At 35.4% G+C, this 142,326-nt stretch overlaps 1 protein-coding gene across 5 annotated transcripts; it reads left to right on the top strand.

Moving 5' to 3' along the window:
* The first annotated feature begins 44,006 nt into the window (after positions 1–44,006).
* Positions 44,007–96,563, top strand: LOC149562540 (uncharacterized). Of its 5 annotated transcripts, XM_089826018.1 has the most exons (6): positions 44,007–47,077; positions 67,329–67,442; positions 67,587–67,650; positions 95,398–95,548; positions 95,952–96,060; positions 96,234–96,563. In XM_089826018.1, the coding sequence occupies exons 1-2, from the start codon at positions 44,141–44,143 to the stop codon at positions 67,365–67,367; spliced, it is 2,976 nt and encodes a 991-aa protein (XP_089682144.1). In that variant the 5' UTR covers positions 44,007–44,140; the 3' UTR covers positions 67,368–67,442; positions 67,587–67,650; positions 95,398–95,548; positions 95,952–96,060; positions 96,234–96,563. The 5 variants fall into 5 exon arrangements, with proteins under 5 accessions (XP_089682144.1, XP_089682142.1, XP_089682143.1 ...); XM_089826016.1 differs by having other exon boundaries at positions 67,329–67,650; positions 95,915–96,563; XM_089826017.1 differs by having other exon boundaries at positions 67,329–67,650; positions 95,398–96,060.
* The last annotated feature ends 45,763 nt before the right edge of the window (positions 96,564–142,326 follow it).

Genomic DNA, 142,326 nt, shown 5'->3' with positions numbered 1-142,326 from the left:
TAGGGAGGATTTAAGGAGGCGATAGCTCTACTATTGGTGCAAGGGAATTTCTCTAAAGGTCGTACCTATGTATTAAGGTCGAAGGGGGCATCGAACCATGGCATGTGGGTTTATACTGATTTGATTGAAGAGTCACCACAATAGCATGAAGATGATGATAGAGATGATCATACTGGCGATAGAGTTTATACTATGATCAGTGTTTACAGTTTGATATTAGACTCACATATCCAAGACTTGCATTGGGTATAGAGTTAGATTGTCTATAGGATGATTAGGTAGGCAATAAAGGATAATGTGCTGAGATCTCCTATGGATTTGTCTACTAGTAATGTTCTAACTTCTACATCATCAACATAGGTGTTTGGTGCTATGTTGTAGGTCATGTTACTAATTTTGATGATGGTACTGGCATGCAATTGGTTAAGTGATGACATGGATGTCACTTTCTTCTTATGGGATCCTGGTGGAGATTTCAATGTGATGTTGAATTGCTTAAGGGCAAGCTAACTTAGGGAGGAAGGATTGTAATGTCCCCATTTTTGGCAAGTGTTTGTAGTTGATGGAATTAGCTCATCATAGTGACCCTTGTGAACTGAAACGGTGCTTTGGGGTCCCGATTGTGGACTTACTATTGTTAGTATGTCTATTTTTTAAAGTTACCATTTTTGGCAATGTAGTGGGTGACTTTGGTAGTTGGTTGTTATTTGCAATAGATGTAGTTATTAATTGTGTGAGCTCTTATTTATTAATTAGTTATTAAAGTAACATTATTATAATAATATCTCCGAGTATAACAATGAGTTCACTGAGATCAAAGAGGTTGCTAGGTTGATGGACATACTAGAGAAGGAGGCTATGAATCTCCTTATGAATATGAATTAATGTTTTCCTAGTTTCGTTTGTTTCTGTTTCGCTATTTTTGGTTGTCTTTTAGTTTGGTTGGCTATTTTTTCTAGATTTTTGTCCATTTTCCTTTTGTCATTTTGTTTTATCCTTTAATGGGCTTTTATTGAATTCCTCTTTTGATATGTAAAGGGTTTCAAGGGCCCTTCAAAACCTATTTTCCTTATCAAAAGCATTATTATTATAATAATATTTTATTATAATTATGTCATTAAGAGATATTACTAAAAGAATTAAATTCAAAAGTTTTAGGAGCTGAGTTGTTTTGGTAAACTTTCATAAATTTTGAAGTTAAGTTCTTTTGGGATAGTTTTGTCAACAAGGTATTATAAATATGAGCTCATTTCATTGGAAACATTATCTTGAATATTATTTGTGTCGCTTGACTATCTGGTTTGTGAAATTCTAAGAATTTTGAGATTTGTGTATGAAAATTATGTTGAAGTATATAATTTGCATCTCTTTCCTATTGTAATTTATGTGTCTAAGGAGAATCTTCTATTGGCTTAGTTTGAATTTTTGTAAGGATTAGTTGCAGTTCCTATTGCAATTTTGAGTTGCATTTTGGAAGTGTGATTTGTGCAATAAATATACAGTTTTCAACTTGGAAAGTCATGTGTAGTTTAGAGGCTTAGATTGTTGTTGTTTAGGCTAGGTGCCATAATACTCATACAGGTGAATTGTAGATTAGAGTCTCCAAGCCATTTCTTTAACCTACAAAATCATTTTTCACCCTGCTTTATATTTTCCCTTGGACTACAATTTTCTTTGCATACACTACAATTTGAAATAGACCCAACAATACATTGTTTAGGGTCAGAATCAAGTCAAACAAGGGTGACATGTTGCAATATTAATGATCTACAATTGGAGATTGTGTTGATTTGATCTTTCACAAGGCCAACATAATTGAAGATTAGTTGGGGTTGCCTAGTTGTGTGTAGCAATTGCAATTAGGTTCCAAATAGTTAACTATAATTTCTCTTTCATATGCAATTAAGCAATTTGTTCTATTCGGCATTAAATTTCTATTGTGTGAAACCATATTTTATTTTCAGCCCTTTCTTTGAAGCAATTCAGCTATTTTTAAAAAATACAAAAAAAAAATATGTATTCCGAAAAGAAAAGAAAATATTAAAAAAACATCAAAAATACAAAATAGTATTTATTTATATCAGGTTTTCATACTAGTTCATGTCTTTATAGGAATCCATTTGGTTTGTGCATAGATTAGAGGAGTTGAAGAAGGACATTATAGAGCAAGAAGGAATGGGAATATTAGACCCTTCCACTGATGCATAATAAAAATATCCCAAGATGTTAAAATATGATGACCTTTATATTTATGAATATTTGCATTGACAAATTCTATAATTGATTGTTCCATCCATTTCAAAACTTGGGTACTAAAGAGGGGAATTCTCTAAAAATTCTCACGTTTCTCTCCCACCAAATAGACCACAACACAGAATTAGGAATACACTTCCATATACATGCAAACATGGAATCATAATAGAAAATTAGCCAAGATTGGAAAAGATCCCAAATTGAATTAGGCAAAGGCATGGGAAAATTAAGTTTTTTGAGAATGAAATATCAACATTATTGAGAAAAAGTGATGTACACTATATAATTATGTATTCATGAGACCTTAATGCAGAATGTAGATAAAATGACAATGAACTAGACTAAACCCAAAAAATCATTATCAAAATGTCAATTCTACAAGCATCTCATGTTTCCCTAAGTACAACCACTAAGAAAGCTCTTAGACCAACATCTTAGTGACGGTTCTAGAATGGGAGTATGCTCAGAATGCAGATCTACAAGAATGCATGCAAGATCTATGACTATAATGAAGATTATGTGAGGATAACAACTCTTAGAATGCTATGACAATGACATACAATGAGCTAAACATGTAATAAATAATGCTAAATGACATAAAAACAATGCTAAAATGCTATGAATTTGCTAGAATGATAATGCTAAAATGATAACTTAGAATGTGCCTATAGTTGTTGGAAATAGAGATGGAGTAACTGAGAGGGGAGGGGTGAATCAGTTACAACAAAAATAAATCCACAAATCCTTAGATGTCTTAAAATATAGTTGTTGCTAATACTCGGTAACCACACAAATAAATGCTAAAACTTGATAGATGTTCTGTTAAATTAGTGAGCATTTAAAGTGATTAACATGCATGCATAAAGAAATAACATGAACACAAGAGACACCAGATTTAACGTGGAAACCCAATTTGGGAAAAACCACCAAGTAACTAGTTACCAATTTTCACTCTTCTAAAGTGAGCCTTGTTAGGAGCCAACCCTGTTAAAGGTTACAAAACACACTGTTAGGTGTGACCCTATTAGAGGATTTAATCACCCTGTTAGAAGTGGCCTTGTCAGAGGTCTTTAGAACAATTCAACTGAATTGTCACCTTGTTAGAGGATTTACAAAATGGCTGTCAAACCAACTCTGTTAAGAGGTTTTGAATCACTGTTACAATGATTAGAAAGCAACAATGAAGTGATCTAAAATATATGCAACTTATCTTTGTTGAATACAGATCTATGTTCTGCTTCACTAGATCCTCACTGATCGAATACAAATTTGCAGCTCCATAAGCATATCTAATCCTTCTTCAACAATCGCTCATATATTCAATATTCACTCATTCCATATCCATACATTTGCACTTTTATGCATCCACATTCTTACATCTTATGAATTCACAACTTGACCTTTCATATATACCTTACAGATTGTCAAGTCGGCTCAATTACAAGTTACAACAACTGAAAAAACATTAAATCAGTCGACTGCAAACATTACACAAAATAATTAAACTTGATTCTTTAGAACCATAAAGTTCTTCGCTGCCTGACCCAGCTCAGTGACCACTGCTCCAAAATAGTTTCCCCAGTGTTAACCAAGTGAAGCTCGGTAAACACTGCAAACCTTGCAACTTCCTTCGAAGACCAAGTTAACTCGGTAAACACTGACCTTCCTTCATTTATCGAGTGAGCTCGGTAAAAGCTAACTTTTTCTTTGATGATCGAGTGAACTTGGTAGTTATTGACTTTCCTTTTGTTAACCTTGGGAGCTCGATTAACATTAACTTTCTGCTACAAAATCCTTTGATGCTCGAGTGAGCTTGGTAAGAGCTAACTTTTTGTGTAATGCTCGATAGCCACTATAAATTGCTTTGCTAACCATCTGAGCTCGGTAGACTCTGTCTGATGACTGATATGACATTTGTGTAACATCAAAGACAATACACAATTAACAATTGTATCCAACAATAGTGTAGATGCCTAAAACTTGGGTCCTTTAGTTCTTGGATTTCCCTCCTATTTATAAGATTTTGGAACGGGTTGGGGTAAGAATCAAGGTTTTCACCTTTGACTGGTGGATAGAAGTGAAACTCAAAATATCTCGTAAGAGACTAGGAGGAAGAGTCCAATAGACTTAGTTTTGAGGATAAATGAGGATTTTTCTAATTATTTTAAATGAAATGGGGGGTTTTCATTTTTGTGAGGATAAATGACTTTATTGATTTAATAAATGTCTTATTTATTTTTAACACTCTGTCTTTTTCTACCTCCCTTTTTGAATTTCATTTTATGAATTTGAATTGTTTTTCTCCTCTTTTAAAGTTGATTTAGGTCTTGTTGATTTGATAGATAAGTAATGACCTGGTGTAATTTTGATTTGAAAGTCTATTATGTTCTTCTTATTTCCTCCTTAATTTGCATTGATTGATCAAAATTGTGTGATTCAAGTCTTTGCTAATTTTTGGGTGTCTACAAATGCCCCACTTTGAGCTAATATGCGAAGCATATTAGTTCAAATATTGTCTTGATTTCTTGTTTTTAGGTCAAATTCTGATGATTGTATGTATGTTTGATGGTGTTTTGACATTTTGCAATTGCCATGGTGTCTTTTTTTTTATGGCTTGATATTTGATCTTTGATGATTTGATGTTTTGATTTTTCGTTGATTCTATTGATTGATGTTGCGATGTTTTTACTTGGATACCTTGGTTTTGGTTGATTTGATGTTTGAATTTTTGACTAGAGTAGAATGCTTTTGATTTTTCAAAAAAAAGATGCCCTAGTTTGATATGGATATAGTGCCCCCTTAGAAATGAACTTGGAAAAAAATGAATGTTTTTGAATTAATGGCGTCTGATTTTATTTCTAAAATGTTTGATAATTGATGGATAAAAGATGATCAAATTGGTTTAATACAACACCCAATTCACAAAAATGAGCAAAAATATTCCAATGGTGGGTAAATAGGGTGAAAAAGTGATATAAATGCCCCTAAGGAGGGTTAAATAGGGCAAAAGTTCTTTTACCCTTGTCATTTCACACTCTCTTTTGACATTTGACCAGTTGGAGCTTTGAGCTAGTGAGGATGGTAGTTCATGCATTCCTAATTTTTTGTAGAATTTTGCGCAATTTTTTGTGATAGATGTGATAGTTTAAGTCTTTTAGCACATTTAGCTTTTCTTTTAGTGCATTCATATAATTATTTTGTGCATTTGAAGGATGAATTAGCACATATCAAAGCCTATTTTTTAGGCAAATAAGCACATATAGATAACAAATAGCACATATAGGTGTTTGAATGGCACATTTAAAAGTTCCACCGCACTTGATTGATCTTATAGTCCATACGTCATATTTGTTAATGCTTTTGAAATAAATAGTGCTTGTGCAATATTAAATAGTGCATATAATCATTTGGATAGTGGCAGGTGATTAACAAATGCAGGTTTACTTAATTGCAACAAATGCCCCAATTCTGAGTGAATAGGGAGCTATTGACAACTGTGGCCAAGCGATGGCACTTGAACCACAATACCTTTCATTTGTTGATGGGTGAGATGATGGTGATTTCAAAGGATGTATATCAGATATTGCAGATCCTAAAAGTAGAGGATTTAGTGTACTACGATCAGACTACCAATGGAATAATCTTCCGAGATTTGTTTGGGGATGATAGCATTGGGAATGATAGTGCATCATGGTTCTAAATGTTGCAGTATGAGGCATTACCAGTAGTTTTAGATAGATTGATAGGAGGATTTTGTTTGCTAGACTGATGAGGATGAGGATATCCAGATGGATGGGGTTAGTTGATACAGGATATGATAGATTAGTCACAGATATTTGCATGGGGCATTTGTATATTGGCCCACTTGTACCATGACTTGCATCAGGTTGTATATTTGGGAGCTTTGTCACTATCAGCAGGAGTGATTTTGTTATAGCTATGGACATGGGATCATTTACCCATTACTCATCCAATATGTGTGCGACAGCAGCCTCAGGGTATGCCTTACATGTATACTTACTCTAGTGTGATTATGAAACCCCATTTGAACAATATAGAGTATTGGTGGCATATGTTGGATGATATTGATGAGGTTGTATGTGGTTTACAGAGCCATGGGCCAAGGACGATGATGAGATGGTATACTTCTTTGGCCTGAGGTATTTTCTTGTTCAGGTATCTGTAGTGATAGAGAGGTTTTTTTTCAGGTGGGTGGTGAGACAATTTGGTCAATGGTAGGGTATGCCATAGTGGTCAACACATTATGCTTGGGTGCAGTCAGAGAGAGCAGTGTGGGGACCAACTTTGGAGTATGAGGCTTTCCTGGAGGCCTTTTTGTAGATAATCGACGCACCATAGCCATGGGCATTGTGAAATGCAGTGGCAGATACAGGGATGGAGGGGGACTATGCACAATAGTTTTGGGAGCATCCCTTTTCGAGATATACAAATTTGGCAGAGCCTATTCCTAGGATTGATGAGCCATCAAGTGGGGGAGAGGATGAGGATGATGAGGGTGGTCTAGGGAGAGGTAGAGGGAGATTATAGGTGAGAGGGAGAGCAAGAGGTGTGGTTAGAGCATGGGGGAGGTGAGGCCAAGTAGCCATGGTACTATCGTAGAGGGGTGTGGCACAAGGTCTAGTGTAGAGACTAGTAGGTGTAGGGAGGGTTAGAGAGATATGAGGTCATGGTGGTGCGAGGGTGAGAGGAGGGATGGTTGGTGGTGTGGGAGGTGGTTAGTAGGATAGAGGTGTTGGGTAGGGTAGGGTAGAGTAGGTGAGAGCCAGGTTTCCTGAGGATGTTCAATTTATCCAACAACAGAGGTTGCAGGTACAAACTCCTATCAGAGATCCACAGGATGTACAACCATAGGGGTTGTAGCAAGTGCCACTAGGTGCATAGCTACCATCAAATAGGCTAGGGGGATCTACTAATTTAGAGGCTCAAATGAGTGTCATGGAGGCTCAAGTGGGTGATTTGACAAGTAAACTATAGGCATTTATAGTTGTGATGACACTGGAGCCACCACCACCGAGGATAGATGAGGTGTCGACTAGTTAGATGACTGTAGCCAAATAGGTTGCACTAACAATAGGTGTGATGAAGTAGGCACCACAAGAGGATACAAGTGCCCTCGATGAGTAGGAACCTTTGGGTCAACCACCTACACAGGGATGAGTGTACATTATGTGTTATGGCATTACTCGTCATTATGTATGATTATTCTTTTGATGTTCAGTCAATATTGATGTTGATGTACTTGGTGATCTTTGGATGTTCATGTGGATAGATGTTGTGATATGTTGATGTTCACATTATTTGATCATTTGGATGTTCGTGTTGATGCAGTCTACCTTGTATTTATGTTGGTTTTATCTTCTTGATAGATTGTTCGATCTTTTTCTTTATGAAATAGTTGGTTGATATTCATATGTGTGTATTTGTTATATCATTGACTCATGTACGCATGTGATGATTTGATTTGATGGATATGATAGTAGTAGATATTGATATATATATATATATATATATATAGGTGAATGATTAATGTAGCATGACATATGGATAATAATGAAAATAAATGAAATGGCAATAATGATATAATGAATGAAATTGTGATGTGATAGTGTGAATGTAATTAAATGAAATAAAATGTGGGGAAAATGGAATTTGATGTAATGCAATGTGATAAATAAAATATAATGAAATGACAATGGGTGTAATGTAATGATATGAGATGTGATGTGGTGTAGTAAAATGAATTTTAATGTAATATAATGTAAGGAAATGAACCATGAAAAATGGATTGTAATAAATGAAACATAATGGAATGAATTTTGTGATAATGTAATGTAATGAAAATAGATAAAATGACAAGTAAAGCAAGAAATGAAATGCAAGGTATGAAGGAAATGTAATGGAATAGAAGGTAACAATATGAAATGCAATGAAATGAAATTTGTAATGTGATAAGATGTAATGAAATGAAATGAAATTTGTAAGTGAATTGGAAATGTGATGAAATGGAATGAAAATGTGATAGGAAAGAATATGATGTAATGTGATGAAACAATATATGTGGTATGATGAAATGGGATGGAATGAAATTTAATGTAATGCAATGTAATGTAATGTGATGAAGTGTGATATGTAATGAAATGACATGTGAGGTAATAATGAAATTTTGCAATGTTATAAGATGTAATGTAATGGAATGAAATGAAATGTGAATCAGAAGTGTGATGGAATGAGAAAAAAATGAAAAAGGAATTAATATGATGTGATGAGAGGAAAAATGATATGTGGTATGATGATATGTGGTATGATTAAATAAAAATGTAAATGAACAGTGTTAGATTGTGGTGACTGATCAGGAAAGTACTGTACATACTTCATAAATAGTGCCGACATCGACATGGTAGCCGACATATTATGGCCGACATATGGCTGACATGTTATAACCCTAAAGCGGTTTAATACTTGTATAAAAAGGGCTTAGGGTTGGTTATTTTTGATATGTGGTGATACGAAATTGGTTCTTGCGGCGGTATTGAGCTGTAAGGGATTATGGATTGTAATCAGGTTGTAATCACTGGATTGTAATAAGATCGGACTTGCTGTTTGGTGGACGTAGCCCAGGGATTGGGTGAACCACGTTAAATCTTGGTGCCTTGTGTTCATTTTCTGTGTGTTCTATTATTTTCTGTTATTGGTTATATTTGCATGTAGTTTTTTATTTCTGTCCGTGGTTTATCCTAACAAGTGGTATCAGAGCCTAGTTGTTTCTCAGTTATCCTCTGCAGGAAAGTCTCACGGTTAAGTGGGAGTCTCACGGTTGAGTGGGAGCAATGGCAGATGATGGTAAGCTGAGGGTTGATAGGTTTAATGGGCAGAACTTCCAGTTATGGAAGATGCAAATGGAAGACTATTTATATCAGAAGGATTTGTGGAAGCCGTTGGAAGGAAAAGCCAAGAATCAGGGAACTATGTCAGAGGCTGAATGGGATCTTTTGGACAGAAAGGCACTTGGAAGCATTCGGTTATGCTTGGCACCATCGGTGGCATTTAATATTACAAAAGCAAAGACGACAGAAGATTTGATGAAAACCCTAGCGACACTGTATGAAAAGCCCTCCGCTTCAAATAAGGTATTTCTCATGAAACGTTTATTTAATATGAAAATGGCAGAAGGTGGATCTGTTGCAGATCATTTAAATGAGTTTAATACTATTACTAGTCAATTATCTTCTGTGGGTATCAATTTTGATGAAGAAATTAGGGCTCTCTTGATTTTGTGTTCTTTGCCTGAAAGCTGGAATGGCTTGGTAATGGCGGTGAGTAATTCTGTTCCTGGATCTAGTACCCTAAAATATGATGATGTGATCGGTGTTATTTTAAGTGAGGAAACTCGTAGAAAATCCTCAGGTGGATCTACATCAGGAAGTGCTTTAAATGCACAAAGCAGGGGCAGAACGACTGAAAGAGGAAGTAACTCTGGAAATCGTGGGAAATCAAGAGGAAAGTCAAAGGGGAGGAGGTCTCAATCGAGAGGACCAAATGATTGCTGGTACTGTGGGAAACCAGGGCACAAAAAGAAAGATTGCTGGACTCGAAAGAAAAATGAAGGAGATAAATCAGATGGAGACAAAGAGGCAAATGTGGTAAGTAACAAATCCGAAGAGGATGCTTTGCTTCTGTCTTTAGAGAGTGTTGATGATTCATGGGTTTTAGATTCTGGTGCTTCTTTTCATGCTACACCTCATAGAGGTTATTTCATTGATTATGTCCAAGGGGATTTTGGGCTTGTTTATTTGGGGGATAATGAACCCTGTCAGATTGTTGGAAAGGGAAAAATTAAGATTAAGTTGCAGAATGGGAATCATTGGCTACTACACGAGGTAAGACATGTTCCAAAACTAAGTAGAAATTTAATTTCAGTAGGGCAACTCGGTGATGAGGGTTGTGTAGTTACTTTTAATGATAAAAATTGGAAGGTTTCAAAAGGTTCCCTTGTAGTAGCAAAAGGTGTGAAAGTAGGCACCTTATATCTTTGTACAGGTCATATTGTTCCTTCTACTTTGATTGTTTCAGAGAAAAATGAATATTCAGGAACAATTACTGCAGATGAGCAGGGAGAACAAATAGCTGCTGTGGATTCTGATACAGCGCTGTGGCATAATAGACTTGGGCACATGAGTGAGAAAGGTATGAAAGTACTTCATTCAAGGAAAGTTTTACCAGGTCTAAAATGTGTGAATATGGATTTCTGTGAAAGTTGTGTGTATGGAAAACAAAAGAGAGTGAGTTTTGTAAAGACAGGGAAGGAAAACAAAAAGGAGAAATTAGAACTTGTGCATACAGATGTATGGGGACCGGCTCAGGTATCTTCCCTTGGTGGCTGTCATTATTATGTTACATTTATTGATGACGCAACTAGAAAAGTATGGGTTTATTTCCTTAAATAGAAATCTGATGTATTTCAAACTTTTAAGAAATGGAAATGCTTGGTTGAAAATGAGACTGGTAAGAAATTAAAATGTCTCAGATCTGATAATGGTGGTGAGTATTGCAGTCATGAATTTGAAGATTATTGCTCCACTAATGGTATTCGTAGACAAAAAACTGTTCCAAGGACTCCACAGGAAAATGGAGTGGCTGAACGCATGAACAGGACTATAATGGAGCGCGCAAGGAGCATGAGGTTGCATGCTGGGTTGCCCTTACACATGTGGGCGGAGGCTGTCAATACTGCAGTATATTTGATTAATAGAGGTCCCTCTACTCCTTTGGGCTGTGGTATTCCAGAGGAAGCATGGACTGGTAAGAAGGTGAGTTATTCTTTTCTCAAGACCTTCGGTTGTGAAGCTTTTGCTCATATAGACTCTGAAAATAGAACCAAGCTAGAAGCTAAATCAAAGAAATGTGTCTTTGTTGGATATGGCATTAATGAATTTGGTTATAGGCTTTGGGATTTTGAAAATCATAAAATTATAAGAAGCCGGGATGTCATATTCAATGAAAAAGTGTTGTACAAAGATCTGTTGCAGCAACATGAGAAGAAAGAAGATGATTATGTAGTGCTGGATGATACTCCAAAAGCTGATGTTCCAGCCATTCCTCATGATGTGCAACAACCGCAACAACAAATACCACATACACCAGTGAATGTTAGACGGTCAACAAGGCCAATTAGACCTCCACAAAGGTTTTCTCCCTCTTTGTATTCTATTTTACTTACTGATGCTGGTGAACCTGAAAGTTATGATGAAGCTGTGCAGGTGGATACTAAGATTCAGTGGGAGTCTGCAATGAAAGATGAAATGGACTCTTTGCTGAAAAATAAGACATGGGATTTGTGCAAGTTGCCTGCAGGTAAAAAGGTTTTACAGAATAAATGGGTTTACAGGTTAAAAGAAGAGGAAGGAGGTAAGAAAAGATTTAAGGCCAGGTTAGTTGTAAAAGGATTTGCACAGAAAAAAGGAATTGATTTTGATGAAATATTTTCTCCTGTTGTTAAAATGACTTCTATTCGTACTGTTTTAAGTCTTGTGGCTACTAAAGATTTGCATTTAGAGCAGATGGATGTTAAAACAGCCTTTCTTCATGGTGATTTGGATGAAGAAATATATATGGCTCAGCCACAGGGTTTTGAGGTCAAAGGTAAGGAGAACTTAGTGTGCAAATTGAAGAAAAGTTTATATGGCTTGAAGCAAGCACCTCGGCAATGGTGTCTGAAATTTGACAGTTTTATGCATGAGCATGGATATAATAGGTGTCATTCAGATTACTGTGTTTATTTTAAGAGGTTGGATGATGATAGCTACATTATTTTATGTTTATATGTTGATGATATGCTTATAGCTGGGTCTAACATGGATCATATTAAGGGGCTGAAACGCCAATTAGCACATGCATTTGCTATGAAGGATTTGGGGGCAGCAAAACAAATCCTTGGTATGAAGATTTGCAGAGATAGGAAGAACAGAACATTGACGCTATCTCAAGCTGATTATGTTGAGAAGGTGTTGCAACGTTTCTCTATGGAGAATGCTAAAGCTGTCAGCACACCTTTACCTGGTCATTTGAAATTGACTAAGGAGATGTGTCCCAAGACACAGGAAGAGGAGGATAAGATGTCCAAGGTACCCTATGCTTCAGCTGTAGGAAGTTTGATGTATGCTATGGTATGCACTAGGCCAGATATTGCACATGCAGTGGGAGTCATTAGCAGGTATATGAGTCATCCAGGTTTTGAGCATTGGAATGCTGTCAAGTGGATTCTCAGATATTTGAGAGGAACATCCAATAAGTGTTTACACTTTGGGGGCTCTACTACTGATTTACAGGGCTATGTTGACTCAGATTTGGCTGGGGATATTGATACCAGGCGGAGTACTACAGGTTATGTCTTTACTGTTGGTGGGGCAGCCGTGAGCTGGGTTTCTAGGCTACAGAAGATTAATGCTCTCTCCACTACAGAGGCAGAGTATGTTGCTGCTACAGAGGCCGCCAAAGAGATGATATGGCTTCAGTTCTTCTTGGAAGAATTGGGACATCCTCAGAAGGATAATTTTTTGTTCACAGATAGTCAGAGTGCCATTCATCTTGCTAAGAATTCAGCTCTGCATTCTAAAACCAAACACATACAGTTGCGGTACCATTTCATTCGGTCAGTTTTGGAGGATGGACAGTTAAAGCTGGAGAAGATACATACCAATGAAAATCCAGCAGATATGTTGACAAAGGTTGTCACAAGGGAGAAGCTAAACTCCTCTTCAGCTTCAGTTGGTCTTTTAGACTAAATGTGAATAAAAGAACAGTAGAGTCCAGGGTGGTTTGATCCAGTGGGAGCCCCATGCGGTAGTTGTATTGCTACAGGATCAGTCTCCAAGTGGGAGATTGTTGTTTAGTGTGGAGCCTGATCAGTCCCCAAGTGGGAGATTGTTAGATTGTGGTGACTGATCAGGAAAGTACTGTACATACTTCATAAATAGTGCCGACATCGACATGGTAGCCGACATATTATGGCCGACATATGGCCGACATGTTATAACCCTAAAGCGGTTTAATACTTGTATAAAAAGGGCTTAGGGTTGGTTATTTTTGATATGTGGTGATACGAAATTGGTTCTTGCGGCGGTATTGAGCTGTAAGGGATTACGGATTGTAATCAGGTTGTAATCACTGGATTGTAATAAGATCGGACTTGCTGTTTGGTGGACGTAGCCCAAGGATTGGGTGAACCACGTTAAATCTTGGTGCCTTGTGTTCATTTTCTGTGTGTTCTATTATTTTCTGTTATTGGTTATATTTGCATGTAGTTTTTTATTTCTGTCCGTGGTTTATCCTAACAAACAAAAGTGTTACAAAGTGTCATGGAATGAAATATGATAAAATAAAATAAAATAAAAATGTGAAGATCGGATGTAACTACATGAAATGACAAATGAAAATGTGATCAAATGTAATGTGATGACATGTAATGGGAATGAAAGTGAAAAATGGTAGGAAATGAAATTGTTTGAGATTCAAAAGATATGGGATGGAATGTCAATCTTTGAGATTCAAAAGCCACGAAATGAATAGATGAAATACATGAATTAAAGGTAATGTGATGAAGAACATCAAATGCAATTCACAGATGTAGTGAAATAGGAAAAGTGAAATATGATAAATGAAACGAACTGTGATATGTAAGGAAATGAAACAGGGGGTCATGACATGTGATGTAGTGAATTATGATAAATGAAAAGGAAATGAAATGGGATGTAATGATATGTGATGTAGTTAATTATGATAAATGAAAAGGAAATAAAATGGGATGTGAAAAAATGAAATTGTTTGAGATTCAAAAGCCATGTAATAAAGTAGATGATGGGGTGTAATGAGGAATGAAATTTGATAAAAGGAAATAGTGACTAGAATTGTTTGAGATTCAAAAGCCACATAATGCAACAAGTGGAATGAAATAATAAGATGATGAAGGGCGATGCATGGTGGCAATGTTGTGAGGAAACAAAGTCCATAATAGTGAGTTGCAAAAGCTTGCCTTGATGTTGATGTTCTTGTCTGTTATTGGATAACCAGTCCTAAATTTGAATGATGTTGTGAAGGCTTTCTTGTGTAATCCTGATTCATGTGCCAACTATGTGTTTTTTAGGGACACAAGATGAAAATGCAAACTAAATGAATGCAACTAATTGTCACTTTTTTGTAAAGAGATGCAAATTAACTGTCATCATAAAGCATTTAATAAAAAGTGACTAAGTACAATCACCACTAGCTCAGCTATGGTGATATGAATACTATGTCACACTAAGAAGTACTAGCAAACATGAATAATGTACATGAAAAATGTGACATTTATTGGAAAACAAAGTTATATACCTAGAAGAATAAAAACAAACACGCAAATAGTCACATGTTAGATGAAAGACCTCACCTAAGATATAGCACAAAATTGGTTGAAGTACATATGGCTTTCTAAATGAGAGGAGGCGCTTACAAGTGGACACCAATAATGCACAAAATCAAAGGATCACTGGATTTAAATAGTGACAAACCAATAAAATATCATGACTTTATCTTGGTACCTCTAGTTAAGAACGTCATCAAGGCACTAGAAGTACATAACAGTGAAGAAAACCATTATTTGTGGACCAAGCATGCAGACAATTCTGTGTAATAGTGTCAAGTTTGTTCAATTCTTTCTAGAAGTGACTATTGTACAGGTTGGATAACAAAGCATGAGATGTGTCAGTGGAAATTTAGTAGTGGATTATATCTAGCAATGTGTGTTGGTAGGAATTAGGATGTCTAAGTGTCATGGCCAAGGGTCAAGTGTACCTAGTATTGGTGCGGTAGGATGGACGCATGGTAAGATCAATAAAGAATGAGTCTCGAGCAAGCGGCAACTATAAATAGGTGGATATCATGAGGATGGAACAAAGAAAAGTGAAGAGTAGATTGTGGTTATCAAGTTTATTATGAAGTTTGAGGAATCGTGTAAGTGAAAGTATGTCAAGCTCATTGGATTAGTCATAGCAAGAGGGTGATGCTAGCCAAGGAAGGTGGATGAGGCAAGGGCAAAGAGTGAAGCATGTTTGGTGAACCTATAAGGAGATGGTGTATCATCCCAAACTTCAACTATTAGTTCCAGAGTAAGGTGAATAAAATCATGCAGGACTAGGGTCAACACAACCTAGAGATGAGAGGATCAGGGTAGAAGAAATGCCCTTGTTAGTGTTAATAATGTTGTTAGGGACTGTAGTGCAAAAGGCATTGTAGGTGGTGTTGGAAGATGATGAGTTGATGATGCAGATAGAGAATAGTTTGCCTAAGATGAAAAAGAGTATGTCAAGAGAAAAGGAGAAGGCAGGAAAGATAAAATCTTGTGAAAAGTCGATGGGAGAAGCTCTGAGAGGTGTGACAGGCATTAGTGTGGGTGAGGTGATGAGTGGATCATGTTGGTTGGTTAGCCTTAGGATTTTAGGACAAGGGTCAATGAAAGGGGAAGTGAGCAGTGTAAATGTGGAGGAGCCATGGCTAGAAGCAAGGGGTGGAGATCAAGCATCAAGTGATGTGGAAGAATTACAGAGAATGTTGGCCACTGAGAGACTCTGAGTGGAGAATGCAGAACAAGAAGTCACATCTTTGATAGGATTAATGGAGAAGGCATGGGAAGACAGAATGTGAATAGAGGTGAGATGACTCCAAGTGGTGGTGGAGACGGAGTGGGTGTGGGTGCAATCACTAGAAATAGAACTGTGTGTGGAGCAATCACAAGCGGAGGGAAATGGCACAGGGTGGCAGGCAGAGTGATCGCGTGCTTAGAGGTTGTAGGAATCTCTAAAGATGGCACAATTGGGTTTAGAGAGTGTGTAAAATGAGTTGGTGTTGATGCAGTCATAGTCTAATTCATTTAGGGAAGCAATTGCAAAATCAAACTCCTTATCATTGAAACTGTAGGAGTGATTAGCATTGAGTGAGGTGAAGGTGAGATAGTTGCAGCAATGGTTGGGCAAGGCAAAAGTAGATGTGGAGCCTTGGCAAATAGCAAATGATCAAATGAAGTAGGAGTGGGATGTGGCCCAAGGAGCGATCACTACACCGGGAGTAAATAAGCTAGTGGAGAATGTGTTCATGAAAATGCACCGGACAAAAAAGGTACACCAAGAAGTTGCTTATTATATGGGATGTTATCATCACGTGTTCCCAAATGAGGATTGACGAGAGATGCAATTTGTGGATAGAGAATTTACACAACTATTAAATGTACAATTATGTGGTGGGAGGTTTCCAATTCCCATGGATGCGAAGTTGGTACGTAGAGGGCTGACGTCAAGAGCTTCCTCTTCTGGAACTGGGTTGGAAGAAACACCATTGGTTGGAAACCCTATCTTGCCACCTCCTCTAGGGAGGCTAGAATAAATAATCTGCTAAATGGTTTTCAAATGTAAAGTTGTTGTTGCCATTGTAGTAGAATAAAAGTTTGTGTTTGTTGTTGTGGCAAGCAAAAGGACAACTAATATTGATTGTAATGTATTGTCATGTTTTTTTTTGGTGTTTTTGGAATATATTTGGATGTTTTTAGCATTTTGAGGAATATGTGAATATTTTTGGGATTTTTGATAGATATTTGAATTTTTTTAATTTTTGAAAAATGTTGGAAAGGTTTTAATCTTTGTAAAAGTGGGAACAATATGATCTGTAGAGTAAGGAAAACCTTTACTTCTATATGAGGAACTAAATTCCATACAGGCTTGTAATGAAAGATGAGTACAAATTTGTATAACATTTGGGGAGCCATGATGTGTAAGGCATAATTCTATGTATATTAATAGCCTGTACAGACAATTACAAGGCAAATGTTGGGATGTTTCTCTAGCTGTGTGCCGAGCCAAACACTCTCAAGGCCTATGAAAAGTGTTTGGGGGCCCAAAAGTACACCTAGGCCTCATGAAAGGCAAAATATGGCCTTGAAAAAGGCACTTTGATCCAAAAAGGTGTTTTAGGGGCCCAAAAAGGACACTTGGGCCTTGAAAAAGGTAAAACAAGGCCTTGGAAAAGGCGCTTTGGCCAAAAAAAGGCATTTTAGGGGCCCAAAAAGGACACTTGGGCCTTGAAAAAGGCAAAATAGGGTCTTGAAAAAGGCGTTTGGACCTAAAAAGGCAAGGCGGGGGGGCTAGCTCTCACACTTATGCTTACATTTTTTGAGCCCCCCCGTTAGGGGAGGATGAAAAAGTCCAATGGATATCTAGGCTTTCGAGATAGCATTGATAGATTTGTTGAAGGGGTTTTGATCAATCATGGCCACTGCAACATAAATAAGACTAATAATCCATTGGGAATTGTTGTTCTTGACAAGAGGAAGAAAATGGGGACTCTGTCGGCACCTCTTACACTCTTCGCATTGTGTCAAATTTTTCAAAGCCCAGCGAGATGTTTCAGGACATAATTAAGCTAATTCTTAATGTTGTTGAGACAATTTTTATTATTTTTCCATAGTTAATAGAGCTATAAAACATGCCATAAAATATTTAAATATTTTCCAATATGGTGGGCCTCACTGTTGATTTCATAGAAAACCAATCGAGGTACACAAACTTGTCTTCAAGGAGCAGTAATTATAGATAGACACTAGTTTGACATGAAATCAATGGATCATTAGTTTAAAAAATACATCAATAATTTATGCCTACTTAAATAGCTTATTTGAGTTGAAGTGATCTATGTTTAACAGAATTTTGGGGTGTTCATTTTCCATGATTTTGTGGCTGTGTTTGGCAATTATTACCCCCTTTTGGATGTTTTTGGCAATTTTTGACAATTTTTGAACTTTTTGATAATTTTTGACAATTTTTGGATTTTTATGATAATTTTTGATAATTTTTGACTTATTTTTTTGATATTTTTTGACAATTTTTGAATTTTTTTGATAATTTTTGAATGGGCGAGAGTGGAATGAGGATGTAAGTGTGATTTGTTGGAATATGGGGAAAACCAGGACCATTTGGAGGCACCTAAGGAATCATGGAGACCAAAAGTGGGCTTGGATATCTATATTTAAGACACGGGAGGCAAAAGGAAATTGGAGACATCAAATAGGTTTGAATGAGGGCTAAAATGGTCATTGGGGATCATTGGTTATGGCAGATAGCTGAAATGTGCATTGATTTTCCTACAATTCATGTCTATGGTATCTCAATACATAATCTGACTCCGTGTTCCTCCTGATTTGTTGTTCTCCCCTTTATTGTTATGCTATTGACTATCTCAATTTTTGGGAACTACGTTGGATGCTAAGGGACCATTGAACTGTAACCCACAAGTGTTTCTCAATTGGGTATGTGTGAAATTAATTTGATTATACTAGGTAAGCCTCAAACAAGAAAAATTTGTCACAGAGGTAGTGGCTTGGGTACTATCTTGATTGTTTTTCAGCATTGAAGGTCTTGTGATGTTTAGGGAAGTCCAAAGGTGCTATCTCTCACTCCTTTTAAAACCAAAGGTGATACTACTCACTTCTTTTGTACAATTGTTTATTTTTTTGAAATTTTCTGATGTTTTTTTTTTTTTTGGTATTTTTGATGTATTTCTCAAAGCTGTAGACATAAAATCGTTTGAGATGGATGTTGTTGATGGGCTCTACTAGGTTTGTGCCATCATAATCTGAGAGTCTGTAAGTTCTAGTCCCAAAGGACTCTGTGATAATGTAAGGACCAATTCAATTGGACTCCCACTTGCCTTTCTTTTCCCTAGTTGCTTGGATCTTAGGGTTTTCTCAGAGCACAAGGTCACCAATCTGAAAAACCTAGGGTTTGATCTTTTTATTGTAATGTCTTAATAACCTATTCTGATACACTTTGAGGTGTTCATGTGTTTTTTACTGATGTTCTTCTAACAATTCTAGCTACTCTATATGGGCCATGTAATCACCTAAAAATGGTTATCTAGACTATTAGCCCCCTTTTCAATATTTTGGCTAAATTAATTCAATCATTTACTTAGACCAAATTGCTAATAATCAATTTATTTGATTATAACCTATAGTTTGACTATGCTATCCTAAGTTCATTATTTGATTAAAAGAACATGTCCCCTTTTAATTAAATAAAAGACCCCATTCTTCTAACCCACTTAAAGTGCACACATAAAGTCTTTTTTCTATTTTGCAATTAAAAGAAAAGGCTTTGTGACTTTTGTCTTATATGACAAGTTAACTTATATTCTATTGGTTGACTTGTCTGTGCACATGGATCACTCCTCTTTTCAAATTTCACCGTTGATCATCCACCATCTTCATTTTGATCTCTACCGTCCGTACAACTTTAAAAGGGAGAGAGCTTTCCCCCTCAATCCATCTTTTGAATATTGTTATGCTGCAAGTTTTCTAATAGGTTTCTTTGGAGCTTTGTGGAGAACTTCTCATTTCTTGTCTCATTCTCTCATTCCATCATATTAGCATAAGATCATATGGCATTCTTAGCATAGTTGCATGTTAGTTTAGCTTTGATTCTTGCAATAATCTCACATAGTTTAAATAATGGTATTGTAACACTCTCATTCACATTCTAGCATAGTTGCATCTTGCATTTCCATTCAAGTTTAGTCTTCCATCTTGCATTGCATCTTTGAAGAACTCATTGTAGACACTTGCATTCTTGCTCGTCTCAAAGAACCTCCTGTTGTATGGTTTACAAACAAGAAGCACATTTCTAAGGCTTGGCTGAGAGCCTTCATGTTTGAATACTAGCTTCTTGCACTCCATGGATAGGGAGCTCTAAGCTAGCATCTAAGCATTCCAACTCATGGAATCATTTGGATAGAATGGTTTAGAGTGTGACACTTTCGAGTGTACATTTTTGGCACCCACCGTGGGGCTTGAATCAAATTTTTAGCTCTATTTGCTTTCATTTCTTATCTCTAATTTTTTACAGTAGCATATTGGATCTAATCAAGTGCTTTTGTAGAATTATCACTTTGGTTTTAAGGCCAACCCATAAGTAGATTGGTTTGAAGGCCAAAAATCTAGTTGGTTTAAAGATTTGATCATATCTTTTAAACCACTTGGATTTTGGTTCTGAAATTTTTTTTGCGCATTTGCTATGTGTCCAACATGTTGTAAACTGATTTTCAGAGAATTTTGATGTGATTTGCGCGAGTTATGATTTTTTCTTTGTTTTTCATAAAAAGTCATTTCTGATCGCAAATCAGTGCATTTTTCAGAAAAACATACATTTTCGAAAAGGTTTTTCAATTCTAAGGGGGGTAATTTCTTTGTGTTTTGATTTTTGAGGTCGTATTAAGGATCAAAAACTTGATTTGATAAATTTGGCCTATTTTGACAAAATGGGTCTCTAGGGCACAAATGAGGAGATTTTTTTGAATTTCTTGCATTTTTGGAAATCTCTCTAATTTCTTGAACTTCTATGATTTGATACATGATCTTATCATCTACCCCCAAACATATATCACCTAGGGCTTTCCTATCCATTGCTACCCATTCAGAAATTTGACTTGTTGATACATTATCACCTGCTGGTTTAGGAAGAGTACCATCTACATATTGTGAAACTCCATTATGCATTAAGTGATACAACATTTTTATAGACCACATAGCATAGTTATGAGGAGTTAACTTAGGAAACTTAAAGTTGCCCATGATGCAGAAAAATGAAAGAAATTTGCAGAGAGAACACAACACCAAGAATACCCCCCCTTTTCACTAAATCAAGAAACCCCCCCCAAAATAGATGCTTTGGGCACTTTATTAGTAGTGCGATTACAATGGGTCACTTGCCAATTTTGGCCTTTGTGGACTTTTGATTTTTCTTGCTACAACTGCTCAATAGAGTATAAATCTGAAACTTTACAATGTGCTACAGAACTGAAGCAATACAAATCAAAGAAAGGCCCTATTCTGAAAGTAACAATTTTGTCCACACAACACTACAATCTGATGTCAGATCTGAAAAGTAGACAAAAAAATATGCACTTTCAAAAAAAATGGAACCTGTTTTCGACTCCAGATGTACCCGAACGGAGCGTTTGAAGTTGCAAAATGCAAGATTATCCAGGTACAATCGCCAAAAAATGCAAATTCTGAAAAATCCGTACACCAAAACCAAAAAATAGTTGCACCACTGAAAAATTTAGAAAATTTTACCCAATTTCAAAAAAAATGGCACTTGATTTGGAGTCCGGATGTGCGAGTTATGGCCTCTTGAAGTCGGACTGCCAAAACCAAAATTAATTTTGTGAGGGGTTGCACCAACAAAAGATGGGGTTAAATTTGACGGTCATACGGCCGTCGCAGCAGATAAAAAATAGCCCGGGTTGATGTCCAGACGGGCATCAATTTTAGGCTCGTGAAATGGATGACGTCAGTAGAAAACTGGCCCACTAGATGACGTGGTTGCTGACGTGGATATTCCGTACTGTACGGATCGTACGAAAAATTCCAGCATGAAAGGTGACATGTCAATGCTGACGTGTCTGCCTACGTGGTGCTGATTTGTCTGGCTGATGCAGTGCTGACGTGGGCAGTCCAGTCACTGCTGGCGGAGCCTGCGCAGTGGAATTGTTGGCGACGTGTCAGACCCTGATTAGTTGGCGTGGGCGATTGTTTAAGCGTCGCATGGCGCGAGCGGATTCGGCCATGTGGCGGGGTCTACAGGCGTGATGAGGGCAGAAGCAGTGGCAACTGGATGTCACGTTGCGGCCAGAATATACGCCGCAGATGAATTACTGTCGCCGAAAGTTGCTTTGGCGATGCCAGAACAAGAAGTCTCTGCAAATAGTCCCACATGCGTGGGTTGAATGCCCAATGCGTAGTTTAAAAAGAAACTCCTGCAGACTCAAACCAAACAGAGGGTCACCAGATGTTGGTGGCCGGGCCAGTTATAATGTGATGCAAATGTCAAAAAATTGAATTCGGTTGCCGGTGGGTACGGGCCACAGATTATAGTAGCGCCCGTAGATTTAAATAAAGCCTGCGAAATAATAATTCCACCAAATAATAACAGAGCCGAGCCAGGGTGTCACTGCCCAGTTTGGCAAAAAAAAATTTCTCTGTTGGGCCAATTAAATTGAAAATAATTTCAAAAATTAAAGAGAATTTAATAGATCCAAAAATGCAAATTAGATCAAAAAAAGATCATACCCAATTGCAAATCGGTGCCTTCGGGTGCCGGTTTGCAAAAAAAATTTGCCTCACGATCAACTTTCACCTAATATAGGCAAGTTTATAGTCAATCTTCGCCGATTCAGCGCTTCGGACGCAATGGAGAGGTCAGATCTGGCTCTAGACGCTCCCAATTTCTGCGGATCCTCCGAAATTGATGTGCTGAAGCATGAAAGGTCTCAAACGGCTACGTGATGAGAATCCTCCTCAGCTCTGATACCATGTAAGAATTTGGCTTAGGCCAGAATTCACCTAAGAACAAAAGAACTCAACAATAGCACACAGTAGACCAAAATAGGTAGAGTATGATCAGAATGATGATATTCATTCAATAATGGATAAAACCAACATATCCTGAGTACACTAGGAGTGCCTGAATATAAAGGCCTCAGGAGAGCTTCTAGAATGCCTAGAAGTTAGCACCATGACATGTCATACAACCAGGCACATGTCCACCAGATATGGATTATCCTCCATTAAGCACGGGATTAAGTGCGATGAGGTGAGGATAAGACTACAATGGTGTAGCACAGAAATTAGTGGAGTAGACAACATGTGCTAAATGAGGAGTGCGAAAAACTGTGTTGTCATCATGACAACAAGTGAATGATGCATACTCCTGTGTGGTAGACACCATGTGCCTAATTAGAGTTGCGTAACTCAATGAGAGTTCACAAAATCCTAAGTGTCTCACCTAAAATAATAATAAAATAATGCAAAATAATTAAATAATGCATTAACCTAAGTAAAACTTAAGTAAGTGTAATAAGTAAATACTTATTTACACCAACACCCCCCCTTAAGTGCAAGTTAGGGAAATGCCCTTAAGCTTACGCAATCTAGGATGAAATGCAAGATGGGTCCCGGCTACTAGGCCATGTTAGGTACCCATGTACATAATGATATGCAATCTCCCATAAAGCGGGGAAAGAGGGAAAACCTCATGGGAAAAACCCTCCCCCAAAAAGAGAGATAGATAGGATGCATGGATGGATGGAGTAATCAAAACCCCCCCATTATGACATACATCCAATATATACATAAGAGAATAATGAGAAGAGGTAGAGAGACAGAATGGGCTCCCCCCCAAAAAGAAGAATGTCGAACAGTGAATGCTCCAATGAAGAAGCTGATCCAAGACTGCAGAATGGTGTTCCTCCCCTTAGGAAGAAACAATGCCAAGGGTACAAATGAGACGCTTTCGCTGTGTGTGGAAAGAATCACATGGATAAATGATGTCTCTAAAACCTGCTCAATTGGCTGAAGAACATGTCCCAAAGAACTGTCTGTCCCTGCAACTGATGAAGAACCTTGCTGCAACTGCTGATCATAAGTATCCACATTCACTTCAACCTGTAAGGATTGATCATGTAGAGAATGAACAAGAGAGTCTGAAACTCCCGTGACAACTGAAGAAGGTAATTCTGCATTAAGAAGAAGAGGCAGATCATGAATACTGTCCCCCAAATCTGTCACTGAACCTGTATCTGGAAGACTGAATGTACCCTGTTGTTCTGGACCTATCATTGTGGCGATGTATGCATGTGGACTAAATTGATGAAGTGACCTCTCACTGTATCTGTCGACAGAACTCCACATGTCGAAAGCTGTTGAAGCACTATCGCTGGTGTCACTATTAGTATCCACACTGTATGATGTGCGAAGAGGAGTAGAGGACAAGCTCGAAGAACTTTCCTCAAAATGTACATCCTTCTCCACAAAAATCTTATGTGTCTCAGGATCAAGAAGTCTATATGCCTTCACACTGTCTTCATAACCAATGAAAGTACAAGGCCGAGATGTCTGTGCCTTGCGACCCCTGGAAGATCTGTTTGCCCAAGCAAGACAACCAAAGACTCTGAAGTGTGTCACAATAGGTTTTCTACCACACCATGCCTCAAAAGGAGTTTTGCCATCTAAGGCAGGATGAGGAGAACGATTAAGAATGTGAGTGGCACTTGAGATTGCTTCGACTTCTAATGATGGATCTAGAGACTTGGCATGAATCATGCAACTTTCCATAGACTTAAGAGTTCTAATCCTCAATGCTGCAACATCTGTCTTATGCGAATTGAATGCTGAAGGAATCTAAAGATCAATGCCCTCATGTCTACAAAAATCCTTAAGTCTTCTGTTCACATCCATGTTTCCATTGTCCATGCGTAGTACTTTGATGGCCTTTCTGGATTGTCGTTCTACATGAGCCTTGAAGTCTAGAAATGCGTCCAAAACTTCACCCTTACTATGCAGAAAGTAGACCCAAGTGAACCTTCAAAAGTCATCAACTAAGGTAAGTATGTAGCGACCCTGGCTGAATGCAAAAGGACCTGCTAATACCATGTGAACCATTTGAAGAACGCTTGTTGCTCTAGAAGACTTCCCTCTTGGTAACTTCCCCTCTGGATGCATATCCACTAAATCTGATGAACACTTACCTTTAGAAAAGTTGATTTGAGGTAGACCTTTGACCATGTGGTATGTGCAAAGTTGCTGAAGATAGCGATAGTCAAGATGACCATCCGCTCATGCCATAATTGCATGTTTGAATGTGATTATGATAACAAGGCTTTGGAAGGAGTCTTGGGTACAAAATGCAAGAAAGAGTACAACCTCTTGTGATCATTCACTTTCCCCACTGCAACCAAGGAATTATCTTTAAGACTGTGCACTTGAACTGAGTCAGGAAGGAACTCAATGCTATGTCCATCTCCAAGGTGAGTAATTTGGTAGATTGAAAGGAGATTTGAACTTAGGTTTGGAACATAGAGAACCTCTTGAAACTCTCCATTTTCCATTTCCACGTTTCCTTTTCCTTTAACTTCCATTTTGCTATCATTCCCCATGAAGATGTGTGGTACCCTTGAGTGATTCAATGAAGACAAATCCCCCTTTGAAGAACCCATATGATATGAGGCACCTGAGTCAAATATCCATTCCTTCAAAGAGTTTGCATTAGCCATGAGTGCTTGCCCTTTGTTCTTTGAATCTGAAGAAGATCCCTTCTCCTTGTAAGCATTAGGCAATGGAACATTATGTTTCTTCATGATGTTGGTCAATTCATTAATCTTTTTAAGATAGCAATCATGCTCTTCATGACCCGTTTTCTTGCAATAAGCACACTTCTTCTTCTCCTTATTTTTGTTGTCCCCTTTCTTATTGGAATTCGAGGACTTACCTTGTTGATTGGATTGTGGTGTTGTCTTTTTTGCATCCTCAGATTTGCTCTTCCATTTCTTCTTACCCTTTCCTTTGTTTGAAGATTGTCCAGCTAAATGTTGAGAACCCTCATTGGCCACCAATGCTTTGGTCTGAGGTGATTTGAGAATCCCCATTGTTTTAACCTCTTTTCTTCATCATCCAACAGTTTAGCATATTCATCAAAAGTTACATACCATGCTCTAGGGGCTTGCTTCAAACTATATGATGCTTTATGCAATTTACATACCATATTCCTCTTGCTAGGATCAACAAATCCTTTAGGCTGATAAATGTAGACTTCTTTTTCTAAGATTTCATATAGAAATGCATATTTGACATCCATTTGGTATACCTTGAAACCTATGTAAGTAGCATATTTAAGAAAATTTCTCACTCCTTCCAACCTTGCAACTGGGGAAAATGTTTCTTTCTACTTGTTCATACCCCTTACAAACTAGTCTTTCCTTGTTCCTTGTGACTTCACATTTCTCATTTAGCCTATTTTTGAATACCCACTTTGTTCCAATTACGTTCTTGTCCTTTGGTCTAGGTACCAAAGTCCATGTCTTATTCTTCTCTATTTGATCAATCTGCGCATTCATTTCTTTAATCCAATCTTCATTCTCTAGTGCATACTTAACTGATTTAGGCTCAATTTCACATAACAAACATGTATCATTCTTCAACTTACTTCTTCTGATGACTCCTAAATATTCATTTCTAATGAGTTGGTCAAGTGTATGGTTCCTCCTTACATAATTTTCTAAGATAGGTTCAAGTCTTCACTCTTCTTCATGTATTTCACTTGGTTCTACAAGTTCATATCCTTCAAGTATCTCTGGCTACAACTCGGCATGGTCGGCCTAATGTTCAGTTTCCTCTCTTTGATGTTTGGCTTCTTCATTCTGTGAATCAGCTCTACAACCTAAAGCTTGGCAACATGTTAATTCTCGACACAACTCTTATGTTAAACCTTAGTAGTGCTTGGTTCTTGATGTTTGACAACCTCTTTCTCTGGTTCAAGTAATGTACTTAGTTCTCCTTCATAGATGTGAACAAAATTCCTATAATTTTCAGGTTCTTTCTTGCATTCCTCTTCATTCTTTTCTACAAATACATCAACTCTAACATTTACACTTTTTGCAATTTTGTTAGTGTTAGAAGTCAAACAATTATAAGCCTTGCTTTTAGTAGAATATTCTAGGAATATATGTTCATCACTCTTTGCATCAAGTTTTCCATTCCTTGCATCTTTCAATATGTAACACTTGCTTCCAAAAACTTTGAAATAATTCACATTAGGTACATAGCCATACCAAAGTTTAGAAGGTGTTTTTTTTTGTACCTTTCTTAAGTTGAACTCAGTTCAAAGTATAGACTACAATACTTACAACTTCTCTCCAATACTTTTGTGAAACATTTTTCTCCATCATCAATTTCCCTGCATAGTCCATGATTGATCTATCCCTTCTTTTAGTTATTCAATTCTGTGGTGGAGTGCTTAGTACACTCATTTGATTCTTGATTCCTTTGTCATTGTAGAATATGTTAAGCTCAATTTATATGAATTCACCTCCTCTATATGATCTTAAGCACTTCAAACTCTTTCTTGTTTCCTTTTCAACTCTACCCAAATACAACTTAAACATTTGAAATGCATCATATTTTTCGTTAAGAATCATCATAGTCATCATTCTAGAGAAATCATCAACAATTATAATAAATTATTTGTTACCATAATAGCTTTGCACTCTAATAGGACCACATAAATCAGTATGAACCAATTCCAAAATACCATAAGAAAAATAAGTCTTACTCTTGAAACTAGACTTTGTCATTTTTCCCTTTTGACATTTTTTGTGCATTACCTTATCATGCTTTCTTAATCTTGGTAACCCTCTTACTCTTTTCATCTTAGTAATGCTTACCAAATTATCAAAGTTCACATGACATATCCTCTTATGCCATAACCAAATATCTTCAAATTGTGCAAATAGACAAGTATCTTCATATAGGTCTAGATATAACAAGTTACCTCTTATTTGATCACCACTTCCAATTACTTTACTAGTAGCATCATATATCTTTGCCTTCCTATTTTGGAATTCAACTTTATAGCTTGAACTATTCAAAGGTGCCACACTCAACAAGTTATATCTTAAACCATCAACCCAATATGGGTTATCACATCTGATCTTATCATTCAGTATAGTTGATCCTTTATCTTCACATAATGGTGCATCATTTCCAAACATAACACTACTTTCGTTATAATATTCTAACTTTTCAAACTTATTTGTATCGCCAGTCATATGATGTGAACAACCACTATCAATTATCCATTTGTCATTCTTATTCACATGTGAAATCAATACACTTTTCTCATCTTCATCATATTCATCTTTCATTGAAATATAAATAACTTCATCATTTTCATCAGAATCACTATCAGAACCATCTTCTTTAGCAATGTAACAAGATTTATTTCCTTTGCCTTTGTAGTCTTTATTACCTTGGTTGTCTCTATTGTCTCTCCTTCCTCGGTATTTTCTATCCTTCCTTTCTTCCTTCTCATCTTTGTAAAGACATCTTGCAACAATTTGACCAACTTTATTAAATGTAAAATAGATAATACAAAATTTACCTTTGTATTTTCCTTTTCCTCTTGGCAACCTTCTTGTCAATAATGCTTCTAACTCATCAAGACCATCATCTGATTTACTATCACTATCCACATGCTTACTATTCTTCTTTCTTTTGGATACATCAAGGGTTAGTTGAGACTTGAAAGCACATTCAATAATTATGGTGTATACTTATTAAAATTTGATAATTCAAATGCAGTAAGTCTACCAATTAGACTATCCAGGGATATATCGTTACCAGATGTACATCTTAGTTCTTGAATTTCAAATACTCTAATTACATAGATAGGAAGTAAAGTCCTCAATTACTTGATTATCACAATTTCATTAGATATGATTGCTCTACAACCTCCTTGATGCGATCACAATATTGTGCAAAAAAATTATTGAGAAATGAGGATCTGTTGTAGATGTAATTGAATTGCCTATAAGGTATATGTTTTCCAATGGCAGCAATATCACTCTCATTTATATTAAGGAAGAGACATGGGAAGACATGTCTCCTCATGAGACATGTCTATCCATTATTGTCTAATTAATATAATAAAAAATGATAATTATATATATATATATATATATATATATATATATATATATATATATATATATATATATATATATATATATATATATATATATATGCACTTTAGTCTCGTAGTTTATCCAACTGAAGCTACCAAACATTAACACTCCCTCTTAGCTAGGGAGGATAAACACATGACCATATATTACCTCAATGTAATATAAAGATATTGGGAGTAATGGCCTCCAAAAAGTCAACTCATTTGAAATTCACCATGTACTCTTTGAGCAATGGCCTCATGAATGTTGAGTCGTAAGATATTCACCAAAATTGTGAGTAATGGCCTCCTGAATGTCAACTCATTTGATATTCACCAATTACTTTGTGTAATGGCCTCTTGAACATTAATTTGCATAACATTCACAATGTACTCAAAATTTTCATAAGGTATGTGCACGTGCATTCTCATAATGCTTACCATATGAACATCCACCATGAAAAGTATAATCTATCAAGATCTTTATAGACATCGTAAGATATCTATCATAATAGAAAACTAAGTTATTACAAGGTTGTCACCTTTCAATAACTTATACAATTACAAGAGAAATCATTTGGAAGTCATCACATCCTTGTGATGTACACAGGGGGTAGGCCCATTAAAATCACACATTCACGAGGTATATTCATGAAGCACAATCCTCTTGACTACTACAATTGATCACTAGATAATCCATCTCAACATGTTTTACTCCCTCTAAATCAATATGATTGAGATCATTGAAAGTTGAATGAATCATATCCTCTATCTACTCCCTCTCTTTTGAGGTTGCCTCTAATAAAATGTCAAGCTCCCCCTGAATCTCAATCAATCTCGCTTTTCCTGCAAGACTATTCTCAAGGGAAAAGATCAAGACAAATAACTATTATAATAAAAACCATTGTTAATAATTATTCTCAACAATAATATTATTGTATTGTAATCATAAGAAAATTAGAAATTATATTCCAATATTCAATGTAATTATTAATATATTTATACTTACCTTGATAATAGTCCCTTTATTTTCTTCATGATCAAACTTTTACTTACTTTAATCTCAAGGGTCTGTGACCTTTTGCCCTCCATTTTTCCTATTAACATTTCCTGACTTCTTTCATCAACTAATCTTTCATATGTCGTGAGTTCTCTCCTCCAAGATGTTATGTCTTGAGGTGGCTAGCACTATAGTATTAATTGCCCATCTTCATAGATTTCATATGCACATGGGCTGGAAAGAAAGCACGGAGATTCTGTCAAATACATTGGCATCGTTATTCTAAGATTCACCTTTTCTACAATTTGATATAGCCACTTTGTTTTCACATTGTGTGAGTTCGGTTCAAGGATTGTTTGGTCTAATTTCAATATTCTCCTTTTCCTTATTATATGAGATGTCACCTGTATTTATTTCTTCGCTTTACTTATCATGTACCCCTCTTATATGGCATGTTTCAGGTGGTGGACTGGTTAGATACCTTATCAGCGTGAGATTAAGTGTTGCCTTGCATGTTGCTCTCTACACTAGATATGTCCCTATGTTTCCTTCTGTGTATCTAATGTATGTATTGGTGGGTGATTTTTTTAATGTCCACACACTTTTTAGTATGTGAGTTTCATTGACACCCTCTCATAATGTTTGACCAATGATATTTTATGAAATGCATTAATGTGTTAGCTAATGGAATATCAACATTTTTTATAATAAAAAATTAACTCTCCTTTTGCAGGTGTTACCTTATGGAATGTGCTTGTCTATACATGTACTTCCCTCATGACCAATGTTCCTTGTCCTATCTATATCCAAGGTGGATGCTCTAGTTGATTTCTTATACTTTTGTATGTATCATGCAAGAAGATTGTCTTCCTCAGGAGTCCATGTGCCTCTTTTGAGACTCACTTTCTATCAACGAGGAGTTCAACTCATTTCAATTAGTGACCTAAATAGGATTTTAAGATTCCACGAAGCTCTTCTATTCCATGAATTATTTATATTTGCGACTATCCTAATCACGGTATCTCAGTCTAAATATTAAGGTAAATTCACATAATATTGCTTGCCAACTATGAATCCTAAAGTAGAGATATCTTTTGCATTTCCAAATATAATATTAACCTTCCTTTGGTGATGTGTAATGTCTCCCCTTTTCAACTGGAGTTACATACACCTAACTCTTTGTCTTAATTCCATTCGTTGTGAATGCCAAGATGCTTCCAATCACTATTCTCATCGGCAGGGTAACCTTTATTTCTTTTTTAATTCTTCATTGATATCTTCCTCTTGGGCTTTATTTTTATTTGATTTATATCTTCAAGTAAGGTTCTGATACCATGTTGAGAAATGAGGATCGCTTGTATATGTAACTACATTGCCTGTAAGGTATATGTTTTTCAATGGCAGCAATATCACTCTCATTTATATTAAGGAAGAGACATGGGGAGACATGTCTATCTATTATTGTCTAATTAATATTATATATATATATATGTATATATATATATATATATATATATATATATATATATATATATATATATATATATATATATATATATATATATATATATATATATATATATATATGCACTTTAGTCTCATAGTTTATCCAACTGAAGCTACCAAACATTAACATTCTCCTTCTTTCATTCTCATGTCATCAAACTGGCCTCTTAAACATTATGCTTTAGCCATTATCACATTTTTGTATCCTCTATGGATTTTTGCCAACTTATCCCACATTTTCTTTGTAGTACTGCATTCCTTCACATCATCAAATTCAACATAACTCAAGGAAGATGCCAGATCTATCATCACTTGATTGTTTGCATGCTTCTCCTTCATCTATTCAAAAGTCATGGGTTTAGGTATTTCAATGTATTCATTTCCAAGTAGTATAATGCATAATCTCCAACTCCAGATAGATGCAATCTCATTAGTCTTTTCCATGTTGGGAAGTTCTCTTTGTTTGGCTTAGGTACCCCTCTCTTGTACATCTTGATCTTTAGCTTTAACTTCCTTCAAACTTTCCTTACAAGTACGAAAGCTCTGATACCAATTGTTAGAATATTCAGATTAACTGAGAGTGGGGGTGAATCAGTTATCCTCAAGTCTAGATATATCAATTCAACTTTTATTAACTTCAAACAACTCCAACAAACTCATAAACCACTCAATCCATGTAGCAACTCAACAATAACTTAACATACTCATTCATCACTCTTTGTTCTCTATATGTCAACTAACAAAAAATAAACAACAGTAAATAACATGCACCACACATATAACATTGACACATATATGACACTGATATTTAAGGTTGAAACCCAAATTTGGGAAAAACCACCAAGTAACATGCTACTACTTTCCTAAAGTGAGCTTGGTTAAGAGCCAACCCTACTAAAGGTTACAAAACATACTATTAGGTGTGACCCTATTAAAAGATTTAATCACCCTATTAGGAGTGGCCTTGTTAGAGGACTTTGGATCATTCCATTATAATGTCACCTTGATTAAAGGATTTACAAAATAACAGTTAGGTCAACCTTGATTAAAGGATTTTACTGCCACAATGATTAGAAAGTAACAATTAGGTTTGATCTATTAAGATACAACTCACTTTGCAAATTCAAATCTCTATTTGGTTCATTGATTGGACTTCATTATACTCTCCACCTCTAATCTACTTAGCAATCCTTCAAGCAATCACACTTCACCGATCTTCTCACTTTTCCTCTACTACTATGTTCTTTATATGTTCTCCATAGATTTTTCAATCAACAATGAACCAACCCTAGAAAACATTGCTTGTACCTCTTTAAATATGTATCTTTGATCTTTTTCCACTTAAACATCACCATATATCTTAGGGTTTGATTAGATTCAACGAATCTATCCATAAAATTTTCCTTCTCTTTTCTTGACATTTGATTGCATAACAAACTTAAATCATGAAATAAATATGCCAGCTCATCAATCCTTATCATCCATGCATTTTGACTAATCCAAAAGTTCAACTATGCCAGCCTCAAACTCGATTCTTTTACAAACTATTATTTTACTTGTTAGGATTAAACCACAAACATAAATAACAATTACATGCAAATATAAACAATATCATAAAATAATAGATCACCCAGAAAGAAAACAAGACACCAATATTTAACATGGTTCACCCAATCCCTGGGCTACGCCCACCAAATAGCAAGTCTAATATTATTACAATCTAGTGATTACAACCTGATTACAATCTGTAATCCCTTACAGCTCAATACCACCACAAGAACCAATTTTCACATCAACTATGATGAAACAATCCCTAACCCTAAGCCCTTTTATACAAGTATTTTTGCCACTTCAGGGTTACAACATGTCAGCCATATGTCGGCCATACATTGGCTACAACATCGGCCATGGTACAAATTCTTTTTGAACCCCAAAGAATTTATGAAGTATGTACAGTACTTGCTTGATCAGTCACCACAAATTAACATTGCTAACATCTAGTCATCATTATATTCTTCTTCTCGATCAATACTGTGTAGCTCGGTCTCTATTTTTCTATCTTGCTTGGCCTTCACTAACTTGCTCATGTATGCACCCTAAAATGGTCGCCTAGACTATGGGCCCCCATTATTCAATTTATCAATTTCCTGAATCAATGGTTTGCAATATTTTATTAAATTAATTCAAATCAATTTCCTTGATCAAATTTGATTATTTCAATATTTTCTAAGGTCGATCATTTTATCCTAAGTCTTATTTAATTAAGAGAAAATCTCTCTTTTAATTAAATAAAATAAGTCCCCATTTAATTAAAAGAAAACCTCTCTTTTAATTAAATAATCCATCCACATTTAATTAATTAAGAGAAAAACCCCTCTTTTAATTTAATTAAATATTTCCTATTTAATTAAAAGAACTTGCTTCCTTTTAATTAAATAAATCCCCACTTGAAGAGGAAATAAAATAAATAAAAATTAAAAATTTCTCTACACTTAAATGCACATATTTCTAAGTGGGATTCCATTTAATTCTTCTCCTATTTTCTCATTAGTGGATCTTTATTTCACACGGATCATTCTTTCTCCACCCTTGATTAAATCTTTTTGCCTCTTAACCTCGATTGTCCAATTTTCTTTATAAGGGAGAGCCCTCTTCTCATTTTACATACACACACTCTATGTTATTGTTATGCTGCAGGTTTGGAGAGTGATTTTTTGAAGAAGGAGTTTGAATACTAAAGCTTTTTGTAAAGAACTTTTATCTTCTAGTCTTTTTCTCTCATGCATCCATGGCTTCCATTATCATATCTCATCCATGCATTTTCATATTAGCTTAGATCTTGCTTTCATAGATTAGATCTTGCATTGTTTTGCATTGTCATCATATAGATTAGCTTTCATCTCCATTTGCATGCATATTAGATCTTTGAATCTCTCATTTTATGGTGTACTTGCATGGGCACAAACTAGGTCAAAATTGAGGGCTTTCATTACAAACCCTTGCACTCCATGAATAGAGAGTTATGAGCTGCCATTCAAGACCTTATTCTTGAGCAATCTTGGATATAATGACTCATAGAAGTGTGCTAACATTTTAAGCACGCAACTCAGTCTTCACTAACTTGCTTGGTTTTCACAATGCTTGGTTGCTACTACATTTCTCCTTCTTCAACTTGTTCGGCCATAACTATCAGTCAGCTTATACTGTTTGCTCAACTATCTTTTAAGTTCCTTAATCTTCGGCTTCATTTCCTTCATTGAACTAGTGAAACTATCACTTTGTCAAGCTTAGTGTTTCACTCAACTTCTTGTCTTCTCATCTATACATCAACTCAACTATTTTCTTCACTTCATGTAATGATTAAACAACACATTATCTTGTCAAAGACTAACTGATCAAGTGTCCATTGTAATTCCAACATACTTACTCCTCTATACTCAACAACTTTAGTAGTTCATCTACTTATCTCTCTTTTCATATACTCTTCATCAATCAACATATATGACACTTTACAGTGCCCATTGTAATTCCAACATACTTACTCCTCTATACTCAACAACTTTAGTAGTTCATCTACTTATCTCTCTTTTCATATACTCTTCATCAATCAACATATATGACACTCTACACTGTTAGTAAATGTCTTGCCAATAAGGTTTGTAATCAATGACAACATAATAATCGTTCCAATTGTAGTCTCCAACATGTCATTGTGGCTTCATTGTACAAATCCTTTATGCTCAATCTTCCTTTGTTGATCATTTCTTGAATGTCCTCCCTGTGTGATGCCTTCATTAATCATTAACTATATGTCCTCCCTGCATGATGCCTTCAACCTGCATTCATAGTTGCCTTCACATTGTTGCCTGATATACACACAAAAGGCATTTATTTGGCCCAAGCCAACACCCACAAAAAATGTTATTGGGATGTAAATTTTTTAGTCAATGTTTTGTTTCTATTTTTTTAACTTTAAAAATATTAGCAACTGATTCATCTAATTTGGATGACAAAGTATTTTTTTCCATTATTTGGTACATAGTTTTCTAATTTCATTATAATCGACAAATGACATGTCTCACGTAGTGAAAAACATGTCTATGGCTACAATAAATTTTTTCTTGCATATGCAATGTACATCATAATTTTTTCCAATTTTTATTAAATGCAAGCATTCTGGTTTTGTCATTGGAAAAAAGACCCCTTGGTAGAAAAAATCACTAGAAAGAAGCTAGGTCACTAAAAAAAGGATGTCCCATCAAGAATGATAAATCAAATTTGAAAAAAATAATTCTAGTTGCCGAAAATAGCTTGATCACAAAAAAAACTCCATCCGCCAAAAAAACACTATTGAAAATTGCCTGTGGACAAAAAAACCACCTCCCAAAGCCAAAAACTGTGTATAAAAGCTAGAAATTGCAAAAAAAAATGATGTGAAAGGAAAAATCCATGAAATTTCCTTCTAAAAAGCCCAAAATGACTTTCTAACAAAATAGAAACTGTCAGTTTAAAAACTAATATTGCTCACTTGTCAAATGCCATAAACCACTTAGAAAATCTACCTTGACTGGTCTAGAGGGTGTAGTGGAGGCACATTAGCATGCTAGAGGTGGATGGAAGTGACACAAGTGCCATTGTATCAAACAAAGCGACTAGAGAGGGGACCCATGCATGAAAGAGAGGGCTTGTACATGAAGGGTTGACATGGGGTCCACATGTCAATAGGTACGGCTTGTGCCAGACCTACAACAAACATGAGACAAACCAGCATTGACATCAAGGATGACAATTACAAGGGGATTTGTGCCCAATCCTTGAAAAAAAAGAGGCCCAACGCTTTTTTAAACATGCAACTTTTTTCCAAATTTCAAAGAATCATTAAAAGAAAGTGATTGCATTCTAATTTTTTTTGTAACTAAAATAAAATAGCATCGTCTTAGGATTTGTGCCAAGGTCTTACTACTTGGGGCAAAAAAACTGCCTCACTAGTCAACCGTCTTCAAAATTGATGTGCCTTATATCCAAATAGGGGTTTTCAAGTGCCGTAAATCCATCCATGAGGTCTGTTTGGGCCCAAGATGCTCTGAAAAAAAGGCTCATCTCCAATCCACTAAAAAAACCTTTGAAATCTTCAAACCCTTGAAGCTCCAAAATTCTTTAAAAAAATGAGAACAATCAACAACACATCCATGCTCTGATACCAAGTAGAAGTTGTCAAAACTGACTTTACAGAGCATAAGAATCACCTACATGCAAAATAACCTATCACAAGGAAGAATGGAGCAAAAGACAAGAAGATGGCTCTAAAAATAGGAAAGATTTATTTCTTAGATAATGAAATTGAATTACAAGATACAAAGGATTAATCCTTATAAAAGGAAATCATACAACCCTAAATAAATCCAAAAAGGAAAACATTTAATAATTAAAATAATTATTGAATGTGAAAGATGCATAAAGGGAAATCTTAAGAAGGAATATAAAAGTAACTTAATAAAATAATTAAGTTAAAACATTTTACTTTGACAAATATTTTCTTGATATATTGTATTGTGTTGCACATTACTGGACATCCTTCCAACTAACGTTGTAACACCTGTACTACATTTTCTATACAGTTCTAAATTATAAGTTCTCATTATAGATGTTTACTATATGTCACAATCAACTAAACTATTACACCTCACGTGGTGCAAGCACTATCTTATAGAATGAGAGATTGCTTCTCACTTTGAGTTTGTAAGTCCTGAAATGGAGATTGTTTCCTACTCCACCCAAAATATTTTGACAAGACTTGCAAGATCAATGGTGTGACATTTTGAATAAATTTTTGCATTGTTTAAGTTCTTAAGGTCAAGTAATATAGCATGCCTTTGGAATAAATGATAACCTGTCAATGCTTTTTAGGTGAACATTTCATATCATATTTCATCAATATGACAAAGGGAAAATGAGATCAAAGAAAACAACACATTACAACACCCAGTCAATGTGACGAAAAAAGCTAATGCATGTGAATGACACGAATGTCGTTGGTAGAAACCATTGCTACTATCTCTTGACACCATTTTTAACCGAAAGAGTACTACAATTATATTTTCACATATAATGATCAATGCTTGTTTCAAATCCCTTTTGATATTCAAATTGTACAACATATTAGATAGGTTTTCCATAAATGCATGGCTAATTTCCATTTTGAGACTCATCGTAAGTTTTTCTTTATCTATCCAACTGCATGCCTTACATGCATTCTCCTACTCTATAATTAATCCTAAAGGGATTCATATTTTGTACACCATGGAATCTCTTAGATTTTGAAAATTCTATTAGAGGGGTTGTGACATCAAAATGCAAAATTTGGTAAGATAGAGAGCATTTTACCAGATGAAATTGCTAGTAGCAAAACTATGAATGTTGAGTGAATAAAAAACACCTTTTTGTTGGAAATGGAACTGTTTCACACTCAGACTCAACCAAACTTGTAAAATTGTCAAGCATAATTCTGTTAAGCACATTTTTCTATTATGCATTCAAATTTAATTGATAATACATTAATCCACTAATTTCACCTAATCTTAACTCTAAATACATAACAATATTAACAAGGACTTAAACACTTTATGTCTCATAGTTTTATATAAACTTTTTCCTCATTATCTTTTAAGAATTGAATTCTTTCATATAATAAACCTTTTAATATCCCTTTCATTTTCTTACCCTATACAACTTGTAAAATTTTTCTTCACAAACTTTTATATTTTAAAATTTATTAATATATTAAAATAGATTTAATAATAATCCAATTCAAAAGTTAAATATTTTAAAAATAGTCCAAATTGATTAAATCCAAAAACTTAAAGTAAGATTAGAATTCAAATTAGAAATACCAAACTATAAATACACTAAAATTTAGAATAAGATTTGAAATTCAAATAAAAAATGCACAACTAGGATATACTGGCAAACCCAAATGGGTGCTCTGAGAATCTTGTTCGTTGGTGAAGCTATAGGGTTTTAAGATTTATGAAATAGGTTTACGATAATGACTTTGCAGCCCAATTGGCTTACAACAACATGAAAAGCTTCCTGCATTGTCCTCTAATGGTAAACTACCATGTGCTGACAATGTGCAGGGTTTCTTTCAAGTTCGTATTATATATGCGAAGTAAAGCATTGGATTTTTACACAAAATAATATGTTGAGAATTTGTTCCAAATGTAGCACAGATAAAACAAAGCCAATATATACAGATGATGAAAATGATTTAATCCAATTCAACACTTATCCATATGACAAAGAAATAACAAATGCAAGGGTTTTAGATTCAGTCCATTATAACTTTGATCAAAGTGCAACAATGGAGGGCATTTCTAATATAGGTGAGTGTTATTCCTTAGAGGCTCATGCCATTTTGGATATATTTAAACAAAATCAAAATATACTGGAGAGTGAAACTGAAAAAACCCTAAGACAATATAGGGAGAAGCTAAAAAAATCCCTTGTTCTCGAGGTCTTGAAGCTTTTTAAGGTCCCAGAAATGAGTTTTAAATTTTTTTTATGGGTAGGGCAATAGATTGGTTTTTCTCACACATCCAAAATGCGTGAAGCCCTTCTAGAAACTGTCGGACTAAATTATTAGTCTAGTGCATTTGAAGAATTTCTTCTGGAGATTAAAAATGAAGATGAGGAAAATTTTAAACAATTGGTGAATACTTTGATTAGAAAAATTAGCCAAAAAGGTATGTGGAATGAGGCTGTTAAATGGGTAGGAAGGCTTAAAGATTTTGGCCATATGCCGACATCTACAACGTATAAGGTTCTCATTCAAGTTCTTTTGGAAGCTGACTGTTTTGACTTGGCCTTGCAAATGTATGAAGAAATGTGCAAGGCCGATTTTAGGATTGATTCTTATACGCTTGGTTGTTTTGGTTAGACTCTGTACAAGGATGGAATGTGGAAAGATGCACTGAATATGATTGGCAATTCAGGTATAAGCCCAAATACTGTAATATATCCCAAAATGATTTCTAGATTATGTGAAGCCTCTATGTTAGATGAAGCATTTGAGTTTCTACATAGAATGAGATCTAATTCTTGCTTTCCTAATGTTGTCACCTACAACACTTTGCTAGGAAGTTTTCTCAAAGTAGGGCAGTTAAATAGGTGTGGGGATATTGTTAGGCAGATGCTATCTGAAGGTTGTCATCCGAGTGCTTCAATCTACAATGGCCTCATTAATGCTTATTGCAAGGTGGGAGAATTCATTAATGCTTATAAATTGCTTAGGGGGATGGCACCTAATGGTTGCTTTCCAAGTTATGTAACATATAATATCTTGATTGGAAGCATTTGTGAGGAGGCTACAAGAAGCAAAGAAGCTCTTGAACTAGCCATAATAGTATATCGAGAAATGCAAAAAATATTTAATAATTAAATTTGAGCAATGTACAGAGCGAAATCTTAAGAAGGCATAAAAGGTAACTTAATAAAATAATTAAGTTAAAACTTTTTACTCTAACACCCCACCTTAAGATAAGTGACAATGTAACTACAAATAATACATGAAAAATAAAGGAAACTACAATGCATAAAGAAAAATTGGATCTCGACAACATGGCCTGATGAGGTACCTAATCAGAACCAAATCTTTATAGAGTGGAGAAATAGAGAAAACCACGTGGAAAAATTTCTACTCCAAAAAGAGATGGAAAGACTATTGAAAGAACTAGTGAAGGATTGCAAAGGCCTTCAAACTAGAGAATGTCCCAAAAAATAGGAATAAAATGATGATCAAGAATGGATAGATAACATACTCGATTCAAAGAGAATATAGGAATCAATATGCTCATTTGATAGCTCAAATAGAATAGCACATTCAACCAATTTTATATTTTCATCCACTTGAGGACAAGTGAGACCTTTAAGACCCCTACCATTAGGATCAACAAAGAATAGAGTAAAAAAAAAAAGAATCTCAAGCCTCTTGCCAAATCCTTCAAATCTAGTTGTAAGCGTTGTAGGAGTAGCATAATCACCACAAGACACACTCATCTTGAATTGTAATAGAAAAGTACCATAATTTGTGTTTGCCAGGAAGAGTAAGCTAAGAATTGACAGAAAGAAATAATATTTTGTAGACTTAAACTTTTAGAGCGTTGGGGGAGAAACTACTAGTCCACAGAACTATGGAACTATTCTGCCAACCATATAGTAGAACCACAAACAAGCTCCTAGCATAGAAATTTATTAAAAATAAACTAAACTTCTCCTACACTACAAATGATGTTGCATGAGAATATCAGGTTGGCTTGTAAACATAGTTTAAGTAAGCAACATAACAAAAGATATCAATGTCATTGTGAGGTCGAACATCTTCAATCTTGTAGTGCAAGGGAGTCTTGTATTGGGAATAATTACTATTGAACTTCTTCTTACCACCTTTGGACTCCATCAAAACATTCAAACACTATGTATAAAATACTTCTATCGATGATTTTCATTTGAAGATTTGCTATTTAAAGACAAGGCAAATTTGATGGTCAAATGGTCGTCACTGGAAAAAAGACCCCTTGGTAGAAAAAATCACTAGAAAGAAGCTAGGTCACTAAAAGAAGGATGTCCCATCGCAAATAATAAGTCAAATCTGAAAAAATAATTCTAGTTGCCAAAAATAGCTTGATCACAAAAAAAAACTCCATCTGCCAGAAAAACACTATTGAAAATTGCCTGCGGACAAAAAAATCACCTCCCAAAGCCAAAAAATGCATGTAAAAGCTAGAAATTGCAAAAAAAAATGATGTGAAAGGAAAAAACAACCAAACTGCCTTCTAACAAAACCAAAATGACCTTCCAACAAAATAGAAATAGTCGGTTAAGAAACTAATATTACTCACTTGTCAAATGCCAGAAACCACTTGGACAATCTACCTTAACTGGTCTAGAGGGTGTAGTGGAGGCACATTGGCATGTTGGAGGTAGATGGAAGTGACGCAAGTGTCATTGTATCAAAGAGAGTGACTAGAGAGGGGACCCATGCATGACAAAGAGGGCTTGTACATGAAGGGTTGACATAAGGTCCACATGTCAACAGGTAATGCTTGCGCTAGACTTGCAATAGACATGACACAAACCGACACTAACATCAAGAATGACAATTACAAGGGGATTTGTGCCCAATCCTTGAAAAAAGAGAGGCCCAATGCTCTTTTAAACATGCAACTTTTCTCCAAATTTCAAATAATCATTGAAAAAAAGTGATTACATTCTAATTTGTTTTGTAACTAAAATAAAATAGCATCATCTTAGGATTTGTGCCAAGGTCTTATGACTTGGGGCAAAAAAACTGCCTCACTAGTCAACTATCTCCAAAATTGATGTGCCTTATATCAAAATAGGGGTTTTCAAGTGCCACAAATCCATTTGTAAGGTCTGTTTGGGCCCAAGATGCTCCAAAAAAAAGGCTCACCTCCAATCCACTAAAAAAACCTTTGAAACCTTCAAACCCTTGAAGCTCCAAAATTCTTTAAAAAATGAGAACAATCAACAACACATCCATGCTCTGATACCAAGTAGAAGTTGTCAAAACTAACTTTATAGAGCATAAGAATCACTTGCATGCAAAATAACCTGTCACAAGGAAGAATGGAGCAAAAGACAAGAAGATGGCTCTAAAAATAGGAAAGATTTATTTCTTAGATAATGAAATTGAATTACAAAATACAAAGGATTAATCCTTATAAAAGTAGATCATACAACCCTAAATAAATCCAAAAAGGAAAATATTTAATAATTAAAATAATTATTAAATGTGAAAAATGCATAAAGGGAAATCTTAAGAAGGAATAAAAAGGTAACTTAATAAAATAATTAAGTTATAACCTTTGACAAATATTTTCTTGATATACTGTATTGTGCTGCACAATACTTGACATCCTTCCAACTAACATTTTAACACTCCTACTACATTTTCTATACAGTTGTAGATTATAAGTTCTCATTGTAGATGTTTACTATATGTCACAATCAACTAAACTATTACACCTCACGTGGTGTAAGCACTATCTTATAGAATGAGAGATTGCTTCTCACTTTGAGTTTGTAAGTCTTGAAATGGAAATTGTTTCCTACTCCACCCAAAATATTTTGACAAGATTTGCAAGATCAACAGTGTGACATTTTGAATAAAATTTTGCATTGTTTAAGTTCTTAAGGTCAAGTAATATAGCATGCCTTTGGAATAAATGATAACCTGTCAATGCTTTTTAGGTGAACATTTCATATCATATTTCATCAACATGACAAAGGGAAAATGAGATCAAAGAAAACAACACATTACTACACCTAGTCCATGTGACAACAAAAGCTAATGCATGTAAATGGCACAAGTATCATTGGTAGAAACCATTGCTACTATCTCTTGACACCATTTTTTACCAAAAGAGTACTACAATTATATTTTCACATATAATGACCAATGCTTGCTTCAAAGCCCTTTTGATATTCAAATTGTACAACATATTAGATAGCTTTTCCATAAATGCATGGCTAATTTCCATTTTGAGACTCATTGTAAGTTTTTCTTTGTCTATCCAACTGCATGCCTTATATGCATTCTCTTACTCTATAATTAATCCTAAAGGGATTCATATTTTGTACATGATGGAATCTCTTAGATTTTGAAAATGAGGGGTTGTGACATCAAAATGCAAAATTTGGTAAGATAGAGAGCATTTTACCCGATGAAATTGCTAGTAGCAGCTAGTAGCAAAACTATGAATGTTGAGTGAATATAAAACACCTTTTTGTTGGAAATGGAACTGTTTCACACTCAGTCTCAACTAAACTTGTAAAATTGTCAAGCATAATTCTATTAAGAACATTTTTCTATTAAATTTTTTCTATTATGCATTCAAATTTAATTGATAATACATTAATCCACTAATTTCACCTAATCTTAACTCTAAATACATAACAATATTAACAATGACTTTAACACTTTAACGTCTCATATTTTTATATAAACTTTTTCCTCATTATCTTTTAAGAATTGAATTCTTTCATATAATAAACCTTTTAATATCCCTTTCATTTTCTTACCCTATACAATTTGTAAAATTTCTCTTCACAAACTTTTATATTTTAATATTTATTAATATATTAAAATAGATTAAAAAATAATCCAATTCATTCTATTATGCATTGAAATTTAATTGATAATAGATTAATCCACTAATTTCGCCTAATCTTAACTCTAAATGCATAACAATATTCACAAGGACTTTGACACTTTAATGTCTCATATTTTTATATAAACTTTTTCCTCATCATCTTTTAAGAATTGAATTCTTTCTAATAATAAACCTTTTAATATCCCTTTCATTTTCTTACCCTATACAATTTGTAAAATTTCTCTTCACAAACTTTTATATTTTAATATTTATTAATATATTAAAATAGATTAAAAAATAATCCAATTCAAAAGTTAAAATACTTTAAAAAGTAATCCAAATTGATTAAATCCAAAAACTTAAAATAAGATTTTAGAATTCAAATTAGAAATAGCAAACTATACATACACTGAATTTAGAATAGGATTTAAAATTCAAATAAAAAATGACCAACTAGGGTATATGCAAATCCAAATGGGTACTCTGAAAATCCCTTTTTCGTTTGTTAAGCTATAGGGTTTTAGGATTTATGAAATAGGTTTACGAATTTAATGACTTTGCAGCCCAATTGGCTTAAAACACAGTGAAAAGCTTCCTGCATCGTCCTCTAATGGTAAACTACCATGAGCCGACAATGTGCAGGGCTTCTTTCAAGTTCGTACCGTATACGCGTAGTAAAACATTGGATTTTTAGGCAAAATAATCTGTTAAGAATTTGTTCCAAATCTGGCACAGATAAAACAAAGCCAATATATACAAACGGTGAAAATGATTTAACCCAATTCAACACTTACCCAGATGACGGAGAAATAACAAATGCAAGGGGTTTAGATTCAGTCCATTGTAACTTTGATCAAAGTGCAGCAATGGAGGGTGTTTCCGATATAGGTGAGTGTTATTCCTCAGAGGCTCGTGCCATTTCGGATATGTTTAAACAGAATCGAAATATACTGGAGAGTGAAACTGAAAAAACCCTAAGACAATATAGGGAGAAGCTAAAAGAATCCCTTGTTCTCGAGGTCTTGAAGCTTTTTAAGGTCCCAGAAATGAGTTTTAGATTTTTTTTATGGGCAGGGCAACAGATTGGTTTTTCTCACACTCCCAAAACGCGTGAAGCCCTTTTAGAAACTGTCGGACTAAATTATCAGTCTGGTGCGTTTGAAGAATTTCTTCTGGAGATTAAAAACGAAGATGAGGAAAATTTTAAACAACTGTTGAATACTTTGATTAGAAAAATCAGCCAAAAAGGTATGTGGAATGAGGCTGTTAAATGGGTAGGAAGGCTCAAAGATTTTGGTCATATGCCGACATCTACAACGTATAAGGTTCTCATTCAAGTTCTTTTGGCAGCTGACCGTTCTGACTTGGCCTTGCAAATGTATGAAGAAATGTGCAAGGCCGGTTTTAGGATTGATTCTTATACGCTTGGTTGTTTTGGTCGGACTCTGTGCAAGGCTGGAATGTGGAAAGATGCGCTGAATATGATTGACAATTCAGGTATAAGCCCAGATACTGTAATATATACTAAAATGATTTCTGGATTATGCGAAGCCTCTATGTTAGATGAAGCATTTGAGTTTCTACATAGAATGAGAGCTAATTCTTGCATTCCTAATGTTGTCACCTACAGCACTTTACTAGGAAGTTTTCTCAAAGCAGGGCAGTTAAATAGGTGTAGGGATATTGTTAGGCAGATGCTATCTGAAGGTTGTCGTCCGAGTGCTTCAATCTACAATGGCCTCATTAATGCTTATTGCAAGGCGGGAGAATTCGTTAATGCTTATAAATTGCTTAAGGAGATGGCACCTAGTGGTTGCCCTCCAAGTTATGTAACATATAATATCTTGATTGGTGGCATTTGTGAGGAGGCTACAATAAGCAAAGAAGCTCTCGAACTGGCCAGAATAGTATATCGAGAAATGCTTGATAAGGGGGTTGTGCTTAATAAGGTTAATGTGGGGCGCTTTTCTCTTTGTCTCTGCGGAGCAGGGAAATCTGATGAGGCCTTTAGTGTTATTTGGGAAATGATGAAGAAAGGATTCATTCCTGATACTAGCACGTACACAAAGGTGATAACTTTGCAATGTCAGGCAAATAAGGTTGATAAAGCTTTCTTACTTTTCAAAGAAATGAAAGAGAAGGGCATTTCTCCAAATGTGTTTGTTTATACTATGCTGATTGACAACTTTTGCAAAGTAGGTCTCATTGAACAAGCTCGCAAGTGGTTTGATGAAATGATAAGTGAAGGGTGCTCTCCCAATGTTGTGACATATACAGCACTTATACATGGTTATTTGAAGATGGGAAGAATATCTGAGGCAAATGATCTATTTGGTCGCATGGGTGCAGCAGGTTGTGCTCCAAATGTAATTACCTATACAGTTCTCATTGACGGACATTGTAAGGCTGGAGATGTGGAGAAGGCATCCCAGATATATAGTAGACTGAGAGAAAGCAGGCTTTTTCCAAATGTAGAGATTTACTTCAACAACATCAAAGCTTCTGGTATTGAGCCGAATGTTTTCACTTATTGTGCTCTAATTGATGGTCTTTGCAAGGATAAGAAACTAGAGGAGGCTCATGAGCTGTGGAAAGCAATGTTAGAAGTTGGTTGTAAGCCCAATGATGTAGCATACAATGCTCTTATTGATGGTTTGTGCAAGGCTGGTAGATTGAAGGAAGCACAGAAGGTGCTCTTGAAGATGACTAAAGACGGTCACACTCCAGATGTGTACACGTATAGCTCCCTGATTGATAGTCTGCTTAAGGAGGGCAAGTTGGATGTAGCTTTTAGGATTTTGTCAAAGATGGCAGAGAGAGGCTGTGCTCCAAATGTTATAACGTATACTGAACTAGTAGATGGTCTGTGCAAAATGGGAAAGACAGAACAAGCATATAAGCATTTTACCATGATGCAAGAAAAAGGATGTCATCCAGATGTAATCACATATACTGCTATGATGGATGGCCTTGGCAAAGAAGGGAAAATTGATCAAGCCATTGAGCTTCTCCAACAAATGGTTGAGAAAAGCTGTGCTCCTGATTCATTGACATATTCAGTTCTTATAAATCATTGTTGCAATGCGGGGAAGCTTTATGAAGCCCAAAAGCTTTTACACGAAATGAAACTCACTTGTTGGCCTCCATATGTTAAGGGCTTTCATGGTTTAATTCGCAACCGGAGTAAAGTATTTAAATCATTGGATAATGGTTCAACTGAAATCTCAACTTCCACTACATTGCCTATCTTAGCTGCTTATTCTGCACTTGTATGTAGTCTTTGTAATGGGGGGCAGATGAAATTGGCTCTGAGCTTGCAGAGGGAGATGATGTCCTTGCCACTGGATCTTCATAGAACTGCTGTTGCTACTATGTATGCTGTATTAATTGAAGGACTGTGTAAGTTGAGTAATATGGAGAAGGCATTTGACTTGTATCGGGAAATGACTGAAAGACATTGTATTCCAGAAACAACAGTTTTTGCCCATTTGATCAGGGGTCTTTGTGTAGCAGGAAAGCGAGATGAAGCACTGGAACTTCTTCACAGCATCAGCAACATGGTACATCAGTCATTACTCTGATGGTATTTAAACACAATTGATATGCTTTTATATCCCTTTAAAAGGCAATCTAAATTTTGTTAGCTTACTTCAATTCTTGTATTGTTGGCATGCAGTTTTTGATAATCTGGACCAAATCACTTTATTGCATAATATAAAGGTTGAAGCAGTAGGAAACTTAACTGTTTGAGTAACTTTGGCTTAATAACAGGCAACTTGTTATGCCTTAATTGGAAGCTGTTTAGAATTTTGTTTCAGTCTTTTGTTTGTATTATCATTATGTCAGCTTATATATAGTGGTACGGTACAATGTAATGGCACAACTTGTGCTCCAAGTTCTTACATATTATAAAAGCCATTCAATTAAGTTCTTAGCCTTTCTTTGTTTGTGTGAGAGACTGTTTGCTTAAACTTTTGTTGGGGGATAGCGCATTGTAATCTACAGCACACCGAGTAAGACTCTATAGATCTGCTATCTTCTGTGGTTATCAGAAGTGCTGAATTATGTTCTAGTAGTTGCTGAAGAATAGGCTTAAGGATCAACGGGTCTTTCCTGTGGGTAAATACCCCATTCTGGTGCACTATGGATTTCTTGCACCTAACTCCAATGATGTGACTAAGAATTCTATTTTTTTTTCTCAAGAGCTGCTGGTGTCAAATGAGAGTATTCAGGTTGTTTCTGCATTGTTAATGGGAAGTTGACAAATGTGGTGCAAGATTGTTAACATTTGTCATGCCCAAGTTTTAATGATAGAACTAGAAACACAATTTATTTTTATTTGCTCATATATTCCTAAAATGATACACTTATTTTCAAATGTAAATAAGCCTTTCTAACAAATCTGAAATAAAAATATGGGAACCATTGGATTTATTTAAAACAGAGTTTAAATAATAACATTTGCAATGATTCTTAAAACCATAGTTATTTTCAAGTAGGTTTAGCAACTATAAGGTTCAAATAGCAAAACACATAAATTGAAACAAGCTCCTTGCTATCTTCCAATAGCTCGTTAATGGAATAAAGACAACTACATGAGAGGGACTCCTCTTTTACATTTACAAGATGACCTTAATGAAACTTACGTAGGTGCTCAATACATCAAAAGGAAGATTCCTTATACAAAAAATTATAATCAAGAACAATATTTTGCAAGATCAGCCTCAAAGCTTTTCCACATTCTTTCGTAAGATACCTTTGTTCACTTTAACCTGTAATAGAACAGAACTTAAACCATGGGATGCTCATCTCCCAACCTAGGCCTCTTATGAGGCCAGCCTCGAGTTTGGAGAACCAAGTTTGAACGGGTGACACACACACACACCTAAACACAACAAATTTACAACAAGAATGCAGATACACGAAACTCCCATCCAAGGCTTTCCTTCAAAGGGTCTAATTGTGACCCAAAAATTCGGTGAAGGTAGACCAAGTACCCATGAGGAGATTGCCAAAATATATAGAATATAATATAATGCCTTCAACAAGGCTCAAAAACATACTACAACCTCCTTCCTTTCACATACAACCATTCCTTATCATCCCTAAATGCTCCAAAAGCAGAAATGGCACATGGAGCCCATACATTCATGCTTTATCCCTCTCCTGTACCCTGTACAAGGAGAGACTCTGCACCCAATTGGCTGCCAAATGCCCTTCAACCCCAAGGCTACTCTTTCCTCCCAAGGGTGAGTTTTCCTTGAACTTCCCTAACAACACAAGGAAAAACAAGAAAACAAGAAACCGTGAAGGCACATAAATTCAAATCATGAAACACATAGACACAACAAGGAATTTCACATATAGTCCTTATCAAATTACAACAACCTGAAATAAGTACTTATCAAAAAGGGTTCAACCAACCTTGAGTCTGAGCTAATGGCAATGCCAGTTGTAGAAGAACTTCCCCATAGTCCAAAATCAAGCTTCTCAAAACTTCTCAAATTGTTTAACTCCTAATTGTTTCCAAAGTTGGAGAGTGGGTGAACAACCTAAAATGCCTCCAAACTTCCACTAAAAAGGGCTCTCCCATCTCCCAACTAACTAATGAGGGTATGGGTTTTTAAACCTATTAACTCCATTTGGTCTCTTCTCATAAATGAGATGGTGACCAAAGGTAAGGGATGGGGAATGAACTTGTTCTTCCTTCCAATTTCGTCACTTTTCATTAGTGGCCTTCTAGAAGGGTCATAAATGAGGTATGGGTGCTCATTTGACTAAAAATCACCCCCAACCCAAGGTACTACTAGTTGGTAGCTTAATTTGACCCTAACTACACTCTAGGGTCCCATTTAACCCTCTAAAACCTCACTTCAAACTCACCTACGGGTTCACAAGGTTTGACCCAACCAAAGTCTACCTAACCATGTGTTTGCATAGGGAGTACCATAGGTTACTAAACTAGATTAGGTTTCAATTAATTAACCCTTGTATGGACATTTCATAGCCACTTTACATTACACATGTCCTGATTGGTTCCACAAAATACACTTGGTATGCTCGTTAGGGAAGAAACAAATTACAAACACATACATAACAATCTTTCATCATTTTATGATTACAAATCAAACACAATATAATGAGGTTTTGTCTCTTCATTAGACGTAACCTTGGCATAGCTGATTGACATTGGTTCAAACTTGTTATTTCCATAGTTAATCTCCTGCACACTAGATTCGAACATTAGTAGTCCAAAAAAAAGCCATACATAAAATAAACATAGCTAATTAACATCAATCAATATGTATATTCACATTCACGATATCCATCAATTATCAAGACAATAATTTGCAATTCAATTTCATATGCAGGAACATGCATTCATAAAGTATATGTGAAATCAGGACATCGTGCTATATCCAAGTGACATACATTTTCACTTAAACATAATTTACATGTCAAACTAATTAAATCATTGTTCAATTTCCATCACGAACTAAATCAGGCATATAGGAATATACGATAGTAACTTTAATTAACATATAGCATCTAATCCCCATTTCTGCAATAGTTGGTCAAAGATCATCACATTACAGGTTTTTTAACATCTTACAACACCATATCCTAATAAAATTACTTGTAAAATATTTCCATTTAACGCCTACCATTCAGTTTTCATACGAGTACTCCTCATCTTAAGAAGAATTCCATCTACAAATTTCTAACAATATTTATGAAGGCAAGTGTCAAATTGTATTACCATAATTACCATCAGGTAAATTATCCCAAAGGTAAGCATGACATATCATGATGTCATCAATATATGTTCTACAATCAAAGGAATCAACTACATTAGGTCCTTGTCAACTAGAGTCTAATTTTGTAATGTATCAACATTGCAAAATTGCTGTTTCCAACGATCTTGCTGCAAAAGTTTGGTACACAACTCCACAATTTCAGATCAACGTTAGTGAAAGCAATATTGATTCTCTGTGAAGTGCTCACAAGATTTAGGTAGACTCTTCAAGGTGATGACTACCATATCTTCTTCCTCCATTTTCTGACCAAAAGCTTTGAATTGCTTTCGAATGTCCTTAATCTTATGGATACGCTTTTGTAAGGACATGATGGTTCTTCAGAAAGAATGCTCGACTCTTATCGAATGTCTCATGCAACTTCTTTAGATGCTGCCAAACGCTTGATACTGACTTGCCAGAAGGAATTTGAGACAACTAATCATCTGTGAAAGAGAGCTTGAGAAGTACAACAACTTCTCAATTCTGGTCATCAAACTTGGCTTAGTCTGCTTGGACTGTGGTATGACGAGTCTTTGTTCCCAAAACAAGTGTATCTAGGCAGAAATATTTGAAGATTGTTAGTATGCATTGCTTCCATGTTTTATGATTTTTTTCATTGAATCTTTGATTGCCTATCAACATTAAGTTGGTCAACAACACCATCTTGCACATTTCCCAATGCACTTAAAATCAAAATCAAAGAAGATGTGTTAATGCAAAATCTGAAACATGAATCCAAATACAAGAAATAGAGGCAAATACAGGTACAAACTTAAAAAAGAAGTAAAACTCACGAATTTCAAGAGAAATTTTCAGATGACTTGTAAAAATCCGACGGAGACTCACAAGAGATCTCAAAATACCTAGAAGGTATCTAAAATCAAACTAAAATTCCAAGTGATACAGAATTTGAGGCACAAAAATCAAGATACCCACAAAATTATGACCACAACCCAGCTGAGCTTTCAAAAAACCCACAAGGAATCTGCGATCAAAGTAATTTTCTAGTTGAATTGAAGTGTCAAAACCCTAGTCGAAAAATGCAGGAACCTTAGGCGGCCATGAGAGATTGAACGCTGGTTGTGAGAAGCTTTGGGAGGGTTGATATGAAACATAAAATGTTAAGAGAGGGAGTTAAAAAAACTCCAATTGTGGGCGGAATGCAATAAAGCTGCATAATCCTCTGCAAAAATGCTGAGAAAAGATTTAAAAAAATGGCCATTTTTTATAAACAAGAGTTGAAGAAAAAACATCTCCAATAAAAAACGGTTGAAGAAGATAAAAAAAGTGCGGGTTCGATGCAAAAGAATGACAAAAAATTGAGTTATTTTAGTAAGAATGTGTGGGCATAGGTGTAAGAACAAAGCAAGAAACCTCAACATTTTGTAGAAGGATCGATCTAGATTACCCATGAAAACAAGAGACGACAATGCATGGGATTTGCAGAAGCAATGGCTACGAAAACCCTAGTTGGATTTGGATAGAGAGCCATAGGCCAAAAATTATTTATAGGAAAAAATATTTTTCAAACCAAAAAAAATTCATTCAAAATATTTCAAAAAAGAGAATTGTTGCATTGATGTCTTTGATACCATATTATTGAGAAGAAATTGGTGAATAGTTTTATGTAGTAACCTATGCTCCACAGAGTTTTGGGGATGGGGATGTTTTAGGGGACAGGGACTTGTTTCCGGTATGTGTATAGGTCGAAACCAAAATTTAGGGGACACTACCTAAGGGGATGACAATTAAAAACATAAGGGATTTTTATTTATATATAGAGACAAAATTCAAATATGCATATCACGACATTGATAAACCATTCACCATAGACATTTTAGAAGATCAATGCATGGAATATTATTGAATGGCAAATACTAAGTACTTCCATTATAATAGTATCACATACATAAATAGCAAAAATTAAAATGCCTAAAGGCTCCAAATATCATGTATGAAATCAGAATGAAATAAAGAGAAGTCCAACTAAAATAGTTAATAAATACTAAATGCAATCTTTACTCAATAAATGCAATATTTCCTCACTGCTGCTACTGCTTTATGTTTTTTTCTTCCTCTTAGCAAGTGTCATGCCCAAAATACGAGGGCAAAAACATACAATTTTTTTTAAATTTTAAAAAAGTAATAATAATTAGATTCAGTAAAGTTTAAGAGTTTGATTTGCAAGGAAAGAATAGGTTTACTACATTTCATCTTAAGTTTATAATCATGAGAAGGAATAAATTGTTAACATTAGACTCTCGTTATTAAATTGGTATCAACATTTGATTCGTTATTACATTAGTATTACAACAATGTATTAAAATTATTCTAATATCGATTGGGTGGAGTATAAGTTCAATTATTTCATAGCATAGACATCAAAGAACTAATTACTATGATAACATGAAATAATTGTCTAACTACAATCAAACTCAATTCTAAAACTAAATATAATTGAATTTATGATCTATTGAAAAATAATAATAACGATAATAATAATATAGCTAAAATTGAATTAACTAGAATCTAAACTAAAATTTACTAAGATAATTTATATTTGCAACATAACCATTAACTTCCTTTATCAATGAAAACTAGAGTTGCACTAATTTAACTTCTACTAACCATATAATTTTAAATCTATAATTATTAGAACTAACATCTAATAATATTTAAATGAAGGAGACGTTTCAACTATACTTACAACAATTTTCAATATTAACAAGCACGATAAAAATCCACATACTAAATTTCATTTATACTAATTCAAGATTTAAACTTACTTATTACAAATTATCATAAGTTAAAACAAAACATTAACCAAAGACAACTAACTTAGATTAATAAACTAACTAAAAACTAACTTAAAAAGTAATAACATAAACCTAATACAACTAACCTAAATCTATCTCTAATACATTCATTACTTTTTAAACTAATACTAATCCTAAACTAAATTTAACTAAACTTTAAAAAGAACTAGCTAAACTAGCCTCCTAACCTATCTACCCCCCCCCATGGCCATGCGCATCCCAAGGGGCATACACACTGCCCAAGCGCTGACAGGCGTACCCCCTTGGCAGGAAACTTCCACTTCTTGCGCGTAACAGTCCCTCTTGGGTGGGCGATCCAAGGGGGCATTGAGAAAGGAGTTTCACCAATAAACTTGCTGTAGACTAACATTAATGCTAAACTAGGCGCATGACAAGGTGGAGGTAAGTATGATTGCGCCATCATAAATGCATTTGACAACGTAAAAGGATGCACTTCGCAGGTCAAACAGGGGTAAGGTAAGCTTAGTCAGACTTAAAGCAAAACCAATGACTTGCTTCCATCCAAAATTGCAAATCACCAAAAAAAATATTAAGTGCCAAAAGAGTCAGCAAGGTCTGCCCTTGACTATGACAAGGTTTTAAATAGTAAAAGGAGTTAGATAGATAAGTTTGTAGTGGAGGGAAAAGGATTAAAGACATAAAGTTTTATAGATGGACTCTAGGATATTTAAGATATTTAGTTTATTAGCTTAACCTTATGCATTTTCCTTGTTAATTATATTTTTTTTTTGAATTTTTAATTTTAAACTTAAAAAGATTCACAGAGAATATTGTCTGTTACAATGTGGAATTTAACACCAAGCCCATGCAAAATCCAGAGGGCTTTTGCTGTAGGAAACATATATATATATATATTTTAAGTGTCATTTTGCCTAAGTGATGATTTTTCAAGCAATTTGGTTTTCTAACAAAGGAGTAATATTTTTTTTTTAATACTATAGTTAAGCCAAGAAATTGAATAATTCTTTTAAACAACATTGCAAGATTGATCTGTTTTTTTTTCTTATTACTACGAAATTGAATCAACATTCCATAACATAATATCATTTATTTACTTATTTGTTAATTTGCCTTAACATATTTGCACTTGAAATTCGCAAAATTGAACATCAACATTCTATCTTATCTTGATATTCATTCCTATAACTGAAAAGAAAATATGAAAACCTCATAAGAACGATATCACTCAAACACTATTTTTATTGACAACCAAGTTCAAGGCTCCGCCAGGAAAGAACCAGGAAGAAAACCCGACATTGTTGCCATTACAACAACCAGTTTTAAAACACTTTACACAGGATTTCAATTTCGAACATAACTGAATTCCAAACAACAATTTAAATTTCCTTTCTTGGCCTTAAACAAGGGATTCCTTTCATTTTCTGCAATATGTTGCTGAGATCGTGGAGAGAACGAAAACTGACCATGTGACAAAACAACATAACAAGGAGACAACATCAGTCATTCATTTCCAAACCACGTTCTCACAATAGGTTCGACATTAAATCAACACTAGGGAGAAGGTGGATTTTTCGAACAGGAGATGTTAGACACAACACCAAAACAGGTGCCCAATCGGGGCTTTAACTCAAGAACTTCTGTTCTTCCATTCTTTTATGCCAAAATTCATACGTGGTTTGTGTTGACAGGTAGGGGCCCATAACACCCTACCCTCTCTCCCTCTTCTCGTCCTGAGAAGAGACTCTACACTGTTGGAGTCCAACTGAAGACCTTTCTCCAAAAATGGCCACTTCTGCCTTATCCGAGGGTGAGTAATGCCAAACACCCATGAAAGAAGACTTCGAAATTTCAAAACAACACAAAGAAAAACATTGAAGAAAAACTGTTTCCAATCCCTCTTAACATACTCAACACACATACAAACATACATAAGTAGTAAAAATGAAACATGAAGCACTACATAAAACCAAAATGAGGTAAAGTGTTCCTACCTTCAAGAAAATAGGTTATGGCAATGAACAAGTTTGAGAAGAGCTAGCTTTCCTCTCCTTCCCCTTCAAATCTGAAAGTCCCTTTAAAAGTAGAGGTTGGGTGAACAACTGAAACCTCCTCAAAAATGCCTCTAAATAAGCTCCTCAACTCAACCACCTCAACCAACCAATAACTTTACCACTTGCCCAAAAGATCTAGAGGTTTCTAACTCAACTAAACCTAAGGCTAACCTTAAGGTGGGGTTAGGGTCTATCAACCCATGGTGAAAACATTCTATTTTCGCACTAAAGCAAAAATGGACTTTTTGAGTGACCATAAAAGTCAACAAAAGGGGCTAGGGAGGTGGAAAATGCCCCCAACCCATACCCATACCCCTTGGGTATTGAGATTTCATGATTCAAGGCCTTAGGGATTGATTTGGGACCAAACAAATGCTAGAAATTTTTTAGAACTGACAAACAACTCCAAAATGCAAATTAAACACTAATCTGGATTAGGGGTAACTAAACTCGATTAAAAACAGATTAGCGAAAAGGGCACTAACTTAGTTCGACTTAGGTCCATAGGTTACACAGTTAACCCTAACTAGCATGCTGGAATGCATATACAATTCACGAGTGTCAAGTGACACTATAAGAACACGTTTACGAAACATTAACATTTACTAATCACGGAAAGATACACTCATACATCTCACAATACAATTAAGATATGAACAACGGGGTTTCCACAAATGGCACATAGGGTTCAGTTCTGTTTCTTCGTCAGGTTTCTCGGCTAAAATATCTTGCACACTCATTGCACACATCAGTAGCTCCATAAAAATCACATGCACATATGTATATACGTATCAGGGAAATCACATAAATTAAGACATACATCTTTCAATTAATCAGGGTTTCTCTCATTCTACTCATATTCTCAATCATTAAAATTGCATACTCAGAGTGTTAATTCTGCATTTACTTCATCAACATACATGTTCATAAAGCATTATATGACGAACTCAAATATCTGAAAGTAAACATCACACAACATGAAATAATATAATATGTTCAAAGTATTCAATAGTGTTTTGACATATTGAGTCATGAGTAACAAAATAATAATGTATCACTATGCAATGATGGGTCAGGGTGAGGCCTCACAGCAAGTATGTCAAATTTAAAAATGAGTAGAAGAGTTGGTGTTTTAATGGACCAAATACGATGCATATTTTTATTGTGTATGTCAAAAAACAACTAAATAGTGGAAGTTTCTTTTTACCACTGTCCACAATAAGAAAATGTGCTTCAAACGCTTGTAGAATTTGCCATGATAGCAACACGAGCCTGAGTTTGAATTGGACACGTATAGATGGCAAGTGTTAATCATGTGCCTTATAAAGCACATCTACAGATATATATATTTTTAATACATGTGCGATTGGTGGCCGACAACTAATAAATATGACAGACAGGGCATGATGCTTGATAACTGACTAAGGATGTATTCTTGAGTGAAGTGTTATAAAAAAGATGTGCTAATTTTTTGGTTGGTTGAGTGACTAGCAAGAAATATATATACATGTGTGATGAAATGACAAAAAATGAGTTGCGAGTTGATGTCTTGAAATGTACTGGAAAAGCTTTAAATGAGTATATGTTATCAGTTTGTGGATGTTGTTAAATGTGAGTCTGTTCATTTAGCGTGGGAGTATAAATGTTGTTGTAGCAGCTGAAGACAATAGGGCATGGGTTATATAAGAATATCTACCGTATAGTGTAAAAAGCTTACTCGGTGTTGGAGTAAATTTTATATCAAATCCTTTAGAATGCATTTATTTAGTCTGATATCTCTGCTGAAGCGTATCCAGGATTTGTTGTTTAAACTTCTTCCCATCTTTAACTCGGGTGTCTCAGTAAGTTGTTTTTATCTCATAATTAGATAATTGTATTGATGCCTCAAGGGAAGAAATGGTTGTAGCCATTTGAAAGTTAGAGTTGAAGCTCTTTGATAGGATGAAGTCTAAGTTCGATTGCTGATGTGAAGAGAGTTGAGGCTCTGTTGTACTGTGTTTTAGCCATTTTTGCTTGTTATTAAACCGCGGTTTTTACCCAAAAGGGTTTCCACGTGATAAATTTGGTGTGTTGTCTCAATTTATTCTTCTAAAACTAATTTTCTTCTTATTAAAATTAAAAATACTGATTCACCCCCTTCCCTCTCAGTATTTGTGTGTTTTTCAATTGGTATTAGAGCAGGTTCGCTTTTCCAAAGCCTAAAAGCTTGAGATTAGGTCTATCCCGTGTCACTTTTGTCACTATGAGTGCCTTAGAAGGTCTAGCTACAAACCATGCTCCTCTCTTTGATGTGACCAACTATTATGCCTTTTGGAGTGTTTGTATGAAAACCTACATTATGTATGCTGGTTTTGATGTTTATATGAACCTCTACTGTTGCTGATGCTAAAAAGGACTTTGAAAATAATGCAAAAGCCATGAATACACTTTTATGTGGTCTCTCTGAATCAAAATTTGTCAAAGTTACGCATTGTGATTCAACCAAAGAAGTGTGGGATAAGTTGTTCAATGCTTATCTTGGTGATGATAAAGTTAGGAAGACAAAAGTTCAAACACATAGAACGATTTTTGAAGGCATTCATTTGAAGGAAGATGAGAGTGTTGCTTCCTTCCTAAGAGTCGATGAATTCATGAATGCTTTGAAGGGACTTGGTGAGACAAGTGATGAAAAAACCATTGTTCAAAAGATTCTATGCAGTCTTCCTTTGAAATTTAATGCTAAAGTCTTTGATGTTGAAGAGATCTCAGATTTCGATACTCTTACTGAGGATAAGCTGCATTGTATCAGGACTGCATATAAAATGCGGACCAATGTTTAAGGGTTGTCAAAAAGGGAAACTGCATTCAAGGCTACCAAAAGTGGAAAAGAGAAGGAGCAAAAGCCAAGTGAATGTTCAAAAGGTGACTCAAATGATGAGATAGCTTGTCTTGTAAGGAAGTTGAAGAAAGGACTTAGCAAGAGCAAAGATAAGCTAACCTTAAAATGTTTTAACTGTGGTAAAATCAGTCACTTTGCTATAAAATGTCCTTATGAGAAAAAAAGAGGACAATAGTGATGAAAGTAACTCAAAGCTTAGAAGGTCTAGAAAATTCACAAAAGGAAACAGGAAATCTGATAAGTTTAAGAAAAGCCTCTACTCAAGGAGTGATAACGATACTCCTTCAAGCAGTGAGGCTGACAATCTAAATGATGAAATTTTGTTTATGTTCGTTGATGATTTGAATTTGAAAGAGTATGAAAAATGTAGGGTTCCTTAGTTTGATGGCACGAACTTTAGTTTTTGGAATAGGATGTTGACCTATATTAATTCTCTTGGCTTTGATGTTTGGAATTGCATCAGAGATAATTATGTGCCTCCTATTAACTCCTTAAATGTTGCAAATGAGACGATAGGCTTTGACAATAATGCAAAGGCAATGGGTTCTATTTTAAGTTGTTTAACTGATTTTGAATGTGGGAAATATTTACATTTTGGTACAGCAAAGGAAATTTGGGAACAACTACATGCTACATATGATAACAATCTTGAAAGTAACATTGCTTGTATGGCCATAGAAAATATTTAAATTGAAGACCAAAAGAATGAAGAGTATGATGATATGGAAGATGATGAAGTGGATTTAGAACTTGAATTGGTGGCTACCCTTGTTGAAATAAAAAATCTTAAGAAACAAAATCAGAATCTCATTGAACTGCTGCAAGTGGAAAATCAAGAAAAGAGGAAGATAACTATGGCTCTATGTGAAGTTGAGAAACTTTTCAATGACTCAAAGATTCAGAATGACAAAGCCAAAAAATATCCAAGAGGAGTTGGAGAATAAAATTGAGATGAGAGAGAAGAACATTTGTAAATTAGAAGCTGAAGTTGTCTCACTTAGAAACATTGGAAAATCCACAATGTTGTTGATTCAAGAGGTAACAAATCAAGTCAGCAACATGTAATGGGATAATCTCCTTTCTTCTAAAAAATACCATTAGACAAAAGAGGTTCCAAGATCAAAACATTAATTTTGAAAATCTTGTCAAGATCAGCAAGAAGGAAGCTGTGAGAGACATTCCATTGCTGGAAAAACCAACAAACATCACTTGCGAAAATTGCCAAATGGGAAAGTGAACAAGAACATTCTTCAAATCAAAAGAACTTTCCATCTATAAACCTCTTGAGCTGGTTCATACAAATTTACACATCTCCAAATTGTATCTCTGTTAGAAGATATAATATGATCATTAGAAACTGCTTCTCAGGTACTATGTTTCTGCACTGCTCTCTATGAATCACTTATAACTTCTGTATATCTTCAACTTAGGCTACGCAAACTTAACCACACGACATGATGTGGAACATGTCCATAACTTCATGTCACCAAATCATCAGAACTCTGTCTTGACGACCACGATCTCTGTCTGCTACTTTGCCAATCTTCATAGAATTATTGCTATGTTGACATCAATGACAAACACAATCATGAATGCAACATGTCCATATTGTCACATGCTCACCAATGCTTAGGATAGTCCCCCAAAGGAATACCATCAGCATTCATGCTAACAATCTCCCCCTTTGGCATTGATTGCAACATAGATGAAAAACATTTAGGTTCCTATAATACCAAATAATACTATGCTCATGTTTCTCTCATATTTTCAAAGCGAAAATTGCCAAATGGGAAAGTGAACAAGAACATTCTTCAAATCAAAAGAACTTTCCATCTATAAACCTTTTGAGCTGGTTCATACAAATTTATGTGGGCCAACTAGGATAACAAGCTTACAAGGTGAGAGATTTTATGTTATTGATTGATGATTTTTCACGTATGACGTTGGTTGCATTTCTTAAAGAAAAATCAGAAGCTTTAGAAAAGTTTAAAGCTTGAAAATGAGATGGATCCAAAGATCAAATGTCTACGTTCTGATAATGGCGGTGAATTTACTTCTGACGAGTTTGTGGGTTTTTGTGAGCTTCATGGAATTAAGAACTTTCAGCCCCCCCCTAGAATTCCACAATAAAATGGTGTTGTGGAAAGAACAAATAGAACAGTTCAAGAAATGGTTCATTGCATGCTGAATGAAGGAAAACTGACACCTTTTGGAGGGAAGTTGTCCATACAACTGTATACATACAAAATAGAACTTTGTTAAGAGCAAGATATAACAAGACATCTTATGAACTATGGAAAGGTAAATCAGCCATTGGTAAATACTTCAAAGTTTTTGGTAGTCCTTGTTACATTAGAAGAGATGATGATAATTTGGGCAATTTTGATTCTAGATCAGATGAAGCTATCTTTCTTGGTTACTCTTCTAAAAGAAAAGCATTTAAATGTTATAATAAAAGGCTGCACAAAATTGTTGGAAGTGCAAATGTTGTGATTCATGAAGTCACTAATGAGTCTTGTGAGAATGTGAACAACAGTTCAATGGGCAAAAGGAAGAGATCAGCACTGCTGCATCTCCATCTTCTCCTTCTTCACATGTTGAGACAGTAAACAAAGTAGAGGAAAATTCACAAGAAAAGGCACATTCACAAAGTGATAAAAGTTCCTCTTCCAATGATGAGGCTGAAGCTACACATAAACCAACCAAGCATACACCACAAGATGAATTGGGTGTATCCTCTTCCAAAACTCCTAAATTTGTGCAAAGAAATTGTCTTATAGATCAAGTGTTACCTGAAAGAAGAACTAGAGTCACTAGAAAGAATGTTAATTACTAGGAAGATGAAGATGTTTCCTTATGTTCCTTGTTTGAGCTTGAATGTTTAGAAGATGCAGCCAAAGATAAACATTGGATTGCTGCTGTGAAAGAAGAATTGGAGCACGTCCAAAAAATTAATACATGGGAGTTTGTGCCTAGACCCAAAGACAAGAACGTTATTGTTACCAAATGGGTTTAACGTAACAAGGTAAATGAAGAAGCTAAAGTGGTAAGTAACACGACATGCTTAGTTTGTAAAGGGTTATGCCCAGGTTGAAGGACCAGGTTGAAGGAGTAGATCATGATGAAACATTTGCTCCCGTAGCAAGGTTAGACACAATTAGAATGTTCCTTACTTTTGCTTCATTTCATGGTTTCAAAGTTTACCAAATGGATATGAAATCAACATTCTTGAGTGGTGACTTAAATGAAGATGTGGATGTGGAACATCCTGGAGGTTTCAACATGAGCAACAATTTTGATTATGTGTGAAAGCTAAAGAAGGCACTATATGGGCTTAAACAAGCTCCATGAGCTTGGTATGACAGGCTGGATAGATATCCACAATAATAAGGTTTCAGAAGGGGCTATGCTGACAACAATAAATATGTAAAAGAGAAGGTAACAACATTTTCATTGTTGTTGTATATGTTGATGATTTGATTTTTCGAAGTAATTACTCTAAAATGATTGAGGAATTTTCTGCTAACATGAAAAAAGAATTCAAAGTGATCTTGGGTGAGTAAACATATTTCTCAGTCCAAATATGTTAGAGGGCTTCTAAAAAGGGCAAGATGGAGGATTGCAATCCGGTTAGTACTCTAATTGAAACTGGTTGCAAATTAAGTAAAGGAGATGTATCACCTAGTGTTGATCAAACATATTACAGGTCCATGCTAGGAAGCTTATTGTTTGTTACAGCTACCATACATGATATTATGCATGTTGTTGGCTATGTTGCACATTTTCAAGCCATGCCTAAGGAAACACATGTTCAAGTAGTTAAACTAATTTTCAAGTATTTAAAGGGAACAATAAATTTTGGTTTTAGGTATTCTAGATGTTCTGATTTTTCATTAACAACATACACTGATTCAGACTCGGGTGGTTCAATTGATGACAAGTAAAGCACTAGTGGTGGTGCCTTTTTCGTTGGTGGCTGCCTTGTTTCATGGTTGAGTAAAAAATGGTCCCACACTTCCTTATCCACAACCAAAGCCTAGTATATTGCAGCAGTGTCATGTTGCACGCAAGTAATATGGATGAAACACACATTGCTTGACTTTAAAATTGAATATATCCCTATTTATTGTGACAATATCAGCACCATTGACACTTTAGAAGTCTATCCTCTAGTCTCCTACCATTAGTCATTTTGATGGTTATAGATGGAATTATATATAATAGTACAAGAATATGTCTGAACCAAGATCGTTTTTTAACCAAGCATATTCCAATCAGATTTCACTTTTTGAAGAAGCAAGTCGCTTGCCAAATTTTCAAACTTGATTATGTTTGCACTAAAAAACAGGTGGCTGATATCTTTACCAAACCATTACCTCAAGAACATTTTGAATATTTCAGTAGCAGACTTGCTGTACTTGTACCTCACTAGTGGGCTTTCTTTCAGGGGGAGTGCTCACACACTTTATCTTTTATCCCACTTTTACAGTGTTGTATTGAGCTTCATGATCATTGATGTCAAAGGGGGAGTAGTACCATTCAGGGGGGGTTATATTTGCATAACACAGATGGTTTCAATATTTGATTGCCATCAATGAAAAATAGGGGGAGATTGTTGGTATTTTGCATTGATGTGCAAGTTAATTGGCTTTTGTTGAATTTACTGTATCTTCTGTCTATGTTCTTAATGGAACAACCATTAGTCGATGTAATCAATCTACTGGAAGTTATTTGACTTTTGTTTGAACTGAATATTAGACAAGGGGAACTCTGTTCTGGTTTGAACTGAAAGTGCCAACAATATGCAGGGGAGTCATAAAGTGTAATATGTAGCCTACCATACAGAGTATTGCTGGAATTGTGTGAGTTGTGTCTCGAGTTGGATCTTGACTTTGCTGGACCTGCAGTTGCATTCACACATCGTTGGTGGAAGTGTCTGTTGTCATCTGGTTGTGTCAATATGGTTTTTGTCTTTTGTGTGAGTAGATATCACTTACGGGGATGACATGTGGATTGGCAACTGTGGATGTTTTATTCACCTGCGCAGTTGTAGACAGGAGGAGTGGTTAACACAAACATTCACAGGTGTCTTCCAATCTTTTTCTGCTCTGAGAAAAAATAATGTGCGTTCTGGAGTTAAAAGCTGTTGCAGTTTCTCAGTCTTAAGTGTTGGTGCGTTCTGAATGATTCCTACAGTTAGGAATCTATTCTTATCCAGCAGCGGCTGTGTATGTCAAAAACAACTAAACAGTGGGAGTTTTTTTTTTAACCACGTCTACAATAAGAAATAATGTGCTTTGAACACCTGTAGAATCTGTTATGTTAGTAACAGAAGCTTGAGTTTGAACTGGGTGTGTATAGATGCCAAGTGTTAATCATGTGCGTTATAAAACACATCTACACGTATATGATTTTTTTAATACATATGAGACTGGTGGCCGACAACTGATAAATTTGACTGGCAGAGCGCGATGCTCGATAATGGACTAAGGAGGTATTCTTGAGTGAAGTGGTGTAATAAAAGGAGGTGAGCTATTTTTTTGGTCGGTTGAGTGACTAGCAATATATATATATATATATATATATATATGAGACTGGTGGCCGACAACTGATAAATATGACAGGCAGAGCGCAATGCTTGATAACGGACTAAGGAGGTATTCTTGAGTGAAGTGGTATAAAAAAAATATGTGAGCTATTTTTCTGGTCAGTTGAGTGACTAGCAATATATATATCGAGTTGAAGTCCTGAAATATACTGTAAAAGCTTCAAATGAGTAAATGTTATTAGTCTGTAGATGTTGTTAAATGTGAGAATTCATTTAGTGTGGGGACCATAAAAGTTGTTGTACCAGCTGAAGACAACATGTACTGGTTATATAAGAATATCTACTGTATAGTGATAGAAAGCTTACTGGGTGTTGGAGTAAATTTTATATTAAATCCTTTAGAGTGCATTTCTTTAGTCTGATATATCTGCTGAAGCATATCTTACTATCCAGGAGCTGTTGATTAAATTTCTTTCTATCTTTGACTCAGGTGTCTTAATAAGTTGTTTGTATCTCATAATCTGGCAACTGTATTGATGCTCCAAGGAAAGAAATGGTTATAGCCATTTGAAAGTTAGAGTTGAGGCTCTTTGATAGGATGAAGCCTAAGTTTGATTGCTGATGTGAAGAGAGCTGTGTCTCTGTTGTACAAGGGTACTCACACCCCCTCCCAAACCTTGAATTATTTGTCCCCGAGATGTCCTCGCACCAGGTGCTTGAGTACCCAAGTACCCCCACCTCCACCATTCCACAACCATGCCGCTGCTGGGATGGGTACTTGAATTTCTATTTGAATTTTGATTTTTGAATGTTACTATTGGGTATGTAATATCTTACTATGTTGAATTTTCAATAGTTCTAGCTCATGTTGCAATTTTTCTATTTTCTATTATTTTAATTTGCTATGTACTATTGAAACATCATTTCATAACTAGCATTTCAAGTTCTCTATGTAATATACAAAAACCCTCCCTGCCCCGTCCTCCCTTTGCTGATGTCCCCCTGCCGTCCCTCAGCCATCCTGAAAACTTGTCTCAGCATCCTGTTGTCCCGATGTACCCTAGTACTGGGGTAACACTGATTGTTAGTGAACTGTGGTTTTTACCCAAAAGGGTTTCCACATGATAAATCTTCTGTGTCGTTGCCTCAATCTATTCTTGTGAATCTGTTTTTTCCCTTATTAAAATTTCAAAATACTGATTCACCCCCTCCCCTCAGTATTTTTGTGTTTTTCAGCAGTGCCCTATCATCAACACTAAGACACTCTCTCGCACATACAAATCATCATGAAATTTTCAATCACCAACACCGATAGATCCTCTCCAAAGACCCTCCTTTGGTGAGTTGTTACTTATAAGAATATGTGGCATTGAACGTGGCTCTAAAAACGAGAAACTTTTTTGTGTATTGTCATTGTGTTGGGCGATGTCTTGAGTCAAAAATTTGAATATCTAGCTGTGGAACAACTGCAACAAGAACTTTTCCCTTCCCCTTCCCCTCATTGTATGCAGCCTTTGAAGATTCTTTTAATGAATTGTGCATTATTGTACCTTGATATTGGTCTTCTCTAGAAGATGTGTGAGATGAACAAGTTGCTTTTTTCAAAGAGTTATGCTCATTTTGATTAGTTTTCTTACAAAAGGCACACTTTGCCTTTTCCTTCATAGACTTCTCTTTTGAGGATGAGGATTCAAAATTTGAGACAGCCTGTTTGTGATCTTGTTTCTTTTTGCCTTGATTCTTTTGTTCCTTAGTCTGCTTGCCATTACCTTTCTAATCTTTGGCAATTTTCAGCCAATGCATGAGACTTAGAAGGTTTGATGGTAATTTAAACCAACCTATCTTGCCCCTAGGCATGTTTATTCACAAAAATATCAAGACAAGGCATTGTGTTGGAAGCTCTTAAATCACTTTAGTAGCATAAAATGTAGAAACAAATATTGAGTAGTTTGGAAATTTTGGAGAGAATGCTTATGAATAATTGCTTGTCATCTTTTTCAATTTCACATTGTTTCAATTGTGATCTTATGGCTTTTAGTTCGGTGAAGGAGTATGAAAGCATAAAAGCTAGGGCTTAACCCTATGAATTAGTTTTTCAATTGACGACCTCTCAATTTATCTTGTTTGCCAAAGAGTTTTGCTAGTGTGGTCCATGCATCATTTGGTGTAGAAACAGATTCAATATGAAAGAATAAATTTGGAGATACAAGTGTACATAAGGTTCTAAATGTGTCATACTTATTGAACCATTTTGGTCAGTTGAAAAATTTGAGGCACATTTTTGCCTCTTTCTTGAAAAAAACTGGTAAAAATAGCTCTCCAGTAAAGGCCTCTTGTTCCCTCTTTTTAGCTACCACCATTTAGTAATGGCAAAGATTGCATTATTATTGAATTTTAACCAAGATCAAATACCTGCAAAACAAACTAAAGAAAAATAAAATAAACATTAGGAATTTATTTGTGGTGATGCATGATTTTCTTTAGCACCCCAGGATGCTGTGCCCCCAAATACACTATTAAAATATATATTCTTTATTGTATTGCAAAGCCAAGAGCTAATAAGTTTGGGCTTTATAGGCCATCACCAGTCTATCCAAGCCTTGGAGAATCTATCGCCATGTATTTCTTGCTTGGCTCCCCATGACAAAATGCCAGTGTGCTATCTACAATGTGTAGCTATTTTTGAACCATGTTTGTGTTCATTTTGGCCTTCCTTTACTCATCATGTCTGATTATGTGCTGCAGATTGTTAGTTACTATTGGTATTTCTTGTGGCAAACATTGGATACAAAATTGGGCTGGTCTACAACATTCTGTTCTTAAACATATGCACATAGGGAGGTGATCAAGGAAATGCTTGTCCATTTTTTTAGCATATATACAACACATCCTCAGACATGGAGTGTCATGTCATACATTTAGCATGCCTACACCAAAGTTTTCAACAGCTCAATCCATTCAGCATGCCTACATGGAATGACATGTCATATATGTAGTTCAATCCATTTCAAATATATCACAGGATCTAGATAAGCATATTCTTGACATTACCATTTTCAATAGCAATAGATTGTTAGGAACTAGGACTTTTTTTTTGGTAAGTGATATTTTAATGATTTTTAAAAAGTATTACATTGTAGACAAAGCAGGCCTTTAAGCCATGATTTTCAGTCCCCCCCATTACATTGCAGCCAAAAACACCATTAAACCGCTTCAGACATGGGTATGAACACCCCATTAGGAAATAGGAATATTAAATTGTGTTCTTTTATCCTATAGGAAACCCATGGAAAGTGGCGAATATGGATTACTAGATATCTTCAAATGGATGCTAGCTGTTTTGAAGCACGTTGGAGGTACTTTAAATGCACTGTGGCTTTATTAATTAATTTGATTTGTTTTTGGTGCTCTGTCTTGCAGTGATATCATTTAAGAACAGGACTATCAAATTGAGTGTCATGTATATCCATCCTTTTTCTGATAGGTTGGGTCATAGAGATGATGCTCAATGCTAGCCCCAGAAACTTCCCCAATAGATCATAATGCTTCAAGTATAGTTAGGGCATTCCCTATTTAAAGAGGCCTTTCATGTTTAAAATTTGTACTCACTAATTATACTATTCCTTCAGTCTTGGTTGCTGTCTGAAACAACTTGTCTGACAAACTGAGCATTCAGGTTCCAATAGTCTATATCTTTTTGCAAAAACACTTACTAGTTTTTTATCGTATCTTATAACAGGTCCCAAGCTGGCATGCCATAACGACAGTTCCTGAATGAATCAGACTGGGCATGCATTGAGCTTGAACAAATCATTCCTGCCATCAGATACCAAATGGACCTAACGTTTGACAAGTATGCAGTACTGTGTGGGATATTGTTTCATCTGAGCTACTTGTCTATGCTCTTATCTCAACATTGATGCTCCAAGTGCCATAGCTTGAGTTGTACAGGTTGTGTTTCCTAACTGCTTCATATTCAATTTGGTACGGTTATCAGGCTTGTATATGACAGAATTGGGATTGGAAATCCAGACTATTCAGGAGCTTATTAAAATTGACTGGTAAGATCTTTGGTTATTAATTCATCTGAGTTTATGTGCGCTTTTGGTTCTTGTTGTTCCATTTTCATTATTTCATATATGAGCAGGGTTCCCTTTTTGGGAATTGCATAGAATCATTTAAACGTATAAAATGAATCTACTTCACAATCATATTTATTTGTATCTAGACCTAATTAAATTACAAATGACATACTTTCTCTAATTTTTAGTACATATTCAAATTTACAAACCTCACAATTAAATGACTGTGCTACTTGAATTTCTCAAACGATGGATTGATTAGAGGAGTGAAGTGTTAGTGCATCTGGAAACATTGAACTGAAAGTAAAGAAATTTACATCACAGCACAATATTTTTATCCAGCGTAGCCCTGGAATTGGGAAACACCAGTTGGTAGCAGCACTTTTCTGTCTACCTGAATATTATTGCTTAGAAGTTAGAACAAACAAGTACATAGAAAGAGATTCTGTTTTTACTTTTTAGTTGTTCTTCCTACTGTTAAGTCTGGTACATCATTTGTCGGCTGGAATTCTTCTTCATCTAGTTGCCTCAACACTCAATTGTTCCTCCTCTTCTTCAATTTTCCCATAGCACTTGGTGTTGCGAGTTCGTAATTGTGCACTGAAAGGTCTCCTTGCTTAGAAATGAAGAGACAAAGTTGAATTGGGCTTTTCATTCTAACAGGCTGAGTTGAGATGAAATACTCATTTGAAACTATCCCTTGGGGAATTATGAAATTGCCCATTAGGGAAACCAGTGGTTTTACTCTGCTGGTTCCTTGGGGTTCTTTTGAAACCTGTAAAGTTGAAAAGGAAAGCTTTCTGCTGAGGTGTTATCTTCCTAAATCCAATCACTTTACATTCTTAAAATCCAATCACTTTATCTTCTTAAACCTGTAAAGTTGAAAAGGGAAGTTTTCTCCTCAATACTTAAAATCCAATCACTTTACATTCTTATTTGATTGCATCTACACATAATTAAATTACGAAATACACAGTTTCTCTAAATAGTAATAGAAATATACAAACCACACAATAAAACTACTATTGTACTTGAATGTCAAATGACAGTATAATTAGAGGACTGAAATGTTTTTGGAACTGGAAATACATACTTAAAATAAAGAATCTTAGCATCATGCACAATATGTTTATCCTGGGAAGTCATGGTTGGAAAAAAAATAGCTGTTAGAGGTAATTGCTTATTTACCTGATTTTTATTTTTAATGCTCAGACAGCCAAATAAAACGATAAGACACATAATTTTTACCCTCTCCTTATTCTCAAGTCTGCTACATTTTCAGCTTGAATCCTCCTAGTTGCCTCGATATTCAATTCTCTCTAGTTCTCTTTGATTTGTCCACAGGTTCCATTAGAGGGCAGTTTCAAAGCCACTGGTTTCCTTGAGGGACAGTTTGAAACCTCCTTTTGTCTTTTTCATGTCCCTGTGAAGCCATGGTGAAGAAAAACCAGAGAGAATTGAATATTGAAGAGCTGGCAAGGACAGAAAATGGAATGTTGGATCTAATAGCAGCATTTATAGCAAGTTTGTTAGGTGTGATAGGGGCTGCAGGCTTGACAACATTAGTATCTAGTGTCACATCCCGTTTTCAGAAACACATAGTCGGGAGATATAGTTAATGCATTCTTTCTTGAGGCAAAGGATTAAGTTAGGGAAATATTTACATAATAACATTTTAAGCCTATCCTATTACTATTATTTTAAAACATGGTAAAATGGCAATTTTAAGGTTATTACGAGTTTAATAAAGTGGACCATTCAAGTGGAAGATAGTAAGTAATAATATTTTATTAAATATTTTTAGTGTGCTTTTGGAGGGAAAGTTTTAGAGGGAAAAATAAAAGATGCCAAAATGTAGGTCTATGAATGAGAAGCAATCACTCAAAGGAAATCATCCAATTTTAAGAAATCAAACCTTAATTTTTACTTGATAGTTTGAGGTCCGAACTCATGTCTATCTATTTCTCCCAAGGATAAAAATCCTGAGAGTTTAGAGATTTGGAAAAGGAAAAACCTCTTGCTTTCTAGGATAGAGTAATTTTGTTCTTTGAGGCAATTTCACTTAAGAATTGCAGTTGTGCAGAGAAGATTGCTGTGTATTTTTAGTTTCTAGTAATTCCATAGTATTGCTTCTACACTACCAATGTAGTACTATTCTATAGCCTTTCTATAGTTCTGCTACACTATCTTATCATTTTTATAATGCTTTACAACAGAAGTTCCATTAACAATTATTTTATTTGTAGCACAAGTTTGCTGTACGATTTTGGTGTTGATTCCAATTAAGATTTAATATATTTGTGGTGTTCCTTGTATCTGTTGTGCCTTTTGAGCAGTCCCTTGTCATAGGAAAATTTGTGAGTTTGGTTTCTATTATTGATTTTGGGGAGTTTGAATAATTTATGCCAGGAGATCTTTGCTGTGATATCTTTTCTTATTTTGTGTGTCCAGCCTGCTGCAATAATAATAAATTTTATTTGTAAAGGGCTTCAACGATAGATATTGTCCATCAATTACTATTGCCAAGTCTTTCGTAATTGCTCATCTATTGCATAGTTTGGAATCATGACAAAATGCACAGTTAATAAAAGTATCAAAAATGTATTATAGGGGTATTAGAGCTTTGATCTTGCTAGCTTGTAGAATAAAAACTAAGTGACCAGGTTCATTGGCTACTGGCTGGATCTGGGTCCAGTTCCTATTCCCACGTATTTGGTAGCAGTTCAGTATGTCTGTGTGTGCTGCTTCGTGTGTTTGGTAATTGACAAAGCTGTTCATTACTTCCGCACAACTACATGCTTCAGCACTGTCAAGGGCAGACTGAAATTCAGATATCATTATTGCTTGAATGTTATGTACTCGTCTGAGTCTGCCAATTCTGAATAGGCAATTTTCATTATGCAATAGGTAGCAAATTTAACATTCACCTTTAATATTTAATAGCTGGACAACAATGGGAAGTATCACCTTTAAAATAATACAAATTAATATTATTGCTTTATTTTAATGATTTTTTAATATTTTAATCTAATGTGTAAATACTTATGTCAATTTTAAATTAAATTTAAATGTGATATTATTTTATCTTAATAAATTGTTAGTTTGACTATATTATTTTATAATATAATTCATTTTTTTCTGTTTTAGATATAACGTAATCAAATTACAAAATAAATGATCTCCTTCTGAGACTGACATAGCAGAACATTTACATCATCAATTATTTTCCAACATCTAATACAAAAAAGCCATAATAACATATGAATGGGAAGTATCAATCTAACAACACCTAAAATCTACACCAGAGCAAGCAAAAAGATATCTAATCAAAATATACATTATCCAGTGCTGGTCCTATATAGGTACTAAGGAAGTAATGGAGACTATCTCTGATAAACACCATCTGGGTCCCTGTCATCTCCTTTGCTCTTGACCCAAGCCACCCTTCCCGCAGAACTTCTATTCACCTTAGCGCTATTCTATCTATTATCTGCTTTATATAGGGTTGCTCCACTCTTATGGCCACTGGAGGGATCTGCAACAGCATCAGCATCAGGTGGTATGGCTGCAATAAGAACAGCAGCTTCAGGTACTTTTACCTCAGGGATCCTCTCTCTTTGAATTGAAAGTTGACCCATGAAGTTCTGCAAAGCAAGCTCAATGGTGTGCTTTTCCTCTGATCCTCTCTCCCATCTATAACTTTGTGAAATCTCACTGCTGAGGTCTCTAACAATCCCATACTTCAGTAGATCCACAAACTTCCTTCTGCTTAGTCTCATAGTTACTGAACTCTGCATAGCAATGGCATAAAATATGCGCCTCTTGAGAGACTTAGTGATGTAGGAGCATCTTGGGTGTAAGGGTAGTTTGGCATCACCCAAAATTATTTCTAATCCGTCTTTCAATTAGGGCTATCTTAGTGCAAAGTTACTATTTCTAGAGGCTTACTATTTTTAGTAAGCTGGTCATTTGAACTCAGAATGTCCCAATTTCATCCTTGGAGGTTCATTTTAGATATATTAGTTTGCCAATAAAATTTCATTGCAATATCAAGTCTATTTGTAAAGTCATTGAAAGTTTTCGGTATCGGCAGGAGATTATAAAAACTTTGAACTCAAGTTTGAAGGCTTTAGAGGCTCCAAAAAGGGTTCAAACCTCGGCTGGTTGGAGCTTGCGTGAGATAGGCACTGTAGAGCACTTGGTATTTCTGATATGGGGTCATAACAGTCAATTGGAGCAACTGATGATGAGCAATTGGACAAAAATGAATTTCCCTCAAAATTTCTTTTGAGTTTCAAAAGTTGGGCCTACCGTAATGTAACAAAACATGAAAAATAATTATATTTTAGGGTTGGTTGGCCTCAGGGTCTAGGGTTAATTTTGTAGATCCTTCTTGGGTGGTGGAAAATTGTCTATACAAGGAAGGTTTGTAGGGTTGTCTGGGACAATTCTCGATAGATATATGTTGGCACTGGTCTACAAAATATTGCAAGGAAAATGCCCATGTGGCTTTGCATGTTCTATTTCTGAATATTGTATATTCCATTTTATTGGAGATAATATGAAGTTCATTTTATGTTCTTGCAAATTGCTGTTATTTCTTTATTATGTTGTGTTTGTTTGTGTTAATAAGGGGAGTACCCTTCATCAATTGCTATTAGAGCAATGGTTCTTGAGTGTGTAGACATATAGCCAATTGTGAGGTAGTTTGCACCAGGATTGTGGTTGTGGGTTTGAGCGAGAAGTGCAAAAGTGCTTCCACGAAGGAACCGTGGTCTAAGGGTCGGAGGTGTGACAAAAGAGGGTTTCAGAGCCCTCCAGAGACAAGTCCACCATGGTAATGTCGACATCAGAATGAGTCCACCGTGTCATGGTTTCTCTCTCTCCTTGCCAGTATCATTTGTTAGTATTCAACAAAAATCTCACAAATTCCTCCTCGTGTTTGTCTACGTGTTTGGATGACAAATAAGTTTTATTTTGCATAATTTTGCATTGTTGTGTTTTTATTTTAAAATATTGGTTATTTTATAGATATGCTTCAGGCTTATTTTTTATTAATTCTTGACAAAACCATAAGCAGTTATATTCGTCTCTCTTCTCATTCCTAATATGTGGTGATGTTATCGTGCCCACTCATTATTTTTGGGCTGTGATTTTAAATGCCATCAAATTGCTATGATTTCTAATATCTTCAAGCTGTATGTAAGGTGTTGGTGTTTTGAAACAACATAGTTTCAAATTACCCCGATGAGAACAAGATACATCTAGGGGCAGTAACTTCCCATTTTCAACATATCCTTTTAGACACTGAGCCAACTATAAGGCTTGACCCTTCTTCTATTTCAGGCTTTGCGAAACCTAGGCGGGTGGACCTATAGATTCTTTATATGGTACCAGTTGTCAAAGCATACACTGAATCTAAACAAAGTAGATAAAACCCTTATTTATCCTATACTCATGCAATGACAAAGATATGCAGTAGGAAATTGCAAATTTATGAAATCCACAAGCTGAGTGAGGGCATCCTTTTCAGTTCATTCAACATTAAAGGGAAAGATATTTGATTAATGATGTTGATTTCAGCAAAACCCCAAATATGTAGCAGTTAGAACAAGTTGATCCTGTAGCTGATCAATGCCTTATCTATTGGACAATTCCACAAATCAAATACATACACTTGTGATATCAATGACATATTTCATACACCCAGATATCAGATCTATCTTATCACTTTGTGAATCAGACATCGGTGTTTATAAAGACCTCACTCTTATGAAATATCCTCCTCAAATAACCAGAAATCCTGTCAAACACATCAAGCATTTACTTGGCCCTTTGTTCCAACAACAAAATACATCAGACATACATCCTTAAGGGGATGCAAATGGGTCTCAGTTCTTTGTCCTTAAACCACATAAGATTGCAGATTACAAAGATAGGAGACAAGAATCAGAATGAAAGTAAGAGATTCTTGCTCATTTGTATTCATTTCTTTGAAACTATACATTCAGATGCATGAAATTAAAACCTAGAAATGCCTAATATATCAGAACGAGCTATATTATCTTCATTACTGCTGTTCATACAAGAGAAATATCTGCTGAAGAATTTGGTGGAATCACAGTTATGGATCCAACCATGTGGTCTCATACTGAAAATTGCCAACCAACAATGGTTTCACAGTGAAAACTGGAACCGCAACAATGAGAAAGAAAGAGAATGATATAGAAGAGAATGAATCCCCGGATCTATTCTGTATCTGACATGTGTCTACTTGGAAAACTTCTCCTAGAAGTTACAGAACATCTCTCTAATTTCACCCAACAACTGGTAAATCAAATCCTCAACCATTTCACCTCCCAAAAGCCTAAAATATCTCAGATATTTGATGGAAAACATAATTGATTTTGATGCCAGATCTGAGATTAAGGCAAAGGCAAAAAATCAATTAAATGACCTCTAGAGGCAAGAAAACTTTTTAGAATCATCTAGGCTTCAACAAACTTTCATATCTACCCTCCAACCAATTTTGATGCTCAATGATGAATTTTGCCCATTTTGTTGAGAATGCCCTGGAAAACACAAATCTGCTTATAGACTGAACCGCTCAATATTTGTGCAAATTCTGACCCCATATTCAGAAAATTCATCTCCTCCCGGTTCCAACGGTATATTGGAGTCCATATTTCGGACAAAAAATGCCCCCCTGGCAGCCATTCAAAGTTTCAGGCACCCAACTCCAATTTTGCACATTAAAATGCAAAAATTTTGAAAAATTTAAAAACTTTATAGTATAAACTATAAGTTTTACATTTATAACTTTGAAATTCTTTTATGAACGACCATTTTACTTAAAAGAATAAAATATTAAAAAAATAAATTTTATTCCTCCTAAATTAATCGGGCGCTAGACGTGTGCCATGTGGCGTCATACTATTGTTCCGATGATGACACCTGATCACCATGTGTCAACCGCTGATTTACTCATGCCACCACGCCACTGCCAAATGTTCTGCCACATCAGCATTGAGTCATCCTACCTGCAGTCCCACAATTTCTGCCAGATTTCTTGACTTTTTGGGAGGTCGCCATGTCATTACCGGCGAGATCCTCCTGTTTTCTGGCCGGCAACCACCAAAATCCGGCCATTTTTTCCGGCGAGGCGAGTCAAAAGTTTAACCTCATTCCCACGAGCCACGGCGGGCCCCTCCAAGCTACTGTGGCTCCCAAAACCATGTGTCTCAAAGACATCTTCTTTAAGTGTGTGTTTCTTTATTTAAACACATTGAGCATCTGACATATATAATGAATGTGGGATGATTGTGTTATTCATTATCTTCCTCTGCTCTTATATCTCATGATTTGAGAGTCCTCGCAAAGTGGGGCATCTCCTCCGATGCCATCTACAAAATGAAAAGGCTCGATCAATCTGACGTCCAAAAGCTTCTCCCGTGGTAAAGTTCTTTTCCCTTTTCTCCTTTCCATATTGCGAAATGTCTCTGCAACTTACCAAATTGCCTTACTGCAGATAAGATGCCAAATCATATATAATGATCGCTACTGCAGATTTGCCAAAAATGGCTTCATTCAAATCTTAAATTTTGTGAACAACGGGACTGTCACTTGTTTCCCATTGCTCTCTTATATCTTCTGCCAACTCCTGACTCTTAGCAACAACAGGATGCTCACTAATTCCCTTGACCCACTTGTACACTGGGTGTCCACGTGCCTTCTCTTTAAATTCTTCCCATTTCTTCCTTGCATGCCGACAATCTTCCTTACCAACGTTGTCTGGCTCTTGCTATGGAGTTCCATTCTTACTAGTATTTGGCTAGGGGGAAAGATTCGGCTTGTATTTCCAATTTGATGAAACAATATAAATCTCTTTGACGTAATGCGAAAGATCCAAGATTCATTTCCTTAGGATGCAGGCCATTGCATGTATTTAAATCCTCCACATTTGCCTCATGGTTCTAATCTCTGGATCTAGAAGTCTCAAGCTTAAAGAATGGGGTCGAGGATTCTAGTGCTCGAGGAAATAGATTACTTCCTTCTATTTCATTGCCCACTCTTTTTTTATATTTGAAAACCATATACCAGTCGGCCAATGCCACTGTTGCGGTATGTGTTGCCCAGTTTTGAAATATCTCCCCCTTCACCACGTGCGCTCTCCATTTGAGGCAAATTCATACTCTTTAAAATCTATAATATGCAAGTGACAATATGAGAAAATATAGCTGGAAATCCATGGCAGCATTAGATATGTAAGTCACAGGGATATAAGATGTTAAATGGGGCCTTTGTTTCATCGGGTGTTTGAGCATATTCAATTTATGCAAAAGTTCCAAATGTAGAGACAAGCCTCCATCTCTTGTGCCTTCTCTCTCTGGTCTCATAGGCATACATGTACCAAAGAAAGTGCGTCTCTTGGATGTTCTTTAGCTCAACTTGGTATATATTGAGGCCTAAACAATTATTTCGTATGGAATCAATGTAAGATATAGATTTCTCTATTAGGCAACATGGGTTGAGTTTATTTGCATTTCTAAGATAGACTTTATATTTTTCTTTTTCTCTCAAAACTCCTTCAAGCCATCCTCATAATGAAAACTTATAATCAAAGGCAATGACAGCGGCTGTGAGACCATTGTGAGAGAGTGCCATATATGTATTTATGTGCTCACCATGGACCTAAACATCTGTCCTGAACTAATTATTTTCCAATTGAAAAGATTTATGAATCATAACCTCTTCAATGCATACCATGATTTAGTAATCTGATAGCCATTCAGTCGAGCCCCAAAAGTAGGTTCGGCTAAAAAAATTTCGTTTCCAAACAACTGAACTATCAAATTGATCCATTAGTCATCTGATATAGATCCAAATCAAAATCCATCACCGAACTGCCAATTAAAACTCATTTATCACTTTCTTGCAACTTATCGACTTTGTGCCAGGAGGTCCTCTGACTAGCTTTAAAAACTGACCAAAACACCTGACTAGGCTCTGAAATCCGACACACTGATTCTTTGTTCCGCATACTCTTACCTTGTTGAATCTCATCTCATGACGAACTCTTAGTCAAAAGATATTGACTGTCAAAGTTGCCCTATCAGAATTGCCTACAAGAAAACATGTCAGAAAACAATAAATTGTGTTTTGTTTTGGCTTCGAAAACTAGGCAAACTAACACTTGGGAAAATGAAAACTGGGGCATTGGTTCATTGTCATGAGGACAACATAAATCTGGGATTACGACTCATGACGAATAACTGGGCAAATTTGGTGAACGGTCAAAGTAGGCTACTCAGAATTTGTAGACTAGAAACACTGGCAGAAAAGCGGTTTTTGCGAACGGAATGAACCTGGGAAAGTGTGTAGACGGATTCATCAAGATTTGAAAATTGGCACACTTAAAGTATTTTCAGAGAACACAGTGGTACAATCGATTCGATCTCACCTATTACATATTTGGAGTTATGACATCACGAACAGGGGTATTGACCAATCTGCACTTTATGACACCAGTAGAACTTTACAAATTGCATTTGGAATCGTGTTTGAAAACTGATCAAACGGATTTGTCATAAGCTCAAAATTGAAAAATAGCAAGCTTTTGACCTTTAAAATGCAATAGAAAAGGAATTTTCTCATTTCGGTCAACTGGGTCAAAGTTATAACAAGTCAACAGGGCCTCCCAGAATTCTGAACAATGTGCATCAGCATGACAACAATAAATGACCAACTTTGAGGGATTTGAAACCTAGTCAAAACATATTGAAATGACTCGAAATCTGAAACATAGGCTCTTTGGTATGGACACTAAACACTCCTAAAGCGGCGAATCATGAATTGTTACTGGTTCAAGATATTCAGTTGCAAACAAGGCTTTCTATCGCTGTTTGACATGGGCAAAAATGTAGATTTGGACATTGCTCAAAACGGGACTTCACAGAATGGCTCAGAATGACAATTTATCATCACAGAACACATAGACGTGCTGAATACAAGGTGTTTGAAACATTAAACACCTATTAGGCCTCAAAAGGACAGCCGGGTACACTTGCATCAAAAAGTGCTTATAGGGCTTGATTTTTCAATGGTACTCAAAATCAGGCCTTCAATTTTGAGTCCCAACATAAGGGATTTTATGTGAAGGTTCTGATGTTGATGGATTGAAATGTGATGCATTAGCAATTGTGAATCGAGAAAAATGAGTTGCATCACTACATGCAACATGTAATTATGTGATCAATACACAACACTGTTTATGTTATAACCACTTGTTACAATTTTCAATGGTACTAATGCAATTGTTGCAAAATCAAGTAGTGCTTTGGATGCGGGTAGTGCTTTGAGCTACAAAGAACATCAAATATTTGTGGTGAACAAGGCTATTAATCCCAACTTTCATAATATTGGACTGCTCAGTTTTGTAATCATATAAAGGAATATACATTTTTATGTTGACATATATAATATTATTTGTTGAATCGATTGGCTTCAACAACAATTTTGCAGAAACAAGGAGGAAAAATTTCAAATTGAATGGAATTTCTAGGTGGAATAATTATTGTATGCATGATGGCGAAGATTATACTACAAAGAGATGAATATTTTATTTTGAGTATTGATCATGTATCTGTGTTATATAGTGTAGAGCATTGATCTCTATTTGATTTTATGAATTATTTGATTGCAGGACACAATAAGATGATTATGTAGACTGCATGAGAATGTTGGTTACTGCTTTAATTGATGATACATATTTGCATATGAGATTCAAAGGGAGCTTGTGATTCAGAGGGAGATGCATGGTTAGTGTCAGAGGAAGTTGTTCTTGGTTGAGAGGGAATCTTTGAAGTATCCCTTGCCTTTTTTACTCATGCTTTTAATGTTTGTGGTATAGTGGAATTTGAGACTTTTGTTGGAAACAATTCTCAGCTGTGATTTTCCTTGTTGATTATTAGTTGATAAGTAGGAGATAATTTCCACAGCAAGTCAAATTGTGAAATTGCCATCAGGATTTAATTGTGTGATTTTGAGTCAAATTCATTGACCCATGTTTCATGAGTAGTGATTTTGAATCCATCTCTCATGAGAATAAATGGAACAATTAGCACTTATTGGCTCTAGGTGATGCTCATAGGGGTGAAACACTGGCCCAGTACTACTCTAGCCTGAGCGCACTTAACTACAAAGTTTCCTCCATGGTTAAACCCAAAGCTTGCATTTCATCCATGGTTAAACCCAAAGCTTCCATTTGCAAGCTTTGGGTTTGACCATGGAGGGAACTCTGTAGATAAGCGCGCTCAGGCTGGAGTAGTACTGGGATGGGTGACCTCCCGGGAAGTCCCGGTGTGCAAGCTTTGGGTTTAACCATTGAGGAAAATCCTTAGTTAAGTGCGCTCAGGTTGGAGTAGTACTAGGCCGGTGCTTCACCCCTGTGAGCATCTCCTAGATCTAATGAGTGCTGAGTTTTCCATTTATTCTCATGAGAGATGGATTAATGTTGAATCATTACTCATGAAACATGGGTCAATGAGTTTGACTCAAAATCACATAATTAAATCCTGATAGCAATATCATGATTATTAGTTCTTATTTATGTGAAATTATTAAAATTATAAGGACAACCTACCAACTCTTTCACTTATGAGAAAAATTATAGTGAGCATCATGTAGAGAGAGTCCATGATTGTTTCATGTTGAGAGAATCCGTGATAAAGTGCTAGCTGTAAATCTCATAGGTTTGTCATGTTGAGAGATTCCATGCCAACATCATGTGACCGAATTCATGATGAAAGCTGATTGTGATTCTTGCAGGCTTGTCATGTTGTGAGATTCCATGACAACATCATTTTGAGAAAGTCCATGATGAAAGCTGATTGTGATTCTTGTAGGCTTGTCACATTGACAGATTCCATGACAACATCATGTTGAGCAAGTCCGTGATGAAAGCTGATTGTGATTCTTGCAGGCTTGTCATGTTGAGAGATTCCATGACAGCATCACGTTAAGCAAGTCTGTGATGAAAGCTGATTGTGATTCTTGCAGGTTTGTCATGTTGAGAGATTCCATGACCACATCACACTGAGCGAGTTCCTGATGAAAATTGATTGTGATTCTTGCAGTTTTTTTATGTTGACTGGTTCCATGAATTATGTTTTGGATCTATGTGGTCAGAATTTGTCATTGACATTTTTGGTTGTAGCCTTGTGTGACTGTTTAGCTAAAGATCTCTCTCCCACTAAGAGAGATTGTTGGAGATTGTAGCTGTGATAGAGATCTTTATCTCTAGAAATATGGATGTTATTATCATTATGGTCAACTTAGCTAAAAACGACATTTTTTTTGATTGGTAAAAGGCCAAGGCCATATAATATTTTATTAACATAGAGCTGAAAGGACATTTATGATAAATTGTAATTTTAAATGTAAAGACATGTGTCATTCGACATGTGTTGAGGCATGGAAATTTGAAGGGTTGTATATTTTTGAAAATGAAGAGTCATGGGAAATTTCAAGAGACACCTTCGGTTGTAATGCGAAGAGTCTCTCTTCTTGTTATATATATTGTATCAAGTGAAGTACATTGTACACACTTGAATTTTTATGATCAATAAAGTGATATGTTGTTGTGTGGCTGAGTTTTTTCCTTCAATTTTAGAAGGGTTTTCCCTAGGTAATTTTGTCTCTTTTATCTATTTAGACTATTTGTTACTGCTGTTTATTACTTATTTCTGGGCATATTTCTAACATTTAATCGGTCCAATAAGGTTATTTAGGACCAAAGTAATAAGAATTTGAATCGGTAAGGCCGAATCAAATTGTGAATCGGCCACAAATCGGCAAATTAAAAAAACCCTTGAAATTTAGTAACTTATTTCATAAACCCTTTATCACTGATTCACAAAAAATTGTTTGGCTTGAATCAAATTGCCGAATTGCGTAAATCACTGTGATTCTTGTTACTATGTTTAGTACTATTTGGGTTCATTTTAATCCATTTTGGAAGGTTTGGTACCAACTTGTTGAAAGTTTTAAAAATTGCTCAAAATTTGTCAATTTCGCATAAATAGTTGTCAAGGAAAAACTATTAAAGTTGTCATATTTGTTGTAATGGTTAATAACATGGTTGGTTGGCTGGTTGGGCAATTAGAAAGGTTGTTGATGCACACGTATGTGATCCCAATTAGAATTGAGGGGATGGAGAATTTTTAAATGAACTTTAGGTGAGTGAAGCTTTGAATTTGGAGAGATTTCCCATGTAACAGGCTGAAATTTATGATTTGTATGACTTGTATGTATTAGATGCAGCCATGAAAATGATTGGAGAAGGCAGATATGTGAATTATCTTTCATTATCAATTGTTCTCATCAAGTCCATTGAGATTTGTATAAGTTATGGCATTTCTGATACTTGCTGTCCTGAATGACTGGTTTTTCCTGTGAACAGTTCAAAAGAAACACATGGTACTGGCTTGTATGGTATGGTACAGACCTGAAACCAATGGCTAAAGAAGAAGACATGAGTTGAGTTTAATTTTCTTTTGTTTGATCAAATTTCATTAATTTTTGGGTGAGTTATGCCATTTTTGGTGAGAGCAGGTATTTGATAAGTCTAGGGTTTCCAGCAAGCATTAGGAAAACAATATCATTGTGTTGCACTGTCCAAAATGGCTCAAACTTTGTGAGAGTCTTCTTTAGATTGTTGCCCAGAGTTCACTCAAAAGGAATTTTCATTTTTTGTTCATTTATGCAAGATATGGAGGGTTCTTGTGTCTTTTCACAATAAAATTATAATTACTGTCACTACCCTTGGTAAAATGAAGATTTAACATAATAACGCATTGTTGAGGTGTTTGATGTAATGATGATTTGTATCCCATCAAGATGCATAGTAATAGGCCATGATCATGCCGATATTGTATGTCCTTGGTGAAATTTCAATAACATATGTCAAATAGGCCAAAGAAGCATGTATCTAAGGGGCGTAATTGAAATTAGTCTTGAATGTCTTTAAGTAGAACTAGTATGTTCAATTGACCTTTGTCCTCTACATCAATATTCTAGTATTATACATTCATAGTTGATTTTAGGGAGTTGTTGGCGTCTTGAAAGTCACTAATGTTGGACATCTTTTCTGATTGAAGGAACTTTAGTTGCTAATGTGTTTGGAGTTGTCTTGGTATGGCTAGAGACATAGTACTATTGTTAAAGAAGATGGGCAATGCTATTAAATACTCAAATGTCCTTTTGGTGTTGGCGCTAAGATTTGCAGTGGAAATTGTTTTACCAAACCAAGGACCGGGCTGGAGGAAAATGGTTATGGACAATATTTGTTGGTATCTTACTGGTGAAACTTGGGGACACACACCTGACCCAAAACCCAATAGTATCTGCTGCGGGGATGTCCCTAGGACGTATCCAAGTACGCCCGCAGCAACCCAACCGTTGCCATACCCACTGCCGCATTGCTTTGGTGCTTGGGGACTCTTAGACGCCCCTTTGACTCCCAAGGGATTCCAAGGGGACTCCTAGGTGCCACTCATGATTTTATCATGCTACTCATTGTAATCATCTATATGATATTTGAATTTTTGATAGAACTACTATAATGTAATAACCCCAATCGGTTATAACTTCAACAAACACCAACTTCTTTTATAATTCAGTTGTTTGACATTTCGTCAAACACTTTCCAAGCAATTTTTGATACCACTATAGTAACCCCAACTGGTTATAACTTCGACAAGCACCAAATTCTTCAACTTATTCAAAAATAAACTTCGCATACACAATTTCAGAATAATGATACACAATTAAATGAACAAATCTTCTTTATTCTTTGCATAAATAGTACTGATTAAACACCCCTACAATGAGATGTAAAATGCAACAGTGAACTTGGCAAAGTATCAAACTGCTCCACCAATTGCAGCCTAAGATGTAATGCTACAGAAGTCCCAAAATGACGCCCAATAGCAGAAGATCAAGTGTTCATTGGATACAGATTTAACAGAGCATAGAAGCAAACCAAAGTCGCTCCATATAGCAGGGCACTGAGGCGTCCAACAGGGCTTATATATGTAGATCGAACCACACTGAAAGCTTACCCAAAAGTGCAGCAATTTGACATTTTGTAGTAGGGATTTGATTGCCAAACATAGGACAGAAATCACGCCAATCAGAAAGGATATTAGGCGTTTGTAATTGCAGATATCATTCATGCTGATCCAAGGATGATGGATGCCAAAATTCAGTGAGACTAAACTCCAAATGCAAATAAGAATTATCACAAACTTCCAACGCAGTAGTTGTCTTTCAAGCTACAACATGATTAGAAATAGAGGACTCCCAAATTAATTCACAAGACTCAAATTCCAAAACTACTATACTGCAGGAGTAGGTTGGAAAATGATTAGCTCCAACAATTAATCATCTCCTTAGCCACAGTAAAACAGTAGGAGAAATGGCCAATTGTATACCTCAACACAATTGCCAATGCAAACTCAGAATAAAATCTCAAATTTGAATCTACAATACTTCAGCTGTAGATCCAATGGAACAAGTCAAAATTCAGACCCTTAGTCATGTCCCCTCTATAGTTTGACTAGTAGAGTTATGAGAGTTGGCCTATTAGTGGAGTCTCGTAGGCTGGTAGTGGTGGAAAGAGACTCATACTGGATACTCAGTGACCAGAGTTGGTTCTACAGTTAGTTTGAGAGCTAGTTGGGGTAGTTCTTTAATTTTAGGTATTCTCCTAGGAGGTTGTGGTAGTGATCAGATTTGAGGCTCCTCAGGACCAGTATACGGTTTCAATTTCAGGGTGACAGGGTATATTCCTTAGTTTCTAGGAGCATCCCTAGTTTTTAGGGATGGGACTGCCAGTTGGCCCACACTGGCTGACATCAGTCACTGGCAGGTGATTGATTATTTGGTTGTTTTGGCTTTCCAGTTGAATAAAAGGAAATAGTTTTAATATTTTCTAAGTTTGCGTTTAAATAAATGAAAATAAAGTTATTTATATAGCTAATTGGAGTAATAAGGGGATTTTGACTTCATCTGGTCAGGTAGGCGTATTTGTTAGCTCGTTTGAAAGGTCTTGTATTATTATAACTTATTTTCATCATCTGGAGACCTTCGAGCACCTAGAGTTACGTTATTTGAGGAAAGGGGTGTTTTTCTTATACATAAAGGCCTTTTAATTGAGAAGATGCCATTTTATAATAAAGGGAAAGACATATTCTTCCTTTAGGGTTCGATTGGCTTTGAGAGGGAGATAAAAGGAGATATTGCCTCATTCTTTCATTATCTTTTTCATCTTCATTCTTGGTATTTGTGATTTTGCTTTGAGGGGCGATTCTAGAGGATTGGGATACAATCCCTAGAGCTTGGTTATTGGGATGCAAACCCCAATAGATGGTTTCAACAACATTCTACAGTATTGTTTCAGCAATTGACAAAGATTGTTAAGTTCAACATTTGGGGGTGCTTGTGTATTGCACGTTGAGGGTCTTGTTTGACATGTTGGGATCTTCTTGCTGCCTTGGCATAACTATAGCAGCTGTACGATTGTCTTTCAGCTGACATGATTTATTGGTCGGCTCACGTCAACCATCTCTACCCTTTTGGTGCGTGGCTAGTCCTTTCTTGCAGTTGGTGTCTTCATTCCTTGTTTTTAAACACCTTTGCTAGCATATTGATTACATATCTTGCTTGGTACGATCTGTAGCTATTCAGGTTGATTGATTATTATATTGTTTGTTGTTGTTGTTAATTATTGTTTTACTTATATCTGGAAAATACTAAAAAGAAGAAACAATCTTTCTACAACTTCTGTCTAATTCTCTAGGACCACAAGGAAAGCACAGGAAAATCTATTATATTAATTAAAATTTACAAATGTTCAGTGAAAGGATCCTTTTGGGATCTTTCACCCTATACTTCAACAAGGGCACAAAAATCAGAACTCAAAAAAAGCCACAAAGGCATGAAAAGAAAATATTATATCCAAGCATGCTTTTCTCAGCAAATGGACTTGTATTTATAACCTCCAGATGCCCTTTTTGTTGCCAAAATGTAACTTCACTCAAGAAGCTTCACCACACAACATTATTAGAAGCTTCCATTAGATTCTTTCACTTGACTTGGTTTAACTAATTAATAAACGGATCTTTCCAATGATAACTCAATGGTCAACTTAAGTGAAATTATAACTTTAAAATAAGCCATTTAATAATTTAATAATAATTTGGCCACTAAACATATAATAACTCCCAAAATACTCATCATTTAAATATGTCGTTTGAAATAGGAGTCATATGTATTATTTTTCCATGTGACCAAATGCACTTTCCAAAAATAGAAAGGGTCCATCTCAATCAGTAACCCACTTACCACAAATAGTAAGTATGCAAAACTAAGCCCAAACAAAGTCCAATTTGAGTCAAACAAAGACTAACCTATAGCTTACTAAATTGTGGAGAAGACAAGACCCTCCCAAGCCAAGTCACTGCCTCAGAATGCCCTCTGTCCACAATAATTAGCCTACGAAGGTCACAATAATAGGCTAATTCTGAAACTTTGATGCTGGCAAAAATGGGGACATTACAGGTTATTACAGTGGTATCAGAGCTTGCTTGGAAAGTGTTTGACAAAATGTCAAACAATTGAATTATAAGAATTTGGTGTTTGTCGAAGTTATAACTGGTTGGGGTTATTATAGTGGTATTAGAGCGGTTTTTTGCCAACCTGTAGGAATTGGGCTCAGTTTGATTAGTGTTTTATTTTAGAGATTTAGTTTTCAGCGCTATGGATGGTGACAGGAGGTTTGGTATTCATTATACCCGCAGAGGGCGTACTTCTCCACCAAGAGATGAAGATTTTGAGATACAGAGCAGTGTGAAACAGTTGGATGTGCTAGTGAATGAGATGAATCAAAATCACAATTGGATGAGCATGATATCGCTTTTTCGAAGAGTGAAATGTGATGATACAGTTGCGGCTACAAATGTGAGGTATATTTCTTATGAGACACCACATGAGTTGGGCACAGTTGAGGTGGAATGTGATGAGAAAATTCACGTTTGGTTGAGTTAGATGTAGTTGTTGGCATGAGTTCCTAGGATAATGTATTTGATGGTGATGCAGCGATTGTGGGAGTAGGACCATGCGATGATTTTGTCATATCAGTAGCTACTATTGTACCAGTTGAGCCATCTGTTGAGGAGTTTAACAGTATGCAAGTGGTTGTAGATGTGTGCCCTAATGATAGTACACATATTATTGATGATGAGGTGAGTGGTGTTGAGGCAGAGTTGTGTTATAGTTTAGATCAACACAATGGTGAGGTTCACTTTGTGGACAATCCTATATTTGACATGGATGAAACATTGTCTATGACAATTTGTTCTTTGAGGTTGATTTTGATCACTCACCTGAGTGGAGTTGGACTCAGGGTTCACCATCTGTAGATTTAGTTCAGTTTCCTATTGCGGTAGTTGGTGATGTTCTTGCGATAACATATTTTGACGTTGCTATACCTATTGTTGAGATAATTGGCATTAGTTCATATGGTTCTCTTGTAGGTATGTCTTTTTCAGGGATTGTTGGTGATGATCAGGATTCCAGTCCAATATATATTATGTGGGTGGATACAGGGAAGAAGAGGATGCATAGATCTTCTATGGACATTCTGACTTCTACATCGTCAGCACAAGTTTTGGGTGCTATGTTGCAAGACACGTAGTTGGTCCTGATGATGTTGGTTTGTAGTTGGTTCAGTGTTGACAGGGATGTTACACACTTCTTCATTTGGAATCCATGTGGAGGTTGGAGTTCATTGTGTTGACGAATTTCTTGAGGACAAGAAATCTTGGGGAGGGAGGACTATAATGCCCCCAATTTTGCTAGCATCAGAGTTTTAGGGATTAGCCTATTATTGTGACCCTCGTAGGCTAATTAATAGAGGGCCTTCTGAAGCAGTGGCTTGGCTTGGGAGGGTCTTGTCTTCTCGACAATTCAGTAAGCTGCAGGTTGGTTTTCGTTTGGCTCAGATTGGAATTTGTTTGAGCTTAGTTTTGTGTACTTATTGTTTGTGGTAAGTGAGTTGTTGATTGAGATGGACCCTTTCTATTTTCGGAAAGTGCATTTGGTCTCATGGAGAAATAATAGGTATGACTCCTATTTCAAATGACATATTTAAATGATGAGTATTTTGGGAGTTATTATATGTTTAGTGGCCAAATTATTATTAAATTATTAAATGGCTTATTATAAAGTTATAATTTATCTTTATAATTTCACTTAAGTTGAGTGTTGAGTTATCATTGGAAAGATCCATTTATTAATTAGTTAAGCCAAGTGAAAGAATCTAATGGAAGCTTCTAATAAATGTTGTGTAGTGAAGCTTCTTGAGTGAAGTTACATTTTGGCAACAAAAAGGGCATCTAGAGGTTGTAAATACAAGCCCATTTGTTGAGAAAAATATGCTTGGATAGTTTATTTGTTTTTTATGCCTTGTTCCTTTTTCTGAGTTCTGATTTTTGTGCCCTTGCTGATGTATAAGGGTCTGAATTTTGAGTTGTTCCATTGGATCTATAGATGAAGTATTGTAGTGTTCTGAGATTGCATTGGCAATTGTGCTGAGGTATACAATTGGCCATTTCTCCTATTGTTTTACTGTGGCTAAGGAGAAGATTAATTGTTGGAGCCTATTATTTTCCAACCTACTGCTAAGGTATAGTATTTTTGGAATTTGAGTCCTGTGAATTAATTTGGGAGTCTTCCATTTCTGCTCTTGCTATAGCTTGAAAGACAACCACTGTGCTAGAAGTTTGTGATAATTCTTATTTGCATTTGGGAGTTTGATATCATTGAATTTTGGCATCCATCATCCTTGGATCAGCGTGAATGATATCTGCAATTACAAACGCCTAATATCCTTTTTGATTGGTGCAATTTTTGTCCTATGTTTGGCAATCAAATCCCTGCTATAAAATCTCAAATTGTTGCACATTTGGGTAAGCTTTCAGTGTGGTTCGATCTGCATGTATAAGCCCTGTTGGACGCTTTAGTGCTCTGTTATATGGAGTGACTTTGGTTTGTTTCTATGGTCTATTAATTCTGCATCCAATGAACACTTGATCTTCTGATATTGAGCGTCATTTTGAGACTTCTGTAGCATTACATCTTAGGCTGCGATTGGTGAAGTTTGATACTTTGCCAGGTTCACCATTACATTTTACATCTCATTGTATGTGTTAAATTTAATAACTTGATAATCACCAGGTCTGAAAGTGTAGATTACACGCATTCTTCTTAGTCCTAAGTATCCACGAATGGCCTTTTCTATGTGTTCCCTCCTCTCCCATCTAGGCGGCGACTTTACAAAATAATTGTGATATTAAATTAGTAAGCTAATACAATGTGTTAGTCACTAGTTAATACTAGATTAGTTTGTATATCGCCGGCTTTAGGAAGAGACATACAAACCGATTAAGGGAAGGGACATGGTCTTTAAGGGTCATGTCTCCTAGTCTAAATACTTGGATAGTGATGCAGATTTGAAGGACACACAAAACATATTCAGTCTGCTCCTCCAAGCATCATTATTTAGTAATCGATAGTGCAGAGATATTCTCTAATATCAGATCAAAATTGACTATTCCTTCTTGTATCGGAATCAAAGAGATTAAGTGTTCTTCAAACATTTCACTCTAAGGCTATTTCCTTAAGAAAATTATCATACTGTTCTACTTGCAGATATATATAATTCTCAGTTCAGAATTATAAGTATAAACTTCATCAATATTCAGAACTTAGAAGACCATTATCAGCATTCAAGGAAGCAAATAGTAGTCTGATTTAAAGAAGTTGCAGAATCTTTACATGGTATTAGAGCTCTGGTAGTCGAACCTAGGCTCTGCGAAATTCAATTATCAGACTCTATATGTATCTAGCAACTATCTTCTATCTTCAATGGCATACACAATCAGACCCGAGGATACATTTGATGGGAAAGAGCATTCAAACAACCTCTAGTTGAACCTCACAAATCTATTTGGAGCAGAGGAAATAGAAAAGCTATTCAAATTATCTTGGATGGAGTAAAAAATGATATTGTACCTATGCTTACAAAACATCAAATTACCTTTGATATGATGAATGCATTATGAAATGCATATGAAGTAAACAATGCAACTAGGGTTCTTGCACTAAAAAGGCAACTGAGTCACATTTAGATAAAGAAAGGAGAATCGATAAATTCATACTTCCTAAGAGTTGCTGGCATTAGAGATGAATTATCAAGTATAGGAACCACCATTAGCGACATAGATTAACACTTATGGCTATAGATGGATTGCCAGATTCATGAGAGACATTTGCACAAGGAATAAGTGCCAGAGACAATCTTCCGGACTTTAACAGACTCAAGAACGATTGTCTTCAAGAGGAATCTAGAAAACTAAAGAAAGGAGGGAAATCGAAAGTAGAAGATGAAGAATTTCATGTTCTTAATACAAATTCTTATAAGGGCAAGAAGAAGCATTTCAAGAACAAAAAGGAAAATCAAAAGAATGGAAAACCCAAGAAAGATCTATCTAAAATAAAGTGTTTCAAATGTGAAAAATTTGGACACTACAGATCTAATTGTCCTAAAAATTCCAAACAACAAGCAAACTATACAAATGTTATTAGAGAAGAAGATACTTATGATCATGAGAACCGTGTTTTGTATTCCTCACTATCAAATGAAATTTCAAATAAAGCATGGTAATTGATAGTGGATCTTCTAGACATATAACGGGATATAAAGAAACACTACTCTTTATGAGAGAAGGTTTAACGGTGAAGTTACCATTGGTGATGATTCAGCACACTCCATTGAAGGAATTGGAAATTGTACTTTGAAACTAAAATCAGGAAATACTCTTCTTCTGAAAGGTGTACTCTATGTACCAGGAATTAAAAGAAACCTAATTTCAATTACAATGCTTGAAGATGATGGGCACAATGTTGCATTCATGGATGGCAAAGTATTAACTTGGGCTAAGAACTCCTCCATCAAGAAAGCAAAGTTAATTGGTTAGAGAAAAGGATATTTGTATGAATTGAATACATAATCTAGTCGATCTATTCAAGTCCTAGTTAATGAAGCTACATATATAAATGAAATATGGCACAAAAGATTAGCGTATCTAAATTTCAAAACTTTATCAACTATGGAGAAGATGGTCACTGGATTACCTAAACTAAGTAAAGATCACCCAAGTATTTGCAAAGGGTGTGCTTTGGTTAAGAACACCAGAAGTCCCTTTCATGATAGTACTAGGAAAACAAACAATGTACTAGAATTAATTCATTCAGACTTATGTGGACCTATGCTTGTTCCTTCTTTTGGAGGATTCTAGTATTATATCTTGTTCATAGATGACTTTTTAAAAAAACATGGATTTACTTTTTAAAATGCAAGGAATAGAAGAAATCCTACAAAGGCTTAAAGAATTCAAAACATTAATTGAAAAATTTTCATGGCATAGAATTAAAACCTTTAGAACTGATAACAGAGGAGAATATACCTCAGACTTGTTTAAAAAGTTTTGTAAAGAATCAAGGATTAAGAGGGAGTACACTATTCCTTATAATCAAGAACAAAACGGGGTTGCATAAAGAAAGAATAGGACAATTATAGAAGTTGCTAGAGCTATGATTTTTGACCAAATCGAGAATATTATCTTTGGGCAGAAGCCTCTTGTATTGCTGTATATATTCAAAACAAAAGCCCTCACTCCTATCTTAAAGATAAAACTCGTGAAGAAGTATTTACTAAAGTAAAACCCAATATAAGTCATCTTAGAATTTTTGGGTGTCCTGTATATATCCATGTTCCAAAAGAAAAGAAAACCAAGTTAGAATCCTTTGGGAGGAAAGGTATTTTTGTAGGGTATAGTGAAACATCTAAGGCATATAGGATTTTCATACCTGGACAGGAAAATATTGAACTTAGTAGGGATGTAATCTTTGAAGAAGATCTTGCATTCAAAAGAGCCATAAGTTCTGATGAACCTTCTCCTTTACCTAGTTCTGAAAGAAATAGTGAATCTGGGTCCCAAAGGGAGAACTTAGAAGAAATAGAAGATGAAATTCAAAATATGAATCTTGAAGAAAATTCAAAGAAAAGACCACTTTGGGCCATTAAAATAGTTGAAGCAGCTCAAGACTTTGCTGCACCTTCCAGAACAGTCATAGAAAGCAAAAGACCTAAAAGATTCTCTAGTTATACAGCAAACATGAGTGATTTATCCAAAATAGAACCTACCAATCCTTCTAATGCTATTAAACATATAGCTTGGAAAGAAGCCATGACAAAAGAATACCAATCTACTATGAAAAATGATGTTTGGGAAATTGTTCCAAGACCTAAAGGAAAATCTATTCTTTCTTCCAAGTGGATATTTAAAATAAAACATGCTGCTGACAATATAATTAAGAAGTATAAAGCCAGATTTGTAGCTAGAGGATTTTCTCAGAAAGAAGGGATTGATTATGAAGAAACCTTTGCTCCTATTGCCAGATATACCTCTGTAAGAACGGTCTTAGCAGTTGCCGCATCAAAGGGATGGAAGGTACATCAAATGGACGTAAAAGCAACATTCCTAAATGGAAAGATTTCAAAAGAAGTATATCTTGAGCAACTTGAAGGATTTGAAACTCGTGATGTTAACGCTTTTGTTTGCAAGCTCAAGAAAGCTCTCTCTGGGCTTAAACAGGCTCCCAGGACCTGGTATGAAAGAATTGATAAGTATCTCATTGGCTTAGGATTCTCCAAGAATGAAGTCGATCCCAATTTATATTATAAAAGAGATAAAAATGATATGGTAATTCTGATATTGTATGTTGATGATTTACTAATAACAGGTGATGATCATCTCATAGATCAGTGCAAGAAAGATCTAACTAGAGAATTCGAGATGAAATATTTGGGACTCCTTCATTACTTCCTAGGATTGGAAGTACAGTAGAATTCTAACAGTATCATACTAAATCAAGGGAAGTATACATCAGACATTTTAAAGAGATTTGGAATGTGGAATTGCAAACCTATGTCTTCTCCAATGGAGACTAATCTACATAAAATTAAGGAAGCAACAACAAAATCATCTTCCATAGATTCTACTCTCTACAAGCAGATGATTGGGTCTCTTATGTACTTAGTAAATACAAGACCAGATATTTGCTATGCAATTAATGCCTTAAGCTAGTTTATGTGTGAACCGAAGGAGATTCACCTAGTTGCAATTAAACACATTATGAGATACTTACAAGGCACTCTTAATCTTGGACTCAAATACGAGAAAGTTGTTTTGGACTAACATGGATTCATTGATTCAGATTGGGGTGGAAGTGTTAAAGATAGGAAAAGTACTTCAGGATGCTGTTTTAGTTTAGGATCCGCAATGATATCTTGGATATCTAGAAAACAGTCTTCAGTAGCTCATACCTCCATAGAAGCCAAATACATTGCAGCAACGATGGCCTCTCGAGAAGCTGTCTGGTTGAGGAAGTTACTTGTGGGGTTATTTGGGCAAGCCATGAATCTTAAGATTATTCATTGTGATAATCGGAGTTTCATCAAACTCTCAGTGAATCCAGTTTTCTATGACAGGTCCAAGCATATTGAAATTCCTTACCATTATGTAAGAGATACGGTATACAAGAATTCTGTAAAATTGGAATACGTTTGCACTGCAGATCAGACAACAGACATACTCACCAAACCACTATCTAGAGTGAAGATAGAACATTTCAGGAGGAGACTTGGTATGGTTGAGTTGTAATCCATTTGTAATCTTTTGATTATTAATAAAATAAATTATTTTGTCAGGCAATTGATTGTTATGGGCTCCGTCATTTGTGTTCATTATTTAAAAGAGGTGACGATCTCTGAAATAATGATCACTTGTATAAAAGTCCTTATGAGAGATGACAATCTCTTAGATAATGTACTAAATAGTAGAGTTTTACAGTAAGATCTAGATGAGTTTCAGATCGTATTGTGATGTTGACATTGCTATGTTCATGGGTCACAAGTTGGATAAGGAAGAATCTTAGTATTCTCCAGGTTTATCTTGTATTCTGGTAGATCTTAAACTCAGAATCTTGTTGTGATATAGAAATACCAGTTTTTATTACAACTGAGATAAATGAAGAGATTAAATTAGTCTTCAAGTTATCCTGTAACTTATCACTAGTAGCAGTGATTTGTCATATCACAGATTTAGTGATATGACATTGTATTATGTGTTCTAATGATTTCACATACTAAGAAGATTTAGACAGATATAGAGTATTGATTCTTGCTTATTCATCTGTATAGATGTCGCTAGATATGATCTCTCTTTGTGTGATTATCAAGTTAAGAGGGAGTGTTAAATTTAATAACCTGATAATCACCAGGTCTGAAAGTGCAGACCGCACATATTCTTCTCAGTCCTAAGTATCCACGAATAGCCTTTTGTATGTGTTCCCTCCTCTTCCATTTAGGCGGCAACTTTACAGAATAATTGTGATATTAAATAAGTAAAACTAACACAATGCGTTAGTCATTAATTAATACTAGATTAGTTTGTATATCGCCGGCTTTATGAAGAGACATACAAACCGATTAAGGGAAGGGACATGGTCTTTTAGGGTCATGTCTCGTAGTCAGATACTTAGAGGGATAGTGATGCAGATTTGAAGGACACACAAAACATATTCAGTCTGCTGCTCCAAGCATCATTATTCAGTAATCGATAGTGCAGAGATATTCTCTAATATCAGATCAAAATTGACTATTCCTTCTTGTATCGGAGTCAAAGAAATTAAGTGTTTTTGAAACATTTCACTCTAAGGCTATTTCCTCAAGAAAATTATCATACTGTTCTACTTGCAGATAAGTATAATTCTCAGATCAGAATTATAAGTATAAACTTCATCAATATTCAGAACTTAGAAGACCATTATCAGCATTCAAGGAAGCAAATAGAAGTCTGATTTAAAAAAGTTGCAGAATCTTTACAGTATGTGTGTTTAATCAGTACTATTTATGCAATGAATAAACAGGATCTAGTCATTTAATTGTGTATGCAAAGTTTATTTTTGAATAAGTTGAAGAATTTGGTGTTTGTTGAAGTTATAACCAGTTGGGGTTATTACAGTGGTATTAGAACTTGCTTGGAAAGTGTTTGACGAAATGTCAAACAACTGAATTATAATTTTTTTTTCTGGTTGTCGAAGTTATAACTGGTTGGGGTTATTACATATAAATGAAAATCCTATTTGCTGATAATTTGAATTTCTATTAGAATATTGATTTTTGAATGTTACTATTGTATTGGGAATATTACTATGTACTATGTTACTATGTTGAATGTTCAAGGTTTTGATTCGTGTTGCAATTTTTCTATGTTCAAGTATTTCAAGAATCAATTTGGTATGTTAAACTGAGACATCAATTTATAAATAGCATATTAAATTCTGTATGTATAGTATGCAGCCCCCATTGCTGCCCCACCACCCAACCTCCTCACTCCCTGCCGCCCCCCAAATTGAGGCCCTTTTTTCCTGTCCTGGAAACTTGCCCCGGCATCCCCCCGTTCCAACCTTCCCTTGTGCCGGTGTTACACTGTATCTTGTTGGCTATTATTCAGAACAGCTCACTGTGATTTTTTTGTTGGTTTTTTAAGACTGAAATAGAAGTGTAAATGTTTGATATATATTGACTCCAAGCTTATAATTGTTAATCACTATGTTCAAACTCCAAACATCTCTTGCTTACATTTTGCAATCAGAGATTTCTTTTACAGACATGCACATGAATTGTTTGGAAAACTTCCTATCCATTAAGCATTTTGTGAAGTGCTAAGTTAGGCATGTTTTGTTCACCACATAATAACATGTTTTTATCTCTTGTTCTCTATTTGATACTTTGACAATGATCTCTTTGTTAAAATTGAAGATAGATAGATCATTATAATTGTTTTCATCATTTTGGGCTGTTTTCATTCTTTAGTTAACGACTATAAAAACAAATTCAATCAAACATTTGAAATGAATGATTTGCCTGTCCACCATAGCCTAGGAATGACTATATTCTGCGATCCTCAATCTATTGTGGTATCTCAAGCACAGCACACACAAGATATACTATAAAAATTAATCCAATTTATTGTGAACTTTTTGATTATTCTCACTGAAGTTGGAGTTACATTTGACTCCAAAACACCATGTGAAAAGATCAATCCTATTTTCTATGGACACTTACTAGGAAGTTTGATTAATTTAGTAAAATATACATTGGGTTTGTGTTTCTGCTGCATATCGTTTGACTTTAGCTTCTTCTATTTTAGGTGATATAGTTTGCTGTTTGGATGCACATCCGGATCTTTGCATTTAGGAATTTTAATTTTTAAATTGTAATATTTTAGAAACCATCTTTAGGACAGTGTGATTTTTTCTCAGATTTTTCAGCAGTGAAATCATTCAAATCTTGCTTCTTAGCCTAAATTATGCAAACATTTCTTATTTTAATATATTATTATATAGGCTTTTGCCTTCTGTTTAAATTTTTTTTATGTATGAAAGGTACACTTATCATGATCTATTTTAGTCTTGCACAAAAAATCCTAATTCATAAGGTGGTGATGATATTGACTAAGTTGGCAATTATGTTGACAGGGACTCTAGTTTGGATTTGCTTCAGATTTGGTTTAAGTGCTATCACATGGAGTAGTAAGAAAAATCAACTATGGCTCTCTCATTTACATAGGCTGAAGATAGAAATACAAGAGAGCAGCAAATAAGTCAATGTGAATTAAAAGATTATTGGGTAAGTTTTGTACAGGTAGTGTTAAGAGTATCACTTTATTAGGTGATAGCCAAAGTTGTATTGCTCTTGTTAACAATCTTTGTTCAGCATCAAAGAACAAAGCACATTCAAGTCTATGTGCACTCCATTTGAGAAAAAGTTTCAATGGTGAAGTTACTTTTCAATTCTTAATACTGATGATTGGTTATATTTTGGAAAAAAAAACCTTCCATGTCATGTGAATTCTCTAAATTTAGAACAATGTGAGGCCTCAATGTTAACTTTGAGGGGAAGTATGTGTAACAATGGTATTTTATTATTCTTGCACAAAAATGCTAATTTATAAGGTTATTGTGATACTAATTAAGTTGTTGGTTATGTTAATAGGGGATTTTTGTTTGGTATGTCTTCAAATTTGGTGCAGGCGCTATCACAGGGAGTAGTAAGGAACAGTCAATTATGGTTGTTTCACTTATAGAAGCTGAACATACCAGGGCAATTGAAGCAGCAAAAGAGCCAGAATGACTTAAAAGGTTATTGGATAACTCTTGTGTGGCTACTGCTAAGAGTATCCTATATTATATTTTAGGCAAATTGTATTGCTCCTGCCAGGATTCTTGTCCAACATGAAAGAGCAAAGCACATTGAATTCCATGCACTTCATTCAACAAAAGTTTCAATGATGAAATTACTAAATTTGGTGCAGGTGCCATCATACGGAGTAGTAAGAAACAATCAACTATGGCTGGTTTATTTATAGAGGCTGACTACAGATGGGTGATAGAAACAGCAAAGGAGCCAGTATGATTTAAAAGGTTAACAGTACCCTTTATTATGTGATGGACAAAATTTCATTGCTTTTGCCAAGAATCTTGTTCAACATGAAAGAACAGAGCACATTGAATTCCACGTGCATTTTGTTTGAGAAAAATGTTTCAATGGTGAAGTTACTCTTCAGTTCTTTCAAACTGATTTGTAGATATTACTTTTCTTTAAAAAACTTCTATGCCTTTTAAATTCTCTAAATTTAGAACAATTTTAGGCCTTCAAAGAGTTTTATTGATGGGGCAAAGTGTGTGTGATGATGATATCTACCAATAGGAAACTTTGGTGCCTAAGACCAAGCATTGGATAAGATCTAAGGGTACATGTAAAGCATAGAAGCATTATTGTAATGACCCCTCTAGGATCCCCTTAGGATTTGGGACTGATTTTCTTTTAAACTCAAGTGTAAGAGAGTTCTCCTCATCAAGACTCTACTTTACTGCAAAAACTCTTGTAAACTCACCTTGATCATAGTTGATATTCCTTATTACAAAAGCAATAACCTATGATTTGTCATTGATAATCATTAGGATATGTATTCAACACTATTGTATTACGTTATACACTGCTCAGGTATTTATGAGAGGTAATAGATATCTTTGATATTTTTTTGTTGAAATGATAAAGATGGGGTATCTTCTTGTATTAGAATCACCTTGTAAGTCTGAGCTTGGGGTGGTCCATATTGGAAATATGCATTCCCTTCTATGAATAATCCATAATATATCTTTCTTACCACAATAGTTTACGGAACTATAATAGATCATCTTGATATAGATATATTTTCATCTGCTCTCTGACGACCAAAGTTTTCAAAATTTAATCTCTATATCTTCTTATAAATTCCTTTCCCTCAATTCTGTTTTAATTCACTCTTGTATAGTCCTCTTTAATACTATATCTCTTAGATTTTATATAAAAGTTTATTCTTTCGAATTATATATAGAAGGTTATTCATGACTATTAAGTTCCAGATTTATTATTTAAACTAATTCATAATACCCATTCTATACCGATTATTCAATTTGATTAGTACCAGTTATATTTTATCATCTATCCTTCTTACGATTGAGACTTTGTGAATTCTCTCTTTTACCATGTGCTTGGGAAGTCACGGGGAGGAGACATGTCTCATACCTCTTACTTTCTGATCGTAACATTTCATTAGACTTGCATAAATTAATTGTGTCCTTTTAATCTGTTATGTTGTATCATTCTTTAATAATTCCAATTACCATATAACTGTTCTGGTGTTTCGATTAGTATTATTTGCTAATCATTATCCTGATGGTAACCCATTGTTAGTGTTATCATTGGCTTGTATCAGAACTCTTCTTTCCTTAATTATTACATCATAATTTTAATACCCAATTCCCAAATGCACTATTATTTCTGTGAATTCATCAATAAAATTTAATGATAGATCTTAAGCTTATATCAGATCATTGTATTCAATCAACTATGTAGGGTATTGGGACTTTTTCTATTGAAGTACCAGGGTGTTTGTTTCTAGTATTTTAAGGCCTCTACTATCTCGATATAATCAGTACATTAAGAACCATAACAAATTGCACTCTCATAATGCTTATAATGTTTATTCCCAATTTCCAAAGACCAACTCTGTGCGTATATATAGTGTCCTCCAGATGGCACAATGAATGTTAATACTGACTGTGGGATGCTTTGCGAATGATTGATCGATCGTTGAGTTTCCTTGAATGTCATTGGTATGCATGAGCAGATTATATCCTTCCCAGTATTAGTCTCAATCCCCATCCAAGGGACATATTTTTCTTTTGTATGAAAGCTAACATGTATTGATGATCTCCTTTTGTATCAGCTCACCAAATCTAAATGACAACCCCTATATTAAAACGATGGATCAATTCTCTTGTTTGGAGGCACGATTGTTAGTTAACATAATCCTTATCCTTGGTCAATATATAAATATTGCTCCTGTATATATATGTAAATGTTGTTAAATATATAGCAGAAGGAGAAGTATTTTATTATATGACTCTCTCCATACATTCACACACACAGGCACACACACACACACACATATGATTGTTTACATATGAGACAAGTCATTCATGCTTGTTATATCAAATTCTGATATAGATGTTTACAACTTTACCCACCCACACACACACACACACGCACAAACGTGCGCGCACGCACACACACACACACGCACGCCCACGCACATGCACACCCACACCCACACACGCATGCACGGACGCACGCACACACACACGCACACACACACACGCACACGCACAGACATACGCACGCACGTGCACACACACACGCACACGCACAGACACACGCACGCACGTGCACACACACACACATGATCAGTATTATATTGGTGGTTGAATCTTTCATCTGCTCTCTGACGACCAAAGTTTTCAAAATTTAATCTCTATATCTTCTTATAAATTCCTTTCCCTCAATTCTGTTTTAATTCACTCTTGTATAGTCCTCTTTAATACTATATCTCTTAGATTTTATATAAAAGTTTATTCTTTCGAATTATATATAGAAGGTTATTCATGACTATTAAGTTCCAGATTTATTATTTAAACTAATTCATAATACCCATTCTATACCGATTATTCAATTTGATTAGTACCAGTTATATTTTATCATCTATCCTTCTTACGATTGAGACTTTGTGAATTCTCTCTTTTACCATGTGCTTGGGAAGTCACGGGGAGGAGACATGTCTCATACCTCTTACTTTCTGATCGTAACATTTCATTAGACTTGCATAAATTAATTGTGTCCTTTTAATCTGTTATGTTGTATCATTCTTTAATAATTCCAATTACCATATAACTGTTCTGGTGTTTCGATTAGTATTATTTGCTAATCATTATCCTGATGGTAACCCATTGTTAGTGTTATCATTGGCTTGTATCAGAACTCTTCTTTCCTTAATTATTACATCATAATTTTAATACCCAATTCCCAAATGCACTATTATTTCTGTGAATTCATCAATAAAATTTAATGATAGATCTTAAGCTTATATCAGATCATTGTATTCAATCAACTATGTAGGGTATTGGGACTTTTTCTATTGAAGTACCAGGGTGTTTGTTTCTAGTATTTTAAGGCCTCTACTATCTCGATATAATCAGTACATTAAGAACCATAACAAATTGCACTCTCATAATGCTTATAATGTTTATTCCCAATTTCCAAAGACCAACTCTGTGCGTATATATAGTGTCCTCCAGATGGCACAATGAATGTTAATACTGACTGTGGGATGCTTTGCGAATGATTGATCGATCGTTGAGTTTCCTTGAATGTCATTGGTATGCATGAGCAGATTATATCCTTCCCAGTATTAGTCTCAATCCCCATCCAAGGGACATATTTTTCTTTTGTATGAAAGCTAACATGTATTGATGATCTCCTTTTGTATCAGCTCACCAAATCTAAATGACAACCCCTATATTAAAACGATGGATCAATTCTCTTGTTTGGAGGCACGATTGTTAGTTAACATAATCCTTATCCTTGGTCAATATATAAATATTGCTCCTGTATATATATGTAAATGTTGTTAAATATATAGCAGAAGGAGAAGTATTTTATTATATGACTCTCTCCATACATTCACACACACAGGCACACACACACACACACATATGATTGTTTACATATGAGACAAGTCATTCATGCTTGTTATATCAAATTCTGATATAGATGTTTACAACTTTACCCACCCACACACACACACACACGCACAAACGTGCGCGCACGCACACACACACACACGCACGCCCACGCACATGCACACCCACACCCACACACGCATGCACGGACGCACGCACACACACACGCACACACACACACGCACACGCACAGACATACGCACGCACGTGCACACACACACGCACACGCACAGACACACGCACGCACGTGCACACACACACACATGATCAGTATTATATTGGTGGTTGAATCTTTCATCTGCTCTCTGACGACCAAAGTTTTCAAAATTTAATCTCTATATCTTCTTATAAATTCCTTTCCCTCAATTCTGTTTTAATTCACTCTTGTATAGTCCTCTTTAATACTATATCTCTTAGATTTTATATAAAAGTTTATTCTTTCGAATTATATATAGAAGGTTATTCATGACTATTAAGTTCCAGATTTATTATTTAAACTAATTCATAATACCCATTCTATACCGATTATTCAATTTGATTAGTACCAGTTATATTTTATCATCTATCCTTCTTACGATTGAGACTTTGTGAATTCTCTCTTTTACCATGTGCTTGGGAAGTCACGGGGAGGAGACATGTCTCATACCTCTTACTTTCTGATCGTAACATTTCATTAGACTTGCATAAATTAATTGTGTCCTTTTAATCTGTTATGTTGTATCATTCTTTAATAATTCCAATTACCATATAACTGTTCTGGTGTTTCGATTAGTATTATTTGCTAATCATTATCCTGATGGTAACCCATTGTTAGTGTTATCATTGGCTTGTATCAGAACTCTTCTTTCCTTAATTATTACATCATAATTTTAATACCCAATTCCCAAATGCACTATTATTTCTGTGAATTCATCAATAAAATTTAATGATAGATCTTAAGCTTATATCAGATCATTGTATTCAATCAACTATGTAGGGTATTGGGACTTTTTCTATTGAAGTACCAGGGTGTTTGTTTCTAGTATTTTAAGGCCTCTACTATCTCGATATAATCAGTACATTAAGAACCATAACAAATTGCACTCTCATAATGCTTATAATGTTTATTCCCAATTTCCAAAGACCAACTCTGTGCGTATATATAGTGTCCTCCAGATGGCACAATGAATGTTAATACTGACTGTGGGATGCTTTGCGAATGATTGATCGATCGTTGAGTTTCCTTGAATGTCATTGGTATGCATGAGCAGATTATATCCTTCCCAGTATTAGTCTCAATCCCCATCCAAGGGACATATTTTTCTTTTGTATGAAAGCTAACATGTATTGATGATCTCCTTTTGTATCAGCTCACCAAATCTAAATGACAACCCCTATATTAAAACGATGGATCAATTCTCTTGTTTGGAGGCACGATTGTTAGTTAACATAATCCTTATCCTTGGTCAATATATAAATATTGCTCCTGTATATATATGTAAATGTTGTTAAATATATAGCAGAAGGAGAAGTATTTTATTATATGACTCTCTCCATACATTCACACACACAGGCACACACACACACACACATATGATTGTTTACATATGAGACAAGTCATTCATGCTTGTTATATCAAATTCTGATATAGATGTTTACAACTTTACCCACCCACACACACACACACACGCACAAACGTGCGCGCACGCACACACACACACACGCACGCCCACGCACATGCACACCCACACCCACACACGCATGCACGGACGCACGCACACACACACGCACACACACACACGCACACGCACAGACATACGCACGCACGTGCACACACACACGCACACGCACAGACACACGCACGCATGTGCACACACACACACATGATCAGTATTATATTGGTGGTTGAATCTTTCATCTGCTCTCTGACGACCAAAGTTTTCAAAATTTAATCTCTATATCTTCTTATAAATTCCTTTCCCTCAATTCTGTTTTAATTCACTCTTGTATAGTCCTCTTTAATACTATATCTCTTAGATTTTATATAAAAGTTTATTCTTTCGAATTATATATAGAAGGTTATTCATGACTATTAAGTTCCAGATTTATTATTTAAACTAATTCATAATACCCATTCTATACCGATTATTCAATTTGATTAGTACCAGTTATATTTTATCATCTATCCTTCTTACGATTGAGACTTTGTGAATTCTCTCTTTTACCATGTGCTTGGGAAGTCACGGGGAGGAGACATGTCTCATACCTCTTACTTTCTGATCGTAACATTTCATTAGACTTGCATAAATTAATTGTGTCCTTTTAATCTGTTATGTTGTATCATTCTTTAATAATTCCAATTACCATATAACTGTTCTGGTGTTTCGATTAGTATTATTTGCTAATCATTATCCTGATGGTAACCCATTGTTAGTGTTATCATTGGCTTGTATCAGAACTCTTCTTTCCTTAATTATTACATCATAATTTTAATACCCAATTCCCAAATGCACTATTATTTCTGTGAATTCATCAATAAAATTTAATGATAGATCTTAAGCTTATATCAGATCATTGTATTCAATCAACTATGTAGGGTATTGGGACTTTTTCTATTGAAGTACCAGGGTGTTTGTTTCTAGTATTTTAAGGCCTCTACTATCTCGATATAATCAGTACATTAAGAACCATAACAAATTGCACTCTCATAATGCTTATAATGTTTATTCCCAATTTCCAAAGACCAACTCTGTGCGTATATATAGTGTCCTCCAGATGGCACAATGAATGTTAATACTGACTGTGGGATGCTTTGCGAATGATTGATCGATCGTTGAGTTTCCTTGAATGTCATTGGTATGCATGAGCAGATTATATCCTTCCCAGTATTAGTCTCAATCCCCATCCAAGGGACATATTTTTCTTTTGTATGAAAGCTAACATGTATTGATGATCTCCTTTTGTATCAGCTCACCAAATCTAAATGACAACCCCTATATTAAAACGATGGATCAATTCTCTTGTTTGGAGGCACGATTGTTAGTTAACATAATCCTTATCCTTGGTCAATATATAAATATTGCTCCTGTATATATATGTAAATGTTGTTAAATATATAGCAGAAGGAGAAGTATTTTATTATATGACTCTCTCCATACATTCACACACACAGGCACACACACACACACACACATATGATTGTTTACATATGAGACAAGTCATTCATGCTTGTTATATCAAATTCTGATATAGATGTTTACAACTTTACCCACCCACACACACACACACACGCACAAACGTGCGCGCACGCACACACACACACACGCACGCCCACGCACATGCACACCCACACCCACACACGCATGCACGGACGCACGCACACACACACGCACACACACACACGCACACGCACAGACATACGCACGCACGTGCACACACACACGCACACGCACAGACACACGCACGCACGTGCACACACACACACATGATCAGTATTATATTGGTGGTTGAATCTTTCATCTGCTCTCTGACGACCAAAGTTTTCAAAATTTAATCTCTATATCTTCTTATAAATTCCTTTCCCTCAATTCTGTTTTAATTCACTCTTGTATAGTCCTCTTTAATACTATATCTCTTAGATTTTATATAAAAGTTTATTCTTTCGAATTATATATAGAAGGTTATTCATGACTATTAAGTTCCAGATTTATTATTTAAACTAATTCATAATACCCATTCTATACCGATTATTCAATTTGATTAGTACCAGTTATATTTTATCATCTATCCTTCTTACGATTGAGACTTTGTGAATTCTCTCTTTTACCATGTGCTTGGGAAGTCACGGGGAGGAGACATGTCTCATACCTCTTACTTTCTGATCGTAACATTTCATTAGACTTGCATAAATTAATTGTGTCCTTTTAATCTGTTATGTTGTATCATTCTTTAATAATTCCAATTACCATATAACTGTTCTGGTGTTTCGATTAGTATTATTTGCTAATCATTATCCTGATGGTAACCCATTGTTAGTGTTATCATTGGCTTGTATCAGAACTCTTCTTTCCTTAATTATTACATCATAATTTTAATACCCAATTCCCAAATGCACTATTATTTCTGTGAATTCATCAATAAAATTTAATGATAGATCTTAAGCTTATATCAGATCATTGTATTCAATCAACTATGTAGGGTATTGGGACTTTTTCTATTGAAGTACCAGGGTGTTTGTTTCTAGTATTTTAAGGCCTCTACTATCTCGATATAATCAGTACATTAAGAACCATAACAAATTGCACTCTCATAATGCTTATAATGTTTATTCCCAATTTCCAAAGACCAACTCTGTGCGTATATATAGTGTCCTCCAGATGGCACAATGAATGTTAATACTGACTGTGGGATGCTTTGCGAATGATTGATCGATCGTTGAGTTTCCTTGAATGTCATTGGTATGCATGAGCAGATTATATCCTTCCCAGTATTAGTCTCAATCCCCATCCAAGGGACATATTTTTCTTTTGTATGAAAGCTAACATGTATTGATGATCTCCTTTTGTATCAGCTCACCAAATCTAAATGACAACCCCTATATTAAAACGATGGATCAATTCTCTTGTTTGGAGGCACGATTGTTAGTTAACATAATCCTTATCCTTGGTCAATATATAAATATTGCTCCTGTATATATATGTAAATGTTGTTAAATATATAGCAGAAGGAGAAGTATTTTATTATATGACTCTCTCCATACATTCACACACACAGGCACACACACACACACACATATGATTGTTTACATATGAGACAAGTCATTCATGCTTGTTATATCAAATTCTGATATAGATGTTTACAACTTTACCCACCCACACACACACACACACGCACAAACGTGCGCGCACGCACACACACACACACGCACGCCCACGCACATGCACACCCACACCCACACACGCATGCACGGACGCACGCACACACACACGCACACACACACACACGCACACGCACAGACATACGCACGCACGTGCACACACACACGCACACGCACAGACACACGCACGCACGTGCACACACACACACACGCGCGCACACACACACATGATCAGTATTATATTGGTGGTTGAATCTGACTTTATTATTTTGTACCCCTTTTTGTTATTGGGGACCCGATTAGTATCGGGAGTTTATTAAATATTAAATTAGAAGTGCATGGTCGGTAGAGCCATGACTCTACCTGGCCATTGGCCACGTAGAGTCATGTTCCTACAGGACATGCACCTCTTCTTTCCCTTATATAAATCAGATTGCTGGTGTAATCTAAACACCAATCAAAACAGCACTGCATTAGTCTTCCTCCAGCGATATTGAAGTGATAAGTTACAGCAGGTTATACATTCCATATATTTCAGTTTGTGAACTGCAGATATTGCTAATCTCCTGTCACATATATATTAGTGAAATTTACCATTCAGATAGTGATTCTTGTGAACTGCAGATATTGCTAATCTCCTGTCACATATATATTAGTGAAATTTACCATTCAGATAGTGATTCAAATCAGACACAATAACATAATTTAGTTTGTCTAACAGAGGTCCTGAAAATATTTACATGTGTGTGTGTGTGTAATCAACAAATCTTTTAGACAATGTTGCATGTAAGGGATGATAATGATTGCCATGCCAAGGGTCCAATCACTGGACGGTACTAGTATGTATTGCTGCGTTAATTATCTTGGAGTTTCACGTCACCAGTAATGGCTGTTTATCTGTACTTATGTGTTGTTCCCACATGTCAAGCTTATTATTTCTGTATAATGGAGTGGTCTGACTTTTAGTTATTTTCCCAGAAATCTGAAGGATTTATTGAGCAATTGTTTTAAATGATGTATCTCCGTCAGTGATGATATTTATAATCACATTATTATTGAACTTAGATCTTATATTATATTAGAAATAACTATAATATTTTCTTTATAATTTTATCATCAATTATTCTGATTAATAATTCATCACATCATATGTGTATATATATATTTTAAACAAAAGTGGACAGAGCCCTTATATATTTTACTAATACTAACTAGTTGGATGACTCCACAGGGAAAGAACTAGTAAGAAAACCCTGCTTCCTTGTTACTAGTACAATAAGAGAGGCTACCTGAATAGCCAGGTAGGAAGAGATAGGGACCCAGTCACACAATAAGATGATCAGATTTTACATATTCAATCCGCACACTATCCCCAAATAAGGAGGTGGCCCCACAAAGCCATAAAAAATCCCAAGAGTTTTATATTGATATATTATATTTAATACTTGATTGTATATTATCCTGATATTCATATAAAATATATCATTAATTTAATAGTTAAACTAAACTTATTGTTATTTATTTATTTTTATTATTTGTTATTGAATCCTTATTCAGGAATGGGACTTGACAGTTATATATCTCTTCCTCCAGATTTCTTCTTCCATTTGTAAAAGCAATGTATACGGATTTGACAGATATATATCTCTTCCTCCAGATTTCTTCTTCCATTTGTAAAAGCAATGTATATAAGACCTATAGGCATTATGTTCTGTAAAATAACTTGGTGGGGGCATTTAGAGTTTGCTGATTTATTTGCACTAAGATAATTTTTGGGAATTATATTGATAACAGCTATATCAACTATTTTGAGCACAAAAAATAGATGATTTGTGCATGGAATTACTGATATAAATACTTGTTAATAGGCAGATACATTTAAAATATGATTTCAGAGTTTTTAAACTAAATTTTTTTGACCTTTTAAACAAGTCTAGGAACAACTTGGTTGCTCAAATAAGCTCCTAAGCTTGTAACAGTGCACTGCATATGAAACACAAGAATGTGATGATGAATCTGAGGCACATGTTTGATAATATTTGTTTAGCTCCTGTTCTCCTCTTGTAAACTGGCCTAGAACTGAATTATCCAATACTTGAATGTCCAAACTTGAAGTCACCTTTTTAATTATCCCATGCCCATCCTCATGTCTCCAATATCTTGGTGCCATTGTAAAGGTGTGCAGCAAGGGCCGTGGTTTGATTGAGAGCCTTGTGGTTCCTCAAAAACTAAACATCACCTCCTAGGAATACAACTAGTGGCTTCCAGCCTCCCCCATCTCCACTCATGATGCTGCAGTTGATAATGTTCAGGCTATATGTCCACACGATAATCAATTATTCTGTTAATCTTGAAAAATACCTTTATACCAATGGCACTCAGCTATTTTGAAGATGGGAGTCTAATATGAATTGATCAGCACAATGGTTAATAATTCTTTTGAAATCTTATTTACTTGCAAATCCTTACTAAAATAGTTCCACTTGCAATTTCATTTTTGCTTAGAAACCTCTATAAATTTGTTGCTTGTAAATCCTATGAATCTGTACAATATGGCAATCTAGGTTGAAATATTCACTTCTCCATTTATGTGAAACTATGGATTTTGATTGAATGCACCTGATATTGGCTAGGGAGAACAATTCCTTCTTAGCATTCAATGACCCTTGGGGTTTGAGTTGAACAAAGATGCCCAAATTTCATATCATAAAATACAAGATGACCAAAATATATGAAGTGTCCATTTGCAAGTCGTTTTAATATCCTTCTCAAACTTTGGAGAATTTTTTCAGTTTATTTCTTATAAAATGAACCCATTTAATTTGTAGTTCACTTTAGTGGCTGGGAGGGGGAACTGGTGAATTTGACTCTCTTCTCTACTGACAGTGAAGGCAAAAAGCCTATGAGATTCGAATTGAATGTATGTAGATCTAGCTATACTGATGTAGTGATGTGTTTGGTTCAAAGAGAATGAATAAAACACTGCCTGACTGATCACATTTGGGTCTTTACTTAGAGGTTAGTTATATCAATTTTCAACTTGTGAACATAGAATGTAATCAATTTTCTGCAGTAAACAAGTATTATTTTTTTGTGAAACCCAAGAGCATAAACAGTGCACACAACGATTGTCCCACAAGATACATCCAGTAGAAATACACTAGAAGTGAAAAATCTGGTAGACTGGGACTGTATTTACATCCACCAAAACTCAGTAAGATTACAAGTCACTCTTTTTTGAACCCAAACTTTAGTGGGGGCAACAATTAGCACTTACACAGTTGATCTTCTACTTGCTCATATTTGTGCTACAATACTGTTCAGGCTACAAGCAACTAGTACACTCTACTACAACACTGCAACTGTAGGTGACACTACAAAATTCCGATGCGCATGCACATGCTTGTGTTGGGTTACCTACCTGACACAAATGAGTTCAATTTGCTTTTCATCTGAACAGTAAGAAAATAAAGGTCTTAGCTTCCATTTTGACCAGCATGTCATTAATGGCTGTTGTATTAGGTGAATTTGGCAGATGCCACATCTGCCTTTTAGACCAGTGATCAGCAGCGAATATATTTTTGGGCTGTATGCCGTAACACTACATGAACACCACCCTTCCCTATGGCACCTGCAATTCCTTGAGTTCTAGTTCTTTGCTTGGCAAGAAATTTGTTAGGAAGAGATTTTGCAACTGCATTTTTAGACTTTATTGGTAGTATTTTTGGCATCTAAGAAACTCAAGAAAATGATGCGTGCCTTGGAGTTTTGTGTGGTTTGGAAGGTGTAAAATTGGTCTTGGTGGCAGGGGTGCTGCACCCAAAACTCCATCCAAGTATATTAAAATGTTGTTTGCACAGTACAAGTCATTTTCTACACTCTTGTCAATAGTTATCCAAATACTACTTGATGTATACTCTTGTTGTTTGAAAGATGACTTTCTATTTTGTGGGCGGATGCCGGGGGGGGGAGATGATGTATAGTTGGTGTTAAATGCCTTTTGTATTGTTGATAATATTTGTTATACATCTCTTATCTTTTGGTTGTCACTCTTAGTTGTTTTGGTTGGTGACAGTTGTCTCTCCCTTGGTAACTCTTAGGTCCTTAAATATCTTGTGTACCACCAAGGAAAAAGTAGTGTATAGTTGCATGAATTGTATTCCTTGGATGTCCATATCCTTTATTTTCTATAATGAATTTATGAGTGAACAAATATCTGGTATGCACTGCCACATGTATTATAATTTCATATATGCAATTTACTAGGTATATAGCAGTAAACAACCAAGTTTGTTTAGGCAGACGTGGAAGTCACAGAATTTGCTTGTTTAGTACATCATTTGAAATAGTAGATTTATAGGGTACACCATTTGCTTCATATCTCTCAAATATCGAGGGAAAGATACAAAAAAGTCAATGAGATAAGATTAAACAAAGTCAAATTCTGCCGAATAAATAGAAAGCCCAAAAGCATAGTGAAATCGTCGCAATGGTCTATGAAAATAAATAAAGCTATAAATAAGCCTGTGTTAGCAAGACAAAAAGTTTAAAATATATTCTACGAAAGAAATTAATGGTATTATGGTAAAACGAGTAGAAATAAAGAAACCTATAAAGAACAGATCAAACAAGAAAGGCATGATAAAAGAGACGGATGAGGTGAACGAGTTATAGAAATATGTTAGCATTTTTAATTCACTGTTTTCATTGTTATACTAAATGGAATAGATGTGCAGGAAGATATCTTTTCAAATTAAAATGAGAAGCTTCTTATTTAATACAGACACATAAATTTGAACAAGGGAAATCGAACCTTGAAGCTAAAGGCATTAGGCTTCATGCTGGTTATACTGTTTTCAAGAGTTGAGCGGAAGCTTGGTGAACACAGCAGCAGCAAGAGCTACACAAACATGATAAGAGTATTAAGGCTCTTAGATCTGAAGTCTCGACAAACCAGTCATACTGCAGCCCAATTGCAACAAACTATAATAAATGAGTCAGTCAACATTAAGACTCATATTTAGGATACACCATCTTCCTCTGTCAATTCCTAAGAACTAATTTTTTCTAGTAGTGCCGCAAGATACTTATTAGCCCAACATCAAGGAAGATGACTAGAGATAGAGCTCCCAAGTCCTATTGAGAAAATTTGGAATACTGCTACTGGTTCAACGAGAGAAGCTACTCCAGAAGAGAAATAAAAAAGAACAAAATTAAATGGCTAGAGGTATTAATGGAAATTGAAATGGATTGAATGATCCATATAGAATTCTTCAAAAACGTAAAGCTGAAACTCCTCCATTAGTTAAATTTGATAAAGTAGAAAACTTGAGTATAGATGTAATTAGGGCTTGGGTGATCAATTATTTGGGCACTAGTACCAGAGTAACAGAGCCTGATGTCACTAAACAAACTCTTTATTCTATTACAAGAATGACTAGAATATTATTGGATAGAGTTGATGACCCTTACAAAGATGATAAATCAAGGGATCAGCTTGGTACGTTCTCAGTTGATCATAATGTTTTTAGGTCGAACAAATTCTTTAGAAAGAATGCCCTACTGTAGGTATATAAATAACATATGCAATCTGAAATAGTTTGACAAATACTGAGCATAATTGTTTGTCAACATCTATATCAGTAGGATCAAGAACACAATCAGGTATTAATGTACACCTCTTTCATTAAAAGTTTTCATGGGCGTAGAGAAAAATACCATTTAAGAGTCCTAGAAAACTTGGTTCATGAAAATCTAGAATTGAAAGAAATCACATTTCCTTAGTTTGTTCAAATTTTAATAGAAGTGTATGAACATGTATGTAAAAAGTCAAACAAAGGAAAGAAATGAAGAAAGTCAAGCCATTGATTTCTCCCACTGTTAAGAAACGATTACTCCCCAATATGGTTGTACAAAAGAACATAAGTCTTACAAGGGAAAGCTTAAGAAATAGAGATAGTGTACAAATTGCAATAGGGAAAACATGAAAAGGATTTCAAAGAAAATAAGATTATTCTGTAGAAAGGACAAGTTCGGAACAAAAAAATGATGGAAACCTACTTGTTATGTTTATAAAGGAAATCACTATGCAAAAAAATAACCTGAAGGAAAAGTTAAAGCAATCAAGATAAACTTGATGAATTTGAATATTTTGATAATTGTCCATCGAATTCCGAGATATCAAACACTGATATGAAGGATTTGAGGAAGAAGAAAAATAAAATTTCTTTGATAGTCAAAATCAAATTCCTCTTGAATTTACTTTTGAGCCTGACTTAGAAGATTTGGAATTTCATCCTTTTGTAGATCGATGAAAAAAATGCCCAACATACATGCCACCTCAATGGAAATTGAATGGCATCATACATGAAATTCGTAAAATAGAGAGGGCCTAAAGAGTAATGAATATTACAAAAAATTATAGCAAAAAAAAGTAAAATTAAACTCACCAATCTTGAAGAGCAAAAATGCCTCTTGCTTCAGTGATGGAAACAACAAAGAAATCTCTTTTCAATGAGTTTGACTTACCAAGGCAAATCTCATTTTGAAAAAGTTATACCACTTCCTTAGAGAACTCAAAGTCAAGCACCCCAAGCCAACAATATGCATCAGAGGCTTGCGTTTCTTCATCATGCGATACAACAAGCCAAGTTTGAGATTCAAAAATTAGAAAATGAAATCAATGAGAATGAAAATGCCAATGAGGAGATTATGTAAGAACCCCAAATAGGCTCTATGCTGATCACTGTTTGTTTCCCTGGGTGTAATAATTGTTTTTGGTTTGTTTTTGAATGTTTTAAGCTGTTTTTGGGTTTTTGAGTTGATGAAAATAAAATACAAATATTGAAAACTAATCTACCTCAAATAATAACTCAAATCTGATCAAATTCATTTATTCAGATGGCTCCAAATGTTTGTACAATACTTATTGCTGGAGGCATACATTAAAAACATCATCATTAATAGTTGAAAAAAACTTGATTTTTGTCTCCGATATGCAACCACGCTGCTGGTTGCTTCCTCCTTGGGCAGCGCCTATCAAAAATCGCAATATTAAATCTCTGATTCACTGTAGCGCTGTACTGTTCACAGCACTGTAGCTGCTGTTATAACCCCTTCCAACCTGTAACAGATTCATCCAAATTCTTTTCTACTAAACACAATATTGACTCCAGAATGAAGTCAACTCACAGGCAAAATTCAAGTGATATTTCACACCCTCAAATTGCATCAACTCTGAAGATACTACGTTCTCCACAGTCTGAATTCTTCTTAAACTTGTAGAAACCCTTGTTGCCACAACTTCAAGAAATTTCACAAGGCAAAGTTTTTAAGCAATTCTCATAACCTGCTCTTGAAGGAAGACAAGGTTTGTTTATAAGGACTCCTCAACTCCAGAATGAGTCTCCACGCTCAATGTGGGATAAAAGATATAATAATAACATAAAAAATGTTATTACATTAAAACTTAGAAAACCCCTTTTAATTTTTCCATAAGCTTGGACCCACAATTAATTGAAACGATGGCCCCTTTTATGATATCATGACCCTCACTTAAGTTATATATTATAACTTAACAATATAGGCTCAAAACCAATAATGTTTATTTTAACTAAATGAACATTAATATCTCCATTATTACTCAACATTTTTGAATGTCGTTTGGACTGGGAGCTAACATGATAGAACTGCATATGACCATACCCCTTAGCAGGGGTCTATCTTTATAACTCCAAAACTGCTAAAAATAGCCTGACCAAGCCAAACTCAAAGGAAAACTCATCATAAACAAACTCTGGCAACCCAGAAGAGTACTTTGCTCTGGTCCTTGGAGGATCTCCACACCAAGGTGACCCTCTATCCAATCTTATTAGCCTACGAGGGTCTCTGATAGGCTAATCACCAGCTAAAGTGATGTCTCTAGCTAGAAGGGGACATCACAGTCCGCCCTCCTTGAAATTGCTTGTCCTCAAGCAATCTCAACTCTGGATGCTGTAAAATCTCCTCGCTCTCCCAAGTAGCATCCTCTACCGGCAAATCCTTCCACTTCACCAAATATTCTTGGATGGTACGTTTCCTCAAGTTCCTCTCTCTAAAATCAATGATAGCCTCCGGTATCAAAACAAGTTTTCCCTCATCATCCAGGGGTGGTAGTACTGTAGAAGGCACAATATGATGCCCTACCGCCTTTTTGAGGCGTGACACATGAAAAACATTGTGCACCTTGCTCTCCGCCGGCAAGTCTAACTCATAAGCCACCTCTCCCACTTTCCTGATAATCCTAAATGGACCATAGTATCGTGGCTTGAGTTTCTCGGCACCACTCTTCTTGAGAGTGGATTGACGGTAAGGCTGCAACATAAGATACACCATGTCTCCAACCTCAAAAGTCCGCTCAGTTCTCTTCTGATCTGCATACTGCTTTTGCTGATTTTGTGCCTTAGTTAGATTATCCTTGAGAGTCTTAACAAGGTCTTGACTCTCCTGTAACAAATCACCTGCACTGGGCACTCTACTGTCACTCAAAAGCAGATCCATAAAATTGGGTGCCTCATACCCATACAGGGCCATAAAGGGTGACATCTGAATAGACATGTGATAAGTGGTATTGTAGCAGTACTCACAAAGATAAATCCACTTTACCCATGCCCTCTGTTGCCCTGCTATATAATTTCTGAGATATCCCTCCACCCATTTGTTTACTATCTCTGTTTGACCATCTATCTGAGGGTGGTAGCTAGTACTCGGAGTGAGCTCTTTCGCACACAACCTGAATAGCTCCTGCCAAAAGTGACTCATAAACCTACTGTCTCTGTCATTTACAATGCTCCGAGGTAAGCCATGTAATCTGAATATCTCTTTGAAGAACAACTCTGCCACCTGTGTAGCAGTGTATGTAGCAGTGATCGGAAAGAAGTGTGCAAACTTCGTAAGGCGATCCACAACCACATATATGCAGTCTCTGCCTTGGGCTCTAGGCAGTCCTGTGATGAAGTCCATAGACAAACACTCCCACTTCCTATCAGGAATCAGAAGTGGCTGAAGTAAACCGGCTGGATAGGAGTGTTCTTGCTTATTCTGCTGGCAAGTGGGACACTCCCTAACATATTGAAGTACCTCTGCTTTGAGCCCTTTCCATGTGAATCGCTCTCTAATCTGTCGGTATGTCTTGTAGAAACTAGGATGTCCTGCCATAGGTGAATCATGAAAAGATTTCAAAACCACCCTCCTCACTACTGATCCTGGGACCAAAAATATTCGTCCTTTGTAAATGATGAGCTCATTCACAAGGGTGTATCTGCTGTCCTAAATAGCCCCATCTATGAATCCAGCTGCCCAAGTGTCCTTTGCATACTCTGCAAGGATCAAGTGTCTCCAATCCTCTGATATGTCTGTCAGTAAGCTCAAATGGGGCCTACGTGATAAGGCATCAGCAACTACATTCTGTGTCCCCTTAAAATATGTAATGTCAAAGTCATAGGACTGTAACTTGCTCACCCACTTTTGCTGCCTATCATTGAGATCTCGCTGCCCCAAAAAGTGTCTTAGGCTATTATGGTCGGTTTTGATACAAAATTTGCTACCTACCAAATATTGCCTGAATTTGGCCAAAGCATGCATAATGACTAACATCTCCTTATCATATATGCTGAAGCTCCGCTCTGGCCCTCTCAATTTCTTGCTCTCATAAGCAATAGGGTGCTTCTCCTGCATAAGCACCGCTCCAATGCCCTCTCCGGAAGCATCACAATGTAGCTCAAAAGGTTTGCTGAAATCTGGTAATGCTAATACTGGACAAGAAGTCATCAACCCCTTAAATTTCTCAAAACACTCCTGTGCTTCAAGAGTCCACAAGAAAGCTCCCTTTCTCATCAAATCTGTCAAGGGTGCCGCATGCCTGGAATATCCATCCACAAACCTTCTGTAGAAACCACATAGTCCTAGAAAGCCCCTCAACTGTGTAAGGTTCATCGGTGAAGGCCACTCCACAATGGCACGAATCTTTTCAGGATCCATGCACACGCCCTCTGCACTGATGATGTGACCCAAGTACAACAACTCTGTCATGCCCAAATCACACTTCGACTCCTTTGCATACAAGGATTCTCTGTCCAATATACCCAGCATCGTGTCCAAGTGAACCAAGTGCTCCTCCCAAGATCTACTATATACCAAGATATCATCGAAGAAGACAAGTACAAATCTCCTCAACTGAGGATGGAAAACCCTATTCATTGTTGCCTGAAAAGTAGCAGGTGCGTTAGTTAGCCCAAATGGCATAACTACAAACTCAAAATGGCCACAATGACATCTAAAGGCTGTCTTCTCAATATCCTGCTCTCTAACTCTGATCTGGTGATAACTTGATCTCAAATTTATCTTTGAGAAGAAGCAAGCTCCATGAAGCTCATCTATCAACTCATCGATCCTGGGAATGGGGTATCTGTTTTTAATCGTCTTCCTATTAAGCACTCTGTAATCAATGCACATCCTCAATGTCCCATCCTTCTTCTTTACTAACACCACTGAAGAAGCAAAAGGAGACTTACTTGGTCTAATGTGGCCCATAGCAAGTAACTCCTTTATGGTTTTGTCAATTTCATCCTTCAACCTCTTTGGATGCCTGTAAGGTGTAATCATGATGGGCTTAGCCCCCTCCTCTAACTCAATGATGTGCTCAATACCTCTGTCTGGTGGTCTACCTGGTGGAATGTCACTGAACACCTTAGAGTGTTTAACTCTAAGCTCCTGAATATCAGGAGGATATTCAATCTTATGCTGTCCCTCCTGTGATGGCATCAACATGCGCTCTGTTGCCCACTCTACCTGATCATGTCGAATCAATCTAGCCATTCTACGAAAAGAGACCATCCTGAGATCACTGTCCCTGATTGCTTTAAGAATATGTGTCTTCCCATTCACTTTAAACCTCATCTCCATCTCCTTGAGGTTAAGAGTGAACTCACCAATATCGTGCAACCAACTCATCCCAAGAACTATATCTGTATCTCCCATAGGTACAACATAAAAATATTCCTTAAAGTCATAATTATTAACTTTCAATGGGAGTCCAGTGATCCTACGATCACATTTGAGGACATAGCCATCCGCTACCCTCACTCTAATTCCCCCAAACTCCTCTGTTTGTATGCCACGCTTCTCCACCATCCTAGCATCAATGAAATTATGAGTGGCACCTGTATCAACCAAGGTTATGACTCGCTGTCCAGCAATTACTCCTCTCATCCGGAATGACCCTTCTTGCTTAATACTAGTGAGACGAGCTTCCCTAAGTTGCCCATCTCCTTCCCCATCCTTGGACTCCATTTTAGACAAGTTTTCAGCCTTGTCTTCCTCTTTTTCACCATCTATTTCCTCTATATCAGACTGCTGATCTGAATTATCTGATTCTGATTCCTCATAGTATGCCCACATAACTCTGTTAGCTTTTCCCTTTGGCCTAAGAGGACAATCATGGTTTGTATCATAGGGTCCCTTACAGTAGAAACATAATTTTTTCTTCCTCAAATCGTTTAATGTTTCCTTGTCAAAAGGTGCTGGAGTTTTATCTTTAGAATCATTTTTAAAATCAGTCCTCTTTGGTTTTTTATAAAATGGTTTGTTATCCTTACTAGAAGATGCTCCTTTGGACTGAAATTTGTTTGTTGGGACTGCATGTTCCATACTTCTTGCCTTTTTCATCGCTTCCTGTAAAGAAATAGGATCAAATGCCTTTATCCAACCTCTCAGTGGTTCGGATAGGCCCTCAATGAAAAGAACTATCAATCTATGCTCTGAAATGTTTGGCACCATGACTGCCAACCGCTGAAATTCACCAATGAAATACTCCAAGTTGCCTGTTTGTTTCAGCTGTGCTAAGTCCCGGAAGTAAATCTCTGGATCTTTTTTGTCAAATCTTTCAACCAACCTATCCACGAAGTCCTGGTATTCTGTCACTTGGTTATGCTAAAGTGTTATCATACCATGGTACCACCAATCATGTGCTATTCCCTCCAAATGCAAGGTGGCATATTTGATAGCTTCAATCTCTGTCATTGGCCTCAGTGCCAAAAATGTATCAAGCTTATGAATCCAAGCTTGAGCTGTCATCTTACCACTCCCATCAAATGTAGGCATAGTAAGCTTGCCTGTAGCCCTCTTCAGCTCACTATTTTGACCTCTAGGCCTCCTATCTTGTCTGAGTGACCTGTAATGCTCTCTCCTCTGATTTACAAAGCGTTCAAAGGTCATCCTCTCCCGAACCTGCGGAGCTAATAATTCCCATTCATCATTTGCAGCCATGAGTGCATCTGCGAATATGGGGTCTCCTGTCGTCTCCTCTACCAGAGCTTCTTCTGGCTCCTCCGAAACAAATGTAGGGCGTGTAGGCCTATCAGCTATTCTAGAATGGGTCTGTTGTGGTCTCTGATTACCTGTAGCACTCCTGTTATCTCCCTGTTCTCCTGGCTCCCCATTTTGTCTAACAGGTGGGTTCATCCTTTCTACCATAGTAGTGAGTGCCTGTAATGCCTGTGCCATCTGCTGCTGCCCTGTAACCATAGCACGGTAGAATTCTCTGGTATCCTGATCATCATTATTCCTCCTGTTTCTAGGTGGACTACCATCATGCCTCTCTTCCATATTTCCTGTTTCCTGTAACTGTTCTCTTTCAATCAGAGCTCTCCTACGAGTATGGTACCTGTGTGGTCCAATTTCCGGTGGCTGCATATGACTCCCCAAACCCTCAGGATGGCAGGAATGAGGCTCTGATACCAATGTAAGAACCCCAAATAGGCTCTACGCTGATCACTGTTTGTTTCCCTGGGTGTAATAATTGTTTTTGGTTTGTTTTTGAATGTTTTAAGCTGTTTTTGGGTTTTTGAGTTGATGAAAAGAAAATAAAAATATTGAAAACTAATCTACCTCAAATAATAACTCAAATCTGATCAAATTCATTTATTCAGATGGCTCCTAATGTTTGTACAATACTTATTGCTGGAGGCATACATTAAAAACATCATCATTAATAGTTGAAAAAAACCTAATTTTTGTCTCCGATACGCAACCACGCTGCTGGTTGCTTCCTCCTTGGGCGCGCCTATCAAAAATCGCAATATTAAATCTCTGATTCACTGTAGCGCTGTACTGTTCACAGCACCGTAGTTGCTGTTATAACCCCTTCCAACCTATAACAGATTCATCCAAATTCTTTCCTACTAAACACAATATTGACTCCAGAATGAAGTCAACTCACAGGCAAAATTCAAGTGATATTTCACACCCTCAAATTGCATCAACTCTGAAGATACTACGTTCTCCACAGTCTGAATTCTTCTTAAACTTGTAGAAACCCTTGTTGCCACAACTTCAAGAAATTTCACAAGGCAAAGTTTTTAAGCAATTCTCATAACCTGCTCTTGAAGGAAGACAAGGTTTGTTTATAAGGACTCCTCAACTCCAGAATGAGTCTCCACGCTCAATGTGGGATAAAAGATATAATAATAACATAAAAAATGTTATTACATTAAAACTTAGAAAACCCCTTTTAATTTTTCCATAAGCTTGGACCCACAATTAATTGAAACGATGGCCCCTTTTATGATATCATGACCCTCACTTAAGTTATATATTATAACTTAACAATATAGGCTCAAAACCAATAATGTTTATTTTAACTAAATGAACATTAATATCTCCATTATTACTCAACATTTTTGAATGTCGTTTGGACTGGGAGCTAACATGATAGAACTGCATATGACCATAACCCTTTTCTAAAAATAGCAGGGGTCTATCTTTATAACTCCAAAACTACTAAAAATAGCCTGACCAAGCCAAACTCAAAGGAAAACTCATCATAAACAAACTCTGGCAACCTAGAAGAGTACTTTGCTCTGGTCCTTGGAGGATCTCCACACCAAGGTGACCCTCTATCCAATCTTATTAGCCTACGAGGGTCTCTGATAGGCTAATCAACAGCTAAAGTGATGTCTCTAGCTAGAAGGGGACATCACAGATTACTAAGCATAAACAATTGGAACTATTCATTTCAAGAATGAATTAAAATCTTGAACAATCTAAGCCTTCCAAGGAAATCTATATCCCTGCCAATCCACCAAAGAAAGAAGATACATAATTCTATCAAGACAAAAAAATGTAGTCCTTTTGGATGAAACTATTCAGAATTTTTTTATCATTGGACAATTCTACGCATGGACAATGTAGATTTTCCAAAAAAACAAGTTGAAACATCATGTCCTAGATTAGAAGATATCCATTAGCTTTCTTACAAGATACAACGACAAATTTAAATGTTGCTAGATAAAATTATTTTCTTGTAATCAATAGATTGAAGCATTTACATAGGTAAATTTTGGTAAGGGTAAACATACCTCTTACCTTATGTAGAAGGCTCCTATTGAATTATGTGATGGGACAATTGATAAAGTTGTTTATTTTTTCATTATGAAATTGATGCATATGATGGAATGATAGGTAGAAAAATAATAAGGGATTGTACCAATTATAATTACAAGTGCAATTATACTCAATAATCACATGGTTCCTAGATTGTAAATTGAACAAGCAAATACTAGTAATAATGACCCATGTGAGAAGAAGCTTAAAAACACAATTTGGATACCAAACAAGCAACTTTTGTCCAACCATTGATTGAACATGTTAAGCATGAATTTGAGAAGATTGTCACGAATGAGGATATCAATAAAGAAAATGAAATCCTAGTTTTTGACTAGCTCTCAAGAAGTATTGTTAGGGAAATTAACTTCTTTCCTAATGAGCCCTCTGGAAACACACTTCCAAATTTTGACTAGCTCTCAAGAAGGATTGTTAGGGGAATGAACTTCTTTTAAAAGGAAAAGACAAGTATTTCCTAATGAGCCCTCAGGAAACATACTTGTGCAAAAAGGAAATAGAATAATTTTTATCTAAGGGATTAATTTCTCTATCTTCATCTCCATTTCATGTCATGCAATGTATGTTCCCAAATTTGATGAAGGTGATAATGAAATTGTAGAAAAATGACTTGTATTGAATTATAAGCCTTGAATCACTGTCTTTTGGGAAATGAACATCCCTTACTGAGTAAGTATCACATTTGGCATTCAATTCATCTTTGAGTAATATTTGTTCCAAATTTGACTTTACTAAAGGATTTTGTCAAATTGCAATTTATCTAGATGATATGTATAAAACAAGTTTCTTAGTTCCACCAGGATGATATGAATGGAATGTTCTATCATTTGGTGTTAATATGCACTCTGTATCTTATAGTAGTATATGGATATCATCTTAAAAAAACTCTCTAAGTTCATTTTTCCATATATTGATAGTATTCTTGTATTTAGTGAAAGTCTTATTGCTCATCCTAAGCATCTCTAATTGTTTCTTTAACTTCATTAGGAGCATGCTATTGTTGTTAATCTTGCTAAAGCCAATTTTTTTTACGATTCTATCTTTTTAATTGGCATTCCTCTTCTTCCAATTTGGGGGGTGGGGGTCGGGTAATAGAGGCAACAAATTCTCACTTGAATTGTCAATCTTCCGATTAGCAATCTTAAAGAGCTTTAATGTTTTCTTGGTTTACTAAACTATATATTGAATTTTAGTTCAATATTGACAAGGACATAATTGAACTTTACAATTCTTGAAAAAGAATCCTCCTCCATGGCCTATAAAACATGACGGTGTTGATATACATGCCCTTCATCTACCATGTGTTGGAGAAACAATGTAGAAATTGATGCTAGTGAACACACTTGGGTAAAATCTTGAAAAAAGAAGACTCCACGTGGAAAGGAAGAAGTTGTCTAATATGTTTCTAGCAATTTCATGGGAAGTGGAAAAGATTGTCAACGCTAATAAAGAAAGCTTATCTATTATAGAAACTTTGAAATGATTATATATGTTTATTGCTAACAAGAAATTTGTTCTGTGCAATGATTTGTAGAATTTGCAGGGGGTAGGAGAAAACAAAGAGTCTAAGGATAAGGTGGTGAGAGGAAAACTACTTTGGTGGGCATGATTTCTAAATACTTTTCATTTTGATATTGAGCACTTTCCAAGAAGCAAAAATGTGTTTGCATATTTTTTTTTCATGAATCTAATAGGAATGTATCTCTAGACACTTCATTTATTTTTAATCAGGGATAATGTAATTTGGTTGTGCCATATTACATGTAAAAGAGCACAAATGTGCTACCGGTCACATTAAAAAGTTTACCAGGTGCACTGCAGTTTATAAGGGGGCCGTGTTGCACCAATTCCTGCAGTCTAAAAAAAAAGAAAAAGAGCACAAATGTTATTATATATAACAACACAAATCAAAGTTAAGTAGGGTTGTATTGTTGAATAAGTCAAAGTTAGTTGTATCTCTCCTTCCATTTTGCTTAGAGGCACTCCTATATAAATATGAAATTGTTATTATAAATACAAATATTTTGGGAATGTTGAGAAGCATCTCAAAACATTAATATTGTGGCACTATCCAAATTGCAATAGTTTAAAAGTGGAAAGTTTCTTTTAATCTTTGTGTTGGAACAATTTGTTATGTAATGACTTTATCCAAAGTTGATTGTAGGTATTGTAGTGCAATTTGAAAGGGATCCAAACACAACCTTGCAATTATTAAGATGCTTATAATGTTTAGAATTAATGTTATATGCTCAAGCTAGAGACAAGTTGTAATCTTTAAGCTGATTTTATCTGCTATGTTTGTGTAATTAAGTTGTAGTGTATTTTGGAGTCTTTGAGTTGCATGTATATTTCATCTTTGTTCCTAAAACTTTATGAGAAGTCACAAAAAGTCTTTGATCTTTCATTAGTTTTTTGGCTTCTACTTTGCAAGATTGTGTTTGAGAGTTTGTTGTAAGAAATGATCATCTATTTTGGAAGAAGAGAATATGATGAAGGAAAGAACACCTATTTTCAAATAGAGAATACAATGAAGGTAACACTCTACTTTTGGCTTAGTGTACATAATACTAGTAGTGTGTTAGTTATTTTCATTAGCAATAAGAAGGACGACTCCACTTTTTGGAGGAGAGATCCAATCTCCCACACTATAGTTGAAATCACCATTTTGTACTTAGTTTCTTTAAGTCAGTTACAAAATATTCACCTACCAACATGCAAACTTTATTACAATTTATCTCATCCATTAATATTAAATTGCAATCATTTGACTAGAATTGAACTAATGATCGAAGTATTATGATTATTTCAAAAAATCTTTATTTTTAATTTTGGATGAGCTAGATGATCTACAATATAATTGACTTTGAGATATAAATAGAAAAAACCAAACATAACATGAGCTTTTTGCGCTCAATAGATATTGATAAAAAATACATTAGTTATAACTTTATAAGTAGTGTCCTCCCATCCATCTTTTTCTAATTTTATCGTAATGCTTAAGTTGCTTGTAATTAAAATAGTATTTCACATCTAGACCTCTTTTATGGATCTAAGTCATTGTGACAATAGTCCTAAATTTCAATTAACTTTGTTTAGATTTGACATGTTTAAGGATGAGAATTCTTTTAGTATGGATAAAGACAAATCTTGCTTGACTTTCTTGGTAGTTTTGTTAATATACACTTCCCTTTTCATGCGAAGGCTATGATTAGCTCTAGTGTTCTCTTTCATATTCAATTGAAATATAATCAAGTTGTACTTGAAGTGCCCCCTTTATATTATTTTGGATTACAATGTACTACACTAATTATGATAGTTAGAGTTCCACCTACTCCACTTTCTAGTAGGGATAACTCCCCTACATGTAGAAGTCAAAATGGTGGTAGTTTTAAAAAAAGAAGGGGATGAAGTTTATTCAAGCAAGAAGAAATAAAACATGCACATGGTAGATTACCTACAATGATTATTAATTATATGCTTCATAACTCCTTTAGAGAGAACCAATGATTGATCTTAACCATCTAGACCACCTTTAGCCTTTTTTTTAAAGCTTATGTCTAAAGTTTGTCTAAATTGTTAAATAGTAGAAAATTTCCTTACCTACCTTTGATCATTTCTCATGTTCATGACACTCCTAAAGGTGTGATAAGGGGTTGCATCCTTTTTCTTCATGATCACGACATCCCTAATGTCTAGAGTCAATTAGATGATGTAATCCTCCCTAACCTCTTAGTGCTTAATGTCTTGACACTTTGTTACCTTGTTACTTATTTATCTTATTCTATCTGTCTTTCTTCTTTGAGTAAAATATGTGGTACACATTTGTAGTTATATAGAAAATAAAACGCTTAATCAATAAATCTGTGAAATAGAGTGAAAGCTAGAAAATAAGTGGACAAGTTGCTTAGCCAACAACAATAATATTGTATCCAACCATGATAATATTGATAGCACAATGCTATTCTATTGACTAAATATCTAAAAGATAAAAAATACATATACAAGTAAGACAATAAAATGATGCAAGACACATAAAAGCTAGATTTTCAAATGTACCATTTTTTCTATCATTTTTTCTGTTGTATAACACAAATCTCTTAATTTTTTTAATATAAAACACTTTTGTCAAAAGTTCTAACTATTCTTTGCACAAATAAATATGACTTTAAAAATAAAAATCGATAAAGCTCAATATATTTTCATAAATTTTTATTTCTATATTTTTCTAACATTGTAGAAACAAATTATGAAGAAATAAATAAAGAATAATCACATCCTCCATAAATAATATATAAGCTGCAACATTACTATCAATTGAAGTGCTTAGCTTGTTATGGTACTTGTTTGTTTTTGGCATTCTACTATTGATTACTTGAAGGTGTCCACTTCTAAGGGACCACATAGATGCAATTTGGCCCCAACCATGCAATTTGGCACGCTGAAATCTCCTCCCAATGTATCTCTTGAACTGGCCGTTGAAATAAAAATCAATCAATCATACCCTTGTCTTGCCGACACCAATGCAACTCAAATATTATTATTTTTATCTTCACAAGTTTTGCATGCCCACACCATATTTTCATTTGACATAATCAGAGAATATGCTCTGACTACGAGAATTTGTCTGCTTTGTTTACTCTACGTCACCTTGCAAGATGTTCGTTTCAAGTCTGTTTCATATTAATGAATTGGCTCATAAGTACTGGCCACGATAGCCAAAATGTGGGGCACTCAAAAGATTTCATGTCACAAGATTCGGAAACCCTAATAAAGTACACAAAACAAGAATCACATTTGGATCCTTAGCTTCATTAATGAAATCTTTCTACAGTACTGTAAAGTTGGATGGAATTGATAGTCAAAATGGCCCTTATTGTTGTTGTGGTGCTACGTTGGATTTTCATTGAAGAAAAAAACAAGATGACATCATTTTCTATTGGCTTTGATATCTTTTTATTTTTGTTTGGGATGGGCTTTCACTTTCATTCTTTAAAGGGTCATTGTTTTATATATATATAATAATAATAATAATAATATATATCAAGTAGTTTTGTCATCTTTCCTGATTTACCTCTCATACATATAGACAAAAAAAGAGCAAAAAAATGTGGGATATAAACAAATAATAAATATGATATGAAGGACATTTCGCCTACCCCACTAATAGAAAACAAACATAATTCATATTCATATACTTTGACATCTTAACATTTGATTATGTATTTAATGATAAATATCAAATGAGAATTCAACATATTTTAATATTCCTTTCTATTAGATTAATTTAGAATGAAAAAGAAATAATGCATTCAAAGGATGTGTCATATTTGTTTATTTATTAAATTGTGTAACATCATTGCATCAAAATGAATGTTTTAAAATAATTATATTTAAAATTCTTAAAATTAATAATATGACAAGTTCTTGATCTATATCATCTCCTTAATTTAATATAATAATAATAATTCATAATGTCTTTACAATGATATTCTAATAAAATCAATATAAAATATTAATTAAATTTTTATTATTAAAATATATTTAATATATCATATATATATATTTAATAGTATTCAATTCACTTGATGATAGAAAATACTATTGTAAAGATAAAGTTTCATGTAATTAATCCAAGTTAATTGGTAGAAATAGTCTAATCAATACAAAAGGAAGTCTAATGACTCATTCTAATTTTAAATATAATTGACGTGTTTATAAACATAGAATAAATGATATAATATAAATAAAAGATATTTTTCTTTTATTTAAAATATTAGTTAAATTGTATTTTTTTAATTTTTTAGTTTAAAGTAAGAAGATTAATAAATTATAGTGTATTAATTTTTTGGGGTTATAATTATTGTAATATAGATACATATACACATTCACATACACGTACACGTATGTACATATGTATTTACATACATACATATGTGTAGATACATATGCACATGCATATATACATACATATAAATGCACTCTTACACACACATACATACATATACACATACACATACACATACATGCTCAATCACCAAAATTTTGGAACTCAATTCAACTAGAAGTACATAGAAGAGAACTAAAAACTACAAACACATTGTGCTAGAGGAAACATGGGAGAAAAGCTCAACCAAAAAAAGGAGAGAAGTTAAGATGAACTAAATATAAGTGGTAGCCCCATATATACAATAAAGATGCATATCAAAATACATAAACAAAATCTAAAAGTACACGCACTCCAAAATGTTTTCTTCTACCCCTTCTTCCTTGATTTATGCTTGAGAGGAGTCACAATTAGGAATTGAAGAGATGTCTATGGGACAAAGAGCAACACAAAAATATTGCTTATTTTATTTTTGACATGCAACATACACCTACACAATAAATAAAGTAGTGTAATGAATATAATCAGTACTAGAAGAGAAAATGTACGAGATTAAAATAGTTAGACTCTTTTGGAAGACATTTTACCTACCACACATATAGACAACAAAAGAGGAAAAAAAAGTGGAATATAAGAAAATAATAAAATATGATTTGGAGGACATTTCACCTACCATACTAGTAGACAACAAACATAATTTATATTCATATACTTTGACATCTTGACATTTGATTGTGTATTTAATGATAAATATCAAATAAGAATTCAACATATTTTTATATTCATTTCTATTAGATTCTAGTTTAGAATGAAAAAGGAATAATATAATCAAAGGATGTGTCGTATTTGTTTATTTATTAAGTTGTGTAACATCATTACATCAAAATGAATGTTTTGATATGATTATGATTAAAATTCTGACAACCAATAATATATGACTAGTTCTTTATCAATATCATCTTTTTAATTTGATATAATAATTTCAAATTCATAATGCCTTTACAATGATATTGTCAATATAAAAATATAAATTAAATTATTATTATTAAAATATAGTTAATATATCATACATATACTTCAATAGTATTCAGTTCACTTGATGAAACAAAATACTATTGTAGAGTTAAAGTTTCATATAACTAAAACAAGTTAATTGGTAGGAATAGTGTAACCACTACAAAAGGAATTCTAATGATTCATTCTAATTTTTAATATAATTGCTGTGTTTGTAGATGGAGAGTAAATAATATAATATAAAATAAAGATATTTTTATTTTATTTAAAATATTTGTTATTGTATTTTTTAATACTTTCAGTTTAAAGTTAGAAAATAAATAAATTATATTGTATTAATTTTTGAGGGCTATAATTATTGTAATACATACATACATACATACATACATACATACATATATAGATACATACATACATACATACACATACACATACACATACACATACACATACACATACACATACACATACACATACACATACACATACATGTACACATGCATACATACACATGTATAGATACAAATTCACATACACATACATATACACATATGTATATATGATGTAGGGTGCTCCCCTTAAAATCATAAACTCATAATAGAAACAAAGAAACAATATTCAATGCGAGAACAAAATATGGACTTCTTATTTGCACTGCAAATGTAAAATTACAGAATTCTCAAGTACAATATGCTAACCCACATGGGTGCCATCATTACAATAATCTGCAAGACAAGTTGCAAACTATCACCCAGAGCTGTCTTAGAAAATGTTTGGGCCTTTTTTAAATAGGTAGTTTTATGCCGCTCGGGAAGGTTCTAGATGCTCAAACTTAATACCTAGGGCCGACAGACCCTAATAATACACATAGAGTCGGCCAAATACATCTTTGACAAATTATTTTAAAAATTTGGCAGCCCAAATTCCGAATGCCATAACTCACAAACTATTGCTCCGATTGGCTATTATAACCACTTTTCAGAAATGCCAACTTTTGATCTATAGGCTTAGTATAGCGCTAGTGCCCTTTTGTCAAATTTTTAGACCTCATCCGGGCACTCTAAGGCCTCCAATGGTGAGCCTGAAGATTTTTCTACAAAATTTTCCACTAAAAATCTGCAATAACTTCTTTGATACTAATGCTTGAGAAATGAGATTTTTATGGTAGGCTTACAACTCTAAAATGATCAATTCTATAGAAAATGAGAACATTTCAAGCTCGTATGACAAACTTACTAAAAATAGTAAGTTACCATAAATAGTAACCACCTTGCCTACTAGTCCTTATTAAAATAGAAAACACTAAAAATAAAATATTTTAGGGAATGCAAGTTGCCCTTGCGCCCAGGATCCTCCTGCATTAGACAACTAGGGTAATTTGAGAAGTGACCCCGTCATGTCTCAGGTGTTCAAAAGAAAACCAAGATGGTAAACCTTCTACTTCGCTAGCCATGATGAATCCTCAACTGGTCCCCCTTTCCATTTGACCAAATATTCCTCATAAGTTCTGTTTCTGGTACTTTTTCCAACATGATTGTTTAGTATCTCCTCAATCTCCTTTGTAGCCAAACTAGCTGCTGGAGTGCTCCACTGTGCTTCTGTAACTTCATCCCCATCACCTCCTTCATAATACTCTATCAAATTTGAAATATTAAATACTGGTGAAATATTCAATTTAGCAAGCAACTCTACTTCATACGCATTTCCAAAATCATGCCTCTTTACTATCTCGCACGGTCCAAACTTCTTCATCTTCAACTTATTATATGTACCCACTGGAAAACACTACTTTCTCAAATGAACTATGACTTCATCTCCAATTTGAAATTCCTTATATCTCCTTTTCACATTTGCCTTAACCTTATATTGTGTATTCATCTTTATGATGTGCTTCCTCACCTCCTCATGGATGTTCTTCAAATGTTCAACAAAATCTTCTGCTTCAACACTACTTATCTCTAATTTATCCAACTGCCTTAGTTCAGAATTATTTTTGGGACTACTCCCATATACAATTTGGAATGGTGATTTACCAGTACTCCTATTGATAGAATTATTATATTCAAATTCCACTTGTGGTAAAATCATATCCCATCCTTTTGGTTTATCTCCAACCAAGCATCTCAACAAATTTCCCAAACTATGATTCATAGCTTCTATCTGTCCATCAGTCTGTGGATGATGTGATGAACTAAACTTCAAATCTGTCTTCAACTTCTTCCACAATGTATGCTAGAAATACCCAACAAATTTGGTATCTCGATCTGAAACTATACTCTTTGGCAGACTATGTAATCTCACCACTTCTTTGAAAAACAACTTTGCTACATGAACAACATCACTAGTCTTCTTGCAAGGAGTAAAATGTGCCATCTTTGAAAACCTATCAACCACCACAAAAATAGAATCACGCTCATGCTGTGTTCTCGATAATCCAAGAACAAAATCCATACTGATATCCTCCTACAGTTTCTTAGGTACAGGTAATGGCTGATACAATCTTGTATTCTGCTTCACCCCTTTTGCCGTCTAACATATTCTACAACTCTATACAAATTTTATCACATCTTATTGCAACTGTGGCTAGTAATAATTTTCAGCAACCAAAGCTATGGTTTTATCTCTACCAAAATGTGCAACCAATCCTCCACTATGCTTCTCCTTAATGAGATTATCTCTCATCAAACTTCTGGGAATGCACAACTGACTTCTTTTGAACAACATATTATTCTGGATCATGAAATCCAACCACTTTGTCCTATCAAGAGTAACAGGTTCTGTACAATCCTTCCACCCTTCACCAAAATCAGGATAATCTAGATACTATGTACTAAGTTCCTTGAAACCAACCACCTTTATCTGCATTTCTACTAGAAAAAGTTGTCGTCTACTAAGAGCATCTACAACTTTGTTAGTCTTTCCACTCCTGTGTTTCAAAACAAATGTATAACTCTGCAAAAATTCAACCCACTTTAAATGCCTTTGGTTCAATTTTCCTTGACTATTTAAATATTGCAAAGCTTGATGATCAGTATACAAAACAAACTCCTTAGGAAGAAGATAGTGTCTCCACTTCTTCAATGTTTGAACTATAGCATAAAATTCCTGATCATAAACAAAATATTTTTTTTTTTGCATCATTCAACTTCTCATTGAAATAAGCAATAAGTCTACCTTCTTGGTTCAAAATAGCTCTTATTGCAATACCACTAGCATCATAGTCTACTTGAAACACCTTGTTCAAATTAGGAAGTGCTAAACTAGGTTGCTCAGTTACTTTCTATTTCAACAGATCAAAACTCTTATTTGCTCCTATAGTCCACTTAAACTCTTTCCTATCCCCTCTCATTGTTTCAGTCAAGGATCCACAAATATTGCTAAAACTTCTAATAAAATTTCTATAAAATGTAGCCAGTTCTTGAAAAGATCTTACCTCTGTCGCACTCCTCAGAGTAAGCCATTCAAAGATAGCCTTCACTTTCTCTGGGTCCATTTTCAGACCTTCTCCCGAGACTACAAATCCTATGTACACCAACTCTTTCTTTACGAAACTACACTTCTTCAAGTTTATCAACAACTTTTCTTCCTTCAACTTATCAAACACCTTGCGAATATGAATCAAATGCTCCTCTAATGTCTTACTAAAGATCAATATATCATCTAGGTAAACAATGATGAACTTACCCAGAAACACCTTTAGTACCTCATTCATGAGTCTCATGAAAGTGCTTTGTGCATTGGTTAGCCCAAAAGGCATGACTAACCACTCATATAGTCCTTCCCTTGTCTTGAAAGCAGTCTTCCACTCATCACCTTCTTTGATATGAATCTCATGGTACCCACTCTTCAAATCTATCTTTGTGAAATACTTAGCTCCACTCAGAAAATCCATAATATCATCCATCCTTGGCAATGGAAATCTATACTTTATTGTGATCTTATTGATAGCATGAGAATCTATGGTGCTAATACTGCTAGTACAATACATGGACTCAAACTCTCTTGAATCAACCCCTTCTACAACAACTCATGAATTTTCTTGTTCTACTCTTCAATTTCTGTTGGTGTCAATATGTGCATTGCCTTGTTTGGCAACCTAGCTCTGGTACCACTTGATGTAGGGTACTCCCCTTAAAACGATAAACTCATAACAGAAAAAAGAAACAACATTCAATGCGAGAAAAAAATATGAACTTCTTATTTACACCACAAATGCAGAATTACAGAGTTCTTAAGTACAATATGCTCTCACATGGATTCCTTCATTACAATATTCTGCAAGAGAAGCTGTGAATTATCACCTAGAGCTATCCTAGACAATATTTGGGCCTTTCTTAAATAGGCAATTTTATGCCACCCGGGAAGGTTCTAGATCCTCAAACTTAATACCTAGGGCTGAGAGACCCTAACAATACACATAGAGTCAGCCAAATACATCTTTGATAAATTATTTTAGAAATTTTGGTAGCCCAATTTCAGTAGCCCAACTTCTGAAGGCCATGACTCACGAACTGTTGCTTCGATTGGCTATTATAACCACTTTTCAAAAATGCTAGCTCTTGATCTACAAGCTCGGCATAGGAAAAGTGCCCTTTTGTTGAGTTTTTGGATATCGTCTGGGCATTCTAAGGCCTCCAACAGTGAGCCTGAAGATTTTTTTACAAATTTTTCCACTGAAAATCCACAATAACTTCTCTGATACTAATGCTTGAGCAATGAGATTTTTATGGTAGGCTTACAACTCTAAAATAATCCTTCTTTTAGAAAATGAGAACATTATGAGATCATATGAAAAACTTATTGTTGATCTATCGTTATGCATGATGTTAAATGATAGGAATTCTTTTGAACTCCTCTCTTGAAAAGTCAAATTTGTGAATCAACTCCAAAGTTTAGGGTGATCTTGTGACCTACTGGAATCAGTTCAGTTGAAGATAAATGTGTTTATTCATAAGGAGGCCTTTGCTAGTTCATTTGATTTCAGATGAGACATAGAATCTGTTCACTACTTCAAAATGAAATAGGCAAGAAAGAACTATGTTTTTGTATTTTTTTAATATATATTTTCCAATGAATGCAATCTAACAATGTAATTAATATGAATTCCTAATTTAATGAGGGGTTAGTAAAGTAAATGACAAGAACTTTAAAGCAAATAACATGGAAGTAAAATCCTAATGACATAAGCTACAAAAATGAGGTTTCTGTGAGTTAAGCTTTCAAAGAAATCGGTGGGTAACCAATGAAAATAGGAGTAGCACTTCCTAGATTCCACTGATGCAATCATTGATGGGAAACTTAATAATTGTATGATGTTTCACTCTTCATCAAATTGCAAAGCCACAGAAAGTGTGCTCATGCGAGACAAGGAGTTATGCAGGCACAATTTGATGATTTTTTCTTGAGCTAGATACGTTAGCAAAATTTATCAAACCATAGCAAACACTGGAACTAAAAGATCACACAACTAGAAACAAAGCAATAAAATTTTGGCTCAATCATAATTCCATGAACATAAATTCACAAAATAATGACACATTTAGGCAATAATCACTACACTCCAAATGTGAGCACCAAAAGCATATATTATTGCAAAATAATGGTAGCCTTGATTACATATTATAATATTGTATTTATAAGAAATCATCTCCTCAATTTGTGTTAAGAGTGAGAGATATCTTCTGTAGGACCAGAAAAATGGGTTAAAATGCATAACACACTATGAGCAAATCACAAACTCAATCAACATGTATTAGCACCCACTAGTCTACCATGAAAGCCAAACTAATAAAGAAAGCAATAGAAACCCCCTTTTTCATTTGTAGCTTCCATGTTCTTCTTTCTTCTCCAAATGATTGTAGCTCCAAAGTTTCCTATAGTGCACACAAAATTGAAGCAAAAGTCTATGATGTGGATAATGCCATGAGAATACTTGGAGTGTGATTTTATGTGAGAGAGAGAATGCAACATGCAAAGAAGTAGAGACTCAAAGATTCAACAATTTGGATTTTCAAAACTTAAGCATCCGGATCCCAAGGACCTTCAAAACTTAAGCATTCGGATCCGAAATGAGAGGAAAAGTGTCCATTTTATAATTTTCATGTAGGGTGAGAGCATTGGATTTGTCAACCACAGACATGCGATGTGGCAAGAGATTCCTATGACGCATATGACAGAATATGCCAATTTTGAGATTTTATGACACATGCAAGTCAAATTTGGAAGAGAATCTATGACGCGTCATAAGATTCCTCAACCCACTTAAAGCCAAGAATCTATGACGAATAAGCCAAATAGGGACATGAGTAAGAGGTAATAATAATTCCTATGACGCATATGATAGAATATGCCAAAAGTAAGATTCTATGACACACGAGAGTCAAATTTGGAAGAGAATCTATGATGCGTCATAAAATTTATCAACCCACTTAAAGCCAAAAATCTATGATGAATAAGCCAAATAGGGACATGTGTAAGAGATAATAATATTTGATTATGACAAATCTCAGCCAAGTGTCAAAGGAGAATCCATGAGGTGTCACATCCAAGTGTCATGAGGATGCAATATTTTATGGGATATTTGAATTAAAAATCCTCTTATTCCACAAATAAGAATTAGTAGAAAATGGAATTAATGATGGAAAATGGAACTTAGGAAATTAAAAATTTCCATGCTTTGCAGATAATGAATCAATTAATTAATAAAATTAATTAATTGAGGATGATAATTGGGAAGAACAATTAGAAGGAATAGGATCAAATTATGGGTTATTTAATCCTATAGAGAAAATTAGCATATGATTGGCCAAATTGATTAAATGAATGCGACCGTATCCTTTGATGAAAATGTGACGATGATGGATATCGAATGAGATGATGAAAAGGAAGACCAAAACCATGGTCAAATTAATTGATAGATTGAAATTGATAACATGCCAAGGACACATGACATGAATAAATTGATATGTAACATTTAACCGACATTGTAAATGCTACAGGATTGAAATTGATTGATAAGGTTCGATCATAATAACACTAACAGACATTGTCAATATTATTAAAATGTTTGATGATGCCGTGATTTGACATTGAAAGCCTCAACAATGTCAAAGATTGAATGACATGAATGATAGCTTGACCTAGCATTGAGAGCCATGACAGTACTAAGGTCAGATTGATAAGATTGACAGGTTGATAGGTTTCCAAGGCACTGAAAGCCACAACAATACCTAGGATTTGGACAAATGATGATTGATTTGGGATTTTTGATACGTTTTGGGTTGATTAGGACTGATTTCGAGTGATTCCGAGTTGATTTGGTATGATTTCGAGTTGATTTGATATGATTCTGAGTTGCTATGAAATTGATATGAAAGGGGATACAAATGACAAAATATGGTCAATCTAGCCAAAAGATCGAAGTTAGTAGAATGAGAAAATGGGAAAAATTAGTATGAAGAAGTGATGAGGTCGTAGATGTGAACCATTTTTGAGCATCTACATTTTGCCCCTCTTTGATACAATGTGATTTAGAGCGTTGTGTCAAAGAATGCTAACAAAAAAGCAAGAAAAGCATGCCCCAACAATGTGGTATATATTTATGGGTGCCCCCTCAAAAAATTGACTAAGATAAGCATATGATAAGCCAATTTATCGAAAAAAAGAAGACAAAACCATAGCAACTGACGGAATGAAAATCAGAGCTAAAATGTGAAAGTTATGAGGCCTAGAGTGTAGACCCGAAACTGTGTGTGCATGCCCAAAATGATGGAAAGATGTCATAACATGAGGGAAATCATCAAAAATGGTCGTATTTGGTCAAATATGATGAGACAAATGTTATACCGAGGTTGAACCAAGTGGAAAGCCATAGAAAGTTGATTGACAGTGTAGGATGATGCAAGAATGCATGAATGCAAGATGAAGATGATTTGGTGAATCAAAAGACATGATCATGGTGATGGAGAATGAGATGACGAAGAAAGATGAGATGCGGAGATGTTAGTATGATGGAAAGACTTTTGCTTCTAGAAAGTGCACTATATGTCAAATGGAGCTTTATTTTGATATGGCAAATGGAATGCAATGCATCATGGCATAAAGGGCCAGAGCGCAAATGCAAGCCTTTTGCGTAAACAAGCACAATGCAAATAGAGAATGACCTTGTCCTTCCTGAGGCATATGTACATGCCCTAGACTCTTAAAGGTACATTGTAACAGACAAAAATGGAAAAAGATGACCATGAACCATCCCAGCCACCCTCATAGATTAGTTTTATATCATCAAGTGGCATAGGGACATGATCAAAGAAAAAACAAAGCAAAAGTAAATCACTCACTAAACAGCGTGAGCCACCAGCTATTCTTGTCCATTATTACATTCTTGTTAATGTTTTAGGTATGTAGATAGTGTTTGATATGTTGATAATGTGATAGTTTTGGTTGTGGATTCAGTTGATAAGTTCATAGTGACATGTTGGATTGATTGTTGGTTCATGTTGCTCAGATATTGTGACTGGCAGTGAAGTGTAGTGCTTTGGGTTTTCAGTCTGCAAAGTGCAAGTGTTTAGGCAAAAGGGGTGGTTATCCATAGTGAATATGTACAAGGTTTATTGCAAATTTTTGACGAGTTTTATGATTTTTAGGGTTTTTTGGGAATATTTGATTTTTTTGTGTAACTAATTTCTTCAGGTCATTTTACGATTTTTAGGGTTTATTTTAGGACATTTTATGATTTTTAGTGCTGTTTTTCAGGACATTTCATGATTTTTAGTGCTTTTTTCAGGACATGTTATGGTTTTTAGTGATTTTTTCAAGATTGTATTTCAATGTTTAGGATTTTTTTCAAGACATTATGTGATTTTTATAGATTTTCTCAAGACATTTTATGATTTTTAGGGATTTTTTCAGGATCGTATTTAAATTTTTAAGGATTTTTTCAAGACATTATGTGATTTTTATAGATTTTCTCAGGACATTTTATGATTTTTAGGGATTTTTTTAGGATCGTATAAGCATATACAAGTGTTAGCTCCAATCCGTTATGTGATAGATCCAATGGATAAAAAGCACTTAGAGGTATGCCCCTAGTTCAAATTCAAACTTATGCACCATGTAGGTAATATGCCCCCAGACAAGATGCAAATTATGTACAGAGGCCAATGACAGAGTGTGTGTGTAGACAAGTGATACTTAAGCAAGGTAACGGAGGACATTAACCAGTTTGTGAGCCATGATAAGGAACCAAGGATGTCTTGCAATATGAAGGGTATGATCAAGGAATGATAGAGGGGGAAAAGACCAGATGGAATCCTGATAGATGTAGGAGCAATAACTGATTACACATGGCGCCTGTTTGCCAGGTTTTCACTATGGTACTTGCCCAAAGCGCCTGTTTGCCAGGTTTTCACTTTTGGACGAAATTTTTCTCTTGACTCAAATTTTCGTGCCAAGATGCTTGTTTGCCAGGTTTTCATCAAGGCATCCTTTTTTTTTTTTCATGACATTTTTCAAATTTTTTTGATATTTTTTCAGGACTTTTAGATGAAATCAAGAATGTCACTGACAAATGCTGAGAAGATATCTGTTGTTGGTGCTGTTAGTTGATGAGCTCTGGATCCATGACTGACCATAATTATGGAGGATTTGTTCCGAGTCTGTAGCTAAAATCAAACCACTAGAAAGGCCTCGAGAGATACCATCGTGTATCGTATGTAAGACAATGTTTATCTCTTGCGAATCAAGGAATTTGAGGATAATTGGGTCAATAGATGTATCATGTGGGATGTCACTGATGATGACATATGCAAAGGCTTGTTGGATAAAGGACTGATTTTGGTTATTGGACAAAGTAGGTAGTTGGATTTGGGGATAAACAAAGGGATATAAGGGAGGGTTGGGAGGGTTGAGACCAATGACCTTCTGCATGAATGCTGATTGAGAGAGCTCCAAAAGAATTTGTGGCATGTTGAACACTGGAACACTGATATTCGTGGCATCATATTTTTCATTTTTTATCATTGGGAGTTGCTTAGCTTTTGATTTTTTATAGTCTAATGGTGCCTTTTGATTTTCACCAAGAGACCTATGCTTGCTATCTTTTTCTCTTTTTACTTTGTAGCTAGAAAGTGGAGTTGGCTCCCCAAAATATGCCAATGTGTTCTCTTTAGGAGAAATTGCTTCTTTATGATCTTCAGTCATAATGCCTTCAAATTCTATTATAAGAGTGCCATCATTGTTGAATTGATCAAAAATTGGTGGTCCATCTTGGTCCCAATCCAAAGGTTCAGGATAACTTGAGGAGATGTCATCATCAGTGTTGAATGGGCTTTGGTTGAAGGTAGATATATGGGTAACTGATTCAACTAGGTCATTGGGGTTATGCTCAGAGGCTAGGGGATTGTTGGTTTCAAGTGGGATATCCTCAGATGCCTTTTCATCATTTGAAACATCCATAGTCTTACATGTAGGTACTGTGGTACTAGGAGGACCTATTCGTAATGGTTTAAATCCAAGCCACAAACTAGGAGGTTGTCCTTCTATAGTGATAGGTTCAATGATTCCTTGTTTCTGAGATCCAAGACCACTATATCTATCATAGCCTTGTTTCTCTATGATGGTAAACCCAACTCCATACTTGCTAGGAGATATCAAAGTGGGCTCTCGTTCTACTTTTTCTTTCTCCATACTTACAGATGTATTCTCATTGATAGAAGTATAATTCTTTGTACTAATGGGAGAAAGTGGTGGCTCCCTAATGTGAGAGACTTGAGACATAAAGTACTCTCCACACCCATTGTCTTCAATCTTCATCATTTCCTTGGCTTTACTGAGCAGTATATCAACATCCACATACTTAGAGGATTTTGTGGGTTGTGCTTCATTGTTTGTTGGGATTTGGTATGCAGTAGCATCTCTTAGATTAGCACAAAACTGGAAAGGATCTGGATCACCAGGGATGGTAACCTCCATGTTATTATAGGAAAACTTCAGAAATTGATGATATGTAGAAGGGACTGCTTTCATAGTATGAAGCCAAGGGCGTCCTAGTATCATATTGCAATTCATTTTGATGTCTAGGACATGGAACAATGTGTCTTCAGTAGTTGGACCAACTTTGACAGGTAATGTGATGAGGCCCCTAGAGAAGCATTCACCATCATCATAAGCTTTTATTGTGATTCTTCGAGAGGGATCCACATCATCTTCAGAATAACCCAAATTGTTGACAACCTTAAGAGTACAGATGTTCAGTCCTGCTCCTCCATCTATTAAGACACATCTGACTTTGGCATTATGGATGAAGACTTCGAGATAAAGGGGATCATTAAGGTTAGGTTTGTCCTTAGGAATATCTCAAGGGGAAAAGGTGATATGCTGTGATGCGGATAGTTTCCCAACCATGGCTTGGAACTGGACAACATCAATGTTATCTGGGACTACTGACTCTTTAAGGGCTTGCTCCAAGATCTTCTGATGTTGGGGAGATGCACGTAGTAGGTCCAAAATGGATATTTGTGTAGGGGTTTTTTTGAGTTGTTCAACAAGGCTATAATCAGATGAAGTAGGAGCAATAGGTCTACTTGGGGGTGCAGGCCTAGTAGAAGCAGTAGGTCTAGATGGGGCTCCAGGTAGGGTGATCTTGCTACGGCGTGTAGTGATAGGACAATGAGGGTCTTCAGCCTTCAATGTGAATGTGGATATGTGGAAGTCAGACTCATTAAAGCAATTGATGGTGTAGTCATAGCCGGTGCATGTGTAATTCACATTACCTTGTGAGTTTGAGTTTGAACTTGAGGGTTTCTCTTTGTCATGATTACCCAAAGGATCTTTGAAAATAGTATAATCAGAGTTGGATGCTAACAGTGATGGATCAACTGTGATGACACCATCATCAATAAGGTCTTGTATTGCATGTTTCAGTTGGAAGCATGATGAAGTTTTGTGTCCTTTGGTGCGATGGTAATCGCAATACTTTTTGTCATCCCACCAATCTGCTTTAGTTAATGGTTCATCTTTGATTGGGGGTAGCTACAGGAAGTTATTACTCAGTAACTGTTGTAATGCAGTCTCAAGTGGTATTCCCAATGGTGTGAATTTTCTATCCTTGGTTCTAGGATGTCTTTTGTCTTGTGTGGAAGTCTCAGTTTTCTGTTGTTGAGGTGTTGTTTGATTAGGAGTTTGTGAATTTGTGGGGTTTACACCTTTCAAAGTCAATTGAGGTTGTGCTGTGCTAATCGTGCAAGCATCCACAATGCCATAATTAGTCACATTCTTGTTTTTGGAGAAAAATTTTGCCTTGTCATTAGACGAGTTGGTGTTTGTGTTTTCTTTATTTATCTTGAGGATTCCCTTACGGATAAGAGCATCTTCAATACTAGCCCCTTATTTCATTAGTTTAGAAATGGTGCTTGGACTCTTCATTTTGAGTTCATCATTAATTCTGGGACTAAGTTTTCAATGCACAGGTTTACTTGTTGTTCTTCATGAATGTCTAGTGAGCATTGACTAACTAGGCTTCTCCAACGCAGTAAGAATGTGATGAATGATTCTCCTGTCTTCTGTTTAGTTGAGCACAAATCAGAAAGTGTCACCTCATTTGTAATGTTAAAGGCAAAGTGGGAGATAAACTTGTCTGCTAGCTCTGACCAAGATTTGATATTACCAGGAAGTTTCGAGTACCATTCAAGTGCAGTCCCACCTAGAGAACGAGGGAACAATCTCATAAAGTAAGTGGGCTCATCGCTAAGTTCGGTACATGAAGCACAAAATTCTTGGATGTGATCAATAGGGTTTCCTTTACCTTGGTATTTTTCAAACCTTGGAGCTTCAAAGTGTTTTGGGAATGGAGGCATATACATACTTTTATCGAATGGGTTAGGACGTAGGTCCCTTTTCGTATATAGAGCCTGTTTCTTTTGGACTCCCAATGCCTCAACTTGTTTGGAAAGTTGTTTGAATTGTTGTAAAAGTTCTTCATTGGTGTTTTGCATGATGGTCTTTCCTGCAAGTCTTTTGTGTCTATGAGTAGACCGTTTGCTGTGGCGAGAACTATGTCTACTTGGTTCTGACATTTCTGTGTCTGATGAGTCTGATGAAGTGTCACTGGGTGGTGGAGGTAAGTTGGCACCTCAAAGACAGAAAGGTCCCTATTGTTGGGGAACTTGTTGTGGTATTTGATGTGGCACTTGTTGTGGGATTGACTGCAATTATTGTACCATGTGTTGTTATTGTGCCATGTGTTGTGGTTGTTGTTGGGATACCTCTAATGGTTTTATGTGAGACCATGTGCGTGCTTGTTGTTCTAGAGGTATTTGTGGCACATGTTGTTGTAACAAATGTTGCTGGTATGCGATTTTCTACTCAAGGCGTCTTTGGTATTCCAATTGTTGCTTGAGTTGCTCTTGTTGTTTAGCAAACATCATTTTTTGTTGTTGGAATTGTTTTTGATAAATTGTGTGTAAGTCAAGTGGGTCCACATGGGATTGCGTGTTAGGAATGTTGGATGTTTGCCCCACTTGTGGTTGTTGTTGTTGCATTTGATGTTGTTGTTGATATGTGGGATGTGTGTCAAGCGGATGTAGACTTGGTTGTGCCTTGGAAGTGTTGAGTCCTTGTACCATTGTAGGTTTTTGTTGTCGTTTGGGTTGACTAAGTCCTTGAGAATTGAACATCATGTTTGTATTGTTGTTTTGGTACCTTTGTGTTTTAGATGTTCTTGCTTGCGACATCATATTGACTTGACTATGAGATACATTTCTATTGGGAATGGGTGTAATGTCAATAAGACTTTTCTTTTGTGTGTCCATAGGGATGGTTGCGCTTGATGTTTCACATGTTGTATTTATGAGAGGCTCCATAGTGGTTGATGTTGTAGCACTGGGTAAAGTTAGGAGCAAAGGTGTACTTTGTTGATTTGCCTCCAAAGAAGGTATGTCTGGCATCCCTAGAGCACGAGTCCCTTTAGGTGTATCTTTTTGTTGCATCATGTGACTAAAATCAAGTCTTAATGTCCTTTTGGGGTGTTTAGGGATTGGTGGTATTTCATCAAACAAGGGGTTGGCATTGATGTGTTCAAATGTACTTTGGAGGATTTCAATTGTTGGTTCTTGATGGGATCTTATAGGTGCCATTATTGTGTTTGAAAACTCCAAAGGTTGTTTTCCCTTGTCTAAGTCCAAATTTATCATGGGTTGGATGTTTTCAATTGTTGTGTTGGTTTGATTTTTGGACCTAGGACCTTCCAAGTTTGGATTAAATTTGACAATTTCTTGAGCTGCCAAATGTTTGAAGTTCTTGCGAAAACTTTTGTCTTGACATGCCCTAGCCATTTCTTCATCAGTGATGCCATAATCAGTGTCAGAGTCATCACTTAGGTGTACAATACCTTGTTGTATGTTTGATGTGTTAGGTTGGCTGAATTCAAAGGAATGTGATTGTTCATCTTCAAGTGAGGTTGGTACACTTCCTCCTCCTGGTGGCATTGACACAAATATAGGTTCAAAGTCAGGACTCCATTGAACCATCCCATGTGTGGGGGAAGTGTTTGGAGGAAATATCATAGTAGCTGCATTGTTCAAGGTTTGTTGTGCCATAGCTTGATTATGAGGATCTTGCAGATACATATTCAAGGGGTCTACTAGTAATGGTTGTGATGCCTTGATTTGGTCTTTGTCAAAGGTTTGTTGGATTTTCTTGCTCTTTCTTTGTCTTGGATGAGGTTTTGGTTGTGCTTGTGCCTCAGAAAACAAAGGTTGATAGAGTTCCTCGGGTCTTTGAGCTGATTGTGTCCTAGTAAGTGCTAGCATGATACCTAAGAGTGCAAAGAGTGGTGGGTATACAAGATATGAGTGTTTTTGGAACTTTTTAATTGTTTAGGAATGTTATGCAATGCGAGGAAATGCTAGATGAATTATGGTTTTGATGTGAAAAGTGCAAATGTCCTAGGGATATTATGCAAATGCAAAATGCAAGGTGATGTTTTGAAGTTTGACTAGAGGGGATGAAAATGACTCTAAGGTATGCAAAATGACAATTAAGGTTATGTTTTGGACTTGTTAAGGATGCTAAAGGTTGATGTATGCAAGTTATGTCATGCAAAGGATGATGTTCTAGGGTTCATAATGATGTTTGGGACATGCAAAATGAGGGTAAATGCTCAAGAAGGTAATTTGGTTGATGGACAATTTGATAGGGTTTGGTAGTGAAAATGATGCTAAGGATTTTGATCAATGGAATATGAAGGGGATATACCACTAGGGTAAGTCAAAATGACATTTGGGGATGCTAGGGATATGATTATGCTATGACAAGGGTATATGGAAAGTTTTGAACTTAGATAAAACCTTTTGAACGTATTTTGCCTAAGAGTTTAACCTTGTGATAAAGGACTTTGGATGTTGACCAAAAATTGATAAAAGACGAAAAGATCAAATTGATAAAAGATGAAAAGGTCAAATATATCAAGAAATAGATAGATTGTGACCAAAGAAAATGATAATCAAAGAGGTAAAAAGACTAGTCAAGATCCATTATCCATCAACACTAGGAGATACTCGAAGACTTATACTTTGTCTAGATTTTTGACTAAATTCAAATGTTTTGGGGGTTGAAAATGACGTTTTGAGGACTCAAAATGATGGTGATGCTGAGAAAAAATGTGATACTAATAATGACTATGATGCAAAAGGGGATTTTGGGTTTAGGATACGATTTTGGGTCAAGTGCAGAACAGGGAGGTCTAGAGGCTCCTAGATGCAGTTTTGGGATCCTAAAGTGCAGTTCGGAGGCCCAAAATGGTCATGCAGGTACCCAAGTACACCTTAATAGTACCAAGTGCACCATAAAAGTACTAACTGCATCATTGACACACTTGGAGCCAGTTTGGGCGCAGTTGGTAGTTTCTAGGCGCAGTTGGTAAGCTAGGAAGAATGTTTGCTAATTCTGGAGAGTATGGTTACCAAACTGACATGCCAAGAAGATAGGATACTAGGGTTGATGTTAGGATGGGTTGGGAGATGAAAAATTAAGGTTATGACATATAGAATAATGTCTTAAGTGAAGGTGATGATGATTAGGTGCTGTAGAATGCAGATCT

Source organism: Cupressus sempervirens, chromosome 4 (assembly GCF_028749045.1).
Source record: "Cupressus sempervirens isolate cs-2001-9-10 chromosome 4, ASM2874904v1, whole genome shotgun sequence".
In the NCBI taxonomy this organism is placed as follows: domain Eukaryota; kingdom Viridiplantae; phylum Streptophyta; class Pinopsida; order Cupressales; family Cupressaceae; genus Cupressus; species Cupressus sempervirens.
Note: the sequence above shows the minus strand (reverse complement) of the source record. Positions and strands in the feature narration are given on the sequence as shown.

What these genes read in the sequence shown, in the direction of transcription:
- LOC149562540 (XM_089826018.1), top strand. Translation starts at nt 44,141, where the DNA reads ATGAGCCGACAATGTGCAGGGCTTCTTTCAAGTTCGTACCGTATACGC. An exon ending in TTCACAGCATCAGCAACATG is followed by an intron (nt 47,078 to 67,328) that starts GTACATCAGTCA and finishes ATCTTATAACAG; the next exon opens with GTCCCAAGCTGGCATGCCAT.